Source organism: Equus asinus, chromosome 14 (assembly GCF_041296235.1).
Source record: "Equus asinus isolate D_3611 breed Donkey chromosome 14, EquAss-T2T_v2, whole genome shotgun sequence".
NCBI lineage: Eukaryota > Metazoa > Chordata > Mammalia > Perissodactyla > Equidae > Equus > Equus asinus.
This window is the reverse complement of record NC_091803.1, coordinates 14,814,472-14,951,557: the sequence shown is the minus strand read 5'-3', so window position 1 is coordinate 14,951,557 and position 137,086 is coordinate 14,814,472. Positions and strand designations below refer to the sequence as shown.

The 137,086-nt window shown below is 51.2% G+C and overlaps 5 protein-coding genes across 5 annotated transcripts; all 5 read right to left on the bottom strand.

Moving 5' to 3' along the window:
* Positions 1–17,467: 17,467 nt before the first annotated feature.
* MUC17 (mucin 17, cell surface associated) lies at positions 17,468–39,439 on the bottom strand. The gene is made up of 11 exons (XM_070484371.1): positions 32,444–39,439; positions 30,012–30,200; positions 29,380–29,510; positions 28,978–29,036; positions 25,746–25,897; positions 25,149–25,217; positions 24,895–25,060; positions 23,657–23,818; positions 23,373–23,470; positions 19,377–19,456; positions 17,468–18,076 (listed from the first exon to the last, which is right to left on the bottom strand). Exons 1-11 carry the CDS (start codon positions 39,273–39,275, stop codon positions 18,035–18,037), a joined length of 7,980 nt encoding a protein of 2,659 aa, XP_070340472.1. The 5' UTR covers positions 39,276–39,439; the 3' UTR covers positions 17,468–18,034.
* A 22,387-nt stretch (positions 39,440–61,826) lies between these two features.
* On the bottom strand, positions 61,827–85,688 carry LOC106839302 (mucin-12-like). Its single transcript, XM_070484375.1, has 8 exons — positions 85,536–85,688; positions 66,533–66,684; positions 66,081–66,155; positions 65,825–65,987; positions 65,086–65,247; positions 64,376–64,452; positions 62,318–62,403; positions 61,827–62,140 (listed from the first exon to the last, which is right to left on the bottom strand). Exons 1-8 carry the CDS (start codon positions 85,646–85,648, stop codon positions 62,099–62,101), a joined length of 870 nt encoding a protein of 289 aa, XP_070340476.1. The 5' UTR covers positions 85,649–85,688; the 3' UTR covers positions 61,827–62,098.
* LOC139040241 (arginine-glutamic acid dipeptide repeats protein-like) lies at positions 70,201–79,818 on the bottom strand. Its single transcript, XM_070485373.1, has 3 exons — positions 79,753–79,818; positions 70,712–73,855; positions 70,201–70,305 (listed from the first exon to the last, which is right to left on the bottom strand). Exons 1-2 carry the CDS (start codon positions 79,816–79,818, stop codon positions 72,875–72,877), a joined length of 1,047 nt encoding a protein of 348 aa, XP_070341474.1. The 3' UTR covers positions 70,201–70,305; positions 70,712–72,874.
* A 1,136-nt stretch (positions 85,689–86,824) lies between the features above and the next one.
* On the bottom strand, positions 86,825–93,351 carry LOC106839348 (mucin-3A-like; the record flags this gene model as incomplete). The annotated part of the gene is made up of 11 exons (XM_044747292.2): positions 86,825–87,998; positions 88,163–88,215; positions 88,493–88,584; positions 88,670–88,840; positions 88,985–89,147; positions 89,474–89,539; positions 89,808–89,956; positions 90,552–90,610; positions 90,703–90,818; positions 91,771–91,959; positions 92,058–93,351. Coding segments are annotated over 11 exons (2,394 nt in total), but the record flags the coding sequence as incomplete, so codon positions are not given.
* A 23,476-nt stretch (positions 93,352–116,827) lies between these two features.
* LOC139040248 (mucin-3A-like) lies at positions 116,828–125,080 on the bottom strand. Its single transcript, XM_070485391.1, has 4 exons — positions 124,910–125,080; positions 117,452–123,068; positions 117,093–117,362; positions 116,828–117,041 (listed from the first exon to the last, which is right to left on the bottom strand). The coding sequence occupies exons 1-4, from the start codon at positions 125,076–125,078 to the stop codon at positions 116,828–116,830; spliced, it is 6,270 nt and encodes a 2,089-aa protein (XP_070341492.1). The 5' UTR covers positions 125,079–125,080.
* Between the last annotated feature and the right edge of the window lie 12,006 nt (positions 125,081–137,086).

Genomic DNA, 137,086 nt, shown 5'->3' with positions numbered 1-137,086 from the left:
TTTAGAAGTGCATTGTTTAACTTCCAAATATTTGTGGATTTCCCAAATTTCTCTTGTTTGTACATTGCCAATTTAACTCTGTTGTCATTGGAGAAAATACTTTGTATGACTTCAATCCTTTTAAATTTATCCAGACTTGTTTTATGGCCTAGCATATAGTCTATCCTGGACAATGTTTTGCGTGTGCTTAAAAAGAACGGCTACGGGGCTGGCCCCGTGGCCGAGTGGTTAAGTTCGCGTGCTCCGCTGCAGGTGGCCCAGTGTTTCGTTGGTTCGAATCCTGGGCGCGGACATGGCACTGCTCATGAGACCACGCCGAGGCAGTGTCCCACATGCCACAACTAGAAGGACCCACAACAAAGAATATATAACTATGTACCAGGGGGCTTTGGGGAGAAAAAGGAAAAAGATAAAAAACCTTAAAAAAAAAAAAAAAAAGAACGGCTACGCTGTTGTTGTTGGGTGGAGTGTGGTATATACGTCTGTTGGCTCAAGTTAGGTGACAGTGTTGTTCAAGTCTTCTGTATTCTTATTGATTTTCTGCCTAGTTGTTCTATTAATTACTGACAGAGTATTGAAATCTCCAACTATAATGACTGAATCGTCTATTTCTTCATTTAGTTCTGTCAGTTTTCCTTATGAATTTTGAGGCCCTGTTGTTAGATGCCTATACATTTGTAGTTTTTATATCTTCCTTTTATCATTAGGAAATGTTCTTCTTTGTCTCTAAGTATATTTATTTTCTTGAATATTAGTATATATAAACATATTAATGTAGCCACTCCAGTTCTCTTATGGTTACTGTTTGAATGGTGTGTATTTTTTCATCCTTTCACTGTCAACCTATTTGTGTCTTTCAATCTAAAGTATGTCTCTCATAGGCAACATATAGTTGGATCTTATTTTTTATCCAGTCTGACAATTTCCGCCTTTGATTGGAGTGTTTAATCTATTCAGGTTTTAATGTAACTGTTGACATGATTGGATTTATGTCTGTCATTTGCTATTTGTTTTCTATTGATTTTATATAATTCTGTTACTCTATTCCTTCATTATTGCCTTATTTTATGTTAAAAATATTTTTAGTGTATTATTTTAATTCCACTATTGCTATGTGTTTGAACTTTTTTCTCAGTGATGGCTCTAGGGATTATAATATGTATCTTTAATTTATGAGAACCTGTTTCAGGTTAATGTCGACTTAAATCAACCATCAGATACAGCAACATAGCTCTATTTCTTCCCTTTCCTTTTGCTATTTTGTCAAGTATATTGCATCTATATATGTCAAAAACCCAACAATACAGCCTTATAATAATGATTGAAACAATTTCATTTTTTCACTGAGGTAACATTGGTTTAACACTTTTGTTTTTTAAAGACATTAAAGGAAAGAAAGATATAGATCAGTCTTTTGTGTTTACCCACATGGTTAGCATTTCTGGATTCTTCATTCCTTCCTGTGACTTGGAGCTACCATCTAGTGTCCTTCCTTTTCAACCTGAAGGACTTCCTTCCATGGAATAAGTTGGCTAGCAACAAATTCCCCATTTGTATTTATCTTGGAATGTCTTGATTTTTGCTTGAATTTTTAAAACATTATAAATAAGAAATTTATTTAAACAACAGTATGCTTGACTTGAAGAGAAAACTATCTAGGATCCTTTCGTTAAAAGTAAATTATCACTACTTAAAGACATACGGTTGTACGTGTAACAGCGACATACCAAAAAAGTTATAAAATTGTCCTTGATTTTATAATGAAAAATGAAAACATTGAAATTCTCCACACAAGATATGCAAGGATGTTTTTTGTTATTGCTTCTTGTTAAAGAGCAAGAGCTAATAACTTATTGGAATAGAAAGATGGGAGTCAGATGAGCATGTTCCTAATGGAGAAAGGGAGTATTTTCACAGAAACAGTCTTTTTCCCTACTTCATCTCCATTTGATGTGGATGAAAACATATAATTGACCATTTAGTTAAAAAAAAACATCAGGATGCTTGTGCGCATACCCCAGTCACCTCATGTACAATAAAGGGATGGGGAGGGGAAAACACAAGAATAGAGAGAACTATTCAGGATGTGGAGCCAAATTGCAATTTCCTAATTTGAGGATGTGATCTTGGTCTGCAGAAACAGAATTCTGGACTAAAGTACAGATTCTGTTCTTTGTTGACGCTTCCTGTCTGCTCTAGGAATGCACCGATTGTATCTTCGCCTCCTGTTTCCAACTATGCCCGTGTGTCTGGTCATCGATCGGGTGCCCATCAGATCAGACTCTGATCTGCCTCATTGACAAACCTTGTCATTCACAACAGGCTTTCATTAGTTTACTAAATGGTATATGTCTCTTAATCTTAAACTGCACCACAGAACCATGCTGCCCACCGCCTTCACGTTAGCATCACCATTGTTCTTGGCGGGATTCCTCTCTTGGGTCTCTCATCATAGCGAGTGCTGGAGCTGCCTCAGCTTCACAAAGGAGGTCCCAGCTCCCCGCCAGATGAGCACACAACCAGTGCCGTGAGTGGCAGAACAAGTCCCTTTCATTTCTGAAGGATGCCTTCTTCTGTCTCTTTCCCTCTTCTCCTTCTGAGTTCTGCGTTATACGTATGTTGCTATGCTTGACGCTGTCCCACAGTCTCTGTTCATTTTTCCTCACGTTTTTTTTCTCTCTGTTCTTTGTACTGGATAATTTTTATTAACCCAATAATTGTTGTTAATTGATCTTTGAGTTCATCAGTTCTCCCTTCTGCCATCTCAAATTTGCTGTGGAACCCTTCTTTTTTTTGTGTGTGTGTGTGTGTGTTTGGAACCCTTCTAATGAATTTTTCATTCCAGTTATTTTACTTTTCAACCACCAAAGTTCCTTCTGGTTCTTTTAAAAAACAGTTTCTGTTCCTCTATTGACATTTTCTATCCTTTTGAGTTAGTGTCCTCATATTTCCCTTAAATTCTTTGGAAATGTACATAATGCAACGTCTGGGCCCACTCAGCATCAGTTTCTGTTGACCCCTCTTTTCCCCCAAGTGTGGGTCACGCTTTCCCGTTTCTCTGCCTGTCTTGGAGTATTTGGTGCTGAGGGTTGTTGCTGCTGCTGCTGCTGCTCAGCAACTTGGCAAGACTCAACTGTGGGTTTAATTTCTCCAGTGGTGTGTAGTCACTGATATCTCTATTTGGTTTTTCTGTTCTGATTTTTTTTAGTCTGACTTTGGGATCTCCCCTGTGCCTGCATAGCTTAGTCATCTGTCGGTCAAAGATTTGGGCAGAAGTGGTGCTCGAATCCCTGGAGCCCCTCTGGCAAGTGACCTGTGTGTAGGCTGGGAGCACACTTAGCGTTCAGCTATACTCAAGGCTCCCTCAGCTTTTACTTTCTGCTAGGGTCCCTCGGGTTTCCCCAAGGAAACTGATGTGCAGGTCTAACAGAATGCCAGCAATATTTACATCCCAGAGAAGTGTCGTTAAAAAGAACCATTAAATTCTGAAGGCAGCTATGCTGTGAAACAGTTTAAAATGCAATTATTGTTTAATATTCACTTAAAAGTAAAATTATAATGCTAGGGGTCAGCCTGGTGGCTGGTTAAGTTCACATGCTCTGCTTCAGCAACCTGGGGTTTGTGGGTTTGGGTCCTGGGCACGGACCTACACATTGCTCATCAAGCCATGCTGTGGTGGTGTCCCACATAGAAAATAGAGGAAGAGTGACACATATGTTAGCACAGGAAAAATCTTTCTCAAGCAAAAAGAGGAAGATTGGCAACAGATGTTAGCTCAGGGCCAATCTTCCTCACCAAAAAAAAAAAAAAAGAAAAGAAAAAAGTAAAATTAGAGTGCTAGACCCAGCCTGTGGCCCCGGCATTGGTGCCTCTGCCATCCAACAGAGCCGACAACGTGGATGTGATGTCTGCTTTAGGTCTGTGTGTATCCTAAACCCATCAGGCTGGAGGTGTTCACTCTCGCTGAGAAGCATGACTGATCTTTATCTACTGCTGCAAAGAAATCGTCCCCACGTCCAGCTGTCCAGGCGACACTGGTGGCAGTGTTCCACTTCCTGCTCACCTTCTGGAAACAGAGCCACTCAACTTGGTCCCCATACTCTTCTTGATGCGAAGCTGGAATTCCATTGTCTTGTAGCAACCAAAGTTGCTCTGAGTCACTCAAATGCCCTCTGGTCCCTGGCTAGCTAGCCCTTGTAGCCCAGTGCCAAGGGCCCGGGATCGGATGCCCAGTGACAGTCAAATCTGCATGGCAGCCCAGGGTGACAGTTGCTCCTTTTTACCTTTTATCTTCCTCGACCTCTCTGACATTTTGCATGTTTATTTTTCTAAGGTCCCAGCTCACAGTAGTAAGGAAGGTCACATCTTGGTAGTTAGAACCTTATAACTTCTCCATGGAAATTTGCTGAAGGAATCCGCCCTTGGACTTTTAAAAGCCTCCATTATTTGCTCTCCTATCCTCAGTCTAGGACCAAAGCCAAGAAACTCCTTTCACGAAATTTCACCTGCAGTGCCCATCAGTTGGGGGGAAATCCTATCTTATAGATATTCCCATTTTATAAGGTTTCAAAATTCTGTATGCTTCAAGAGGCTTACATGGTGACGAACACCTCTTGTGCCACCTGTGTAAATAATCAGGCCGAAATTAAATGAAGCCTTTTGGACGTTTGAAACTGTTGATCACTCCCTTCTCAAAACTCACCCTTCTCCTGGCCTACAGTACCCCTCTTCCTCTGGCCCTGACCCCTCCCCTCTGCTCTGCAGGCCTCTCTTCCTCCGCCTGCTCCCTGGTGGCTGGGGCTCCTGCACGCCCCAAACCCGCCGGCACCATCCGCTCTGAGCCGTCCTTGCCACCCGGGGCCACCAGAGGGAGCTCTGTCCCCACAGAAGCTCACTCTCCTCCAGGACATGGACAACCACAAAGCCATTCGGCTGGAATAAACCACCTAACCTTGTTTCTGGGCTTTGAGGGGGTGCCTGTCAGCCTGTGTGCTGCTCTTGCCAATCATCAGAGGCCCTGTGCCCCCCTATTCTTATACACTCTGCTCCTGCTCCGCCTCCCTCTTACACTAGAAATTCTGATTCCCCTCTGCAAGACCTCAGGTGCAAAATCTACAGGAGCACCCAAAAGCCTCATTTATCAACATAAATAATATTTTAAATGCTATATTTTTTGAAAAGTAAAAATTAATGCAAAAACTCCACAATGAACAAAATATTGAAATTTTAAGCACAGATAGACTCAGTATGACTGATTTTTCCTTTCGCCTCAAGCCTCAACACGGCTCTGCGGGCACTGCTGGGTTTCACCCCCCACCACTAACTCAAGGACTTTGCTTCCGTATTTGCCTCGCTCCTGCGGTATCACTTTTTCTCTCTCCCCTGGATCCTTCTTTAGCATATTTTCCATCTTAAAAGAAAACCAGTCCCCGGCTTGACCTCGCATGCCCTACTGTCCTTCTCCGTGTTGTTGTTCTCCGTTTTCTCTGGAACCGGCTACAATTAGGCTTTGTTTTCAACACTCGCCGGAAGCTGCTCTGGCCAGCGGCACCAATGACCTCCACCTTGCCTACGTTCCTCTTACTTGGCTGTGGCAGCTGGCGGAGGAGAGCACCTCCTCCTTGAGACGCTTTCCTCTTGGTGTCCTGGCCTCCCAGCTGCCTGCTTCCTTCCTACAACCCTGCCCACGTCTTCCCTGGGTTTTCCTGTCTTCCTGACCCCGAACGTCAGAATATTTCTCTGTCCACGCTCCCTCTCAGGGCAAACTCATCTAGTCCCATAGCTCTAAATGATGTTATATCCTTGATAGGATGGCAATTCCCAAACCTTCATCTCCAGGCCAGACCTTTCCCCTGACTTCCAGACTCGTACCCACTGACCTACTGGACATTTCCACTTGTAAGTGGAACAGGCATCCCGTTCTCAAAATGCTCCCGAACCCTAGCCCCCCAACACAGGCATCACCATCTCTGCAATGCAGCACCATCTTCTAGTTGCTGAGGCCAAGCATCTTGCAATCATCCTTAATTCCTCTTTTTCTTTTCTTTATTGAGATATAATTGACATACAACATTGTGTTAGTTTGAGATGTACAACATAATGGTTTGATATATGTATATATTGAGAAATGATCACCACAATAAGATTAGTTAACATCCATCAACATACGTAGTTACAAATTTTTTTCTTGTGATGAGTACTGTTAAGATCTACTCTCTCAGCAACTTTCACCTAAAGTCACCGTCTTGATTCCTCTTTTTCTGTTGCATTGCGTATATGGTTCATTAGTAAACTTGTCGGCTCTACCTTCAAAATGTATCCAGCATCTGACCCGGTCTCCCTGCCTCTTGCCTGAACCACCGTGTTACCGCACAAAGGGCACCACCTGCTCCCCTTGAGACAAAAGCCACCCGTCAAGAGGCAGGATGGTGGCAGAGAAAGGGCATTTTATCACAACTTACTAGCAAGGGGGAAGATGGCCGACTAATGTCCAAAAGAACCATTTTGGCAGGGGCACTGAATCTTGAAGCAGTTATATGGGCCAGTGGGTTACAGGGGAGGGGGTTAGGAATGTTGACAGACTGGGAGTGGCCACACCAGGTAGGCTCCCTGTCCAGGGGTCATCACCTTCCTAAGGAACTCAAAAGAACAAAGTTATCATCCTATCGCAGCTGGGAGGAACCTGCGTCAGCAGGGGTCATAAAAGCTGCAGAGCAGTCAGATCTCCTGGAGGGTGCTTATCCAGCTGGGTTAGTCAGTGGTCATTCAAAGTTATAATATGGTTTCTCTTACAATATGGCTTCCCTTAGGTCAACCTTGTGTTGAGCTGGTATCAACTACAATAACCTCTTCACTGGCTCCCTGTTTTCATCCTTGCCTCCCTTTGATATTCACAGAGAAGTGTTTTATGGGCCAGTATGTCATAGGTTTTTATAATTGCCTCATGTGTGTTTGAGAAAAATGTATGTTCTTTACATTTCTGGGACGAGAATTTTATATCGATCCATTGTATCGAGCTTATAACTGTCTTGTTCAAGTCCTCTGTATTCCTAACGTAATGTTTTTCATCTGCCTGAGATATGAGTCACCAACGCACGCTTTTGTTCATATCTCACAAAGGCTACGAATTTGTCTATTTCTTTTTGTAATTCGACCAGTTGGTGATTTATATATTTTAAGCTATATTAAATCTATACACATTTAGAATTGTTATATTTTCCCAGTAAATTGAACATTTTTACCATTATGCTGACAAATAGAAATGGCAAGCAATAGGATATATTAGAGTATGTGAAGAAGCCATTCCGTGTAAACCTAATGTGGCCTGACTTTGTTTTTTCCAAAAGGGCCTGACTGTGGCCATTGAGCTCGCATTGCATATCTGCTTTAAACATTTCCTATGGTAAGAACAAATGGCCTTAAGATAAAGGTGCAACTTCCCCCTACATTGGCATTTCCTTAGGGATAAGCATCTTTCCTTAGGCTAGGAACTGATTGCTGCACTCATATTTGACCACCCAGCTCACCTGTGACCACCCAGCTCAAGAAGACAGACCTGCCACCCTGCTGTGTTCACCAAGACAGCAGACCTATCGGCTGTTTCCATCAATCGCTGTGCCGACAGAGCAGTCTCGCGACTATTGTAAAAGTGACATTTCAATCCTATGTGAAACATCCTGTTTGGGGGTATATAACCACCCTGTGCACCCCACTTCTTCGGTGCCCTTTCTTCCTTTGGGAAGAAAGGCTCCTGGCCATGGTCCTCACATTTTAGCTCAGAGTAAACTCTCCCAGATTTTCATTTATAGATTGGTTATGGATTATTTTCGTTGACAATGCTAGTATCATTTGTTAACATCGGTCAAGTCTTTATATTATTATAATGCTTTTTGCCTTAAAGTCTTTTTGGCCTTCAAAACCTCAATTCTCTTCCAGATTTTTCTCCTAAGGAAATATCTTTCTTCACCTAATCAAAATGGAATATTTGAATAAGCTGTTGATAAACATGAACTAATGACAATTAGTTGTACATATTTTTTTACTCGAGAGTATTTTTATGCCCAAGACACAGAGACTCCCCATACTTTGAGAGCACACATGGGCCGTTCACAGACACTGACCACGTATGAGGTTATGAAGGAACTGTAGCAAACTCCAAAGGTCATGTCTGATAGAGACTGTGATCTCTGACTGTAGGGAATAACACTGAAAATCAATAGCAAAAGGCTAACAAACACATCTTGATTGTCTGGGATTTAGTTTAAAAACTACTCCATAATTTTTGAATCATAGGTTGGAATCATGAGGGTGATTCTCTTTCCCTTGTCTGTCTGTCCACCTGGCATCCTAGGTCCCCTTTCCTTTTCTTGAACTTTCTCCCGAGGAAGCTCTCTCCTCGGCACCTTGGCCTGACATCCTCCATTTTGCTTCAATTCTCCCGCTACTCCAATTCTGAGAGTGACCCGCTTAACTTTCCTTCTTATGGTAGATGGACTTATGTAAATACATACGTTTAATTGTTTATTCATGTATTTTGGTTTTTACATTTAGCTCTTTTAACTGAAGAAGAAGTAAGGAATCAGTGAGGTAACAACATCTTCAACCAGAACAGAGGAGCCTGCCATGAAATGTCAGTTCCCCTCTCTGGGTCCCCAGCTCACGACAACCCCTATGGAGTGGTTGTTTGTTCCTTTGTTTTTGCTCGCTTTAGTCGATGCAGTGTAACATGGAAAGTGAGTAGAGTGTGCCAATATTAAGTGCTGTTATGGCTGAATTATGTCCTCCCTAAATTCGTATGTCGAAACCCTAACTCCCAGGACGTCAGCGTGAGACTGTATTTGGAGATAAAACCTTTAAATAGATGGCTACGTTACAATGGGGTCATTAGGGTGAGCTCTAACTCAGTCCGACTAGTGTCCTTATAAAAAAAGGAAATTTGGACCCAGAGCTATGCAAAGGGAAAACGATGTAAAGACACAGGAAGAAGGCACTCGTCTGCAAGCCAAGGAGAGAGGCCTCAGGAGAAACCACGCCTGCTGACACCTTGATCTCAGACTTCCAGCCTCCAGAACTGTGAGAAAGTAAATTTCTGTTGTTTTAGCCCCCCACCCTGTGGCATTTTGTTAGAGGAGATGGAGCAGACTAATGCAAGTGCACAGCTGGAGGAACGTTCACATGTGTTCACACCCGCGTAAGTATCACTCAGGTCAAGACACAGACCGTTTCCATCACCCCAGCCCTCTCCCCGCCCATCCTCACACCTCAAAGGTTGCTACTATTTTGAGTTCTATTGTTATAATTTATTTTTGCCTGGTTTTGAAACTCACATAAGTGGAAAAGACACATGCGCAAAAATGGTCATAGCAGCTTGATTCATAATAGCCAAACACTGGACACAATTCAGTTGTACATTGAGGTGAGTGAATACACAAATGGTGGTATTCTATATCATGGAACACAACATAACAATACCTGAAACAACACCGATACCTAAAACACTGTGGAAGAATCTCAGAAACATTCTGTTGCATGAAAGAAGCCAGACACAAAAGAATATACGTTCTATGATTCCATTCATATGAATTTCTGGAACAGACAAACTAATCTATAGTGACAGAAAGCAGATCCTTGGTTGCGTAGGGCTTGAATGGGGTGGAATTTGACTGCAACGGGGCATAAGGGAACTCTTTGGGGTGATTCACAACTTCCTTGTGGTGGCGATTATACAAATATACACATTTATCAAAGCTTATTGAGCTATGCACTTACAATGAGTGTGTTAAAGTGTATATGTAAATTATACCTCCATAAAGTTTATTTAAAAAGAAAAAACAAAAGCCAGCTTTGCAACTTGAAAACATCAGCAGCTTTCCACCAAGATAAAAACCTACATGATCCGCACTTGCTTAAGCATAAGACTCAAAGATACTCAAAAGCCAGTCCTGGTTTATTTGGGCCAAATTCAGAATTAATTGAGAGAATGCAGGACCCCAGTGAATGGAGACAAGAGATATCCACTTGATTTCTGATAAAGGCCAGCTTGAGGGATGTGGCTAAGATTTGTGACAAAGTGGATTTGTTAACGTTCTCTGTGCCCTTCCCTAGACCTGGCCTTGGGACAGCCCATCTGTGAGAGGGTCAGGAGAACAGAGGCACTTGCTCACGACTGTTGCTTCACACTGCCTGGGGGGGGGGGGGCGTGGGAGGGGGTTGGGGAGTTGGGGAGAGACGTGAATCCCAGTGTTTAAAGCCTCTTGATATGTGGCACAACCATGCAAGAGATTTAGACGAATGGCTGTCACTTACCACTGCAAGTGTGGGAAAGAGGCAAGGTCCACGAGTTAATACCTAGCAGAGATCTCACCACAGGGGAACGTGATCATCGGGGAATGAGTGTTCCCATCAACGGGATCTATGTGACTCCCTGTGTTATTGTGATCTATAATAAGAAGTATATATTTGCTCCCCATTTCTGGCACAGAGGTCCTAAAACCCTTGGAATTTCCCAAGTGATGAGTCATAAAGGTGTCTTTTGTTAGGTTAATGAGGTGGCTTTTCAAAAGCACCTAAGATTTGGAGTGGTTGCCTAGAGAATCAACCAGAAGATGAGATGGTTGGAACTTTCAACTCCATCCCCCTGACCTCTGGGGAGGGCAGAGGGGTTGGGGGTTGAGTCAATCACCAAAGGCCAATGATTTAATCAATTATGACTATGTTTTGAAGTTTCCATAAAAACCCAAAAGGACAGGGTTTGGAGAGCTTCCAAGTTGGTGAACCAGGACACTTCCATGTGCCACTGTGCCAGGCCCAAACTCCACAGGGATAGAAGCTCTTTCGTTTGGGAGTTTGCCCTGTGTATCTCTTTATTTGGCTGTTGATTAGTCTCCTTTAATATCCTTTGTCATAAACCTGTAATCTAGTGAGTAAATGAGTTTCCTGAGTTCTGTCAGCTGCTCCAGCAAATTAATTGAACGTAAGGACGGGGTCATGGGAACCTCAGATTCAGAGCCAGTTGGTCAGAAGTACAGCTAACAACCTGGACTTGCAATTGGCATCGGAAGTGGAGGGAGTCTTGTGGGACTGAACCCTTATCCTGTGGAATCTGATGCTATCGCCTATCTCTGGGGAGTGTCAGGATTGAGTTGACTTGTAGGAGACTCAGCTGGTGTTATAGAATTGCTTGTTGGTGTGGGGAAATCTCCCCGACACACGCACACATTGGAGATTGGTGATCAGAACCCTTACCCCCTTATAGAGAAAATGTTTAAACTCCCATAAAAAAGCTTTAAAGAGGACCTGAATAAAAGGAGAAATGTACCATCTTCATGGATAGGATGACTTAGACCTGCAAAGGTGACAGTTCTCCCCAAGTCGATCTATTAAACTGAATCCTATATTTATATGGCAGAATAAAAGTCCTTACGTAGCTAAGAAAATGTTGAAAAGGAAGAGTGAAGGAAGACTCACTCAATCAGTTTAAAAAATATTTTATAAAGCCGTGGTAAAAACAAAAAACACCAAAACCATGCTGATACTTGTGCTAGGACAAATAAGTAAGGCAATGGAACAGAAGTGACAGCTCAGAATCAGATCTGCGTGAACGTGGCAATTTGGAGTAGGGAGGAGGTGACACAACAAATCAGTGGGAGAAAATAACCTGTTGGTTGATGCTGTTGGGAAAACTGTCTCACCATTTGGAGTAAATATTGAGCTAGATCCTGGGGTAGGCTGAGTAATGATTCTCCAAAGATGTCCATGTCCTAATCCCCAGACCCGATGAATATGTTACCTTACATGACAGATGGGATTTTGTAGGTGTGATTAAATCAGGGACGTGAGGTGGGGAGATTATCCTGGATTATCCAGGCAGACCCAATCTAATCACAGGAATCCTTCAAAGTGAAGAACCTCACCTGTGGTGGGAGGGAGAGAAGGTGATGTGATGAGGGAAGCAGAGGTTGGAGCTGTGTACTTTAAAGATGGAGGAAGGAGCCACAAGCCAAGGAATGCGGGTGACCTCTAGAAGCTGGAAAATGCAAGAAAACATTCTCCCTAGCACCTCCAGAAGAGAAAAGCCCTACTGACACCTTGATTTTGGCCCCATAAGACTCATTTTGGACTTCTGACCTCCAGAAGTGTAAAATAATAAATTTGTGGGGTTTTGAGTCACTAAGTTTGTGGTAATTTGTTACAGCAGCAATGGAAAACTAATACAGATCCCTAACTCACTGTATACAGAGGTGAACTCCCCAGAGGTTCAGACCTAAATGTGAAAAATAAAACTACAAAACTAACAGAAGACAATGTAGAGAGTAGCTTTGAGACTTTCGTCTAGGGAAGGACTTTTTGAACCAGAAACCATAGATGGGGAAAATTTTCTTTTGTTCAACAAAGCACTGCGGAGACAATTAAGATATGGAGGTCCAGCTGGAAAAAGACACTTACAATGTCTGAAATTGACAGGGGATTAATATCCAATAAACTCCTGTAAATCAATTTCAAAAAGACAAGTAGCCCAAAGAAAAATAGGCAAAGACCATGAAAGCTAAATGGCTAACAAGCATTTTGGAAGATGCTCACTGGTAACTGGTAATTTTGCACCCACCCAGGGGCAAGACGAGAGAGACAGGAGAAGTAGGGGGTGCAGAGATGGGTACAGACATTCTGGAGAGCCATCCAGCGAAGCAGTGAAACTGAATTATGTGTAAACCTGACCACCCAGCAATGCACCTCCCAGAGAAACTCTCACGTGGATAAGTCTTCAAAACCAAAACAATAGGAACAGAAAAAGATGAGATCCACAGAACGCATCCATGTACATAATTTTAAAACACTTGCATAGATGAAACTACAATATAACTTTCAAGGCAACGTTAATATATTAATGTATAATTAACATATATTTAGAACTTTGCAGTGGGCACTGATGGAAGAGGGGAAAGATCGGCTCAGAGGGACAAACCTGATGAGAGACGAGCCTTGTCTGGGCTTTTGACTGTAGGGTGATCTGAGATGTGTGACCAACTCAGCCCTCTGCACTTGAGGTCCAAGCAGTTCTCACACCTTAGTGATACCTGAGTCTCCATACCCTATCTTGTGTCGACACACTCGAGCCTCTGGGTTCTTCGATGGTGATTCTGATCCTCACACACATGTGAGAGCCACTGTTCTAGGAGAAGAGTGGTTGAATTGTGTCCCCCGCATCCCCCACCCTTCCATTTATATTTTGAAGTCCTAGTGTGTAACCTTATTTGGAAATAGGGTTGTTGCAAATATAATTTGTTAAGTTTAGATGAGGTCATACAGTGGGCCTCAATCCAGTATGACTGATGTCCTTATACGAAGGGGAAGTTTGGACGCAGAGACACACACACAAGGAGAATGTCATCTGAAGATGAAGTCAGAAACAGGAGTGATGCATCCACAAGCCAAGGAACACCAAGGATTGCCAGCAAACCACCAGAGGCCAGAGGAGAGGCATGGATCACTCTTCCTCATGGCGCCCAGAAGGAACCAATGCTGCCAACATCTTGATCTTGAACTTCTAGCCTCCAGAACTGCTAGAGAATAAGTTTCTGTTGTGTAAGCCACTCAGTGTGTGGTACTTCGTTATAGCAGTCCTAGGAAACTAATATGGGGGTGGGCCCCTCCTTGGGGTGTGTAGGAGTTCTTGATCTGGTGCCTGGTGAGTGAGTCTTGAGGGGTCGGCTAGACCTGGGGGGCTGTTCCCGAGAAGAGCTCACCAAAAGGGTTCCCAGACCCAGCCTGCCCTCCAGGTTTAAGAGTGAAGCCACAGCAAACCCTTGGCTGCTGTAGCATCAAATCAGGCATCTCCGACATGTTAGACCAAGTCCCAGATCTGGATATTCTCAACACGGGCTCTGCAGTGCAGACAGCACCATTCCGGGAAGACAGGAAGATGATGAAGAAACAGCTGAGAGCTTGAGCCCTCCCAGGAAGGTTTTTAAGCTCAACTTTGGGCATGAGCATGCCAGGAGTGTCTTCCCTTTTGTTTCCATCTGGTCTACCCTGTGGCAGAGAAAAGGACACCTCCAATGCTGTTGAAAGAGGCCCCCGTCCTACTCAGGCGGACAACATTCAACCTCGTGGAGGTGTTGAGGGAGAGCTCGTTCTGCTAGCAATTAGCACCTGGTGTTACAGAGGGAGCAGTCTGCTTTCCCAAAGCCTTGTTCACACAGTCGGCTTTCAAGCTAAGCTCGCCCGGTGCAAACTTACCTCTTCCTAGGTGGGTGACCACAGGCGAGCCACTTAATCCTTCAATTCCTCACTTTCTTCATCTGTAAAAAGGAGAAAAATGTTCTGGCCTCATAGGGTTGTTGTGAGGATCAAATGAAATAATGATGTGCTTTCAAACCTCTTTCGTGACGGCATGTATGAAAAATGATTGCATTGATAAGACTGGAGGCCAGAAGTTACCTGAGGGTGGGGCACCAGCCTCTGGCAAGCCCTGCCCAGTGTGGTCCGAGGGCCAGGGGCTCCCTCTCCATGCACACCTGTAACCCTTTCAGGGCATGCTGAGTTGAGGTGCCCAGGTTGGGAAGCCATGAAGTAATGCATGTGCACGTTTGGCTTCAGGCCTGGCGTATACCTAAGGGCTCACAGATGGTTGGGCTGTAATTGGGATCAGGGCAATTTTGGAAGTCTGGCAGGGGCCCATCAATGGCCAGTAAGGGTCATGGAGAACAAAGTCACTCAGTCTTCACCAGACATTATAGGTCCTCTTTTCCTGTGGGTTCAAATTTTATGTCCTATAGAAATGAGGGATGGAGGGCAGAACCAGCAGGCTGTAGTTTTATCTCACAAGCCAGAACTCCAGGGGTCCCTGCAACCTCCCTCTGGGAACCTTGTGGTCTGTCACCAAGATCAACGCTGGTGAGCTCTGCTTATGACTGACACCTCCAGCAGAGGCCAAGTTTCCGAGAGTCGGGCCTGAGAGGGGGTTGCTGATGGTGGATCTTGAGCCTCTCACCTGGCCAGCGCCCGCCCTTTGGCCAGCACCCAGGGAGGAGGTGCTATGGGCTCCCCGGCTCTGCCCACTGTCCTTCCCCTCGCTCCTGGTTTGCCTACCACCGCCCATGCCTGCGTTTCCCACTACCAGCCTTTAGCTTGGTCGCTGCTTCTGACCCACCCTCACTCTGGGCGTTGAACTTGTTTTCTCTGGGTTTGCTGCCCCATATACTTCTCTGGGCCCCGGGCGTTCTTGGCCTTACCAAACCTCAGCTGCTGGGGCTCCACCCTGATCCTAGCTAACCTGCCCTCCACCCCTACCCCTCAGTGTCTCCTCGCCCTCTGCTCTCTCCAGGAGGCACTGAGCTAATCAGGCTGATTATCGCTCAGGTCCAATTCCACTTTCCCTGGTTGCAACACGCAGTAAATTTCCTTAGCCGCCTGGCTCCCCTGTGAGCCCTGCCTCTTGTCACGCAGCCCGACTTAAGAAGCCGCCAGCTCCCCCGCCTGCTGTATCATCGTAGATGAATCAGGCCTGCCCGACCTGGGGGTGTAATCTAAACGCCATCTATGGGGTCATGTTTCCCTCAGCAGCAAAACACAGTTGTCACATCTTTCCAGGTCTGGTAAAACCTCTGGCGTTCTAAATGCTGAGGCCCTTACAGTTTTCAAAAAGACCACGCTCTAATCTGCCTGCGAGAGAGGTGAATTTTAGAGGATGCTTTGGAAAATTATTTCTCTTGTCCTACACGTTTTGAGGGTGGGCTAGTGGCCTGAGGCTTAGTTTCTCATCAGGGAACAGTCTTTGAACTTCCAGCCTCATTTCATACTTGCCCCATCCCCAGGATCTCTGAGTGGCTGAAAGTGATGAGAAAAGACATAGAGAGGGAGATCAGGATGCTGTGTTTATTCCCAAACCGAGGGCCCCCCGGGATGGAGAAAGAAACTCTGCTGACTACTCCTTCTGTCTCGATCCCTTCCAGAAAGGGTGAGGCTTGGCTGTGGGAGGAAAGAAGAGAAGAGAAGAGGAAACCAGAATATTCGTATGAGTGCCCACAGTGTGCACAGCCCGGGCTAGATTCTATGACCCCAGAACATGGGGCTTTCCATAGGATGGGAGATAAGCAGGTATGAAACCATTAGAAATCAAGTAAGAATTCGATTATGTCTTGTTGACACAAGCCCAAAGGGAGACCAGAGAAGGATGGAATGAATGTGACAGGAGATATCTTTAAAGACCTTGTGGAGATGAGTGTTGATTCAATTAAATGTAAGAAATTTTAATAGCATCTTCTACACACAAAGCACTGTGTTAGGCTCTGTGGGGGTCTGAGGGGAACAAAGCCCCATCCTCGACCTGATGGGACAGATTGTAGGGAAAATTATGAATGTGATGTACGAAGTATACATAACAGTGTCAGGGACAGCTATGGACTGAATGTTTGCGCCCCCGTCAAATTCCTATGTTGACATCCTAACCCCCAAGGTGATGGTAATAGGTGGGGCTTTGGGGAGGTGGTCAGGTCATGAGGGCGAAGCTCTCCTGAATGGGATTAGTGCTTTTATAAAAGAGGTCAAAGAGAGCTCCCTCACCCCTTCCATCATGCGAGATTACAGTGAGAAGACAGCCACCTATGAACCAGGAAGTGGGCTCTCCCCAGACACCAAATCTGTCAGCACCTTGATCTTGGACTTCCAGCCTCCAGAACTGTGAGAAACAAATGTCTGTTGTTTATAAGCCCCCTCCCCGAGTCTATGGAATTATGTTACATCAGCCCGAATGCACTAAGACAGTGAGTTTTAGAAGCTGAGGATTTAGATGTTAAATATGAGAATGAACCCAGTGAAAGGGGGAGGCCAGGAGAGAATGGCTTTGAGAAGCTGAACGGCGCCTGCAGATGCTCTAAGTGTCCATGAGGGGGCAGCAGAGCCTCGGCTCTTTCTTAGGTTTTAAGTTTAAGTAGGGTGGCCTTCCACAAAATGAATCCTGAGCTGCATGGCAGGAATCATAAAACATCCTAAAAACGTTAAAAATGACGGTGATGAGGGGGACTTCGGGAAAAACCTATTCCTTATTCAGTAGAAGGCAGGACTGAATCCAAATGGTCAAATAGGATTTTTTCCAAATTTAACCCAGGGAGCTGATGAAAAAGCTGGAAATAGAACTCAGGACTCCATCTCTTCAGATCTGAAGAGAGAAACATGAGCCCATTTCCAGAAAGAGAACTTGGTTCTCTCCCAGTAGAAAGTGAGTCCCTGTATCACGTGAGTGAGTGAGTGAGTGAGTGTGGGTCCTGCCTCATGGCATCCTTAGTGACCAGCAAGTGATGCTGGAGAAGGTCAGGGATGGCACTCTTCCTGGCTGCAGATTTACTTGGCACCTTGAGACCAAACTCATCAGACCCTACATCCTGGAGGAGACGAGGAGAGAGGGCCTGGCAAGTGAGAAACAGGAGATTGTATAGGGCATCGACAGAGAAAGGTCTGGGAACCATGAAAATTTAGTTAAATTGCCTTTGCTGTTTTTAGTTATTAGATACATATATATTAGTTTCTTATTTATATACATTAGAAATATATACGATTATATTCACTAACAAAAAATCAGAACCTGTAGATAAAAAACAGTTAACAATATACAATCCTGTATACTCAAAGAAAAATGCCGTATACTTAAAAACTCATGTTTGTTATGAAGATGAGATGCAATAAATCTTGCAAAAGCATTTTGTATCAAGTTCAGTCCAGTGTAAGCAATCTCTCCGGGTAAACGAGTTGATTCGGGCGCTGTCCTTGGTGCTGAAGCAGGGCCGTCGGGAGGAAGAATCTCCCTGGAATGAGCGGGAGGACCTCGCCTGAGATCATGACAAGCCCACAGGAGCTTCCACGGTGCTTTTATTTGAGCGTTCCCCAGCACTGTGGTCTCTCTCCTTTTCCTCCTAGGTAAGTGCTGGTAGGTGTTGTTTCTCATCAGTTCCCGTGGAATGCTCGTGATGGGGAAATGCTCCACCAAGCTTAGTCGAACTCACTTCCAGACCCCAGAGTTCCGTGCGAAACTGTCTTTGCCTTAAATCGATGTCATGATCACCTGAGGCCTCTTAATTCTGATCTGGAGAGAGAGAGAGAACCAGGTGAGGGCTGGGCCCACGAGGAAGCTGGGATTTGGAAGCATAAGAGTCGTGGGCCTGGGGAAGTGCTCAGTTTAGAACTTATCCTATCACCTGGAGTCGAGCACAAACCAGCTGTGTCTCCCCTTCCCCTGCCCTCCGAGTTAGGTAGGCTTAAAGGTATCCTGGCTAGGGAAGAGTTCATCTTTGCCCCAAGGCTCTCTCGAGGGAGTATAGTGCCTGAAGCCAATTACACTTCTTCTGAGGTGTGAATGCTTTGAGAGTATTTCTTCTGCCCTCAAGTATCCATCCAGTTGAAATAAAATTAAAGTGGTAATCAAGGAGTGATCACCCCTTGCCAAGTGACCAATTTTGGCTTCAATCATAGCGGGACAACCTGACATTACATACTTCTTGAGGTATGCAATAGTGTTATTGATGACATATGCTTAACAAAAATGTTTAAGCTGAGTCTAATCAAGCCTCTAGACCTAACTGCCAGTTTGTAGGAAACACAGAGGATTGAAGGAAAAGTTAAACGACACCCTGAGGAAATAATTAGACAAATCCAGAATGTGGGACATTCCTTGAGACAACCATCCTAGACTGTTTTAAAAATCAACATATTAAAAAGGTAGGAATTGGTTCTAGACTGAAAGAACAAAGAGACACAACAAAAGTCAGTGAGTGAAATTTGTGGTATTCATATTTGAAAAAACCAGTAATAAGATGTTCTTCGGTTAATTGGGAAAATGGATATTGGATGGTATTGTGGAATTATTATCCATTCATTTGGCATGATAGTGGTATCTGGGGGAGTGTGCTGAAGTGTTTAGGGACCAAGTGTCATAATGTTTGCAACCGACTTCCATGGCTCAGCAAAACTTGGGAGTATATCCTATATATATATATATATAATGAAAATACGGCAATGTGTTAAACATTGCTGCTCTAGGTAGGGTATATAAGTATTTACTGCACTATTCTTTTGATTTTTACATGACCTTGAAATTAAAATGGCTAAATAAATTGGCCATCAAGGACATATTTAAAGTGGAGACGGAAACCTCTGAGCCTGGAGCCTCAGGGGTCTAGGGATGGTAGATCCCACCTGGCTGCTTAGCTCTCCCTCCCCTCCGCCTGCTGCTACCCTGAGTCATGTCCATTTCCCAGGCCTGGATGATCACCTGGACCAACAAACTGTAAACATAACTTTGCTCTTCTGAAGATCCTCCCATGGTGGGAGGGGAGACAGGGTCTCATGGTGAAGGGAGACGAGCACCTCATTCACACCCTTCTTACCTTTGTTTCAGAGTCTATGTGGCCCAGGGCGGGCTGGAAGTTACTATAGATGGAGTCAAGGCGGATATAGTTCTCTTGTTCTAGATGGAGAGAAAATCCCACAGAAGCAGATGGTTAGGAAGACATGTTCTTTTCTCTCCCTCTAATCCTACCCACCACAGGGTGAGGGGTGCATCCTCCCTTCCCAGGAAACTGAAAATGACTGCAGACATGACAGGCTATTTCAGCAATGATTTCATTGCTTCTCAGAAGATGTGAAGAATTGCATTTAAAAATTCAACAAAGAAAAACCACAAGTGCTTTGCAAGCAGCTTCCCAGTTCCTGGAAAGTCCATTAAGATTTGGCCTGGATTGAGGGTGCCATGTGACGGCTTCGGGATACTGAGTGCCCCAATTTATGGAATATGGCTTTTCATTCCTTTAGGGTTTCTACAATGTTTTAAAATAAAGTTTTCTCATTTTCCACTGAAAAGTCTTAAACGTATTTTGTTGAATAGATTCCTAAGTACTGTATATATTTGTTGCTGTATAAGGGGTATTTTAAATTAAAGGATCTGTTTGTTGCTGATGCACAGAAATGCAATTGATCTTGTAAGAACTGACCTTATATCTGGCAACTTTGATAAATTCTATTACTGCGAGTGATTAACATTCTTTTGGGTTTTCTATGTAAGACAATCATATCATCAGCAATGACAGATTTATATTTTTCTTTTCAACCTTTAACCTCTTTACTTCTTTTTCTTTTTTATTATACTGATTAGGATACCCGGGACAATGATTAATAGAATTAGAGAGAGAGGGCATCTGTGACCTGCGCCTGGTTCAAGGCAGGGGTTGGCAAACTATGGCCTGTGAGCCAAACCCAGCCTGACATCTATTTTCACATGGCCCACAAACTAAGAATTTTTTTCCACATTTTTCAGTGGTTGAAAACGTTTCAGTGAACACAATCACACTCATTCCTTCATTTATGTATTATCCATGGCTGCTTTCGCCAGCAGAGTTGAGTAGCTGTGACAGAAGTCACACTGCCCACAAAGCCCAAAAAACGCTAGCTGGCTTTTTGTAGAAAATGTTTACCAACCCCTGGTTAAATGGAATGACTTGTAATGTTTTATCACTGAGAATGATTTTTGGGGTCGGCCTGGTGGCCCAGCGGTTAAGTTTGCACGTTCCGCTTCGGCAGCCCGGGGTTTGCTGATTCGGATCCCGAGTGTAGACGTGGCACCGCTTGGCAAGCCATGCTGTGGTAGGCATCCCACGTATAAAGTAGAGGAAGATGGGCACAGATGTGAGCTCAGGGCCAGTCTTCCTCAGCAAAAAGAGGAGGATTGGCAGCAGATGTTAGCTCAGGGCTAATCTTTCTCAAAAAAAAACAGAGAATGATTTTTGCGTGTTTGTGTGGAGACCTTTACCGGGAAATGGAAGTTCTCTTCCCTTCCTAATTGGCTGAGTTTTTATAATGAGCAGATATGGATTTTTTATTAAATGTCTTTTTTCACATCCACTGAAATGATCCTATTTTTCTTCTAATTCTGGTAACGTGGTGAATTTATAAATAGATTTCTAATCTTGAGCTAGCCTGGTTTTCTAGAATAAACCCAACTAGTCAAACCTGCTGGGTTTGGTGTGTTAATTTTTGTTTAGATCTCTGTATCTATGTGTGCAAGCGGATTTTGTCTTTAAATTTACTTTCTTGTACTGTCTTTGTCTGGCTTTGCTATAAACGTTTACAGTAGGCTCATAATGTGAATGGGAGAGAATTCCCTCTTTTTCCAGTCCGTGAATGAGTTTGTAGAAGATGATCAATCAGAATATTTGGTAGAACTCGTAAAACCATCTGAGCCTGATTCATTTTGAAAAGCAGTTTTAACTGCCATTCTGGCTTTCAGAATTTTGCCTAAGTTTATGGATTTATTGGTTGGAAGATGTTCATAATAGTCTCTCTCTTTTTTCTTTTTTTTGAGGAAGATCAGCCCCTGAGCTAACATCTGCAGCCAATCCTCCTCCTTTTGCTGAGGAAGACTGGCCTCGAGCTAACATCCGTGCTCATCTTCCTCTACTTTATACGTGGGACGTCTACCACAGCATGGCTTGCCAAGCGGTGCCATGTCTGCACCCGGGATCCAAACTGGTGAACCCTGGGCTGCTGAAGCGGAACGTGGGAACTTAACCGCTGCGCCACCGGGCCGGCCCCTCTTCTTGTCTTTTAAATAACTGCTACAATCACCGTGATGTTCCCTTACTCGCTCCTGACACTATTTGTACCTTCACCCTTTACTCTTCAATAATCTTAAGCAGAAATTAGTCAATTCATTAATCTTTTCAAATAACCAACTTTTGATTTGTTGACCCTTTCTATTGTAATTCTGCTTTCTAGTTTGTTGATTTCTGCTCTTATCTTTATTTTTGCATCTCCATTCTTTGCAATTACTTTGCTATTCTTTTCCTAACTTTTAGAGTTGAAAAATTAGCCAAATAAGTTCCAATCTTTCTTTTCCTTCCTTGATAAAAGCATTTTAAGGCTATAAGTTTTCTTCTGAGTACAGCTGTAGCTGCATCCCATAAGTTTTGAAACCAAGTATTTTCATTATCATTCAGATCTGAGTATTTTCCAACTTTCATTATGATTTCTTATTTGGTCCATGAGTTATTTAGAAACTTTTTAAAAAATTTCCAAAGATACAGGACTTTTGTTTTCTTTGTCCAGAAATGTTTTTGTTATGAATTTCTAATTCACTTGCACTGTGGTCAGATAATATAATCTGATTTAAATAAATTTTTTGAAATTTGTTGAGACTATCTATGGCTTTGTGTGTGGTGATTCTGACAAGTTTTCTGTAAGCTCTTGTAACGAATGTGCACTCTCCAGTTGTCCAATACAGTCTGTCCATAACAATTATATGAAGGTTGTTAATTATTTTGTATGAAAGTCCTATAGCCTGATGACTTTTTGTCTGCTTGATCAATCAACTATTAACAGAGATATTTTAAAAATCTCCCACGATGTTGGTGGATTGATCAACTTTTCCTTGTAATTTTGTCAATGTTTGCTTTGTATATTTTGAAGCTGTATTTATACGATACACATGTTGGACTTGTTATATCCTCTTAACAAAGTAAACCATTTTGTCCCAGTAGATAGTTATCATTTTTATCTGACATTGATCATTTTTAGGAATTCTTTTTGCCTTAAAGTTTATTTGCCTGCAATGAATACAGCTATAGATAGAACACAGCTGTTCGGGTTAGTATTAGTTTTGTCTTTTTTCATACCCTTGCTTTCATCCTTTCTCTGTGCTTCTATTTTACGTATGCCTTTCATCCACAGTGAATAGCTAGATTTTTAAAAACTCCATTCTTTTAGCTAGAACGTTTAACCCACTTATATTTATTGTAGTTGTTGATACGGTGGATTATTTGCCATCATCTTACTTGTGCTTTCTATTTGTCATCCCCTTTTGTTTTCATTTGTTCCCCTTTCTTGCCTTCTTGTGGATTGACTAAAATGTTTTCCTAATTCCAATTTCCCCCTTCTTTATAATTTAAATACTATTTCTAGAAAAAGTGTCATCCCATCTTTTCCTTCTTTAGAATTTAAAGTCTCGATTTCTAGACATTTTAACTTGTACATTTAACCTAACAAAATCTACACTTAATCACTTTACTGAGCTATAACTCACTGCTAACGAGCTCACCCACTCCTAGGCGCTTATCTGTGTCCACATAGGCACAGTCTTGTGTTCTGGAGATATCTACCAGCATCAAGTCAGCTGTGCCTCCCCAGTGGTCTAGTTAGGCTGTGCCCATGCTTATGCCCCATCTAGGGCCTTTCAGGAGCCAGTGGTGGAAATACGGTTGCAGATGTGGAACCCAAAATTTTGAGATTGAAATGCTTGTCCCTTTCGCTCCTTCATGCCAGGATTATCCATGCGCCTCCCAGGCATCTCTCCTCACTTGGAGACACTCTGAGTCCACTGGGATTTCCAATACCTTCACAGATGTCAAAGCCAATGTTCTGGAAGGTCCCAGGGGCTGGCCCACCATCCTCTTCATGCCACTTGTACAACTGAGCCACTTTGGACTTTTGCCTGTTGGTAGAAACACCAGAAAGACCCTGTTATGAGCAGGGAACAGGGACAAGGACTCAGGGGCTGGCTATGTCCTTGCTTTCAGCTCCCCCACTGTCCACTCCGAGGATGGAATGATTGAAGACAGAGGGATCAGAAAAGGAAGAGGAGGTGGCGGCAAACGGAAGAGGGGTGGCAGTGGCTCACCTTTCCACCTGCCTTCTGGAGCGGAAGATGAACATCAGGAGGATGGCGAGGATGATCAGCACCACTGCGCCTGCCGCCCCGAGGAGCCCGTACACCAGGCTCTTCTTGGTGCTGAATTCACACGTCTCCCCGCTGTACCATTCAGTGTCTGTGATCAGGCAGCTGAGACAGAGAGAAGGTGCAGGTGGGGAGAGGGAGCCACCCAGAGTCAGGGCCAGCCAGTGCCCGCAGCCTCCCAGTCTCAGAACCGGCCCTGACCCCATGGGTGCTTAATGAGGAGAAGGTAAGACGAGTTCACTAGGGTGCAGAGCAAGGAGCCCCAAGGGGATGAACAGAGACGAAGTCGTTTCCACCGGATGGGCCTTAAATAGGCCCAATACCCAGCACTAGGCTTTAGGTTTTGCAGCCCAAGACCTAGAAGAGTTGGCCCAACACTGGGGCTTCCCTGGGCTGCACCCAGGACCTTGAGACCCAACTGTGACTCTTTTGCACACACATTAATCATCCTCCCTTTCAGCCTCCCTCTCTATCCAGAGAAACACTCCGCCATGCCGGGACCAGGGAGCGCACTCCACCTCTGAAGCTCCTCCTCCTCCCTGGAGATGCCTTCTCTAAGCCCGGCTCTTTTCCCGCCCGCGGCGGGCGCCAGCTTGCGAACTCCTCTTCCAGGAAGCCATACCGGAATAACTACTCCGGCCTTTGCGTATGTGTGACTGCTTCCCCCACACCTGGTGCTCCAGCTGGTCTCTCTTAGGTTTAGTTTCAGAGGGCAATGCCTTCCTTTGCTTTCCTACTCCTGTGACTCCACCTTTACACGATCTCCTCCCACCCCTGCCTCACCCCCCCACCCCCACCCCCACCCCCACCCCCACCCCAACCCCATGCAGGTGTGTGCTCTTTCCACATTCCCCCAGCAGGGGGCGCTGATCTCTCCTGGGAGCAAGGCTCTGTCCTCGCCATCTGACCAGGAGCTTCCCGAGGCTGGGGCCTTCCTTCTGCTTCCTCAGAGCTGGGCATACTCCTCAGCCTCTCTCGGCACAAATGCCGGGGAGGGGAGGGCAGTTACTGAGCCACCTCGGCCCGTTCTGGACCTGGCCTTGGGGCTCTGGCCACGCGCGTCCTTTGTGGCTAGCTGCATTCCAGAAGGGCGAGGACCCACGCCAGGACCTCGGCCTCCAGGCAGTCTTGAGGGGCGGGGAGGAGGACATCTGGGCTTGGATGGGACTTGCGACACTCACTAGCACCGAGGGCCGCTGCGGTCCAGCTGGCACGTCCCATGGTTGCAGTTGAGGGACCTGTTGAAGTTCGGCTCGCAACGGCTGATGCAGTTTGGTTTCCCGTTGTCGTCGTACTCCACAAAGAAGTACTCAGCGAAGTCTTGCCCGGCCTTCTCCCGGCACTCCTCTGAGGGGCGTGGAAGAGGGGCCGCGATCAGGAGGCTGGGAGCCCGCCTGCCTCCCGCGCCCTCCCCGAAGCCCCTCACGTCACCTACCTTCAGGGTCGTACTGGGTAACTGAAATGTTTTGCACCCTGGTGGCAGTCTCGTTGAAACACAGTAAGGCTGTGAAGGAGACACGTGAAGCCTATAAAAAGCTTGTTTTGCCGGGGGCTCAGGTGTATGTGAGGGGGGGGGCGGTGAGGGGCTGTGGTGGGGGGAGCTGGGAAGCCCATCCTCGCAGAGGAGGAATGCGAGCCACACATCTAGCTCTCCAGAACGATGATCCTGCAAGTGTCCTCTGCCCCCCCCCCGACCCCTCGCCGTGTCCTTCTCCTATAGCCACCTCTGCCAAGTTCCTCACACCCCTCACTCCGTTGAGCAGCGTCTACTTTGCATAGTAAGCCACGCTGTGCTTCATTTTCCTGCAGACTCTGGCAACCACAGGATTTAGCCTGCGTATACACTGGCTCTGCACTCTCCTTTCAGAGCGTCTCTGGGAATATGCTAGTCTGAGTGACAAGCTTGGGGACGGAGTCCTGGGCTCTCAGTGCTCTGTTGCTGCCCCCAGCGGCTTTTCTCACCTCCCCCACCCCAGGGATGGCAACGCTTGAAGACCCCCTCATGGCCCTCCCCAGAAGCCTAGGAATTTACTTTCGCAGGTATTATTTGTGCTTATTTGTTCTTGAGTTGTAGTCTTGATTTTTGACTCCACGTCCTGGATGGCCTTATCCAAAACGTCCTTGTAATCTGGGGTGAAGTTGGCCTTCAGGATGACATCATGCTCCACCTTCACACTGCCAGGACTGAGGAGAAAGAGGAAGATGCCCTCAGGGTCATAATGGGTACCCGCCTCTCCTACCCTTTCCCCAGGTAGGCTGTGCCCTCCTGCTCCCATAGGAAGGCAGATCTGGGGCAGGACCATTGAAAATGATGACCCAGTGTTTACTGGGTAAAGGCTCGTTCCAGGTGCCTTGCTAGGCGCTTCACCATAGGACTTCTATCATGACCTGAGCCTAAGAGAATCATCTACAAAGGGAAGGCTCTGGGCCGCCCTGCGTGAAAGTCTTAGGGAGGAAGATGGACAGAGGGATGGGACCGTGGAAGAGGTCATCCTTAAGGTACTATGAGATGTGTTCAAGTGGGAGACTGGGCAGCTGCTGGCAAGGTGTCCTTGAGGGGTTGGAGGTCACACCAGGGACTCATGGGATTCATGAATTGCTAGGTGGCTCAGGCTGCAGGAGGTCTGCGGGCCTGCTAAGATTGTATGCAAAAATTTGAAGGTGCATATGTACCTATTTTCTACTCACACACATTTTGGTCAATTCTAGAAGGAGTCTCTGACATCTAAAAGGTAAAATTTCAGGCGAAAGTCTTTCCCTACTCTCTGTGTAGGAGGTCGGAGAAGTCTGGGGCCGGGCTCCGAAGTGAGAGCGGCCTCGGACAAGCTCACAGCAGCTCTTTGCTTTCTCTCTTCTCCCTAACTCCCCATCTCCAGTCAGAGCAGTCACCAAAAAAGAACCAGAAATGCCTTTAAATCAACACACTGTTATTCCGGAAGGCAAATTACTTCTCTCAAGTGAGTGTAGGAATTATTTGCACCCCAGGAAAGAGTCCTTTCTGGGTTAAAAATACAGCAACAAGTCTTACATTCTCATGCTCACAATCCAAGATTCCTAAGTACTGGAAGTCAACAGTAGTCTCTTCCCCTTGCATTCTCCTTAATGCTTATATTCAGAGGCCTAAATATAATAGCAGGTCTGGACGGATGCTCATAGGATAATGTTAGAATTAGAAATAACATATAGAATAGTAGAGTTCTTAATATTATTATTCACATTATTACTAATATAATAATTATTATAATAATATTTGGTATAACATATAGAATACTAGAATTAGAATAACTCAGAATAGCACTACAGTCAGAAGGGACCAGGAGATCTAGTTCGAGGCTGCCTTTCACAATGAGGATGCAGCCATTCCCACGAAGCCCGCTTGGTCGTGGCCTCAAGCATCTCCCAGTCTCCATCACTGTCCTCAGCTCCCTTTTTGAGAGCTCCCATGGAGAACTGGGGCTTGATCGAGGTTGTGCGGGTGTAGTGGGAGTTAGGAGGTGCGGGATGAGACCCTGACACTGGCCCTAAGTAACAGTGTGACCTTGGACCAGCCACCTGGCCTCATGGGGCCTCAGTTCCCTTGTCTGTAAAATGATGGGCTGGCGTGGACAGATGGTTCCCAGGACTGTTCCTTCCATGCTTTCAAAGTGAGTGATTCTCACTTCTTATCTGCCCTCTCCCAGACCTCTCTGGAGCCACTCTCTGAGCAAGACGCCCTTTCCTGCTGTGTGTTTTCCCGGAGCCCTCAGAGCCCGGCTCTCTCCTCCTCTCCGCATGAGGAGGAAGATACCTAGAAACGCCTTCAGGTGACTGCCGTGACCAGGAATGGAAAGGTGCTGGCTCTGTGCCTGGTCCACAGAGCCCGTCCTCTCTCTTTCACCTGAGAGATAGAGAGGAACAGGTAGGGAAGAAGGATAAGGACTGGCCTTAAAGACCCCCCACAGGGCAAAAGAGAACCCTGCAAGGTCAGCACATGCCAGTCCCAGAAAGGAGTTTTAGGGCCAGAAAGAAAAATGCTTTTCTCTTGCAGGGAAGCTGAGCTGCTCAAGAGCAGCAAGCAGCTCCCTGCCCGGAGCCTGGCTGACCCAGGCACCTGCCATGAACACAGACTGGGAGGGGCCTGGGAATCCCACCCAGTCCTACCTTACATTAGACAGAAGAACTTTCCTGTTAGAATTAAGGGAGAAAGAAAAACAGAGGCTAGTAGACACTTTTGTCTTCTGTGCTTTTTGTGCATTTTTTCCCCCTATTGGTTGTAAGTTCCTCTTGGAGACTCTGTAAACCATGAGAAAAGATGTCTTCTTCATGATCCAGAGGAAGCTGGGGGACCCATGTAAGCCCAGTTGGCCAGCACCATTCAAAGGATTTCATAAAGTTGGGGGTCAATAACAGGGCAAAGATTCGGGGCGGGGGGGCAGAATCCTATCGTAGGTGAGTAAAAGTAAACACAAAATAACTGTGGGTTTGGGTGCTTTTTTCCCTGGGGGGCTTCCCTTCGCAGGTTATTTGGCTTCGTCTCTGAAGACCAATGGAATGTCCATCACACAAGGGTAGCCTCCAGGGGTTCTGGTGTGGGTGTTGCCAGCGCAAGAGGACTTCTCTTTGTCTTGGCTCTACCACTCTATAAATGATCCCTTGGGCAACTCACTGTGCTCTCTAAGCCTCAGTTTCTTCATCTGTGTGATGGGAACAGTCCTACTGGCCTCACCCACAGGGTAGTTACAAGCTTTCATTTGGAAAATGTATGTGAAACTGTAATTGTTGGACGGTTGTTGTGGGTTGAATTGTGTTCCCCCCAAATTCCTGTGTTGAAGTCCAAGCCCCAGTACCTCAGAATGTAACTGTATTTGGAGATAGTGCCTTTATGGAGGTGATTAGGTAAAAATGAGGCCAATAGGGTGGGCTCTGATCCAATCTGACCAGTGTCCTTATAAGAAGAGGAAATTTGTTCACACAAAGACACACCAGGGATGCACCTGAACAGAGGAAAGACCGTGTGAGGACACGGCAAGAAGGCGGCCATCTGCAAGCCAAGGAGAGAGGCCTCAGAAGAAACCTGATTTTACCCTGCTGACACCTTGATCTTGGACTTCCAGCCTCCAGAACCATGAGAAATAAATTTCTGTTGTGTAAGCCGCCCACTCTGTGGTCTTTTGTTATGGTGGCCTGAGCAGACTAATACAGGGGACATAGTTACAATTGTCTTTATAGTTATGACTACTGCTTCCCCTCCAAAAGCCTGCTTCCAAGAAGCCCCAGACACTCACCTCAGCTTTGTGATGTTGACCCCTTCATATTCAGGGATTCCGGAATAAACAATTTCCATCTGAAAGGCAAGGGGCCATTGTGTCACTCCAGAGTCCCCACCTCGGTGCCACCGGGCCTTTCCTTACTCAGAATCTCAGGAGGGTGGAGGATGGACCGGCGGTGTCTGCCGGGCCGTGTCCCACCTGGCAGCGGCATACCCTCCAGATGGAGTAGTCCCTTCACAGAGACCTGCCCTGCCTCTGGGACCCCCGGCACCCCCCAGAGGGAGCCTTGCTTTGTTTTTCCCTCCCTCCCTCCCTCCCTGGCAAGCCCTGAGGAAATGGGTGACTTCTTTCTTAGCCCTTAGAGACTCCTCCCGGGGAGAAACGAGTGGCCACGGGGACTTGCTCTCCTAGGCTCACCTGTTTTGTGAATGTATCGTTGAAATCCTGGAATTCCTGAGAAGACCAGTCTTTTAGCTCTTCAGAGAACCCTATATTGGTCACTGTCACGGTCAGTTCCACCTGGGCAGAGACGGTCTCTGGCGGAGAATCTGAGGGGGCCAGACACCGCACCGCTTACTGAGGTAACACCCCCCAAATTCCCTACCAAGGAGACCCACATCTCCAGCAATTCTGCCCTGGGAAGAGGCGTGGTCCAGGTCCCCCACCCCTGACCTCCAGTCAGGTCTCACCGGAGTGCCCCTTGGGGGACAGGTCTACTGTACTCCTCATGGCTTTGAATGCAGCCCAGAGGACCATGGGTCTTATATTCTCTTAGAGAATTCCACCACACATTTTGTATTCCGCTCCATTATATACTCATTTAAGTGTGTTTTATGGTAAAATTTTGTTCCAAATTTGTATTTCGTTCCAAACTATACTTCCTTGCTTTATTCATTTTTTTAATGCTTTACCTTTCTTACCACCAGGTCAAATGGTTGCCCCGGAAGAGGCCATATTCCTGGCCACACGCTGAGGAGGGGCAGGAACGGGTGCTGAGCATGGAGACTGGGCCCAGGATTGGGGAGGGGAGGAGGACCCTGCAGTCTTACCTATGTCAAGGCTTGAGACCACCTCCTCACAACTCGTCCCATAGTAGGGGCTGGTGCACACACACTTGAGCCCATCCCAGGTGCCGTTGTTCCAGCAGATCGGAACCCTGTTCTGGCACTGATGTCCTCCGAAGCCAGGGGGGCATTTACAGCCCTCTTCACTCAGTGTCCCTCCATTCAAGCAGGTCTCTGAAAGGGAAAAGGCCCCACTCAGCCACACGTATTTGCACAGCACTTTACGGCTTGCAACATATTTTTGCAGACTCTGTTGAATTTGATACTCTCATGAGGCCCTGGGGCAGGCAGGACAGTTAGTGTCATCCCCACTTTACGGATGGGAGAAATGAGGTGGAGAGAGGCTACGAGACCCACCCAAGGTTCCACGTGGAGGCCAGACTTGACCTGGTCTTGGAGTCCTATGCCAGCATACCTTCCTTCAGGCTCCAAAATGAGGAAAGAGAACCCTGGTGTCTTGAGAGGTTGGGGACAATGCAGTCAGGGCAGAGGAAGAGAAAAAGGGAAACAGAGACTGTGAGAACTCAGGGGGACTTGGCCAATCTCAAGTCCACCAAGCTGGGAATGAGCACGTCATTGTCCCTCCACGCCTACTTCAGAAGAACCTGTACCGCACATCATTGCCATCGTGACTGTTCATGATTCCGTTTTTATTTGCTGGGACATGGAGTTTGAGGGAGGTGTATAGACTTAGTGTAAATAGATAGGAAGTAGTTCGAGACAACTCTTGAATGTCTTTGCCAACTAGTCTGGAAAATATAAAGCTCTGTTCTCTTTGGCTTTTCTTGCAAAGAGCTGTGCCTGTGCACATCAGTCTTCCAGGCATAGTTTCTCTGGGGAGGTGCATGAAGTATGCATATACTCTATGAAGACCTGCCCCACCTCTGCCTTCTGGTCTACCCCCATCAGACTCAGGGAGCAGGGGCCACAGCCATGACAGTCACATCACACAGCCTCTGTTTACAGGCCTTTGGTTCAAGACATTCAGGAAGAATGGAAGAGATGAGTTAAGAGTAGAGTCCTGTGCACACTGGAGACCCATAAATCCCAAACCAGCCTCTCTCTCTTTCTCTCTGTTGTGTATTACTGAAGATGTTCAGACCTGACGTAAGAGCCCAAGCACAGGCTTATGAGTAGCAGCAAAAGCAGCTGCTGGGGTTCGTTCACCTGTTGCCCAACAGTCTACAGGGAAGGCCAACATCCAGGGGACAGGAGAAAGACAGAGGGCAACCATCTTCCTTCAGAAGGGTGAGCAGCTGCTGCGGGCCCGGTGGTCATGCGGCCACCTGGCATTCACTGAGAGACACCTGTAGGGCTTCTTGGGAACACAAGGTCCAGACTTCCCCTCTGAAGATGTTCAGCCCCCTATCTGAGAACCAGAGAGCTTAAAAAGACAAAGATACATTGGAGAGAAACCAGAGAATGAAGCCACATAATACAAGGCCAGGCAAAGCAGAGCTCAACAGAGGAAGCAATCACAAAGCCCTGAGAAAACGCATCAGCCAAAAGCTGGAGAACCGCCCTTCTCCTTCATCAGTTCAAGAGGGGACTGGTCAGTGCCCTGGCAGACACAGATCATGTATCTGTGAGCGTATCTATAGTTGACCTCAATTAATGCATGTTGTCAAGTATTTTACCTAGTATACTTTATCCTCTCAATCTGAGAATAATACTCACAGCTATCATGGTATATCATGTAATATATACCGCATATTGCATGTAATATATCAGTATATTATAACAGTAGGTGTGGAGTGGGGCAGGTCTCATCCTAACCAGAGTGAAGGGAGCTGAAAGCTCTACAGTCAGAGAGAAGAGAGGGTGGCACAAAGATAGAAACACTCAAGAGCATGGAGGTTGAGTTCAGAGCCGATAGAAGTGCACCTTCTTTTGCTGCTGTGGTGGATGCTCAGAGGATAAGAAAAAAGAAAATGAAAGTGAATGGTGGTAGAGAGAGTTGCCAAATGTACCTGTGAATACTATTGGCAACATCCTCCTCTCCTCCAAGATAATAATCTTTACATGAGGAAAATCAGTGAGAAAGACCATCAAAAAGATGTGAAAATGCAAATAAAAAATACAAAGGTAGTGAAATTATGGTATAAAAATGCAGTGGGACAAAGACTGCAGAGTACAAAGGGAGGGAATGGGATGTGTGGACACTTTACCAGGGGTTGAAGGTACCCAGGCAAAAAGAGGTAAAAGGCAGTGTACAAATGATTGGAACTAGTACAAGAAACAGCAAGATGGGGCAGAGAAGTAAGTGCTAGGATGATAGGAATGCAGAGGTTTTATCGAATTGAAAACAAGAAAGACCAAAAGAAGTCTATGATGAGTAAAGCTTTAAAAAGAAAACCATAAAGAGGAAATTGAAAAGAAATGTAAGTTTCAAAAAGGAGAAATCAAGAATTGCTTACGTGGTGTGGTTGTTGGAGAACTAGAAGTTGTGGTGGGGGTGCTTCCCATTGTAACAGCAGAGGAGCTAGTGGAGAGAATGGTGACTGTGGTGGAGGGAGTGCTCAGCGTGGTAGGTTCCCCCCTGGCAGTTGAAGTGGTGAGAGTTGTGGTGGTGGCAACATCAGGGGTCACAGAGGTGGATGAGGCAGAAGTTGTTGAAGGGCTAGAAGGACTAAGAGTAGACACAGGGGAGGTGATGTGAGAAGTAGTCACTGAAAATGGGGTGACTTCAGATGTACGAGCTGCTGTAGAGGTTGTCACAAGGGTGTGAGTGCCATGAGGAGTTGTTGAAGACAAAGTAGGTCCCGTAGAAGTTGTCAGAGTAGTGGTGATGTCACTAGAAGTTGTTGAAGATGCACTGCTCTCAGTTTCAGTCGTCATAGGGGTGGCACTGTTGGTAAGAGTGGTTGAAGATGCACTGGTCTCTGTTTGAGCTGTCACAGGGGTAGTGATGTCACTAGCAGTTGTTGAAGACGTACTGGCATCAGCTTGAGTTGTCACAGAGGTGGTGATGTCATTAGGACTTGTTGAAGACGTACTGCTCACAGTTTGAGTTGTCACAGAGGTGGTGCTGTCACTAGGAGTTGTTGATGATCCAGCAGTCCAAGTGTGAGTTGTCACAGGGGTGGTGCTGTCACTAGCAGTTGTTGAAGATGCACTGGGCTTAGTAGGTGTTGTCTCAGGGGTGGAGCTTCCAACAGGAGTTGTTGAGGGTGCACTGGTGTCTGTTTGAGCTGTCACAGAGGTGGTGCTGTCACTAGCAGTTGTTGAAGATCGACTGGTCTCAGTAGGTGTTGTCTCAGGGGAAGTGCTGCCACGAGGAGTTGTTGAAGGTGCACTAGTCTCTGTTTGAGGTATCACAGAGGTGGTGCTGTCAGTAGCACTTGTTGAAGATGCCCTGGTCTCAGTATGTGTTGTCTCAGGGGTAGTGCTGCCACTAGGAGTTGTTGAAGATGCAGTGGTCTCGGCAGGTGTTGTGACAGGGGTGGTTCTGTCAGTAGTGGTTGTTGGAGATGCAGTGGTCACAGAAGGTGTCGTCATAGTTGTGGAGCTGTCACTAGTAGTCCTCGCAGATGCACTGGTATCCGTTTCAGTAGTCAAAGGTGTGGTACTGTCACTAGCAGTTGTTGAAGATGCAGAGGTGTCAATAGTGGTTTTCTCAGGTGTAGTGCTGCCACTAGTAGCTGTTGAAAAAGCACTGGTCTCAGTGTGTGTTGTCACAGGGGTTTTGCTGTCACTAGTTGTTGAAGATGCAGTGGTCTCTGTAGGGGTTTTCTCAGGTGTAGTGCTCCCAGTAGCAGTTGTTGAAAAAGCACTGGTGTCGGTAGATGTTGTCACAGGGGTGGTACTGTCAGTAGGAGTTGTTGACGATGTGCTGGACTCAGCAGGTGTTGCCATAGTTGTGGTGCTGTCACTAGTAGCTGTTGGAGATGCACTGGTCTCCATTTGAGCTGGCACAGTGGTTGTGCTGACACTAGCAGTTGATGAAGGTGCACTGGTCTCCGTAGGTGTTGTCTCAGGGGTCGTGCTGCCACTAGGAGTTGTTGAAGATGCACTGGTGTCCGTTTGAGCTGTGACAGAGGTGGTGCTGTCACTAGCAGTTGTTGGAGATACACTGGTCTCACTAGGTGTTGTCTCAGGGGTAGTGCTGCCACTAGGAGTTGTTGAAGATGCACTGGTGTCAGCTGGTGTTGTGTCAGGGGGAGTGCTGTCACTAGAAGTTGTTGGCGATGCACTGGTCTCAGTAGATGTTGTCCCAGGGGTAGTGCTGCCACGAGGAGCTGTTGAAGATGCACTGGTGTCCATTTGAGCTGTGACAGAGGTGGTTCTGTCACTAGCAGTTGTTGGAGATGCACTGGTCTCAGTAGGTGTTGTCTCAGGGGTAGTGCTGCCACTAGGAGTTGTTGAAGATGCACTGGTGTCAGCAGGTGTTGTGTCAGGGGTGGTGCTGTCACTAGCAGTTGTTGGAGATGCACTGGTCCCAGTAGATTGTGTCTCAGTGTTCGTGCTGCCACTAGGTGTTGTTGAAGATGCACTGGTGTCCATTTGAGCTGTCACAGAGGTGGTGCCGCCTGTAGCAGTTGTTGAAGATGCACTGGTCTCAGTAGGTGTTGTCTCAGCTGAAGTGCTGCCACTAGGAGTTGTTGAAGATACAGTGGCCTCGGCAGGTGGTGTGTCAGGGGTTGTGCTGTCAGTAGTAGTTGTTGGAGATGCACTGGTCTCAGTAGGTGTCGTCATAGTTGGAGTGCTGTCACTAGTACTTATTGGAGATGCACTGGTCTCAGTAGGTGTTGTCTGAGGGTTAGTGCTGCCACTAGGAGTTCTGGAAGATGCACTGGTGTCCGTTTGAGCTGTGACAGAGGTGGTGCTGTCACTAGCAGTTGTTGAAGATGCAGTGGTCTCAGTAGGGGTTTTCTCAGGTGTAGTGCTGCCAGTAGCAGTTGTTGAAAAAGCACTGGTGTCGGTAGATGTTGTCACAGGGGTGGTACTGTCAGTAGGAGTTGTTGACGATGTGCTGGACTCAGCAGGTGTTGTCATAGTTGTGGTGCTGTCACTAGTAGTTGTTGGAGATGCACTGGTCTTCATTTGAGCTGGCACAGTGGTGGTGCTGCCACTAGCAGTTGATGAAGGTGCACTGGTCTCCGTAGGTGTTGTCTCAGGGGTCGTGCTGCCACTAGGAGTTGTTGAAGATGCATTGGTGTCCGTTTGAGCTGTGACAGAGGTGGTGCTGTCACTAGCAGTTGTTGGAGATGCACTGATCTCAGTAGGTGTTGTTGGAGGGCTAGTGCTGCCACTAGGAGTTGGTGAAGATGCACTGGTGTCAGCTGGTGTTGTGTCAGGGGTGGTGCTGTCACTAGCAATTGTTGGAGATGCGCTGGTCTCAGAAGGTGTTGTCCTAGTTGTGGAGCTGTCACTACTCGTTATCGGAGATGCAGTGGTCTCTGTTTCAGTTGTCACAGGCGTGGTACTGTCAGTAGGACTGGTTGAATATGCACTGGTCTCCGTTTGAGCTGCCACAGTGGTGGTGCTGGCACTAGCAGTTGTTGAAGATGCAGTGGTCTCAGTAGGGGTTTTCTCTGGTGTAGTGCTGCCAGCAGCAGTTGTTGAAAAAGCACTGGTGTCAGTAGATGTTGTCACAGGGGTGGTACTGTCAGTAGGAGTTGCTGAAGATGTGCTGGACTCAGCCGGTGTTGTCATAGTTGTGCTGTCACTGGTAGTTGTTGGAGATGCACTGGTCTCCATTTGAGCTGGCACAGTGGTGGTGCTGACACTAGCAGTTGATGAAGGTGCACTGGTCTCCGTAGGTGTTGTCTCAGGGGTCGAGCTGCCACTAGGAGTTGTTGAAGATGCACTGGTGTCCGTTTGAGCTGTGACAGAGGTGGTGCTGTCACTAGCAGTTGTTGGAGATGCACTGGTCTCAGTAGGTGTCGTCATAGTTGGAGTGCTGTCACTAGTACTTATTGGAGATGCGCTTGTCTCAGTAGGTGTTGTCTGAGGGGTAGTGCTTCCACTAGGAGTTCTGGAAGATGCACTGGTGTCCGTTTGAGCTGTGACCAAGGTGGTGCTGTCACTAGCAGTTATTAGAGATGCACTGGTCTCAGTAGGTGTTGTCTCAGGGGTAGTGCGGCCACTAGGAGTTGTTGAAGATTCACTGGCGTCAGCAGGTGTTGTGTCAGGGGTGGTGCTGTCACTAGCAGTTGTTGGAGATGCACTGGTCCCAGTAGGTTGTGTCTCAGTGTTCGTGCTGCCACTAGGTGTTGTTGAAGATGCACTGGTGTCCATTTGAGCTGTCACAGAGGTGGTGCTGCCTGTAGCAGTTGTTGAAGATGCACTGGTCTCAGTAGCTGTTGTCTCAGCTGAAGTACTGCCACTAGGAGTTGTTGAAGATGCAGTGGTCTCGGCAGGTGTTGTGTCAGGGGTGGTGCTGTCAGTAGTAGTTGTTGGAGATGCACTGGTCTCAGTAGGTGTCGTCATAGTTGGAGTGCTGTCACTAGTACTTATTGGAGATGCACTGGTCTCAGTAGGTGTTGTCTGAGGGGTAGTGCTGCCACTAGGAGTTCTGGAAGATGCACTGGTGTCCGTTTGAGCTGTGACCAAGGTGGTGCTGGCACTAGCAGTTGTTGAAGATGCAGTGGTCTCAGTAGGGGTTTTCTCAGGTGTAGTGCTGCCAGTAGCAGTTGTTGAAAAAGCACTGGTGTCGGTAGATGTTGTCACAGGGGTGGTACTGTCAGTAGGAGTTGTTGACGATGTGCTGGACTCAACAGGTGTTGTCATAGTTGTGATGCTGTCACTAGTAGTTGTTGAAAAAGCACTGGTCTCAGTGTGTGTTGTCACAGGGGTCGTGCTGTCACTAGTAGCTGTTGAAGATGCAGTGGTCTCTGTAGGGGTTTTCTCAGGTGTAGTGCTGCCAGTAATAGTTGTTGAAAAAGCACTGGTTTTGGTAGATGTTGTCACAGGAGTGGTACTGTCAGTAGGAGTTGTTGACGATGTGCTGGACTCAGCCGGTGTTGTCATAGTTGTGGTGCTGTCACTAGTAGTTGTTGGAGATGCACTGGTCTCCATTTGAGCTGACACAGTGGTGGTGCTGTCACTAGCAGTTGTTGAAGGTGCACTGGTCTCCGTAGTTGTTGTCAGAAGGCTAGTGCTGCCACTAGGAGTTGTTGAAGATGCACTGGTGTCAGCTGGTGTTGTGTCAGGGGGAGTGCTGTCACTAGAAGTTGTTGGCGATGCACTGGTCTCAATAGATGTTGTCCCAGGAGTAGTGCTGCCACGAGGAGTTGTTGAAGATGCACTGGTGTCCGTTTGAGCTGTGACTGAGGTGGTTCTGTCACTAGCAGTTGTTGGAGATGCACTGGTCTCAGTAGGTGTTGTCTCAGGGGTAGTGCTGCCACTAGGAGTTGTTGAAGATGCACTGGTGTCCATTTGAGCTGTCACAGAGGTGGTGCCGCCTGTAGCAGTTGTTGAAGATGCAGTGGTCTCAGTAGGGGTTTTCTCAGGTGTAGTGCTGCCAGCAGCAGTTGTTGAAAAAGCACTGGTGTCGGTAGATGTTGTCACAGGGGTGGTACTGTCAGTAGGAGTTGTTGATGATGTGCTGGACTCAGCTGGTGTTGTCATAGTTGTGGTGCTGTCACTAGTAGTTGTTGAAAAAGCACTGGTCTCAGTGTGTGTTGTCACAGGGGTTGTGCTGTCACTAGTAGCTGTTGAAGATGCAGTGGTCTCAGTAGGGGTTTTCTCAGGTGTAGTGCTGCCAGTAGCGGTTGTTGAAAAAGCACTGGTGTCGGTAGATGTTGTCACAGGAGTGGTACTGTCAGTAGGAGTTGTTGAAGATGTGCTGGACTCAGCTGGTGTTGTCATAGTTTTGGTGCTGTCACTAGTAGCTGTTGGAGATGCACTGGTCTCCATTTGAGCTGGCACAGTGGTGGTGCTGCCACTAGCAGTTGATGAAGGTGCACTGGTCTCCATAGTTGTTGTCTCAGGGGTCGTGCTGCCACTAGGAGTTGTTGAAGATGCATTGGTGTCCGTTTGAGCTGTGACAGAGGTGGTGCTGTCACTAGCAGTTGTTGCAGATGCACTGATCTCAGTAGGTGTTGTCGGAGGGCTAGTGCTGCCACTAGGAGTTGGTGAAGATGCACTGGTGTCAGCTGGTGTTGTGTCAGGGGTGGTGCTGTCACTAGCAATTGTTGGAGATGCGCTGGTCTCAGAAGGTGTTGTCCTAGTTGTGGAGCTGTCACTACTCGTTATCGGAGATGCAGTGGTCTCTGTTTCAGTTGTCACAGGCGTGGTACTGTCAGTAGGACTGGTTGAATATGCACTGGTCTCCGTTTGAGCTGCCACAGTGGTGGTGCTGGCACTAGCAGTTGTTGAAGATGCAGTGGTCTCAGTAGGGGTTTTCTCTGGTGTAGTGCTGCCAGCAGCAGTTGTTGAAAAAGCACTGGTGTCAGTAGATGTTGTCACAGGGGTGGTACTGTCAGTAGGAGTTGCTGAAGATGTGCTGGACTCAGCCGGTGTTGTCATAGTTGTGCTGTCACTGGTAGTTGTTGGAGATGCACTGGTCTCCATTTGAGCTGGCACAGTGGTGGTGCTGACACTAGCAGTTGATGAAGGTGCACTGGTCTCCGTAGGTGTTGTCTCAGGGGTCGAGCTGCCACTAGGAGTTGTTGAAGATGCACTGGTGTCCGTTTGAGCTGTGACAGAGGTGGTGCTGTCACTAGCAGTTGTTGGAGATGCACTGGTCTCAGTAGGTGTCGTCATAGTTGGAGTGCTGTCACTAGTACTTATTGGAGATGCGCTTGTCTCAGTAGGTGTTGTCTGAGGGGTAGTGCTTCCACTAGGAGTTCTGGAAGATGCACTGGTGTCCGTTTGAGCTGTGACCAAGGTGGTGCTGTCAATAGCAGTTATTAGAGATGCACTGGTCTCAGTAGGTGTTGTCTCAGGGGTAGTGCGGCCACTAGGAGTTGTTGAAGATTCACTGGCGTCAGCAGGTGTTGTGTCAGGGGTGGTGCTGTCACTAGCAGTTGTTGGAGATGCACTGGTCCCAGTAGGTTGTGTCTCAGTGTTCGTGCTGCCACTAGGTGTTGTTGAAGATGCACTGGTGTCCATTTGAGCTGTCACAGAGGTGGTGCTGCCTGTAGCAGTTGTTGAAGATGCACTGGTCTCAGTAGCTGTTGTCTCAGCTGAAGTACTGCCACTAGGAGTTGTTGAAGATGCAGTGGTCTCGGCAGGTGTTGTGTCAGGGGTGGTGCTGTCAGTAGTAGTTGTTGGAGATGCACTGGTCTCAGTAGGTGTCGTCATAGTTGGAGTGCTGTCACTAGTACTTATTGGAGATGCACTGGTCTCAGTAGGTGTTGTCTGAGGGGTAGTGCTGCCACTAGGAGTTCTGGAAGATGCACTGGTGTCCGTTTGAGCTGTGACCAAGGTGGTGCTGGCACTAGCAGTTGTTGAAGATGCAGTGGTGTCCGTTTGAGCTGTGACAGACGTGGTTCTGTCACTAGCAGTTGTTGGAGATGCACTGGTCTCAGTAGGTGTTGTCTCAGGGGTAGTGCTGCCACTAGGTGTTGTTGAAGATGCACTGGTGTCCATTTGAGCTGTCACAGAGGTGGTGCCGCCTGTAGCAGTTGTTGAAGATGCAGTGGTCTCAGTAGGGGTTTTCTCAGGTGTAGTGCTGCCAGCAGCAGTTGTTGAAAAAGCACTGGTGTCGGTAGATGTTGTCACAGGGGTGGTACTGTCAGTAGGAGTTGTTGATGATGTGCTGGACTCAGCTGGTGTTGTCATAGTTGTGGTGCTGTCACTAGTAGTTGTTGAAAAAGCACTGGTCTCAGTGTGTGTTGTCACAGGGGTTGTGCTGTCACTAGTAGCTGTTGAAGATGCAGTGGTCTCAGTAGGGGTTTTCTCAGGTGTAGTGCTGCCAGTAGCGGTTGTTGAAAAAGCACTGGTGTCGGTAGATGTTGTCACAGGAGTGGTACTGTCAGTAGGAGTTGTTGAAGATGTGCTGGACTCAGCTGGTGTTGTCATAGTTTTGGTGCTGTCACTAGTAGCTGTTGGAGATGCACTGGTCTCCATTTGAGCTGGCACAGTGGTGGTGCTGCCACTAGCAGTTGATGAAGGTGCACTGGTCTCCATAGTTGTTGTCTCAGGGGTCGTGCTGCCACTAGGAGTTGTTGAAGATGCATTGGTGTCCGTTTGAGCTGTGACAGAGGTGGTGCTGTCACTAGCAGTTGTTGCAGATGCACTGATCTCAGTAGGTGTTGTCGGAGGGCTAGTGCTGCCACTAGGAGTTGGTGAAGATGCACTGGTGTCAGCTGGTGTTGTGTCAGGGGTGGTGCTGTCACTAGCAATTGTTGGAGATGCGCTGGTCTCAGAAGGTGTTGTCCTAGTTGTGGAGCTGTCACTACTCGTTATCGGAGATGCAGTGGTCTCTGTTTCAGTTGTCACAGGCGTGGTACTGTCAGTAGGACTGGTTGAATATGCACTGGTCTCCGTTTGAGCTGCCACAGTGGTGGTGCTGGCACTAGCAGTTGTTGAAGATGCAGTGGTCTCAGTAGGGGTTTTCTCTGGTGTAGTGCTGCCAGCAGCAGTTGTTGAAAAAGCACTGGTGTCAATAGATGTTGTCACAGGGGTGGTACTGTCAGTAGGAGTTGCTGAAGATGTGCTGGACTCAGCCGGTGTTGTCATAGTTGTGCTGTCACTAGTAGTTGTTGGAGATGCACTGGTCTCCATTTGAGCTGGCACAGTGGTGGTGCTGTCACTAGCAGTTGATGAAGGTGCACTGGTCTCCGTAGGTGTTGTCTCAGGGGTTGAGCTGCCACTAGGAGTTGTTGAAGATGCACTGGTGTCCGTTTGAGCTGTGACAGAGGTGGTGCTGTCACTAGCAGTTGTTGGAGATGCACTGGTCTCAGTAGGTGTCGTCATAGTTGGAGTGCTGTCACTAGTACTTATTGGAGATGCACTGGTCTCAGTAGGTGTTGTCTGAGGGGTAGTGCTGCCACTAGGAGTTCTGGAAGATGCACTGGTGTCCGTTTGAGCTGTGAGCAAGGTGGTGCTGTCACTAGCAGTTATTGGAGATGCACTGGTCTCAGTAGGTGTTGTCTGAGGGGTAGTGCTGCCACTAGGAGTTCTGGAAGATGCACTGGTGTCCGTTTGAGCTGTGACCAAGGTGGTGCTGTCACTAGCAGTTGTTGAAGATGCAGTGGTCTCAGTAGGGGTTTTCTCAGGTGTAGTGCTGCCAGTAGCAGTTGTTGAAAAAGCACTGGTGTCGGTAGATGTTGTCACAGGGGTTGTACTGTCAGTAGGAGTTGTTGACGATGTGCTGGACTCAACAGGTGTTGTCATAGTTGTGGTGCTGTCACTAGTAGTTGTTAGAGATGCACTGGTCTCCATTTGAGCTGGCACAGTGGTGGTGCTGCCACTAGCAGTTGATGAAGGTGCACTGGTCTCCATAGGTGTTGTCTCAGGGGTCGTGCTGCGACTAGGAGTTGTTGAAGATGAACTGGTGTCCGTTTGAGCTGTGACAGAGGTGGTGCTGTCACTGGCAGTTGTTGGAGATGCACTGATCTCAGTAGGTGTTGTCGGAGGGCAAGTGCTGCCACTAGGAGTTGGTGAAGATGCACCGGTGTCAGCTGGTGTTGTGTCACGGGTGGTGCTGTCACTAGTAATTGTTGGAGATGCACCTGTCTCAGAAGGTGTTGTCCTAGTTGTGGAGCTGTCACTACTCGTTATCGGAGATTCAGTGGTCTCTGTTTCAGTTGTCACAGGCGTGGTACTGTCAGTAGGACTGGTTGAATATGCACTGGTCTCCGTTTGAGCTGCCACAGTGGTGGTGCTGGCACTAGCAGTTGTTGAAGATGCAGTGGTCTCAGTAGGGGTTTTCTCAGGTGTAGTGCTGCCAGCAGCAGTTGTTGAAAAAGCACTGGTGACAGTAGATGTTGTCACAGGGGTGGTACTGTCAGTAGGAGTTGTTGACGATGTGCTGGACTCAGCAGGTGTTGTCATAGTTGTGGTGCTGTCACTAGTAGTTGTTGAAAACGCACTGCTCTCAGTGTGTGTTGTCACAGGGGTTGTGCTGTCACTAGTAGCTGTTGAAGATGCAGTGGTCTCAGTAGGAGTTTTCTCATATGTAGTGCTGCCAGTAGCAGTTGTTGAAAAAGCACTGGTGTCGGTAGATGTTGTCACAGGGGTGGTACTGTCAGTAGGAGTTGTTGAAGATGTGCTGGACTCAGCCGGTGTTGTCATAGTTGTGGTGCTGTCACTAGTAGTTGTTGGAGATGCACTGGTCTCCATTTGAGCTGGCACAGTGGTGGTGCTGTCACTAGCAGTTGATGATGGTGCACTGGTCTCCGTAGGTGTTGTCTCAGGGGTCGTGCTGCCACTAGGAGTTGTTGAATATGCACTGGTGTCCGTTTGAGCTGTGACAGAGGTGGTGCTATCACTAGCAGTTGTTGGAGATGCACTGGTCTCAGTAGGTGTCGTCATAGTTGGAGTGCTGTCACTAGTACCTATTGGAGATGCACTGGTCTCAGTAGGTGTTGTTTCAGGGGTAGTGCGGCCACTAGGAGTTGTTGAAGATGCACTGGTGTCAGCAGGTGTTGTGTCAGGGGTGGTGCTGTCACTAGCAGTTGTTGGAGATGCACTGGTTCCAGTAGGTTGTGTTTCAGTGTTCGTGCTGCCACTAGGTGTTGTTGAAGATGCACTGGTGTCCATTTGAGCTGTCACAGAGGTGGTGCCGCCTGTAGCAGTTGTTGAAGATGCACTGGTCTCAGTAGGTGTTGTCTCAGCTGAAGTGCTGCCACTAGGAGTTGTTGAAGATACAGTGGTCTCGGCAGGTGTTGTGTCAGGGGTGGTGCTGTCAGTAGTAGTTGTTGGAGATGCACTGGTCTCAGTAGGTGTCGTCATAGTTGGAGTGCTGTCACTAGTACTTATTGGAGATGCACTGGTCTCAGTAGGTGTTGTCTGAGGGGTAGTGCTGTCACTAGGAGTTCTGGAAGATGCACTGGTGTCCGTTTGAGCTGGGACAGAGGTGGTGCTGTCACTAGCAGTTGTTGAAGATGCAGTGGTCTCAGTAGGGGTTTTCTCAGGTGTAGTGCTGCCAGTAGCAGTTGTTGAAAAAGCACTGGTTTTGGTAGATGTTGTCACAGGAGTGGTACTGTCAGTAGGAGTTGTTGACGATGTGCTGGACTCAACAGGTGTTGTCATAGTTGTGGTGCTGTCACTAGTAGTTGTTGAAGATACAGTGGTCTCAGTAGGGGTTTTCTCAGGTGTAGTGCTGCCAGCAGCAGTTGTTGAAAAAGCACTGGTTTTGGTAGATGTTGTCACAGGAGTGGTACTGTCAGTAGGAGTTGTTGACGATGTGCTGGACTCAGCCGGTGTTGTCATAGTTGTGGTGCTGTCACTAGTAGTTGTTGGAGATGCACTGGTCTCCATTTGAGCTGACACAGTGGTGGTGCTGTCACTAGCAGTTGTTGAAGGTGCACTGGTCTCAGTAGTTGTTGTCTCAGGGTTCGTGCTGCCACTAGGAGTTGTTGAAGATGCACTGGTGTCCATTTGAGCTGTCACCGAGGTGGTGCTGTCACTAGCAGTTGTTGGAGATGCACTGGTCTCAATAGATGTTGTCTCAGGGGTAGTGCTGCCAGTAGGAGTTGTTGAAGATGCACTGGTGTCCGTTTGAGCTGTGACAGAGGTGGTGCTGTCCGTAGCAGTTGTTGGAGATGCACTGGTCTCCGTAGGTGTTGTCTCAGTGGTAGTGCTGCCACTAGGAGTTGTTGAAGATGGAGTGGTCTCGGCCGGTGTTTTGACAGGGGTGGTGCTGTCAGTAGCAGTTGTTGGAGATGCACTGCTCTCAGAAGGTGTTGTCCTAGTTGTGGAGCTGTCACTACTAGTTATCGGAGATGCAGTGGTCTCTGTTTCAGTTGTCACAGGCGTGGTACTGTCAGTAGGACTGGTTGAATATGCACTGGTCTCCGTTTGAGCTGCCACAGTGGTGGTGCTGTCACTAGCAGTTGTTGGAGATGCAGTGGTCTCAGTAGGTGTTGTGCCTGGGGTAGTTCTGCCACTAGGAGTTATTGAAGATGCACTGGTGTCCGTTTGAGCTGTCACAGTGGTGGTGCTTTCACTTACAGTTGTTGGAGATGCACTGTCCACCATAGTTGTTGTCGGTGGGGTAGTGCTGCCGCTAGCAGTTGTTGAAGATGCACTGGTGTCCGTATGAGCTGTCACAGAGGTGGTGCTGTCACTAGCAGTTGTTGGAGATGCACTGGTCTCAGTAGGTGTTGTCGGAGGGATAGCGCTGCCACTGGGAATTGTTGACGATGGAGTGGTCTCGACCGGTCTTGTGACAGGGGTGGTGCTGTCAGTATAAGTTGTTGGAGACGCACTGGTCTCAGTAGGTGTCATCATAGTTGTAGTGCTGTCACTAGTACTTATTGGAGATGCACTGGTCTCAGTAGGTGTTGTCTGAGGGGTAGTGCTGCCACTAGGAGTTCTGGAAGATGCACTGGTGTCCGTTTGAGCTGTGACAGAGGTGGTGCTGTCACTAGCAGTTGTTGAAGATGCAGTGGTCTCAGTAGGTGTTGTGCCTGGGGTAGTGCTGCCACTAGGAGTTGTTGAAGATGCCCTGGTCTCTGTTTGAACTGTCACAGAGGTGGTGCTGTCCGTAGCAGTTATTGGAGATGCACTGGTCTCCGTAGGTGTTGTCTCAGTGGTAGTGCTGCCACTAGGAGTTGTTGAAGATGGAGTGGTCTCGGCCGGTGTTGTGACAGGGGTGGTGCTGTCAGTAGTAGTTGTTGGAGATGCACTGCTCTCAGAAGGTGTTGTCCTAGTTGTGGAGCTGTCACTACTCGTTATCGGAGATGCAGTGGTCTCTGTTTCAGTTGTCACAGGCGTGGTACTGTCAGTAGGACTGGTTGAATATGCACCGGTCTCCGTTTGAGCTGTCATAGTGGTGATGCTGGCACTAGCAGTTGTTGAAGATGCAGTGGTCTCAGTAGAGGTTTTCTTAGGTGTAGTGCTGCCAGTAGCAGTTGTTGAAAAAGCACTGGTGTCGGTAGATGTTGTCACAGGGGTGGTACTGTCAGTAGGAGTTGTTGAAGATGTGCTGGACTCAGCAGGTGTTGTCATAGTTGTGGTGCTGTCACTAGTAGCTGTTGGAGATGCACTGGTCTCAGTACATGTTGTGCCTGGGGTAGTGCTGCCACTAGGAGTTGTTGAAGATGCAGTGTTCTCCGTTTGAGCTGTCACAGATGTGGTGATCTCACTCGCAGTTGTTGGAGACGCACTGGTCACAGTAGGTGTTGTCGCAGGGGTGGTAGTGTCTTTGGGAGTTGTTGAAGTTGCAGTGCTCTGATGAGGTGTTGTCTTATTGTCGTTCCTGTCAGTATCATTTCTTAAGTTTGCACCAGTGTTTGTAGGATTATTTTCTGTGTTGTTAGTTTTCACCTGAAATGTTGCACATGTAACTTCCATACCATCTGTATTCCTCTCTGATAGCCATTGGCACTGGGAGTCCTGGAGATTTTTCTCAGATATCTCCCCTCCTCCATCCCAAACAACACTGGTCTCACTGAGGTCTGAAAGAGAGAAATGGAAGTTTGTCTCGACCACCTTCTTTTTTCACAGTCTAGACATCAGGCATCATGACTCACTTCACATAGAGGTGAAGCAAGAAGTTGGGGGTTAAGGGATGAGGTCTGAAGGTCTTCGGGGACGTCAGGGTATGTCAAATTGTGCAGGTGAAGGAAGTTCATGGCCAATTCAGGGGTCAGATTTCTGGGAAGTAACTATTTCCATGTGACTAAGTCCTCTCCACTGGAATGTGAGCACTATTGACTGATGCCACTTCCAGCCTGACCCAAACAACTTCCCTCATGTTCCTGATTGCTCTGCCAGTTGGAGGCAGATGGTGAGGAGGCCAAGGAGAATAGTGAAGCCTTAGGAAGAAGGATCCTAGGTCCCTGAATCACCACGTGAAGGAAATCTCCCTGCCAACCAGGACCATTTGCCTTGTATTGTTACAGGAGCATCTGCCTTGTATTGTTACAGGAGCAAGAAAAACACCTACTGTGGTTCAGCCATTATACATTTGGGGCGTATTTGTTATAGCAAATACAAAAATATCTTAACGAATATAGTGAAGAGCTTTGTTTAACCATAGGAACAGGTACAGTTACTTTGGTCATTCTAAAAAAATTCAAACCCATAGTATTAATATTTTATGTTAAAGAATCTCTTCACATTTGCAATTCAATATATTTGTTATGGTCAAGAGAATTTGGCCTATTGGAATAACGTGCCAACCTTGCAGTTTCAATTTAAAATATGTAATCGAGGAGATCTTGTCAAGATGGTGGCGTAAGCAGACTCTGAACTCATCTCCTCCCACAAACACAATCAGGGTACAACTATTTTTGGATAAATTACCCTGGAGAGAAAACCGAAAACTGGATAAAAAGAAACTTCACAACAAGGGACAGTCCTGACTAAGGCAGAAGAGGCAGAAATTCCTGCTGGAGAAGAAAAAGCCACCTTTGGGAGCAGCGGAACTTCTCAGCTGGCCAGGCAGGAGCCACCCTAAGGTATGCAGCCCTCCCTGGAGGACTGAGGTCCCGAGCAGGGCCGCTACTGTGATAAGCATCCTTCAGACTCAGACCAACTGAGATGGCAGTCTTACTAGCTGGCTTTGCTGGTTATTAGCTGCAGTGAGGATACACCCAGAAAAGCTATTGGCAAAAGCCACAATGTCCCGGGTCTTGAAGGGCCCATGCACAGACTCACTCATTGTAGCAACCTAAAATCACCAGAGAGGTTGACAGTCCTTTGGTGAAACGAGACTCACCTGGTGGGTTTTGGGAGCATTTTGATGAGAGGAGGGACCTCTCAGGAGACTGAGACATTGGTGGGGCCCATTGTTCTGAACGGGTCCAGGTGTGCTGACCCGGACCTCAGTGGGCCCCATTGAGTTCATCCCTTGGCCCTTTAGCCCAGGGGTCTGCATGCCCACTGGAGTGCAGATTTGATCCAGTTCAGCCAGGGCAGGCAGACCACCCTAGGGACTGGCCCCGCCTGAGAGCAAGCCCTCAGGCTACTTTTCAGCCTGCATTGACTGGGTGCCTTGATCCTCTACAGGCAGGCAAGGGTGTCTGCCTCTGTGGGGCGGGGCCTGTGTGAAGATCAGGTGAACTGTGGGGGGCATTGGTGGAGGGGTGGGGGCCTCTGCAGTGTGGCATCAGGGTGCGCTCCAGGGGGTTGAGAAGCGTGCTCAATGAGGTCTGTGTTGACAGTGTGTGTGGTCCTGTGGGGGGTGAGGCTTACCAGTGGCAGTAGACCTGTGCTTCACAAATAGCCATGAAAAGGATCAGCCGCACCTTCCAAAGCCTGAAATAATTGAGTGCTCCCTGCCTAGGGCCAGCCCCACTCAGCAGCACTCCTAAGAGAAGTGACAACAGCCTTGTAGGCCTGAGGCCTATCACAACTGTACGCCCCTGAGCCTAGCAACCAGCTACAATGGCTACCAACCCAATTAAGAGGAAAACTGCAATAGGAGTGTGCTGATAGACTTTGTAGCCAGCGGTGCTGAGGCTTCCCAAACCAGATTTACAAACAGCTGGCCAGGGAAGGAAAGACTAGACTCCCTGTGTACCTGCAGTGGGAGCAACCCTGACACAGCAGAAGGACACAAGTAGCCCACAAAGGGGTCACTCTTGGATCTTCTGGGACTGGTGATGAGAGGGAAGCACACTGCTGGGCCTCATAAGGCATATCATACATAAGGCCACTTCTCCAAGATCAGGAGACATAGCTAACTTACCTAATACATAGAAATAAGCATAGAGAAAGAAGCATAATGAGGAGACAAAGGAATACTTTCCAAGCAGGGGAACAGGACAAAATCCGAGAAAAAGGACTAAATGAAACAGAAACAAGCAACCTACTCGACAAAGAGTTCAAATAAAATATCATGAGGAAGCTCACAGATATTGGGAGAAGACTGGATGAACACAGTGAGCACAACAGGAAAGAACTGGAAGATATATATATAAAAAAAACCAATCAGAAATGAAGAATACAATACTGGAAATGAGAAATTCACTAGAGGGACTCAATAGCAGAGTAGAGGATGCAGAAGAATCGATCAGCGAGCTAGATGAAAAACTAGAGGAAGTCACCCAGGCAGAACAGAAAAAAGAAAAAAGAATTAGACAGAATGAGAACAGTCTAAGGGAACTCTGGGACAATGTCAAGCATGCTAACATTCGGATTATAGGTGTCCCAGAAGGAGAAGAGAGAGACAAAGGGGCAGAAAATTTATTTGAAGAAATAATAGATGAAAATTTTCCTAATCTGAGGAAGGAAACAGACATCCAAGTTCAGGAAACAGAGAGCTCCAAACAAGGTAAGCCCAAAGAGGCCCACACCAAGACATATCATAATTAAAATGTCGAAAATTAAGGATAAAGAGAGAATCCTAAAAGCAGCAAGAGAAAGGCCACAAGTGACATATAAAGGGAAGCCCATCAGGCTATCAGCGGACTTCTCAGCCGAGACCCTACAGGCGAGAAGAGAATGGCACGACATATTTAAAGTGCTAAAAGGAAAAAACCTGCAGCCAAGAATACTCTATCCATCAAGGCTGTCATTCAGAATGGAAGGAGAGATAAAGAGCTTCCCAGACAAGCAAAAATTAAAGCAGTTTATCACCAAGAAACGAGTCCTACAACAAATGCTAAAGGGACTTATTTAAGTGGGAAAGCAATGACTACAAACAGAGATAAAAAAAAATTATCAAAAAAAACAAAACAACAACAACAACAAAACCACTTGTAACAGCAACAATAAAATCACTTGTAAAGGTAAAAATATAACTACCTGTGAAGATGATATCAAGGTCAAAAGACAAATGTACTAAAATCACCTATTTCAATGATAAGAGGGTAATGGATAGACGCACACTAAGCAAGAGACTATATATGACTTGAAAAACATAAAACATGGGAGGAAGGGAGTGAAAAAGTAGAGCTGTTAGAAAGAGGTCAAGCTAAAGAGTCTGTCAACTCAATATAGACTGTTATATATGTAGAATATTAAATAGGATCCTCATGGTAATCACAAGTCAGAAACATATAATAGGCAAGAAAAAAAGTAAGACAAAAGAATTCAAAGGTATTACTAAAGACAGCCATCAAACCACAAGGGAAGAGAGCAAGAGAAAAAGACAGGAACAGAGAAGAACTACTAAAACACCCAGAAAAAAAAGTAACAAAATGGCAATAAATACATATTTATCAATAGCTACTTTAAATGTCAATGGACTAAACGCTCCAATGAAATGCCATAGGGTGGCCAATTGGATAAAAAGACAAGACCCATGTATATGCTGCATACAAGAGACACACTTCAGACCTAAAGACACTCACAAACTGAAAGTGAAAGGATGGAAAAAGATAATCCATGAAAATGGCAAAGAAAAGAAAGCGGGGGTAGCAATACTTATATCAGACAAAATAGACTTAAAAAAAAAACTGTAACAAGAGACAAAGACGGGCACTACGTAATGATAAAGGGAACAATCCAACAAGAAAATATAACACTTGTAAATATCTATGCACCCAACATAGGAACACCTAAATATATAAAGCAATTATTAACAGACATAAAAGGAGAAATAGACAGTAACACAATAATAGTAGGGGACTTTAACACTCCACTTACACCAATGGATAGATCATCCAAACAGAAGATCAATAAGGAAACAGTGGCCTTAAAGGACATGTTAGACCAGATGGACTTAGTAGATATATAGAGAACATTCCATCCAAAAACCACAGAATACACATTCTTTTCAAATGCTCATGGAACATTCTCCAGGTTTGATCACATGTTAGGACACAAAACAAGTCTCAATAAATTTAAGAAGATCGGAATAATACCATGCATCTTTTCTGACCACAAAGGTATGAAACTAGAAATCAACTACAGGAAGAAAACAAGAAAAGCCACAAAAATGTGGAGATTAAACAAAATGATATGGAACAACGATTTGGTCAATGAAGAAATCAAAGGAGAAAGCAAAAAATTCCTGGAGACAAATGAAAATGAGACTACAACATGCCAAAATCTGTGGGATACAGCAAGAGCAGTTGTAAGAGGGAAGTTTATAGCAATTCAGGCCTACCTCAACAAAGTAGAAAAATCCCAAATAGACAATCTAAAAGTGCATCTAAAGGTACTGGAAAAAGAACAACAAACAAAGCCCAAAATCAGCAGAAGGAAGGAAATAAAAATCAGAGCAGAAATAAATGAAACAGAGACTAAAAAACAATAGAAAAAATTAATGAAACCAAGAGCTGGTTCTTTGAAAAGATAAACAAGATTGACAAACCCTTAGCTAGACTCACCAAGAAAAAAAGAGAGAAGGCTCAAATAAATAAAATCAGAAATGAAAGAGGAGAGATTACAACAGAAACCTCAGAAATACAAAAGATAATAAGAGAATACTGTGAAAAGCTATACGCCAACAAATTGGATAATCTAGAAGAAATGGATGAATTCTTAGAAACATACAACGTTCCAAAACTGGGCCAAGAAGAAGCAGAAAATTTGAATAGACCAATCACCAATAAGGAGATTGAAACAGCAATAAAAAACCTCCCCAAAAATAAAAGTCCAGGACCAGATGGCTTCCCTGGTGAATTCTACCAAACATTCAAAGAAGACTTAACACCTATCCTTCTCAAACTCTTCCAAAAAATTGAAGTGGAGGGGAGGCTTCCTAACTCATTCTATGAAGCCAACATTATCCTGATACTAAAACCAGACAAGGACAACACAAAAAAAGAAAATTACAGGCCAATATCACTGATGAACATCGATGCAAAAATCCTCAACAAAATACTAGCAAATCGAATACAACAATACACAAAAAACATCATACATCATGATCAAGAGGGTTTCATTCCAGGGATGCAGGGATGGTTCAACATCCGTAAATCTATCAACTTGATACACCACATTAACAAAATGAAGAATAAAAATCACATGATCATCTCACTAGATGCAGAGAAAGCATTTGACAAGATACAGCATCCATTTATGATAAAAACTCTAAATAAAATGGGTATAGAAGGAAAATACCTCAACATAATAAAGGCCATATATGACAAACCCACAGCAAATATCATTCTTAATGGAGAAAAACTGAAAGCTATCCTTTTAAAAACAGGAACCAGACAAGGATGCCCACTGTCACCACTCTTATTTAACATAGTATTGGAAGTCCTAGCCAGAGCAATCAGGCAAGAAAAAGAAATGAAAGGGATCCACATTGGAAAAGAATAAGTGAAACTGTCACTCTTTGCAGACGACATGATTTTATATCTAGAAAACCCTAAAGAATTCACTAAAAAGCTTTTAGAAATAATAAAGGAAAACAGTCAAGTCGCGGGATACAAAATCAACGTACAAAAATAGGTTGCGTTTCTATACACTAACAATGAAGTAGCAGAAAGAGAAAGTAAGAATACAATCCCATTTACAATTGCAACAAAAAGAATAAAATATCTAAGAATAAACTTAACCAAAGAGGTGAAAGATCTGTATACTGAAAACTATAAAACATTGTTGAAAGAAATCGAAGAAGACACAAAGAAATGGAAAGATATTCCGTGCTCTTGGATTGGAAGAATTAACATCGTCAAAATGTCCATACTTCCTAAAGCAATCTACAGATTCAATGCAATCCCTATCAAAGTTCCAACAGCATTTTTCACAGAAACAGAACAAAGAATCCTAAAATTATAAGGAACAACAAAAGACCCCAAATAGCCAAAAGATTCCTGAGAAAAAAGAACAAAGCTGGAGGTGTCACACTCCCTGACTTCAAAATATACCACAAAGCCATAGTAACCAAAACAGCATGGTACTGGCACAAAAACAGACACACAGATCAATGGAACAGAATTGAGAGCCCAGAAATAAACCCACACATTTATGGACAGCTAATATTTGACAAGGGAGCCAAGAGCATACGATAGAGAAAGGAGAGTCTCTTCAATAAATGGTGTTGGGAAAACTGGACAGCCACATGCAAAAGAATGAAAGTAGACCATTCCCTTACACCATGCACAAAAATCAACTCAAAATGGATTAGAGACTTGGATGTAAGACACAAAACCGTGAAACTTCTAGAAGAAAACATATGCAGTACGCTCTTTGACATCGGTCTTAGCAGCATATTTTCAAGTACCATGTCTGACCGGGCAAGGGAAACAAAAGGAAAAATGAACAAATGGGACTACATCAAACTAAAAAGCTTCTGCACAGCCAAGGAAACCATCAACAAAACAAAAAGACAACCTAACAATTGGGAGAAGATATTTGTAAACCATAAAGCAGATAAGGGGCTATATGCAAAATATACAAAGAACTCATACAGCTCAACAACAAAAAAACTAACAACCCAATTAAAAAATGGGCAAAAGATCTGAACAGAGATTTCTCCAGTGAAGATATATGGATGGCCAACAGGCACATGAAAAGATGCTCAACATCATTAACTATCAGGGAAATACAAATCAAAACTACAATGAGGTATCACCCCACTCCGGTCAGAATGGCTATAATTAACAAAACAGGAAACAACAAATGTTGGAGAGGATGTGGAGAGAAGGGGACCCTTGTACACTACTGGTGGGAGTGCAAACTGGTGCAGCCACTATGGAAAGCAGTATGGAGTAGCCTCAGAAAATTAAGAATAGATCTACATATGATCCAGCTATTCCACTGCTGGGTATTTATCCACAGAACTTGAAAACACAAATGCATAAAGATACTTGCACCCCTATGTTCATTGCAGCATTATACACAATAGCCAAGACTTGGAAGCAACCTAGGTGCCCATCAAGGCACGAATGGATAAAGAAGATGTGGTATTTATACACTATGGAATACTACTCAGCCATAAGAAATGATGAAATCCGGCCATTTGTGACAATGTGGATGGACCCTGAGGGTATTACGCTGAGTGAAATAAATCAGAGGGAGAAAGTAAAATACTGTATGATCTCACTCATAAGTAGAAGAAAAAAATAACAACAATCAAACACATAGCAATGGAGAATGGATTGGTGGTTACCATGGGGGGGAAGGCAAAAGGGGTGATTAGGCTCACATGTGAGGGGATGCACTATAATTAGTTTTTGGGTGGTGAACGTGATGTAATCTACACAGAATTCGTAATATATTATGATGCGCATCCGAAAGCTATATAATGTTATAATCCAATGTTACTGCAATTAAAAATAAATAAAATTTTTAAAAAGATGGAACATTCTATCTTAACTTCAAATGTTAAGCCTGCTAGTTATTCAGGATTACATCAACCCTGAAAATAAAATAAAATAAAATAAAATAAAATAAATATATAATTGAGTGATTGATTTAGACATATGATTTTACATTAAAATCTTGCTAAGGCTGTAAACAGAATTAGAACATTTAAGAGAACTTTAGATTTGCCACACATATACATTTAATTTATTAGGTTTGTAAAATTACTTAAGCTTGGGGAAGTTTTAAAAAATACGCATTTAATGTATTAGATTTATGGAGTTTCTTGAGTACTTGGAAAGATTTTATTTATTAATCCAACAATTGAAGTCTTTCAATAGGAAATGTAATGTCTTAATTTTATAAATGCAACTTTAAATGTTTAAAGGAATTTAATTAGCCAAGTATGTAAAATAGATTAAATGCTAATCGAAGGCTCTCATCAAAGCAATCGTACTTCTGCTTCTGGCCAAAATAGAGTAACGGGGGTCAGATTTACCCTCCTGCCTGAAACAACACTCAACCCCCAAATAACCTCATAACCATACAATAGATATGAAACGATGACTTTCAGCACCCTGGATAGCAGGCAACAAAGAAGAGTGATTCCTGAGAGATGGAAAACAACTGAGGGAGCCCTACAATCACCCTTAGCTTACTGACTTGAGAGAGTTTCCAGGCAGGAGTGCAAAGAAGCTGACCCAGATGGAGCCCAGCAGACCTCTGGAGTTGAGGAGATGCAAGCGAGACTCTTGGGAGACGAAGACAGCCAGTGTTCTAGGACAGAGCTCCTGGAGAGGAGAGAGCTGCACACAGAGGTCCCTGGAGATTCCCAAAGGGTGCTCCTTGAGTATTAAGCACTGCACTGATCAGAACATACTTAAGAAGAAGCTACCCCCAAAAGGGGGGGAGACCATTGCAAAAGATGAGAAGGAACAGGACTTGGATCTCACGTAGGGGTGGGAACAGTGCTGTTCCCACTAGCCGAACTGGAACAACGCATGAGTCACAGGGCGCTTGTTAAAGTACTCAGGAAGATCTTGCTTCAGGAATGGGAAAAACAGCCCTACACTGAGATTTCTCAGGACTTGCCCAAGAAATTCTAAAAAACAAGAGAAGAAAGAGGAGGAGGAGAAGAAAAAGAAGGAAGAGGAGGAGAAGAAGAAGAAAAAGAAAAAGAAAAAGGTTTGATTTTGGAATAATTAATGCTCACACATGGTACAAACAAAACTTGAGTTTTGTACCATGTGTGAAAAGGCATACTCTGAAAATAAGCCTTTCTCCCATCTTTTCTCCTAACTCTCTTTGTCAAAATCTACTATTACTGGTTTCTTGTGAAGCCTTTTGTGGATGTTATATACGTCTATAAGCACTTAAGAAAATATGGAAGCAACCCAAGTGCCCATCAATAGATGAAGGGATAAAGAAGATGTGGTGTGTATATATATATATATATATATATATATATATATATATATGTATAATGGAATACTACTCAGCCATAAAAAAGACAAAATCTTGCCATTTGCAACAACATGGATGGAAATTGAGGGTGTTATGCTAAGCAAGATAAGCCAGACAGAGAAAGACAAATACCATAGGATTTCACTCATATGTGGAAGATAAACATATAGATAAGGAAAACAGATTAGTGCTTACTAGAGGGGAAGGGGATGGGGAGGAGGCAAAAAGGGGTAAGGGGGCACATATGTATGATGACAGATAAAAACCACACTATTGGTGGTGAACACAAGGCAGTCTACACAGAAACTGATATTTAATAATGTACACCTGAAATTACACAATGTTATAAGCCAATATGACCTCAATAAAATTTTTTTTTTAAAGTATGGTTGCATACTATACATACGGTTAAGCGTCTAGATTTTTTCACTGACTATCTTGGACATCCATAGCAGCACAAATTAAGCTGCCACCTTCTTTTTAATGACTGTTCCATGGTATAAGTGTACTATAATTTATTTAATCCATCTCCTAGAGATGGACATTAGGCTGTGTGGCAGGCAGAACTTTGGCCCCCATGACCTCTGCCCCATGGTGTTACTTCTGAGAATATGTTACGTCACATGGTGGAAGGGTCTTTGTATGTATAACTATAGGTACTAACCAGTTGACTAATTAGTTAAAACAGGGAGATTATGCTGGATTATCAGGGCAGGTCCAATGTTATCACATGAGCCCTTAAGAGCAGAGGGCGGGAGGGGCCGGCCCAGTGGTATAGTGGTAAAGTTCATGTGCTCAGCTTTGGCAGCCCAGGGTTTGCAGGTTCTGATCCCAGGCATGGACCTAGGCAAGAGCTTGTCAAGCCATGATGTGGCAGGCGTCCCACATATAAAGTAGAGGAAGATGGGCATAGATAGTAGCTCAGGGCCAGTCTTCCTCAGCAAAAAGAGGATTGGCGGCAGATGTCAGCTCATGGCTAATCGTCCTCAAAAAAAAACAACAGAGCTAACATCTGTTGCCAATCTTCCTCAAAAAAAAAAAAAAAAGCAGAGGGCAGGAGCAGAAGAGAAATCAGAGAAATTCAAAGCATGAGGACAAGCCATTGCTGGCTTTGCAGATGGAGGGTGATGAGGATTTTAGGCTGGTTACTTTGAAAACTGCACATGAGAAGCAGGCTCCGAGGACTGGAATTTTGCTTGTCCTTTTGAGAGACATTGCATTTGTGAAGGAAGGGGGATGACCTTGTAGGGACCTGAAATTGGCCACCCCAAGATATGTCTCTTTGGCATCAGGATTGTTTTGGGGCTGATTGCTTTTGATAAACTGGGACAGGGAAGGAGGCTCTGAGGAATGGAACTTGCCCTTGTTGGGACACATTTACATTTCTAAGGTAAATCTCTGTCTGTAAAGGTGTCTCCCTCTCTGTACCAGGAAAAAGAAGAGAGATGACCTTATCCCTAGAAACTCTTAATGGGGAAGGCAAGAAGTTGGTTGCTGTCTGGCAATCTCATGTAACTGATTTAGGGTGGTGGCTTCTGACCTTTACTTAATCCGATTTGATTCTTGTCTAAAAGTCTTGGGATCACCCAACGACCAGACCCTACCTGCACTGATACCATTTTAACTTTCTTTTTTTCATGTTCTTTCCTTTGTCTTGTAAAGAAATGACCCATATACCCATGCCTTATAAAATTAGCCCTAATCCTCAACTCGGGGCAGCCGCAGGAGCTCTGACTGCCCGTGGGTCCTGTCCCCACACACCAGCTCTGCCTGCCCATGGGTCCTGTCCCCATGCCAGCGGGGGCAGCAGCAGCTGCTCTGCCTGCCCGTGGGTCCTGTCCCCATGCCAGTGGGGGCAGCAGAAGCAGTGGCAGCAGAAGCTCTGACTGCCCATGGGCCCTGTCCCCATGTTATTCCGTACTATTCTCCAAATAAAAGAGCACTACTGCCAGATCTTGAGAGTCCAAGAAATCTTTCTTTCGACGACTCGGCTCACCGACCCCGCATCAGAGGGGGCCTCATGGCGAGCTCAATTCTGCCAACAGCTTGAATGAGTTTGGAAGTGGACTCCTCCACAGAGAACCCAGCAAGGAACACAATTCTGCTGACACCTTGGTTTCAGCCTGGCAAGCACCTAGCTGAACCACACCTGTACCTAGACTTCTGACTCATCAAACTATGAGATAAGAAAAGGCTGTTGTTTTAAGTGACTAACTGTGTGATACTTTGTCATGGCAGCAATAAAAAAGCGATGTAGCCAGGTCCTATCTTTTACTGGAGTGAATATGGCTACCCTTGCACACACGACTTTGTACGGGTATGTGAGTGCATAGCTAGGGTAAATTCCTTAACATAGAAGATGTAGGTGAAAGAGCAGAAGCTCTGAATGTTGTGTTACTTCTTTCCCAGGCCTTCTATAGAATTGTACCAATTGCATTCTCTCCACCTTTCTGTGTCAATTCTGTGTCAATGTCGGGGAAACCACTCCCCGATGGCCCATATGCTGTCTAGCTTTTTGATTCTTGGTGACTGTCATGGGTTGAGTTGTGTCCCCTCAAAAGATAATTGAAATCTTAGCCCCTAGTACCTTGGAATGTGACCTTTTTTGGAGACAGTTCACTACAGAGGTAATCAAGTTAAAATGAGGTCATTAAGGTGGGCTCTAATCCAATATGGCTGTGTCCTCATAAAAAAGGGAAATTTGGGCAGAGACAGACAGACACACAGAGAGGGAAGACGATGTGAAGACACAGGGAGAGGAGATGGCCAGGTGACTAGAGGATGCATCTACAAGCCACTGACCCCAAGGATGGCTGGTAAAGGCCAGAAGGCAGAAGAGGCAAGGAAGGATGCTCCTTTGGAGCTACCAGACAGAGCATGGCCCGTTAGCACCTGGGTTCCAGTCTCTAGAACTTGGAGACAATGAGTTTGTGTTGTTTTAAGCCGCCCTGTTTGTGGGGCTTACACCAGACACAATGGATTAGGGCCATGCAATGGGTTAAAGATAGTAACTCTTTGTAGTTTTAAGTTTTACCACCTCTTGCTCACACCCTCTCCTTCTTGAAGGATTATATTCCATGGCTTCTGGGTTACTGCACTGTTTTCCTCCCTCCCGTCGGGCCATTCCTTCTAGGCATCCTTTGTGGGATCTGACATGCCCTGGGGCTCCACCCTGAGCTCTCCTTGCTTCATTATCCAGGGTAAGCTCATGGCTTTACACATCACCTGCAGTCTGATGACTCCCATGTGTGTCTCTTGCTCTGGCCTCCCCTCTCAATGGCAGACTGATTCCTATTTTCGTCTTGACATCTCCAGGTGATGTTAATTAGGCATCCCAGACTTGTCCAAAACAGAACCCCTAATTTCTCTGCTAGATCCCTCTCAGAAAATACCCTTCTATTAGTTGCTGAAGGCCAGCACCTCAGAAAGCGTTCTAATTCTCTTCCCCCCTCACGTCCCACATCTACTCCATGAACCAGACCTACTGGAGCATATCTTGAACGTGTCCACTTCTTTCCATTTCTCTTGTAACCACCAGGTCGGCACTGATGTTATTCTCACCCCAATTACTACGGCCTCCTGCCCCATCTCCTTGCTTCTTGTCAGTACAAGAGATTTTCACATATTGAGGGATATAGGGTAACTATTCAGGTTCAAGACTGATTTGACTTGAACTAAAAAGCCTGACTTACGGCCTATCAAACATACGTTGTACATCTGCTTAACCATTAAAGTCAAGAATGCACTCTTTCCCTCTACACCCTATTGGTAATGCCTGGGTTAGTCCCTTTTCCTGACATCGGTGTCATGTTGACCTCCTAATTTGCAAGTGAATAACTCTTTGAAACTCTGATGAAAATGTACCATGGGTGTGTTTAATGTATGTTCTTTGTTCTAAAAAGATAGAAGACTGTAGTGAAACCCATGCTTCTCTGAAACACCTTCTAAGGCCTTCCTGGGTTAGAATCCTCACTCTGGCTCATAATAAACTCACCCTAATTTTGATTTACAGGCTGATTATGGATTATTTTTGTCAACACAGGGATGAGTGAAAGGGCCCAGGGTGGGTGTGGGCTGCAGGGTGGGCAGGGTGGAAGGGTCAGAAGGGCACATTCTAGACAGATGACTGAGCACCCAGGCCTTGGTCCCATTCGTACTGGGTGTGGGAGGTGAGACAGCACTTGCTGAGGCTGGATAGTGCTGAGCAGGGCAGAGGACATTGTGTTGAGATGCAGTATAACCAGGGTGTGCTGGAAGGAGGTGGCCTGGTGGTTGCAAGAGGTTGTGTCTGTCAGGAAGAGTGAGATGCAGGCTGCTAGGCACCTCCTCCAGGCCCACACCCATCCGGGCATCCCCAGCCCAGGAGCCTGAGGAAGGATGAGGCTCTGGGTCCCCAGAGAGGAGACATGGGACAGTCAAATGTCACTCAAAGCTGGCCAGGTCTCTATAGACCAGCTGATGCCAGGCCCAGACAGGGGACCACAGAATTTTGGAGAGCAGGAGCAGAGTCCAAAAGGCCCCATTTCACAGAGAGGGAGACTGAGGCTAGAGATGCAGTGAGCCACAGCATGCAGAATGTGGGAAGAGGCCAAGGGTGGGGGGTGGAGAGAAGAAGAAAGGGAAGAGAGAGGGAAGGGGAGGGAGGGACCAGAAAGAGGGAAGAGAGAAGCAGGAAGAAAGAAAGGAGGGAGCAGGGGGTGGAGGGATGACAGGGAGCTGGAAAGATCCCTAGCTAAGGCCCATCACGGAACCAGGAAGAAGGTGTCATTCTTACCAGTAACAAGATGGCAGCTCGGGGTGACATCACATTGGGAGTCTGTGCTAAGTGACAGCGTTCAGGTCTGTGAATCAGTCCTTTTGAGCAAGCTAAGTCACTGCTGCACTCTGCCCAGCCTCCCTGCCCCTATTTCTGCCCCCATTCTCTTCATTAGCCTGGGCAGCCCCAGGCAGGCCCCCAGAGAAGGCCCTGCCTACTGTAGATGGGTTTGGGCCAAGGAGGCTCCAGGCCTAGGGACAGGCTCAGGTGTACTTTCTCCCCCTCCCCCATCCCGTTTCCTCCCTGGAGAAGAGCTAGCCAGCGGCTGGGCCAGGGGGACCGGGAGCCCCCACTGCTCCTGACGTGAGCTCAGGGCAGGACAAAGTCCAGGACATGGAGGTTTGAATGACATCTACAGGGCCCAGAGTGCACCCTGCTTCTGCCTGCAAGCTCCCTTCTCTCCCAGGATGACCAACCTTTGGTTTCTGCCTTGGTTCCCCTCCCTTTTTCTCTGGGGGCAGGTGAGGGGCAGAGGGAGCTCTGGGAGGGTCCCACCAGGACCACTGTCATCCTCTGCTGACCTGAGCCCTGTCCCCACAGCCACAGAGCCTAGAGCAGCTGAGTTGGAAGGAAACTTAAAGGTTCCAACCCTTGTCCTTTATGGGGAGAAACTGAGGCCAGAGAAGACCTGGGTTGCCCCACGGCTGTTTCATGGCAGGATTAGAATCTGGGCCTCCTGAAACCCCATCTTGTGCCCATTTAGCTACAGCAGTGGCCTCTCTCCTGGTTCTGGGACACCTGACAGCCCCCTGACATCCTAGGGGCACAAGGCAGGGGTGGGGTGATGCCAACAGAGGCAGGATAGAGTTAGAGAGCGCGAAGATTCAAGGCATTTGTCTCGTGTTATGTGAGGAAGACCCGGGGCATTTGGTGCAGGGGTGAAGGGGCAGAGGGGATTGGAAGGACACATTTGAGGAGTAAGGACAGGCCCCAACATTGGCTGAGCGTCTGCCACATGCCAGAGATGATGCCCTGCTGATTCCGTCTAATCCTCCAGCCCTGGCGAGCAGGCCTTATTCCCACTTCCTGGAGATGAAACTGAGGCTCACAGAAGCTCCCTTGGAGGAGCTCCAAAGCCCAGCTCTTCTCCCAAATCTCGTGGGGAGGGGAAAGAAGAAGGCGAGGGGCGTGTGGTGAGCTCCAGGCGGAGGGCACCCTGACCTGGGCCCCAGAAGGCAGCCCACCCTCGGGCAGATCCAGGAGAGAGCTGGCAGGGCTGGGGCTGGGAGGGCAGCGAGGCCGGGGGTCACTCACCATGCTCAGCAGCAGCATAGGGGGACAGGAGCTGGAGGACAAGGGCTGCTAGGCAGAACGTCATTGTCGCTAGTCTCGACATTGGACCTCGGAGGGCTGTGCGTCTGCTCTTTGCTCTGGCAGAAACTGTCCAAATAAACGTCAGCCGAGGAACCCCAGAAATAAATAGGCCCCAGAGCCCTTTGATCCTTGAGACACTGGGGACCTGGGGGCTGGCCGAATCTGAGTCAGTCTGGGAGCTTCACTCACGACTGGGGGTGCGGGGCCTGTTCCAGGCCAAAGGGCAGAGGGAGGGGGAGCCCTGCCTGGCCAGGCACAAAGCACGCAGGCCATCAGACTTGTTGTCCCAATGAAGGGGCAGGTGCAGGAACCTGAAGTGCTGGGAGAACCGAGAAGACCCCTGGAGTGGGTAGGAAGTGGCAGGGAAGGACTGGGCCTGGGCCCGATAGGAGAAGGATGCCCGGTATCTGACTCCATTCCCCTGCAAGGAGACCCCCGTCCCCTCTTCTCAAGCCCCCTTTACTGCCCCTATGGGTACCTCACCAAGACATGGGGTGCAGGTCATGGCTGCCCCTGGGCCAGTGCCCAGCCCCTGATGGCTGACTGTACTTGGGTCTGCGGGTTCTCAGGTGAGCGTGGGTCCCTGTGGCCATCTGGAGTGACCTCGGTCCCCAGCAAGGTCAGCAGAGCTTAGTGCTCACTCCTTTGCCCCCACCCCTGACACCCTGGGTCCACTCCCCTCCCCAGGACCTGACCCTAGGCTCGTCCATCACAGAGACCTCAGGCAGAGGCGGCCTGGCCCTGACCTGGCCCGGAGCCGGTGAGGGGCTGGTACTCCATGTGTGGGCACAGGAAGGTGCCCGAGAGCATCCCCGGGTCCAGATTCAGCACTCAGGCCTGAGAGGAACGCTCTCCGGCGAAGGACCTTCCTGGAGACCCAGGCCCCAGCCGGGCCCTGCAGGAGAAGGAAGAGAACCACACACACCACACTCTGCACTTTGAAATTTGCTCTTTTATTGGTAGGAAAATTCCAGAGAGGGGAGTCACTGTGGAGCAAACAAGGATGCAAGGTGTCTGGGCAGCCTTGGGCCTCTTGGGTCGGGGGCAAGAGCGGCTCGCAGCAGGGGACGGAGCCAAGCCCGCCAGCTCTGAGCAGGACATGCCTCAGGCCCTCACATGTTTCCTCTTGACCCACACTGGGCCTGCAGTGGGCTCTCCACTAAAGTCTTGTCGTCTGGAACTGGGGGATGAGTGGAAGCATCTGTCCTGGTCAAGGAGCAGGTGTCACCACCTGGGGCCTCTCAATGCGGAACTGGGGGTGAGAGAGAGGAGGTGAGGCCAAGGGAGGCTGTGCGATGGCCATGACCACAGGGAGTGACCTGCATCTGGGCCGAGTGTGCCCCACTCTCCCCAGGCAGCCCCAGAGTGGTAGGGGGCAGGGGTGACAGGAAGGGAGCAGCTCCTGGCTGGGGGTGGGCCCCTGAGTCACCTCTGTGTTGGAGTCAATGTTCCCCAGAGAGGGCCGGAAGTGGTTGTAGGCGTTTGCAAGGCCGAATCTGTCCCTCAGATTCTGATCTGTGGGGAGAGGAACTGGGTGAGAGCGAGCCTGGGGGAGCCTGGAGAGATACGGAGCGGGGATTTTTTCCAGTGAAAGGAGCAGGTTTGAAGAGTCAGTCCCATATCTGCCCTAAACTATCTTCCCACTGCCCGCCCATCCTTCCACCATGGCAGCTTATCTCCAAGGTGGGTCTTGATGACTCTGGAGCGTGTCTGGGGAGCTGGCCCGGTGTGACGCAGGCACAGGTGGGAACCAGAGCAGCAGCCCTCTGACGAGCCTTGGAGTCAAAAGTCATGGCCGTGGTGAGCATGGGCCATGGGCAGGCACAGGGATGACAGGGTGGAGCAGGAGGAAGGTTTGGCTTGGGGTTGCCACGGACACTCAGTCTTAGCAACGGTAACCACAGCAGGCTGCAAACAGCTGTGTCTGGAATCTTCTCCTTTGTGTTAGAGTTGGCGAGTTGGTGTATGCTCAGCCCCCACTTCCCCGGTCCTGCAGCTCACTCTGTCCTTTGGTCTCCTGGCACCTCCCAGACCATTCCTTCTCTGCCTGCTTCCAGGTCCTCCCCGGGGCCCTGCCTTCCACCCTCCTCACCTGCCTTCTCCCCATGGTGGGCCAAACTGAGCTGAGGACGCCCAGCACTGTCTGCAGGCCACTCCCCAGGCTTCAGACAGGCCAGAGCCTGTGGTGCCACCCCCTCTGCACCCCACCAGCCCCCAACGCAGCATGCCCCACCTGCTGCCTCTCCCCTCTGCGCCCCGGCCCAGGTAGTGACCCTCTCCACCAAGCCTGCAAGCAACAAGTCCTACCCGGCTCACTGACATCTAAACTGCTCCATCCGTCCACTCCTCCCATCCCCACTGCCCCCACTCAGCCTCAGCGAACCCCATCCGTTAGACTGTGGAACACCTCCCTGGTCTCCCTACTTTAGTGCCATCCCCCTCAAATCCACATGAATGAGCTACTCACAATGCATGTCGGCCGCCTTCCCTTAAAGCCCCTCCAGTGGGTCCCCCAATCATGGCCCACAAAGCCCTCCATGACCTGGCTCTGCCAACCTCACATCCTGCTGGCCTGCCTTGGGTTCCCCCACGGCCCACACTTGTTCCCACCCACGCCCTTTCCGAAGCAATGCCCTCTGCTGAACTGCCCTTTCCCCCTCCTGGCTCCTCACTGGGCTCTATGTTCCTGGAAGCAGGACGCATGCGGCTTACTCACCGGTTCTGAGCGCTGACCCTTACCCACAGTGTGTGAATCAGGCGCCGTCACCTCTGCAGCCTTCTCTGAGCCCGCCCCACTCCGGGCTGGGTCAGGCGTCCCTCTGTGCCCTGTGGAGCCCTGGGCACGGCCCTATCTATCATCCCATAAACTGTGTGTGCGTCTGATGCCCTCCAGGGGCAGGATCCTTTCAGTCATCCCTGTAGCCCCTCCGTGGTGTTTGTCAGGAAGAACTGGGAAGGCAGGATTTGCTCAGGGGCAAGGATAGAGGTGGACAGAGATGCTCAGGGCCAAGGGTTCATGTAGTGAGAGAGCAGAGCGGACGTGACGGTTTTCCATGGCAGCTGGGTGCGGTGCCATCAGGGGCTCTGGGAGCCAGAGGAGGCTGAACACACATGGAGGAGCAACGTTTGAACCTGATCTTGGAAATAGAGTGGGAGTGGGGTGTGCTGAGACTCGGATGAGGGGAACCTTCCAGACAGTGGCGCGGTCCATGCAAAGGCATGGAGGAGGGAAAACAGTGGGCATTGGTGGGCCACACACAGACTGGAGGAGCCAAGGAAAGACTGCAGGGGCAGCGGGGGGTGGCCCATGGGAGCTCTGGGTCAGGAGGCTGCAGAGGAGCTGGCCCAGCCTGGCTGTGGCGGCAGATGTGGGTGGGCTGACAGGAAGTGTGAGTCACCCACAGCCACAATGAGTCCGACCGCAGTGCCTTCTCAGCCTTGCTCCACCCTCAGCTCTGGCCCGACTCCTGCCCTTGATGAGAGGTACCTTCCCAGACGTGTGCATTCTGGAAACTGCCGAGGATGCCTTCTTTTTGCCACTCTCGAAACAGATTGTGTTCTTGCCTGCCAAGAGAAATGCCATGAGCAGCTGGTGGCAGGGGGCGGACGAGGGGGCTCAGAGGCCCCGACCCTCAACTTCTGGAAGGAGCTTTCATGGCCAAGCCCTGAGTCATGGAGGGGCCTGCCCCCAGTGGCAGACACAGAAAACAAGGAGTGTGCCTGGGAACATCACCATCGCCTGCCCCCCTTCATCCCTCAGCAGGCCTCAGTTTTCCTATCTGTGAGGTGGGGGCGTCGGACTAGAGTCAGGGCAGCTCCCTTGAACTGCCACCTGCCAGCCAGGTGCTGTACCGGGCATTTCATGGCAACCTTCTCAGGTGGATCTTATCTGTTTTACAGCTGGGGAAAGCGACACCAGATGTGCCCTGGCGTCCCATTGTGACAGTTGCTCCGTGGCAGCCAAGGTGAAAATAAACACCAGGTAATTTCGGTACACAAGTTTTTGTTTCCATTTCTCTGCCAAACGGATATATACTTTCCCATCAGCAGGCTGCCCTTTGCTGCACCCAGAGCTGGGAGGGGCCGGTCAAGGTTCCCCTCAGGCCTTGGCTGACCTCCAGCTGCTGAGCCAGAAGGAGCAGAGCCTTGGGATATTCCAATGGTGGTCCCCTCTCTCTGGGTCTGGCCCCAGCTTACTGGTGCAGTTTTCTCTGGGATCGGCTGAGGAAGATGGACAGGGCAACCACCAGGATCAGCAGCAGCACCACCACAGCCCCCACAATCCAGTACACCATGCTCTTGCTGATGATGACCCCACAGGTCTCTCCCAGGTGCCAGTGCGTGTCCGAGCTTGGGCATCTAGGGACATATGCAAGCTCAGGGCAGCCTGAGCTCAGGGATGCTCAGGCAGCATCTCTCACACTCAGTCTCCCAAAAGAAAAAGTCAGGGTCACAGCTCAGGAAACAGGCTCTCCCTCCAAGGACAGGGGCTGGGCACCCTCCCTGACTCCCCAAGACTAAGGGATAGTGGGGGGTGAGGGGACCCCGGGACTGCAGAGCAGGAATTCAGAATCTGAGAATGTCGGGTGCCTCATCCCACACACACGACGTTGCCCCATCTAATCTCTAAGCCGTAGCTAGAGGTGATAGTGGCACCATGGCTGGGATGATGGATGAGAGAGATGTGTAGATAAAGATTAACTGGAAATTACTCAGGAAGGGGCTTGCTCAGTCCCAGGATGTGCATGTCTGCAATCTATACATCCTCCTCACTCTGAGGAACCCGGGTAGAGGAAAGAGGGACATAGAGGAGGGGCGAGAAGGCGCCATTCGAGCTCTGCTCACCCCAACCCTGCCCCCTCAGTGACTGTGAGGGAGGGCGCGGCCCTACCACCAGAGGAGGTGGGCCCTGGGCTTAGAGGGGCTGGGCACTTACAGGCAGCGGGGACCACTTTGCTCCAGCTGGCACTTGCCCTGGTGACAATTCAGTTGTGACTTTGTCCCCGAGGTGCACTTGGTCACACAGGTTGGGTTCCCGTTTAGCTCCTCCACATAGTAGAATGCGGCAAAGTCCTTCGCAGCCTTCTGGCTGCATTGCTCTGGTGAGGAGTGGGCAGTAAGCATCAGCCTGGGTGAAGTGCCTCCTAGCCCCTATGTTTACTGCCCACACACTGTCCCCTGCCCCTGCTTACCCTTCAAGTCAAAACCCAGCTTCACGGTCTTGCTCACAGTGGTGGCCTCCTCGTTGAAACACAGAGTTGAGAAGCCTGATAAAGGTGGTGGAAAAGAACAGAACAGAATTGCTGGGGGTAGCCAGCCTCCCTTTCTTCTATACCACATCCTCTATGCTGGGCCTACATGACTAGGGTCTTGGCCTATCCCTAGCTGCATCTAGGCCTGTGAGCAGGCTCAGATGGGGGCATCAGGGCTGGTGACAACCTCAGTGCTGGACTGGGCGGGGCTGCTGGGAGTACTGCAGAGTCTGAGGAAGGCCCCCAAGCCTGGCTTTTGGGTTCCTATAGCAAGGTCTCTGGAGTTCCAGAAGAGAGGAGAGATGAATGGTGGGGTGGGGAGGCTGAGTCCTCCTGAAGGGACGCCTCTCATCCTTTCCTCACCAACATCAAAGGGTTTTAGGTAGACCTACCTTTGCATTCCTTAGATTCTGGGTGTAGCCTTTTGGTCTCATTCATAGTCTTGGTCTTTACGATCTCAATGAGGTTTACAAACAGTCCCTCAAATGCTGAAGTGTAGTTTGCCTCCAGGATGACGTCAAATTCCACCACAACGCTGCCATTGCTGGAACCAGAAGTCAGTGGTTAATCGGTCACCTGAGTCACCCACCCTCCCAGCAAGTGGAACCAAGAAGCAAGGGGGTGATGAGAGACAATTAGCCATAAAACCCAGAGGCAGGATGGAACTAGAGATCATCCCTAGCAGTTAACAACCAAGAGGGAAGCCACAGACTGAAACGACCTAAGATCCCCGAATATCAGTGATCACAATAAACACCAATGGGCAAAATTCATTCCCCAAATTGGAGGCTCTTGGGCAAAGTGTGAGAAATTGAACACTTGAGCACTGTTGATGGGAATGTAAAATGGGGCAGCGCTGTGGAAAACAGTAGGGCAGCTTCTCAAAATTTAAAAATAGAATTACCATAAGACCCAGCAGTTCCACTCCTGGGTATATACCCAAAAGAATTGAAAGCAGGGATTCAAAGACATATTTTTACACTCACGTTCACAACAGCATTATTTGCGATAGCTCAAACATGGAAGCTGCCCAAGTGTCCATCGATGGATGAATGGACAAACAAAATTTGGTATACATGCACAATGGGATATTATTCAGCCTTAAAAAGGAAGAAAATTCTGACACCTGCCACAACATGGATGAATCTCCAGGACATTATGAAACAATAATAAGTGAAATAAGCCAGTCACAAAAGGACAAATACTGCATGATTTCACTTATGTGAGGTACCTGGAGTAGGCGAATTCATAGAGACAGAAGTAGAATGGTGGGTGCCAGAGGTGGGATGAGGGGGAATTGGGAGTTATTGTTTAATGGGTATAGAGTTTCAGTTTGGGAAGATGAAAAATTCTGGAGGTGGACGGTGGTGGTGGTTGCACAACAATGTGAATGCCACTGAACCTCACAATTAAAATTGTTAATGACAAATTTTATGTTAGGGATATTTTACCATAATAAAAAAATTTAAATAAGGAAATTAAAAATAGAAGCTCTTGGATTATATTCTGAAAACCAAATAAGCAAGCTTACAGAAATGAAGAAACATGAGCTCACTTTAGAAACATAGAATTCCAACCCAGAAGCTCCTTGTTAGATGGCAAGCAACGCTGCTGAATGGGGAGATCTTGGGACAAGGCTAGTCACTGCTCACAGCCATTGTGACAGAGAAGTCAGGGAGCAGGACCCAGGAGCACTTGAACCAACAAAATCCTGAGCCAAAATGGAGACGGAGATGATGGTGCTGATGTTGGGTGAAGGGTGAGGGTCGGGGTGGAGGATGCTGAGCTATGTAACCCTGTGGGCCCTTGACAGTGTGGATTTCCATCCTTCCTGAGACCCTTTCTTCCCCAAGCTGCTGGGACATGATGCCCTCTAGGCTCCCTTCCCAACCCTGTCTGCTTCTTTCCACTCTCCTTTGGGGGCTGTGCTTTTCCTGCCTATCTCTTAGATAATGGTGTTTCCCATGCTTTTTTCCTGGGACATCTTCACTCCTGTGCTGTGACCACTCCCTGGGTTCCAGCAACATCCATCCAGGGATGCCAACACCTGTGTCCACTGCAGACCCTTCCTATCACATCTTCGACCAGTGGCTGCTCCATAACTCAATCACTCTACATGGCTGGGCCTCAGGCACTTGAGACTTGACAAGGCTCACACCGAATTCATCATCTTCTTCCCCCATCCTACTCCTTCTTAGGTTCCTCATCGCAGCAAAGGGCACCCTGCACTCCCAGCAGCCCAGAAATCTGATGTCATTCCTCCCTCTCTCCTCCCACCCATCAAATCTTCATGATCTGCTGGTCGTGCCGGCTAAAGGCCTTTCACACTGGACTACTTTTCTTCTGCACTGTCACCTCTCTGGTCCAGGCCACCATCATTTCATCCCTTGCCCACCCCTTCTCAGCCCAGCAGCCAGACTGAACTGTCTGCAGTGCAAATTAGATACTATCCCACATGAGCTGAAACTGCCTATGCTTAAAGTCTAAATAACCAGGGTCATCTTTCCAACCTCCTCTCCTACCACGACCCCTTTGCTTCCAAGCAGCCAACTATTCTTTACATTCCTGGAACCTGCCCTCCTCTCCCTCACCTCCAGGCTCCTCATCATCAATTCCCTCTACTGTAACACTCTGCCCGTCCCTTCCTTCTACCTATTTCATTCCTCTTCATCCTTCAAGCCTCAGCGTAGTTGTCACTTCTTCCAGGAAGGTTCCCCTCCACCTCACCTAGCTTGCTTTCAGGGCCACTCCCATTGCACCCTGCGTGTCCCTTACCATAACACTAACCAGACTGCACAGCTGTTGTGCCACCTGTGTTCCGCCAATCTGAGCTCCATGAAGACTGGGACCATTGCGTTCCCAACACCTAGCACAGGGTAGGCTTTCAGTACAAGTTTTTTGAATGAATGAATGAATGAATGGTCTCAGAGCCCTCAGGTGTTGCCTCCAGGCTGGGAGCCCCTCTGGTACTCTAACCATTCGTGACAGGAGGTGGAAGGAGAGAAGGGAAAAGAGAGAGGGCTTCCTACAGCCCCTCAATCTGCCCACCCCCGCAACATACTCACAGCAGTCTCCTAATGATCAAGCCTCCATAGTGGGGAAAGTCCTTGCCTTTGTAAGCTTCATCCATCTGAAAGAAATGTGGCAGCTGACTCATATAGGCCTAGAGGGTGCAGCAGCCCCAATTTCCTGTCTCAGAGGGCAGCCCCAAGGCCCCCTTCCAGAGGGATCCCATGTATTAGCCCATAGGAAAGAAGGAAGGGAAGGCGTAGGGACACTCCTTCCACCAGGATGTGGATGGGGTAGGGATCAAGAAAGGAGGCTCTCAGAAGACCCTCTCTTAGGACTTGGGAAGACTGAAGAGACCCATGAGCTGAGAAACCCTAAACAGGAAGTCAGACTGAGCCTCTGCCCACTTCTCACATCAAACATCCACAGTAGAGAATCTTAGCTTCCCCTGTTCTTACCTGTTTCTTGAATTGTTCAGAGAAATTCAAGTAAGCCTGTGAGGATACGTTGTTCAGGTCTGTTGTGAAATTACAGTTTGTCACTTTCACTTTCACACCTACAGTGGCATTGATTTTTTCCGGGATTTCTGTGGGAACAGGCCACATTACACGTAAGACAGCAACCTCTCAGTGATGTTTTCCGGGATTGGTTAATTCTCCCCTATTGGTCTCAGGGAGGCAGAGAAAGCAGGTAGGAGGAAGGATGAAAATTCAAGAGGCAGGTAAGAGTTGCTGAAACCTCTGCCCCTTGTTTCTGAACATCGTGAGGAGCTGGCGGCCAGGATCACCACCCAGAGAGAGCTAAGAGGAGGTCTCCAGAAAGGGTTGGGAGAGAAACTACCTGAGGAGAGGGGCAGGTGAGCTAGTAAAAAGGGCCCTGAAGGGGGAGGCAGAAGATCCACGTTCTACCTGTGTTTTGGCCTGGGTGAAAGTCACATTGTCTCCTCCACCTGCACAAGGAGGCAGTGGTAGCGATGACCCTTCCAGTGCTGTGCTCCTATTTTAAGTGGTTCAGGCACGTGGGGATGATGGACAGGTCTTAGAAAAGTCATTACCTAGACTGAAGGAGTCCACAGGAGACTGATACAGATAACAAATGAAGCCTGGGGCACAAAAACACTCTTCTCCATTCCAGATGGTCCCATTCTGACACTGCTCTGTGGAGGGGGAGAATTGACAGCAGTCACCATGGAAGCCCAAGGGACAAAAACCCTGGCTCCCATTCTGGGTCCCATCATTCAGGCATTGCACTGAAAGAGGGGGATGGGAACAGATGATCATGCAGCAACTGAGACACCTTTGCCACCACCTTAATCCCCAGGAGACAGTGGGGAAAGGAAGAAAGACAATGGGGAGGAAGGAAGCAAGAGATAAAAGAGGATGAGCAAACATAACAAGAGTCCTACAAATAAAAAGAGAACAGCATCCATCTGCATGGATGATGTACATAGCAACAAGAAAGTACTGGAAGGCTGGAACAAAACCACAAGATGTAAAAGCTGATTAGCTGGTGAGGGAAGGTGGACAGGAGAGGCCCACAGAGAGACATAGAAAGGGACTTACTTGGTTTTGTAGCTGGAGAGTGACTTGTCATAACAGTTGTGTGGGTGCTAGTGAATGAGGGATAGAGGGTTGAAATGGTATTGAACTCAGGGACTGGAGAATGAGTAGACCCAGGTGCAGTGGAGGAGAGAGGAAGGGAAACACCAGAAGAAGGTGCAATGGCTGAAGGAAAGTCAGAGACTGGTGTGGAGGAGAAAACAGGGATAGGTGAGGCGGAAGAAGAAGCACGAGGGTATTCAGTTGGGGAGCTGTCAGATGAAACTGTTGTGTTTCGTGAATCTGGGCTGCTTTTGGAGACTGTAGATCCTCCATTGAGGGTGGTGGATGCTGGTCCAAAGATGGCTCTAGTTGTAGAAGATGGAGTGACACCAGAAGAGGTGGCAGGACTAGGTCTTTTGGTGGTAGAAGGGATGGAAGTAGAAATGGTGAGACTTCCATCGGTCACGTCAGAGATCACAGTGGGGATAGACACCACACGGGAGCTTGATGGGGCTGTTGAAGTATCAGTTTCTAGGGTCTGCGAGCTGGGGGAGTTAGGAAATGTTGATTCAGATGCAGCAGAAACGGTGGAGTAGATGGTGGACTTCTCTGACAGAGTTGTGGTGCTTTGCTCAGAGAGCACAGAAGATGTAGACAGTGCACTGGGGCTTGATGGGGTGACAGAAGTACCAGTTTCTGGGGTCTGTGAGCCAGGGGAGGTAGAAACTGTTGATTCAGATGGAGCCAAAACAGTAGAGTAGCTGGTTGACTCCTCTGCGAGAGTTGGGGTGCTTTGCTCAGAGAGCACGGTGGGTGTAGACATCGCACTGGGGCTGGACGGGGCTGCAGAAGTACCAGTTTCAGGGGTCTGTGAGCTGGGGAAGGTAGAAACAGTTGATTCAGATGGAGCCGAAATGGTGGAGTAGATGGTTGTCTCCCCTGCGAGAGTTGGGGTGCTTTGCTCAGAGAGCACGGTGGGCGTGGACAGTGCACTGGCAGTTGATCGCGCTGCAGAGGTGCCAGTTTCCGGGGTCAGCGAGCTGGGGAATGTAGAAAGTGTTGATTCAGATGGAGCAGAAACAGTAGAGTAGCTGGTTGACTCTGCAAGAGTTGAGGTGCTTTGCTCGAAGAGCACAGTGGGCGTAGACACTGCACTGGGGCTTGTCGTGGCTGCAGAAGCACCAGTTTCTGGGGTCTGCGACCTGGGGGACATAGAAACTGTTGATTCAGATGGGGTTGAAATGGTGGAGTAGCTGGTTGACTCCTCTGCAAGAGTTGGGGTGCTGTGCTCGAAGAGCACAGTGGGCGTAGACAGTGTACTGTGGCTTGACAGGGCTGAAGAAGTACCAGTTTCTGGGGTCTGAGAGCTGGGGGAGGTAGAAACTGTTGATTCAGGTGGAGTTGAAATGGTGGAGTAGATGGTTGACTCCCCTGCGAGAGTTGGGGTGCTTTGCTCAGAGAGCACGGTGGGTGTGGACAGCGCAGTGGGGCTAGACAGGGCTGCAGAAGTGCCAGTTTCTGGGGTCTGCGAGCTGGGAGAGGTAGAAACTGTTGATTCGGATGGAGCCGAAGTGGTAGAGCAGCGGGTTGGCTCGTCGGCGAGAGTTGGGGTGCTTTGCTCAGAGAGCACGGTGGGTGTAGACAGTGCACTGGAGCTTGACGGGGCTGCAGAAGTACGGGATTCTGGGGTCTGCGAGCTGGCAGAGGTAGAAACTGCTGATTCAGATGGAGCCGAAACAGTAGAGTAGCTGGTTGACTCCTCTGCAAGAGTTGGGGTGCTTTGCTCAGAGAGCACAGTGGGCGTGGACAACACACTGGGGCTTGACGGGGCTGCAGAAGTACCAGTTTCTGGGGTCTGAGAGCTGGCAGAGGTAGAAACTGTTGATTCAGGTGGAATTGAAATGGTGGAGTAGATGGTTGATTCCCCTGCGAGAGTTGGGGTGCTTTGCTCAGAGAGCACAGTGGGTGTAGACATCACATTGGGGCTGGACGGGGCTGCAGAAGTACCAGTTTCAGGGGTCTGTGAGCTGGGGAAGGTAGAAACAGTTGATTCAGATGGAGCCGAAATGGTGGAGTAGATGGTTGTCTCCCCTGCGAGAGTTGGGGTGCTTTGCTCAGAGAGCACGGTGGGCGTGGACAGTGCACTGGCAGTTGATCGCGCTGCAGAGGTGCCAGTTTCCGGGGTCAGCGAGCTGGGGAATGTAGAAAGTGTTGATTCAGATGGAGCAGAAACAGTAGAGTAGCTGGTTGACTCTGCAAGAGTTGAGGTGCTTTGCTCGAAGAGCACAGTGGGCGTAGACACTGCACTGGGGCTTGTCGTGGCTGCAGAAGCACCAGTTTCTGGGGTCTGCGACCTGGGGGACATAGAAACTGTTGATTCAGATGGGGTTGAAATGGTGGAGTAGCTGGTTGACTCCTCTGCAAGAGTTGGGGTGCTGTGCTCGAAGAGCACAGTGGGCGTAGACACTGCACTGGGGCTTGTCGTGGCTGCAGAAGCACCAGTTTCTGGGGTCTGAGAGCTGGGGGAGGTAGAAACTGTTGATTCAGGTGGAGTTGAAATGGTGGAGTAGATGGTTGACTCCCCTGCGAGAGTTGGGGTGCTTTGCTCAGAGAGCACGGTGGGTGTGGACAGCGCAGTAGGGCTAGACAGGGCTGCAGAAGTGCCAGTTTCTGGGGTCTGCGAGCTGGGAGAGGTGGAAACTGTTGATTCGGATGGAGCCGAAGTGGTAGAGTAGCGGGTTGGCTCGTCGGCGAGAGTTGGGGTGCTTTGCTCAGAGAGCACGGTGGGTGTAGACAGTGCACTGGAGCTTGACGGGGCTGCAGAAGTATGGGATTCTGGGGTCTGCGAGCTGGCAGAGGTAGAAACTGCTGATTCAGATGGAGCCGAAACAGTAGAGTAGCTGGTTGACTCCTCTGCAAGAGTTGGGGTGCTTTGCTCAGAGAGCACAGCGGGCATGGACAACACACTGGGGCTTGACGGGGCTGCAGAAGTACCAGTTTCTGGGGTCTGAGAGCTGGGGGATGTAGAAACAGTTGATTCAGATGGAGCCAAAATGGTGGAGTATATGGTTGACTCCTCTGGGACAGTTGGGGTGCTTTGCTCGGAGAGCGCAGTGGGTGTAGACAGCGCCCTGGGGCTTGATGGGGCTGGAGAAGTACCCGTTTCTGGGGTCTTCAAGCTGGAGCGGGTAGTAACTGTTGATTCAGATGGAGCTGAAGTGGTGGAGTAGATGGTTGACTCCCCTGTGAGAGTTGGGGTGCTTTGCTCAAAGAGCACGGTGGTGGTGGACAGTGTACTGGGGCTTGACGGGGCTGCAGAAGTACTGGATTTTGTGGTCTGCGAGCTGGGGGAGGTAGTAACTGTTGATTCAGATGGAGCCGAAACGGTGGAATAGATGGTTGACCCCCCTGCAAGAGTTGGGGTGCTTTGCTCAGAGAGCATGGTGGGCGTGGACAGTGCAGTGGCGGTTGATCGGGCTGCAGAGGTACCAATTTCTGGGGTCAGCGAGCTGGGGAATGTAGAAAGTGTTGATTCAGATGGAGCAGAAACAGTAGAGTAGCTGGTTGTCTCATCAGCGAGAGTTGGGGTGCTTTGCTCAGAGAGCACAGTGGGCGTGGACAGCACACTGACGGTTGATCGGGCTGCAGAGGTACCAGTTCCGGGTGTCTGTGAGCTGGGGAATGTAGAAACTGTTGGTTCAGATGGAGCAGAAACAGTAGAGTAGCTGGTTGACTCCTCTGAGAGAGTTGAGGTGCTTTGCTCGGACAGCACAGTGGGCGAAGACACGGCACTGGGGCTTGTCATGGCTGGAGAAGTACCAGTTTTTGGGGTCTGTGAGCCAGGGGAGGTAGAAACTGTTGATTCACTTGGAGCTGAAGTGGTGGAGTAGATGGTTGACTCCTCCAGGACAATTGAGGTGCTTTGCTCGGAGAGCGCAGTGGGTGTAGACAGCGCCCTGGGGCTCGATGGGGCTGGAGAAGTACCCGTTTCTGGGGTCTTCAAGCTGGTGGAGGTAGTAACTGTTGATTCAGATGGAGCTGAAGTGGTGGAGTAGATGGTTGACTCCCCTGTGAGAGTTGGGGTGCTTTGCTCAGAGAGCACAGTGGTGGTGGACAGTGTACTGGGGCTTGACGGGGCTGCAGAGGTACTGGATTTTGTGGTCTGCGAGCTGGGGGAGGTAGTAACTGTTGATTCAGATGGAGCCGAAACGGTGGAGTAGATGGTTGACCCCCCTGCAAGAGTTGGGGTGCTTTGCTCAGAGAGCATGGTGGGCGTGGACAGCGCAGTGGCGGTTGATCGGGCTGCAGAGGTACCAGTTTCTGGGGTCAGCGAGCTGGGGAATGTAGAAAGTGTTGATTCAGATGGAGCAGAAACAGTAGAGTAGCTGGTTGTCTCATCAGCGAGAGTTGGGGTGCTTTGCTCAGAGAGCACATTGGGTGTAGACAGTGCACTGGAGCTTGACGGGGCTGCAGAAGTACGGGATTCTGGGGTCTGCGAGCTGGCAGAGGTAGAAACTGCTGATTCAGATGGAGCCGAAACAGTAGAGTATCTGGTTGACTCCTCTGCAAGAGTTGGGGTGCTTTGCTCAGAGAGCACAGTGGGCGTGGACAACACACTGGGGCTTGTCATGGCTGGAGAAGTACCAGTTTCTGGGGTCTGCGAGCCAGGGGAGGTAGAAACTGTTGATTCAGGTGGAGTTGAAATGGTGGAGTAGATGGTTGACTCCCCTGCGAGAGTTGGGGTGCTTTGCTCAGAGAGCACGGTGGGTGTGGACAGCGCAGTGGGGCTAGACAGGGCTGCAGAAGTGCCAGTTTCTGGGGTCTGCGAGCTGGGAGAGGTGGAAACTGTTGATTCGGATGGAGCCGAAGTGGTAGAGTAGCGGGTTGGCTCATCGGCGAGAGTTGGGGTGCTTTGCTCAGAGAGCACGGTGGGTGTAGACAGTGCACTGGAGCTTGACGGGGCTGCAGAAGTACGGGATTCTGGGGTCTGCGAGCTGGCAGAGGTAGAAACTGCTGATTCAGATGGAGCCGAAACAGTAGAGTAGCTGGTTGACTCCTCTGCAAGAGTTGGGGTGCTTTGCTCAGAGAGCACAGTGGGCGTGGACAACACACTGGGGCTTGACGGGGCTGCAGAAGTACCAGTTTCTGGGGTCTGAGAGCTGGGGGATGTAGGAACAGTTGATTCAGATGGAGCCAAAATGGTGGAGTATATGGTTGACTCCTCTGGGACAGTTGGGGTGCTTTGCTCGGAGAGCGCAGTGGGTGTAGACAGCGCACTGGGGCTTGATGGGGCTGGAGAAGTACCCGTTTCTGGGGTCTTCAAGCTGGTGGAGGTAGTAACTGTTGATTCAGATGGAGCTGAAGTGGTGGAGTAGATGGTTGACTCCCCTGTGAGAGTTGGGGTGCTTTGCTCAAAGAGCACGGTGGTGGTGGACAGTGTACTGGGGCTTGACGGGGCTGCAGAAGTACTGGATTTTGTGGTCTGCGAGCTGGGGGAGGTAGTAACTGTTGATTCAGATGGAGCCGAAACGGTGGAATAGATGGTTGACCCCCCTGCAAGAGTTGGGGTGCTTTGCTCAGAGAGCATGGTGGGCGTGGACAGTGCAGTGGCGGTTGATCGGGCTGCAGAGGTACCAATTTCTGGGGTCAGCGAGCTGGGGAATGTAGAAAGTGTTGATTCAGATGGAGCAGAAACAGTAGAGTAGCTGGTTGTCTCATCAGCGAGAGTTGGGGTGCTTTGCTCAGAGAGCACAGTGGGCGTGGACAGCACACTGACGGTTGATCGGGCTGCAGAGGTACCAGTTCCGGGTGTCTGTGAGCTGGGGAATGTAGAAACTGTTGGTTCAGATGGAGCAGAAACAGTAGAGTAGCTGGTTGACTCCTCTGAGAGAGTTGAGGTGCTTTGCTCGGACAGCACAGTGGGCGAAGACACGGCACTGGGGCTTGTCATGGCTGGAGAAGTACCAGTTTCTGGGGTCTGCGAGCCAGGGGAGGTAGAAACTGTTGATTCACTTGGAGCTGAAGTGGTGGAGTAGATGGTTGACTCCCCTGTGAGAGTTGGGGTGCTTTGCTCAGAGAGCACGGTGGGCGTGGACAGCGCACTGTGGCTTGATGAGGAGGCAGTACGTGCCTTCTCTGTACTGGTGGAAGGGAGAGTAGGAGGTGTGGCTGTGGATGCCTCTGTGGTGGCTGTGTAGAAGGTCGATCCTGGAGGAGGAGGTGTGGTGGTGTGTCCCTGGTCACCTCCAGTGGGAGAGGATTCACTCAGCCTGCCTGTGGAAGTGGAAAAGCTGTTGCTCTTGGTAGACACACTGTCCGAAGTAAGTGTAGGATTCCCAGAAGCAGAAGTGTCTGCAGACCCAGTGGATCCCTCCAGGGGGTACGTGGTCGTCTGTGGTGAGACACGGGGAGTGGTAGACAGCTGGCCAGGACTTGAAGAGGACGTGCTACTTCCACCATTCCCGGAAGGAGATGATGCAGGGGAAACAGACGGTGTGGACAAACCAGAAATGTCTGTGTTGACAGCCGTCTCTTCTGTGGAGAATGTGTGTGTCTGTCCAGTTTCCTGATTGGTCGTTGATGTCTCAGGACCAGAAGGCGATGAAGGACTTGTATTCTCAGTTGTATAGACGGTGGCAGAGGAAACGGTTGAACTGAAAACTACCGTGGGTGTTGTGGAGATAAAAGATCGCACAGGTGTGGATGTCGCCAAAGTTGAAAAGGATTCTGTGGAAATTGATGTGGACTCATTCTTTGTCGGTGATTCTGTTGGTTAGAAGAATCAGAGATGATGCTACGGCCTGTTAATTTTTCATCGAACTTAGTGGCAATCCACGCCAGTAGCTTGGCTGGTGGTACTGGTCAATGCCCGGTACTTAGGCCCTGCTTTCCTTTCAGGAGTATGGGAAGTGCCATGGACACCTCTAGATTTGGACCTTTTACCAATGGTAATCTAGACCTTTGTGTCTTCTGTGGAGTAGCGTAGTTTTTCTAGAGAGCAAGGTGTTACTAATTAACGGTCTGGGACTTGTTTGTGATCACCTTCTTGTATTGTTATTTGTGTGCTGGTGGATTTTGACAAACCTATATGATGTTTAGAAATATATCTCACCTGGAGATCACCACATTCCTCAGGCTCCCTGCCTTCGTGTGCCCACCAGAAAACCACTTCTCAGTTCTGCAGCCCACTTATCCCAGCTTTCATTCAACAATAACTTGCTTGTGATCTCTGGGACCAGAGGCCCTGAGTTTGAAGACAAATGAGCCCCCACCCCTCACTAGTGCTCCTGGGCCCCCAGTGCAATGCAAGGGTAGTTGAGGTCCATTTGAAGGGAGAGTAGGAATCAACACAGCATGGGGAGGGAGGGAACTGCTTCTCTGCCTTTCTTGGAAGGCTTCAAAAAAAAAGCAAGGTCTAGGGCCAGCCCCAGTGGCCTGGTGGTTAAGTTTGGCATACTCTGCTTCGGTGCCTTGGGTCCCGCTCCAGGACGCAGACATATACCGCTCGTCTGTCAGTGGCCATGCTGTGGTGGCGGCCCACATACAAAAAGAGGAAAATTGGCTGTGGATGTTAGCTCAGGGCAAATCTTCCTCAGCAAAAAAAAAAAAAAAAAAAAAAGAAAGAAAGAAAGAAAAAAAGTAACGTCTGAACTCTTTCTTCTCTTCTTTAAAAAGGAGTTTTGTGGATTTGGGCATTATAAATTCTACTAGACTTTTTTCTTTTAAAAAAAGATTCGCACCTGAGCTAACATCTGTCACCAATCTTCTTCATTTTTTTATTTCTTCTTCTTCTCCCCAAAGCTCCCCAGTACATAGCTGTATATTCTAGTTGTGAGTGCTTCTGGTTGTGCTATGTGGGACGCCGCCTCAGCATGGCCTGATGAGCGGTGCCATGTCTGCGCCCAGGATCCAAACCAGTGAAACCCTGGGCTGCTGAAGTGGAGCGTGCAAACTTGACCACTCGGCCACGGGGCCAGCCCCAGGACTTTTTTAAGTTACAGAAAAAGACTGTGTTTGTTCCATCATTGAAAAGCATATAAAAGCAGTTTATGACCATGTCCCTGACTGAATCACAGGAATGAATGGGGCGGGGAGAGGTGGCATTTACTGACTGTCTCTCAGATTCCTGCCCTCGCCCTATGACAGTTATAACTCAATGATGCTGTAAGTAATCACCTGTGGACTGTCTGCTCCTCTCTGAGTCTCCATTGGCGTAGAGAACATTTCTTCCCCGTTCAGCCGGACCTGGAGCAGGTGCTCAATGAGCACTTCTGAAGGAAATGAGTGAGCGAATACTGGAAAGTCTACCAGACACGTTCTCTTAGCTATTTAAGGTAACCCTGTGAGATAGCCGTTAGTATTTCTGTTTTACACACGAACTGAGGTCCTGCAGGTTAAGTGCCTTCCCAGTTCACCCAGCTGGTAAGATAGAACTCAAGCACAGCCTGCGAGTGGCTTTTACTTTTAGCACAAGGGAAGGGTTTGGAGAGTAAAGAGGAAGGAGAAGTTTTCAAGCCGAGGGAACAGCATGTGTAGAAGGCCAGGAGTGTGTGTTTGGGGTGGAGCTGGACAGTGAGAGATGACTTTGGGCAGAGAGAAGGCTGGCAATGTGGGTGTGAAGCCAGCTCTGGACTTGACTGAGCAGCAGTGAAGAGTGTCCAGCAAAAGGCCATGGTCCCAACTGTGCCTTAGAAGCAGAGCCCTGGAGTGAAGGGGCAGGGGGGGCAGATCCAGGGAGATTGATGAGGCCACAGCAGAGATATGGTGGGCCACCAGGGGCCCCAACGAAGGCTGGGACACTCGTTGGAACGGACTGTAGACATCCTGCTCTCTTTTGTCTTTATTCCTGAATTCATACCATTTACCCTATTTATCCTTAAACATCCACATCTGTAGTCCCGTTGCCTCTCAGGGCATACAAACGAGCTCAGAGCGCCCGAATCCTTGTCTATGCCACCAGGCCGCCCTTCTTCCTTCTGGGATCTCTCTCCTCCTTCCGGCCTCAAGACACCACTGCCTCCTAATTAGCCTTCTCCTTGCTCCTGCTCTTCTTCCCTGCTCACCGAGGGGAAGCCCCAAGCTAAAGGTGCTGCCACACCCACATCCTCCTGGCAGGCAGCCCCCTCCATGCCCGAGGCTTTCACTCATTCCTGGGAGGGACAAGGAAACAGTGCCCTGGTTGAAGAGCTTTAGACCCCTCCTGGCCAAGGATTCTCGTGGCAAAGGCCTCCTGAAGGGTGTGGCAGAGCAGGTGAGGCTGTCCTTCCTAGAATCAACCTCCTGGGTCAAGGATGCTCCACCAGGAAGCTGAGCTAAGGGAAAAACACAGCTCTTCTCCAGGGAAAGAAACTCAAATGTCAATAAGCCTGTGAGAAGAAAAAAGCAAACTTCACTGCTAAGCAAAGAATTTTAAAACAAAGCATGATACCACTTATTGTTACCTATCAAATTGTACCCCCTCCGTGACGTTAGGTGATAATAACAGCTGGTGTTGGCTAGGGTGTTCTCATAGGATGCCCATGGACATAAACTTGGTATCTTATTTCTAAAGGCTAATTTGAAAATATGCATCAGGGACCATAGGCAGAGTCAAACCATTTTAGTGATCTCATTTCTAGTAACTTATCTGAAAATAATCTGATGCAGATTTTAAAATTTTTATACAAGAATGTTCATTACATCAATATTTATTATAACGAAAAATTGGGGTAAACATGTCCAAGGCTAGAAGCACGGGAGACAGCTCAGATGTCTACAGTATCCCATGGGATGGAGTATTGATCAGCTGTTAAAATATAAACTGCCCACAGAATAAATCTAAATACATATTCAGAAATAGACCAAAATGTTAACATTTATCTGAGCGCTAAGGTTAACTGAGATTTTTTTCCTTTTCTTTGTCTATATTTTCTAAATGTTCTATAACAAATACGCACTCATGTTATAATGCTTAAAATACAATAAATGTGAGGCAAGGCCAGTGGCGTGGTGGTTAAGTTGGCACAGTCCATGTCGGTGGCCTGGGGTTCGTAGGTTCAGATCCTGACACAGACCTAGCACTGCTCTCAAGCCATGCTGTGGCAGTGTCCCACGTAAAATAGGGGAAGATGGGCGCAGATGGTGGTTCAGTGACAATCTTCCTCACAAATAAATAAATACCAAAAAATGTGAACACTATAAAAATAAAAAGTTATGTGTGTCCAATACCTTGGAGAACCAGAGGAAATTACCCACTGGTAATGATGCCCACACTCTAGTGGTCAAAACGCTTCACAAAAATGATATATTTGTTTGTGTTGCAGCCACACTGGCCATCAAAGACACCAGCTCTCCTAACAAAGAAGTAGAATTTGGTACTTGCTTGCCCTACTATAGTTTTTATTGCTTCTTCACAATATGCGTATTTAGATCTTTCTTAGAAAGATAATCACTTGAGTAAGGCAGCTGGTTTGCCAGCAAGTCTTTCACTTGGTGGCCTTCTTGGAGAAAAGCCCTAGAAAGCACCTCAGACAAATCTGAACACCGCCACTGCAATATGAGACTGTCCCCTCCTGTCACGTCCACGACACATGTCTGCTTGTGGTGAACTCAGTCAGATGTGTCTGCAGGAGCAGCCCCTGGAGGGTGGAGGGGGGCCCAGCTGTGCCTCCATGATCAGCTGTGGGGTCTTGAGCAGTTAACCTCTCTGAGCCTCTGTTTCCCCCTAGAAAATGGGATGAAGGTTGCCTACTGTGACCACCCTGCTCACTCTAGAATATTTTACAAGAAAAGCAGTGTGGGGACCACTGGGGTGGACTTTGGTCAACCAGTCCTAGGTGCACTTTCAGCTCTGCCACACGCAAGCTCAGTGGCTTGGGTCTGTCCCGTTTTCCATAAGGTCTTTCCCACCTGACAGAGTTGTGGTAGGAGCGAGTCCGGCCAGGGCCACCATGGCTCTTTCCCCTCCCCACTGCCCACACCTGTGGTGAGTGGATGGGCTTTCTGGCTTTCACTCCACCTTTCCCACTGCCTCCCTGAAGAGAGAGCCACTGGTTGCTACCAAAGCAAAGGACATGTCGAACTCCTAACCCCAGTACCTGTGAATGCGACCTTATTTGGAAACAGGGTCTTTGTACATGTAACTAAGTTAAGGATCTCAAGCTCAGACCATCCTGGATTTAGGCTGGGCCCCAAATCTAAATACTGGGGTCCTTATAAGAGAAAGGAGAGGGAGATCTGACACACGCAGGGAAGATGGCCATGTGAAGACAGAGACAGAGATTGGGGTGATGCCACCAGAGCCAAGGCTCGCCAGGAGCGACCAGAGGTTGGAAGAAACAAGGAAGGATCCTCTCCTGGAGCCTTTGGAGGAACTGGGCTCTGATACCTCACTTCAGACTTCCAGCCTCCATTACTATGAGAGAATGAATTTCTGTTGTTTGAAGTCACCAAGTTGGTGGTCATCCACAGGAAACGAACATACGTGGGCAACCCCAGTCAGAGCAAGTGGTAAAGAATGTGAGCTCTGGAGTCAGACAGCTTGGGTTCAAACCCTGGCTCCTCCACTTGATGGATGGGAAAGCTTGAACAAGCTATTCAACATCTCCATGCCTCAGTTTCCCCATGTATAAAACAGAAATCAGTAACAGCACTTCCTCTTAGGGTTGTTGGGAAAGTTAAATGAGATGATGATATCATTTCAAACAGCGTCTAGCAGATAGCAGACCCTCCATGGTCATGAGCAATTTTGATTATTAATATAACACCCAGATGACAGGGTCAGTGTGGTTTCCCAATTTGCTGTACCCAGGGAAGCTTTTTATCAATATTCCAATTCTCTCTATAGTTACACGTGGCTTTGTCAGTTCTGAATTTGCCTAAGGCCCTTGGGTGTCTATTAATACTTTTCCGTACTACTCCTCAATAGCCACCAAAATCTAGTGCCACCTCCCCCTGCAGCCTCCCCGATCAGCCCTGACAGAAGCAGCGTCTGAGGCCCCCTCCACACCCCTCCACCCTCTTGGGCCCCTCTCAGAGCCTCAGCACCGGGCTTGGGCTGTGGTTCTTTCTGCACCTTTCCCATGTCCCATCTAATAAACTCAACTCTAAATGGGCTTATTCATCCAGCTTCGTGCAGAGCCCCAGCACCTGCCCAGGCAGAGCCAGGCCTCCTGTGTTTGCTAAATGAGTAAGTTTATTGCTTTCCACATAAAGCAGCACTTCTTTCTAATTACTCTAAATTTACGTCACACAAGTGTCAAAGGTTGCCCCTTTGTGTATTGTGAGCAAATCTTCACCACACTCTTCCCGATTTTATACGTGTTGGACATCTCCACTCTCAGTTCACCTTTCTAGGCTACAGAGCTCTGACCCCTTCAGGCTCTGCACCAGCCCTCCAGGACACACTTCATCCCTGACCCCCTGCATCCCAAGGAGCTCCCCTCCCCCGCCATTACTATGAGCACTTTGGAACCTCATGTTAACAAAACGGGATGCTGGCTCCAATCCTCACGTTGATCCCTAGCATTGTCTGGTCTTTGTGGTCCCTGCACCCCATGGAGAATACAGAATTCTAGATTGTGTCTCTATTTCCGTCCTCCTCCTTGAGCCCCAGGCCTCCTGGACAGCTCTGCCCAGAAGCTCCATGGTCACCCCAAACTCACAAGGCACACCTAAAGGCCATTGTCAACCACCAAAAAGAGGTTCTTGCCCTCCTAGTCATGCCGGCTCTAGGAATGCTTATCTCACTGCCCCCACAGGCCATCACCAAGTGGAAACTTCCTCTCTGTTTCCAGGGTTCCCAGCTACATCATCATGGCCTCATGCCAGGTTGGCTTTCATTGCCTCTCTTGGGATCTGCCCTGGCGGGGGAGACACACCTCTGAGCAGCCCACAGAGGTCCTCTTATGCCTAAAAGCCTGCACTTAGCTTTTATGCTCTTGTTGCCCAAAGATGCTCCCTCGCCGCCACACTTTCCCCAGCAAACCTCACACCCACCAGGCATCCACCCCATCGCCTTCAGGGCATTTCTCCTCCTCCAGTCCCCTGCACGGCCCTGTGCATGTTTGTGTACCTTCCCAGGCTGGTATTCCTTCTCCCTATGGATGTTGTCCAAAGCCCCATCAGTCCTCCCAGTGAACTGGAATACCCACCCAGAGGAGGCTGCAGATTCGCAACAAGGAAAACCACAGATGCCCTGGTGGTCTCTGACCCCACATCTGAACCCCTCCCTGGGGACCCAGAAGAGCCACATGGGGTAGTGGTGTCACAGAGGGCTGAGGTCCTCCTGTGCGGGGACAGAGCAGTACAAACCCAGTGCCAAATGGGTGAGGTCACGCTACTTGCTTGCTGTGTGGCCCCAGTAGGTCACTCACCCTCTTGAGCTTCAATTTCCTGTCCACTTTCACTTCCTTACACAATCTTCCTTGGGAGGGTCCTATGGGCTTCCTGCTGTGAAATGCCTTTGTACATAGCAGAGACCTCTGCAAGTGGGGCCAGGGGCCTCTGGATGTCATGAGACCTTCTGGAGTCCCCTGGAAGGGCCCTGGCCTCGCCACCTCCTGACAGCTCTCTGCACTTATCATAGAGTTGCTTTTGGACTCCTGCAGGCTAATGGGTTCACCTGTGTCAACATGATCTTTTCTAGGCAATTATAAGTGCTTTAGGAAAAGGGGTCTTTGCTCATGTGGGTAGCTGCCAATAACGGGTGGAGGGCACACAGAGTCTTGCTGACTGTTGGGTCCTTCACCATCATCATGACCACCACCAACCCTCTCCTCAGATAACCTGGCCAGAGAGAGGCCAGGAGTCTGCCTGGGACCAGGGACAGGGAAAACCCTTCGAAAGGTTGACCCTTGCCCATAGCTTCCTAGTCTGTATATCACCCTAACGGTAATATATCTGTAATTAATGTACTTTCATAATGTCCCTAAAGCCACACACATCACACCCCCGGCCCTGATCTTCTTCCTTCAGTGACTCCAGCCTGCGCTGCTGCACCCCCAAAATGCCTAGGATGGGGGAAAAGAGGCATGACGGGGCATGGCAGGCTGAGGGGGTTACCTCATGGTCCGCCCTGCAGAGCGACAGAGACCCCTGCCTCCCACCCCTCCTACCCACTTACCACTCCTCCTCACACAGCTGCAGGCCCTTCCACCGAGCTCCCTCTTCACCTGGGGCCTGGGGCTCGCGGCCCCACCCCCCTCGCGCACCCCCCCCCCCCCCCCCCGGCCACCCTGCCCTCAGAATCCCTGGGCTCTTCCCTGTCCTTGGGGAGAGGACCCGAAAGTCTGTTCTGCACTGTAACCAGTCCCTTCCCATAGAAACGACCGTGGCAAGGTTCCAGAAGGACCCCCGAGCCTGTGTCTCCCCCTCAGTCCTCAGCCATTTCTAACTAGGGAGGCTCTCCCCCAAGAAGTGGGGAAGCTACCTGATGGCCCGGACTCCTTCCCTCCCCAGTCAGGGCTGCAGCCTGGACATGACCTCTGTGAGGTGTGGACAGCCCCAGCCCTATAGAAAGAGGCAGCCTGCAGGATGAGGGCAGCCAGAGCGCACCATCTAGTTGAAGAAAAAGCCCTCCTTCCCCTGGAGAGCAGGGGGGTAAATTCCAATCCCACTCGGCCCTCGGCCAGAGGCTTGGTATAGGCCACCAATTGCACAACCACAAGCCATGCCCCTTCCTCTGCACCTGCAGGTCCAGAGTGACCACTTTAGCACCCCAAAAGCAGGAGGGGGTCACGGCCTGGGTGTCCAGCCCTTTGGAAGCCCTGTTCTCTGCAAAGGGAGGGAGACAAGGACAGGGGCCAGGCACCTGAAGCCCTGCCTGAGGCCAGCACACACAGGGACGGCAGGGCCAGGTCTCACTCACCAGTCATCGGCGTTGTCACTGTAGCAGTCACCCCGAGCCAGAGAGCCAGTGGCAGGATCTGGATCACCAGCATCTCCAGAGAGTGCAGGCCTGGCTGCAGGGTCTTTCCTCATCAGGAGGGACCAAGAAATGAGCACCTCCCAGGGAGGGATCAGCTATAAAAAGGACCCTGGAGACCTTTGCCTTGGGAAGGACAGCGCCTGGCCCAGGGTGGGGGTACAGCAATGGGGCTTGGTGGGTGGCGCATGATGACCAACGGGAATTGGTCAAAGGGCAGCCTGTCAAAACTCCTTCCCTCTAACTCCAGGAGAGCTGACCGCCCTTCAGCCAGGGTCTCTCCAGCAGAAGCCTGAGCCATGGGTGGGGCAGGGCAAGAGGGAGGGACAGGCGGCTGGAGTTGTAAGTGTGTGACGGCTGGCTTCCAAGAAGCCATGGCCAAGAAGTACCAGGGAGACGGTGTCGATGGAGGGAGGGGCGAAAGAGCCCTGGAAGGAGCAGTCACCGACAGGCCAGGCTGAGGGAAGGACACTCCGCCCCACCCAGCCCCCCGGAGGCCCCTCTTTCTTCCAGACTTCCTTTCCCATCATCCGTCTCAACCTGCCCCATGCCAAATTTCCAGTGCCTTGCCCTGGGCCTCGGACCACCAGCTCTTCTCCTGGGTAGGGCCCACACCTGAGGCTTTATGATCCTGGTCTCCTCCCTGGCCACTGCCAGTTCCTTTCCTGTCCTAGGCAAAGCTCCCAGGGGCCTTTCCCAAACTCCCACCCAAAGAATCTCACTCCATCGGCCCCAACCTCCTTCAGCTCGAGCCCAGCAGCCCCGGCTGCCCACAACAGCAGGACCAGGAGAGCCCAAAGCCTGGGCATGCAGGCCCTGCTGCAAGTGTGTGTCTGACCCCAGGGCCTGGGGAGGTCAAGGCCTTTGTGGAGACCCAGCTTACCCATCAGCGACAATGGCAGCTGACCCAACCTGGGCCACCCACCTCCCTGACCCAACCCTGAGCTCCTGACATCAAGGGGGAAGGGCAAGGATGACAAACTCAAGAGAGCTCTGCCTTCTGCCAATCAAGAGGCTCTCCTGCCCCCACCCACTCCCTAAGAATCTGGGCCCCCCAATCTCTATGTTCCTTATGAAGACAGCAATGGTCCCTGAGAGCTGCCCACAGACCCCTCCCTTCCTCGCTGCGAGAAACTGGGGCTCCCGGGCCCCCCACAACAGCTCCTCTGGATGTCCCTGTTCTCAACCAAGCGGAGACACCAGCAAGTGAGACAGAGAAAGACACAGAGCAGCATTGTTTACAATAAATGCTATATTGTGTTCACATGGGAGAATTGGAGGATTGCAGAATTCCTGTCCCCAAATGAGACCTTCCTGCGAAGGAGGCTGTGGGCTTCTGGGCTGAGAGGCTACTGCAGGGATGGGGTGAGACCCAGGAGAGGAAGGGAGAGGAGGAGCTGGCAAGGGGGTGGGAAAGAGAGGTGAGGCAGTAAGGGAGGGGATGGAGTTAGGAAAGGAGAAGGGGGCTGAGGGAGCTTCCTCACCTCAGGGTCCCACTTCCCCTCATCCTGGAGGACCTGGAAACCCACACCCCACATCCCACCCCCACCCACGGGCATCCAGGGCCCTTGTGGGAGAGGAAGGGATGGAGCCTCAGAAGGGGGAACTAGGGCCTGGGGAGTACCAGCTAGGGGTCCTAAGTGGCAGCGCGCACAGGGACAGGGGTGGGGCAGGGAAGGACTTAGGACTGGGACGCTGGGATGGGGGTTAAGGATTTAGGGTGGAAGGAACAAGGATGGGTAAGGGCAGAAAACATAAATGGGGAGAGATGTAGGGCTGGGAGCTGGATAGGGGAGGGGCGTGATTAAGAAGTGGGTTTAGAGGGGGAGAAGATATAAGGAATGGGGGAAGGGGCGCCGTAGAGAGTCACTTTAGCAGAGGGTAGGAGGCAGGGATGGGTTGAAGGCTGGTGACAGGTGTTGGGGGGCAGGTGGTAGGGATGCGCACAGGGAACTAGAGACTGAGGCCTGAGATGGGCAAAGGATGTGGGGACTGGGGATCTGAGAGAGGCCACATAAGATGAGGGCTGACACAGGAAGGTGCATTGGGATAGAGGTCTGAGCGACCACATCTGGTTTGCACAATGACTGTTCAAGGTATCAGGACAAGTATGCTATAGGCATTTCACAAGTTCAGAGAAGCTACTGAGCTGCCCAAGGTCCCACAGTGGAAGATCCTGGATTTGACCTGGGTTTGCAGGTGGGTTTCATCCAAGTTGAGAGGGTGCCGGTCTGGGGACAGTCTGATTTTGCCCAGGATTCCAGGAGGCTGAGCTGCACGAGTCCTTGGCCATCTCTTGAAATGGATGCAGAGCAGATGCTTCCTTCCCGCTGTCCAGGGCAGGTGGACAGGGTAGGGCAGGGCTCACATCGAGGACAAGTCCACCTCAGGTCTCTGGGTGTGCACCTGCCACAGAGCACATGAGAGGGAGTCAGAACAGAGCCACCTCGCTCAGGCTGGCTGGGAGTTCACTGCCTCCTGGTCCCAGCCCAGCCGCCTGCCCTGGTGGGTGGGTGGGGCAACTGGAGCTGGACCTGGGAGAACTTACCATCCCCCCTTTGCCCTCTCACCCTCACATTGGTGTCCACCATCTCCAAGGCCACCTGGAAATTTTCATCCTTGACTAGAGAGAGAGAAAAGAGGAGGGGAGAGTAGAAGAGGGAGAGGGAAGAAACGTGATGGAGTCAGGGCTTCAGGGGGCTTCTGTGTCCCCACGTGCCCTACAGGGACAGCCTGTGCAGGACCTGGCCTTCCCCAGGAGGGCTCAGGGAAGAGGAGATGCCAGCGCCCTGGCAGGAGCTATGTGTCTTTCTTGGCCAGGGAAGGTCACCTGGTACTGCCCAGGCTGGGGTGATGCCCAGGGAAACCCCTGCCACTCTTGCCCAGGAGGCAGGACTCACAAGGTTGGTCATCCTGGAAGCCCGAGTTGGAAAAAGTCCCTGCGGTGTCCTCATCCCAAATCTCAAACCATTTCTTGTCGTAGTCCCAGGACCTGAGTCAGGGCACAGTGTCGTCAGGACAGGGCCTCCGGGTCTGAGGCCCCTTGCCGCCCTCACCCCAACCCCCAGGGTGCTCACCGGGCTCCGCCTCGGCCGCTCCTCCTCCAGCGCCTGACGAAGAATGTCAGCGCCAGGAGCAGCAGCAGCAGCAGCGCCCCGGCCCCGGCCAGGCCCCCGACCAGCGCCCTCCACTGGACGGCCACCTCGCAGCGTGGGCCCAAGAACCAGAGCGTGTCCGTGGAGAAGCAGCTGGAGAGGGGGTCACAGGTCACAGACCCCGCCACCTCCCAAGCCCGGTTAACTCGCGCAACTGGACCCAGCCAGGGCTGGCAGGTGGGCGGGGCTCCCGACAGGGGGAGTGGGCGGGGCGCGCACGTGTGGGCGGGGCCTCACCGGCACTCAGGACCAGTCTTCTGCACAAAGCACTGGCCCTGGTTACAGTTGATGGCGCCTTCCACGTCTGACGTGCAGTTGGTGACACAGCGGAGCCGGTTCTCCTCCTCCAAGGGGAAGTAGTAATCCTCATAGCCCTCGGGAGCGACCCGACGGCAGATGGCTGTGGGGAGCAGAAGAGGCTGCAGAGAGACTACTCAGGAGCCTGGTTATAGGACTCTGAAAATGGATGGGGAGGACTCCATTTCCGAGGGTGGGGTGTCGTGGGGTAGACCGTGGGATCCGAAGTCGGCAAGGCAGGCCCCCCAGACTCTCACCGACTCCTCACCCTGCCTGCCAGTCCTCAGGAGGAAGCTGTTAATAAGGGTCAGGAAGTCATCACTTGCCTCCCCAAAAGGTCTCCCATTCTCCCCAGAGAATTTCAGCGGGCAGATGTCGCTGAGGGGTCATGGCCTCCTGTGGCCACTCAGTCCTTTGTCCCACACTCACCTTGTGGGGTCATCTCCGTCCTGGTGTCGTTTCTCACAGTGATGGAGTCAGGCTTAAAACACAAGGCTGAGGGGACAGAGACACAGGTGGAATTGGGATGAGTCAAGGGGTCTGGGCCAGGGAAGCAGGGCAGGCGTGGGGAGGGGCAGACAGGGCTCATCTTCCCCAAATAATCAGGGGTCCTCAGCCATCCTGGAGACCTTGAGCAGAACTGTCAGGCGGGCTCTTCCCCAGCACCCAGGTTCTGGCAAACCCCTCCTTAGCCCCATCCTTGACCCACTTGGCTGTGGATCACACCCCTCCCTCCAGCCCAAGGCGCCCAGCCTCGGCTCACTCTGGTTATTCTGGCAGCTGTCCATGTCCTGGCTGACATTCTGAAGCTCGTCTTTCAGGGCTGCCTTCACCATCTCATAGTTTGTCTCCAACTGGGAGCTGAAGGGCAACTCCAGCAGGACCACATAGTCCACCACGATGCTGCCATTCCTGAAATGGTCAAGGGGTTAGGCACCTTACAGGCCTCCCAGGCCTGGGGCACAGAGGTTCTAGAAGGGCACCTCCAAGGCCAACCATAGGTGGTCATGTGTAGAAGGGAAGGGGGCAAAGGCAACGAGTTGGGATGCCAGGCACATTATTTTCAGAAGGGGCTGCCAGCATCCCTGATGTTGTCAGCCTGGGAAGGCATGACAAGGAATGATTGGCATTCCTTTGCATTGCCTCAAGCCATTACCAAACCAGGGCCTCCTGGGCTCTCTGCCAGGCTCATGCTGACCCACTCAGCAGACCAGGTGCCAGCCAGAATGAGACCAGCTACAGTCCAGACACCAGACTTCCCTCCAGCCCTCAGGTACCACTTCCCTGCATGCAATCTCTCTCCTTCTGACGTGCTTAGAGAGGAGGGGTGGTGCCCTCCTTCAGAGAAATGGCTCCAGAAAATGATCGCTAAAGTCCCCACACTGCCTCCACCCCTCCCTTTATGAAGTCTGATGATTCCAAAAGCAAGAGATGGCTTCTCCAGCCTTTCTTTACGCCCCCTTCCCCCACCTCACTCTGCCTCCACAGCCTCAGAAGGGTCTCCTACCTCAGAGACAGGATCTCCACATCCTTGAACCCCTGCACATTTTGGTAAATCTTCTGCATCTGAAATGTGAAAAATTGCTGGCTCACGTCTGAACCTCCAGAGCTGAGGGCAACCAGGGGAGGACCTTTGAGTCCCTCAGCTCCACCCTCACCTGACTGCGGAAGTTGTCGCTGAAATCCTTGTAGGCCTTGGAAGTGTTGTCATGGAGATCCGGGAAGAACTCCTGGTCGACAGCCACCTCCATGCCCACTTCAGCGTCCACAGTTTCTGCACACAGCATGCCCTGCTCTGGTCACTTCACCATCTTTCCTGTCTGACATCACCCCCAGCACCCTGATCTGGAGGCTACTCCCATGAGCCCTCTCCATGTTCCCGAGGACTGATTGAAGAGCAGGAGGGAGAAGGTAGGAATTCTGGGATGACTTGTCCCGAGAAGAGGGAAAGAATGGAAGTCAGGGTGCTCTCGTCGTCTGCCGCAGTGGGAGACGAATAATGGCCCCCACCGATACCTAGGTCTCACTCCCCAGAACCTGTGACTATGTTCTGCTAGATGCAGGAGGAATCAAGGCTCAGGTGGAATGATGATTGCTGATCAGCTGATGTTAATGTGGGAAAATTAATGTGAAATATGGGAAAATGAATGGACCCAATGTAATCATGAGGGTCCTTAACAGTGGAAGACAGAGGCAAAAGAGTCAGAATGACTCAGGTGAAGACATGACTAGAAGACAAAGGCACAGAGATGCAATGCTCCTGGTGTTGAAGATGGAGAGAGGGAAGCTTGAGACAAGGAAGGTGGGAGGCACCAGAGTCTGGAAAGGGCAAAGAAATGGATTCTTCCCCGGAGCCTTCAGAAAGGAGCACAGCGCTGCTGAAACCTTGATTTAGCCCAGCAAGACCATGTCAGACTTCTAATCTGGAGAACTGTAAGATGAGACATTTGTGTTGTTACAGTTGTGAAGTTTGTGGTAATTCGTGACAGCAGCAATTAAAAACAATTACAGCTCCAAGCAACCCCAACCAGGAGTGTGGTCCTAGCCATGTGTGAAGGTGAGGGTGCACAGGAGGCATGGATTAGCAGTGGGCATGAGAGTGAAGGCAGGAATGGAGAACTTGAGCATTATGGCATGGGCACCTCCACATGGACCACAGGGCTGGGACCAGGGAGAGTCAGTGAAACCCAAGAGACAGTGCAGAGGGCAGGGCCCCAGCAACTCACCAAAATCCATCTGTTCTACTGCAAACTCACAGTGGGTGCCATAGAAGGTGCTGGGGCAAACACACTTGAGGCCATCCCATTGACCCTCATTCTCGCACACGCTGTCCTGTCGCTCACAGCGGTCCCCAGAGAACCCCGGGCGGCAGAGGCAGCGGTCCTGAATCCAGGTGCCATCATTCTCACAGGTTCCTGGGCAGCACGAGAAGAAAGGGAAGTTCACAATGGGGCCTGACATTGGTGACACAGGAATTTAGTAGGAGAAGGAACAGGGAGGTAGGAAGTCCAACCTGGGGTGGTGGTGGTCATCTGAGTAGTGGTTGAAGTTGTCATCTGAGTAGTGGAAGAAGTTGTCCCTGGTGACGTGACTGTGGTGGGAGTCTGAGGGGTGGTCGCCTGAGTAGTGGTCGAAGTAGTGGTTGTCTGAGTAGTGGTGGAAGTTGTCCTTGGTGACGTGAGGGTGGTAGGAGTCTGAGTTGTGGTCACCGGTGTTCTTGGAGTCTGGGTAGTGGGTGAGGTGGAGGCAGTCAAGTTGCTTGAAGTTGTCACGGCAGTTGGAACGCTGCTGCTTTGTTCGGTGGTCAGTGGGAGGCTAGTAAAGCCCGGCATATGCGGCATATTTACAGAGTTGGTGCTCATCCAAGTTCCACCGGGGGGTCTTTGTGTGCTTGTCAAAACTGTGCTGATGGGCACGGCCCCAGTGCTCATAGAACTAGGAGCATCACTAATGAGGTTGGTGGGACCAGTTTCGAGAACTGAAGTAGAAGTGTCCAGAGGTGTAGGAAAGACAGTAGTCATACTGGTGTATCCAGGAACTGTGACCTTCTCAGTGGTAGAGGGAATGACTGATAATGAGATGCTGGGTGTAAAGGTAACTTCATGAGTTGGATCCATTTCCACACATGGAGTAGTGGAAGAAGCAGGCACTATCGTAATTGATATAGTTTCTGGACATGGGGCGGTGAAAGAACTAAAGATAGTAGGAGTGATGGTTGTTTCGGTAAGAATAGGGATCACAGGAGACTGGGGTGTAGAAAAGCTTGTAGTAGCAGACAAAGAGGGAGTAGAAAAAGTGGTGACGGGAGAAGACTTTGTATTTTCTGTACTGGAGGTGGGCGGGGATGGAGGAAGAGAGCTAGTGGTGAACTCTGAACTTACTCTGCTGGAAGACAGAGTAGAGGATGTTTTCACTGTGGAGGCGGAAGAAAGGATGATGGTACTGAAAGGGGTAATTATGGCATTTGTACGGGTATTCAAAGTAGAGGAGGATGGTGTGGGAGAAACACTAGAAGGAATCTGTGGTGTTGTCGAGGATACTGTTGTGAGAATGGGGAGAGTAGTGGTACTGTCTACGTCTACAGTTAAGGCAGTCGCAGAAGTACCTGTGATCAAGGAGGCAGGGGTTGAAGTGTCAGTGGGAGCGGTGCTTTCACTTGTGGCCCGGGTGACAGTGGTAGTGGGAGATGCCGCGGTGGATGTGGCGCGGGGTGGAGGCGATGTGGTAACCAGGGTGGGTGGAGGGGTAGTGATGGTGGTGAAAGTGGGGGCAGGTTCTGTGGTGGAGGCAGGCGGAGACGACTGAAGCACACTCGTGGGTGACGTCTGGATGTTGGTGGTCGCTGGGGTAGAGGTGGTGGATGTTGGAGAAGACACGACACTCGTGGGTGTGATGGACGACGTGATAGGGGCAGGTGCAGTGGTGCCTGTGGTGGCAGTGTGTGTAGGAAGGTCACTGGTGGGCGTAAGGGTGATGTTCCCAGTGGTCGTGGCGTGAGCGGTTGCGTAGGTCGACGTGCCTGTGTGTGTGGTGGCTGCAGTGGAGGAGGGTGTTCCCGTGGTGGTCGAGGTCGTGAACGTGTGGGTGGTGGTGGGTGCCGGGGTGGTCCGCGCGCTTGTGCCCAGTGTACGTGTGCTGCTTGCAGATGAGGCGCCACCCTCAGTCTGCGTCGTCCCCGGACTGCTGGCAGACGTGGAAGGGGAGCCTGCAGATGTACCTGGAACACTGGTCGAGAGGGAGGGAGGTGGAGGGGTGTGCGTGGTCGTGAGCGTAGGCGACACGCTAGGCGTTGTGGCGGAGGTTGTGCTGGTTTCCGCGCTGTGGGAGGTGGGCGATGAAGAGGAGGTGAAGGTGGGGGAGGAGGGCGTGCTGGAGGCAGTCAATGTGGAGGTGAACTCGCTGGTGGTGGTCAAGGGGCCAGTGGTGCCCAGGGACGTGGGGGTGGTGGTTGTCAGTGTTGTGGTTGGGATACGTGTACTAATAGAAGACGGGGTTGCGACTGTGGATGTCAGTCTGGTACCAGAGGTAGGGTGCGAAGGTGTTGCTGCAGACGTGGTTGTGCTTCCCGTGGATCGGGTGTTTGAGGACGCGGTCTCTGAAGTGGTGTATGGTGTTGTGAGGGTGGGTGTCGTTACCGTGTCTGAGGTAGACGTCGCCGCCGTGTGAGGAGCTGAGGGAGTCGGGGAAGTGACTGTGATCGAGGTGGCAGGGGCTGAAGTGTCAGTGGGAGCGGTGCTTTCACTTGTGGCCCGGGTGACAGTGGTAGTGGGAGATGCCGCGGTGGATGTGGCGCGGGGTGGAGGCGATGTGGTAACCAGGGTGGGTGGAGGGGTAGTGATGGTGGTGAAAGTGGGGGCAGGTTCTGTGGTGGAGGCAGGCGGAGACGACTGAAGCACACTCGTGGGTGACGTCTGGATGTTGGTGGTCGCTGGGGTAGAGGTGGTGGATGTTGGAGAAGACACGACACTCGTGGGTGTGATGGACGACGTGATAGGGGCAGGTGCAGTGGTGCCTGTGGTGGCAGTGTGTGTAGGAAGGTCACTGGTGGGCGTAAGGGTGATGTTCCCAGTGGTCGTGGCGTGAGCGGTTGCGTAGGTCGACGTGCCTGTGTGTGTGGTGGCTGCAGTGGAGGAGGGTGTTCCCGTGGTGGTCGAGGTCGTGAACGTGTGGGTGGTGGTGGGTGCCGGGGTGGTCCGCGCGCTTGTGCCCAGTGTACGTGTGCTGCTTGCAGATGAGGCGCCACCCTCAGTCTGCGTCGTCCCCGGACTGCTGGCAGACGTGGAAGGGGAGCCTGCAGATGTACCTGGAACACTGGTCGAGAGGGAGGGAGGTGGAGGGGTGTGCGTGGTCGTGAGCGTAGGCGACACGCTAGGCGTTGTGGCGGAGGTTGTGCTGGTTTCCGCGCTGTGGGAGGTGGGCGATGAAGAGGAGGTGAAGGTGGGGGAGGAGGGCGTGCTGGAGGCAGTCAATGTGGAGGTGAACTCGCTGGTGGTGGTCAAGGGGCCAGTGGTGCCCAGGGACGTGGGGGTGGTGGTTGTCAGTGTTGTGGTTGGGATACGTGTACTAATAGAAGACGGGGTTGCGACTGTGGATGTCAGTCTGGTACCAGAGGTAGGGTGCGAAGGTGTTGCTGCAGACGTGGTTGTGCTTCCCGTGGATCGGGTGTTTGAGGACGCGGTCTCTGAAGTGGTGTATGGTGTTGTGAGGGTGGGTGTCGTTACCGTGTCTGAGGTAGACGTCGCCGCCGTGTGAGGAGCTGAGGGAGTCGGGGAAGTGACTGTGATCGAGGTGGCAGGGGCTGAAGTGTCAGTGGGAGCGGTGCTTTCACTTGTGGCCCGGGTGACAGTGGTAGTGGGAGATGCCGCGGTGGATGTGGCGCGGGGTGGAGGCGATGTGGTAACCAGGGTGGGTGGAGGGGTAGTGATGGTGGTGAAAGTGGGGGCAGGTTCTGTGGTGGAGGCAGGCGGAGACGACTGAAGCACACTCGTGGGTGACGTCTGGATGTTGGTGGTCGCTGGGGTAGAGGTGGTGGATGTTGGAGAAGACACGACACTCGTGGGTGTGATGGACGACGTGATAGGGGCAGGTGCAGTGGTGCCTGTGGTGGCAGTGTGTGTAGGAAGGTCACTGGTGGGCGTAAGGGTGATGTTCCCAGTGGTCGTGGCGTGAGCGGTTGCGTAGGTCGACGTGCCTGTGTGTGTGGTGGCTGCAGTGGAGGAGGGTGTTCCCGTGGTGGTCGAGGTCGTGAACGTGTGGGTGGTGGTGGGTGCCGGGGTGGTCCGCGCGCTTGTGCCCAGTGTACGTGTGCTGCTTGCAGATGAGGCGCCACCCTCAGTCTGCGTCGTCCCCGGACTGCTGGCAGACGTGGAAGGGGAGCCTGCAGATGTACCTGGAACACTGGTCGAGAGGGAGGGAGGTGGAGGGGTGTGCGTGGTCGTGAGCGTAGGCGACACGCTAGGCGTTGTGGCGGAGGTTGTGCTGGTTTCCGCGCTGTGGGAGGTGGGCGATGAAGAGGAGGTGAAGGTGGGGGAGGAGGGCGTGCTGGAGGCAGTCAATGTGGAGGTGAACTCGCTGGTGGTGGTCAAGGGGCCAGTGGTGCCCAGGGACGTGGGGGTGGTGGTTGTCAGTGTTGTGGTTGGGATACGTGTACTAATAGAAGACGGGGTTGCGACTGTGGATGTCAGTCTGGTACCAGAGGTAGGGTGCGAAGGTGTTGCTGCAGACGTGGTTGTGCTTCCCGTGGATCGGGTGTTTGAGGACGCGGTCTCTGAAGTGGTGTATGGTGTTGTGAGGGTGGGTGTCGTTACCGTGTCTGAGGTAGACGTCGCCGCCGTGTGAGGAGCTGAGGGAGTCGGGGAAGTGACTGTGATCGAGGTGGCAGGGGCTGAAGTGTCAGTGGGAGCGGTGCTTTCACTTGTGGCCCGGGTGACAGTGGTAGTGGGAGATGCCGCGGTGGATGTGGCGCGGGGTGGAGGCGATGTGGTAACCAGGGTGGGTGGAGGGGTAGTGATGGTGGTGAAAGTGGGGGCAGGTTCTGTGGTGGAGGCAGGCGGAGACGACTGAAGCACACTCGTGGGTGACGTCTGGATGTTGGTGGTCGCTGGGGTAGAGGTGGTGGATGTTGGAGAAGACACGACACTCGTGGGTGTGATGGACGACGTGATAGGGGCAGGTGCAGTGGTGCCTGTGGTGGCAGTGTGTGTAGGAAGGTCACTGGTGGGCGTAAGGGTGATGTTCCCAGTGGTCGTGGCGTGAGCGGTTGCGTAGGTCGACGTGCCTGTGTGTGTGGTGGCTGCAGTGGAGGAGGGTGTTCCCGTGGTGGTCGAGGTCGTGAACGTGTGGGTGGTGGTGGGTGCCGGGGTGGTCCGCGCGCTTGTGCCCAGTGTACGTGTGCTGCTTGCAGATGAGGCGCCACCCTCAGTCTGCGTCGTCCCCGGACTGCTGGCAGACGTGGAAGGGGAGCCTGCAGATGTACCTGGAACACTGGTCGAGAGGGAGGGAGGTGGAGGGGTGTGCGTGGTCGTGAGCGTAGGCGACACGCTAGGCGTTGTGGCGGAGGTTGTGCTGGTTTCCGCGCTGTGGGAGGTGGGCGATGAAGAGGAGGTGAAGGTGGGGGAGGAGGGCGTGCTGGAGGCAGTCAATGTGGAGGTGAACTCGCTGGTGGTGGTCAAGGGGCCAGTGGTGCCCAGGGACGTGGGGGTGGTGGTTGTCAGTGTTGTGGTTGGGATACGTGTACTAATAGAAGACGGGGTTGCGACTGTGGATGTCAGTCTGGTACCAGAGGTAGGGTGCGAAGGTGTTGCTGCAGACGTGGTTGTGCTTCCCGTGGATCGGGTGTTTGAGGACGCGGTCTCTGAAGTGGTGTATGGTGTTGTGAGGGTGGGTGTCGTTACCGTGTCTGAGGTAGACGTCGCCGCCGTGTGAGGAGCTGAGGGAGTCGGGGAAGTGACTGTGATCGAGGTGGCAGGGGCTGAAGTGTCAGTGGGAGCGGTGCTTTCACTTGTGGCCCGGGTGACAGTGGTAGTGGGAGATGCCGCGGTGGATGTGGCGCGGGGTGGAGGCGATGTGGTAACCAGGGTGGGTGGAGGGGTAGTGATGGTGGTGAAAGTGGGGGCAGGTTCTGTGGTGGAGGCAGGCGGAGACGACTGAAGCACACTCGTGGGTGACGTCTGGATGTTGGTGGTCGCTGGGGTAGAGGTGGTGGATGTTGGAGAAGACACGACACTCGTGGGTGTGATGGACGACGTGATAGGGGCAGGTGCAGTGGTGCCTGTGGTGGCAGTGTGTGTAGGAAGGTCACTGGTGGGCGTAAGGGTGATGTTCCCAGTGGTCGTGGCGTGAGCGGTTGCGTAGGTCGACGTGCCTGTGTGTGTGGTGGCTGCAGTGGAGGAGGGTGTTCCCGTGGTGGTCGAGGTCGTGAACGTGTGGGTGGTGGTGGGTGCCGGGGTGGTCCGCGCGCTTGTGCCCAGTGTACGTGTGCTGCTTGCAGATGAGGCGCCACCCTCAGTCTGCGTCGTCCCCGGACTGCTGGCAGACGTGGAAGGGGAGCCTGCAGATGTACCTGGAACACTGGTCGAGAGGGAGGGAGGTGGAGGGGTGTGCGTGGTCGTGAGCGTAGGCGACACGCTAGGCGTTGTGGCGGAGGTTGTGCTGGTTTCCGCGCTGTGGGAGGTGGGCGATGAAGAGGAGGTGAAGGTGGGGGAGGAGGGCGTGCTGGAGGCAGTCAATGTGGAGGTGAACTCGCTGGTGGTGGTCAAGGGGCCAGTGGTGCCCAGGGACGTGGGGGTGGTGGTTGTCAGTGTTGTGGTTGGGATACGTGTACTAATAGAAGACGGGGTTGCGACTGTGGATGTCAGTCTGGTACCAGAGGTAGGGTGCGAAGGTGTTGCTGCAGACGTGGTTGTGCTTCCCGTGGATCGGGTGTTTGAGGACGCGGTCTCTGAAGTGGTGTATGGTGTTGTGAGGGTGGGTGTCGTTACCGTGTCTGAGGTAGACGTCGCCGCCGTGTGAGGAGCTGAGGGAGTCGGGGAAGTGACTGTGATCGAGGTGGCAGGGGCTGAAGTGTCAGTGGGAGCGGTGCTTTCACTTGTGGCCCGGGTGACAGTGGTAGTGGGAGATGCCGCGGTGGATGTGGCGCGGGGTGGAGGCGATGTGGTAACCAGGGTGGGTGGAGGGGTAGTGATGGTGGTGAAAGTGGGGGCAGGTTCTGTGGTGGAGGCAGGCGGAGACGACTGAAGCACACTCGTGGGTGACGTCTGGATGTTGGTGGTCGCTGGGGTAGAGGTGGTGGATGTTGGAGAAGACACGACACTCGTGGGTGTGATGGACGACGTGATAGGGGCAGGTGCAGTGGTGCCTGTGGTGGCAGTGTGTGTAGGAAGGTCACTGGTGGGCGTAAGGGTGATGTTCCCAGTGGTCGTGGCGTGAGCGGTTGCGTAGGTCGACGTGCCTGTGTGTGTGGTGGCTGCAGTGGAGGAGGGTGTTCCCGTGGTGGTCGAGGTCGTGAACGTGTGGGTGGTGGTGGGTGCCGGGGTGGTCCGCGCGCTTGTGCCCAGTGTACGTGTGCTGCTTGCAGATGAGGCGCCACCCTCAGTCTGCGTCGTCCCCGGACTGCTGGCAGACGTGGAAGGGGAGCCTGCAGATGTACCTGGAACACTGGTCGAGAGGGAGGGAGGTGGAGGGGTGTGCGTGGTCGTGAGCGTAGGCGACACGCTAGGCGTTGTGGCGGAGGTTGTGCTGGTTTCCGCGCTGTGGGAGGTGGGCGATGAAGAGGAGGTGAAGGTGGGGGAGGAGGGCGTGCTGGAGGCAGTCAATGTGGAGGTGAACTCGCTGGTGGTGGTCAAGGGGCCAGTGGTGCCCAGGGACGTGGGGGTGGTGGTTGTCAGTGTTGTGGTTGGGATACGTGTACTAATAGAAGACGGGGTTGCGACTGTGGATGTCAGTCTGGTACCAGAGGTAGGGTGCGAAGGTGTTGCTGCAGACGTGGTTGTGCTTCCCGTGGATCGGGTGTTTGAGGACGCGGTCTCTGAAGTGGTGTATGGTGTTGTGAGGGTGGGTGTCGTTACCGTGTCTGAGGTAGACGTCGCCGCCGTGTGAGGAGCTGAGGGAGTCGGGGAAGTGACTGTGATCGAGGTGGCAGGGGCTGAAGTGTCAGTGGGAGCGGTGCTTTCACTTGTGGCCCGGGTGACAGTGGTAGTGGGAGATGCCGCGGTGGATGTGGCGCGGGGTGGAGGCGATGTGGTAACCAGGGTGGGTGGAGGGGTAGTGATGGTGGTGAAAGTGGGGGCAGGTTCTGTGGTGGAGGCAGGCGGAGACGACTGAAGCACACTCGTGGGTGACGTCTGGATGTTGGTGGTCGCTGGGGTAGAGGTGGTGGATGTTGGAGAAGACACGACACTCGTGGGTGTGATGGACGACGTGATAGGGGCAGGTGCAGTGGTGCCTGTGGTGGCAGTGTGTGTAGGAAGGTCACTGGTGGGCGTAAGGGTGATGTTCCCAGTGGTCGTGGCGTGAGCGGTTGCGTAGGTCGACGTGCCTGTGTGTGTGGTGGCTGCAGTGGAGGAGGGTGTTCCCGTGGTGGTCGAGGTCGTGAACGTGTGGGTGGTGGTGGGTGCCGGGGTGGTCCGCGCGCTTGTGCCCAGTGTACGTGTGCTGCTTGCAGATGAGGCGCCACCCTCAGTCTGCGTCGTCCCCGGACTGCTGGCAGACGTGGAAGGGGAGCCTGCAGATGTACCTGGAACACTGGTCGAGAGGGAGGGAGGTGGAGGGGTGTGCGTGGTCGTGAGCGTAGGCGACACGCTAGGCGTTGTGGCGGAGGTTGTGCTGGTTTCCGCGCTGTGGGAGGTGGGCGATGAAGAGGAGGTGAAGGTGGGGGAGGAGGGCGTGCTGGAGGCAGTCAATGTGGAGGTGAACTCGCTGGTGGTGGTCAAGGGGCCAGTGGTGCCCAGGGACGTGGGGGTGGTGGTTGTCAGTGTTGTGGTTGGGATACGTGTACTAATAGAAGACGGGGTTGCGACTGTGGATGTCAGTCTGGTACCAGAGGTAGGGTGCGAAGGTGTTGCTGCAGACGTGGTTGTGCTTCCCGTGGATCGGGTGTTTGAGGACGCGGTCTCTGAAGTGGTGTATGGTGTTGTGAGGGTGGGTGTCGTTACCGTGTCTGAGGTAGACGTCGCCGCCGTGTGAGGAGCTGAGGGAGTCGGGGAAGTGACTGTGATCGAGGTGGCAGGGGCTGAAGTGTCAGTGGGAGCGGTGCTTTCACTTGTGGCCCGGGTGACAGTGGTAGTGGGAGATGCCGCGGTGGATGTGGCGCGGGGTGGAGGCGATGTGGTAACCAGGGTGGGTGGAGGGGTAGTGATGGTGGTGAAAGTGGGGGCAGGTTCTGTGGTGGAGGCAGGCGGAGACGACTGAAGCACACTCGTGGGTGACGTCTGGATGTTGGTGGTCGCTGGGGTAGAGGTGGTGGATGTTGGAGAAGACACGACACTCGTGGGTGTGATGGACGACGTGATAGGGGCAGGTGCAGTGGTGCCTGTGGTGGCAGTGTGTGTAGGAAGGTCACTGGTGGGCGTAAGGGTGATGTTCCCAGTGGTCGTGGCGTGAGCGGTTGCGTAGGTCGACGTGCCTGTGTGTGTGGTGGCTGCAGTGGAGGAGGGTGTTCCCGTGGTGGTCGAGGTCGTGAACGTGTGGGTGGTGGTGGGTGCCGGGGTGGTCCGCGCGCTTGTGCCCAGTGTACGTGTGCTGCTTGCAGATGAGGCGCCACCCTCAGTCTGCGTCGTCCCCGGACTGCTGGCAGACGTGGAAGGGGAGCCTGCAGATGTACCTGGAACACTGGTCGAGAGGGAGGGAGGTGGAGGGGTGTGCGTGGTCGTGAGCGTAGGCGACACGCTAGGCGTTGTGGCGGAGGTTGTGCTGGTTTCCGCGCTGTGGGAGGTGGGCGATGAAGAGGAGGTGAAGGTGGGGGAGGAGGGCGTGCTGGAGGCAGTCAATGTGGAGGTGAACTCGCTGGTGGTGGTCAAGGGGCCAGTGGTGCCCAGGGACGTGGGGGTGGTGGTTGTCAGTGTTGTGGTTGGGATACGTGTACTAATAGAAGACGGGGTTGCGACTGTGGATGTCAGTCTGGTACCAGAGGTAGGGTGCGAAGGTGTTGCTGCAGACGTGGTTGTGCTTCCCGTGGATCGGGTGTTTGAGGACGCGGTCTCTGAAGTGGTGTATGGTGTTGTGAGGGTGGGTGTCGTTACCGTGTCTGAGGTAGACGTCGCCGCCGTGTGAGGAGCTGAGGGAGTCGGGGAAGTGACTGTGATCGAGGTGGCAGGGGCTGAAGTGTCAGTGGGAGCGGTGCTTTCACTTGTGGCCCGGGTGACAGTGGTAGTGGGAGATGCCGCGGTGGATGTGGCGCGGGGTGGAGGCGATGTGGTAACCAGGGTGGGTGGAGGGGTAGTGATGGTGGTGAAAGTGGGGGCAGGTTCTGTGGTGGAGGCAGGCGGAGACGACTGAAGCACACTCGTGGGTGACGTCTGGATGTTGGTGGTCGCTGGGGTAGAGGTGGTGGATGTTGGAGAAGACACGACACTCGTGGGTGTGATGGACGACGTGATAGGGGCAGGTGCAGTGGTGCCTGTGGTGGCAGTGTGTGTAGGAAGGTCACTGGTGGGCGTAAGGGTGATGTTCCCAGTGGTCGTGGCGTGAGCGGTTGCGTAGGTCGACGTGCCTGTGTGTGTGGTGGCTGCAGTGGAGGAGGGTGTTCCCGTGGTGGTCGAGGTCGTGAACGTGTGGGTGGTGGTGGGTGCCGGGGTGGTCCGCGCGCTTGTGCCCAGTGTACGTGTGCTGCTTGCAGATGAGGCGCCACCCTCAGTCTGCGTCGTCCCCGGACTGCTGGCAGACGTGGAAGGGGAGCCTGCAGATGTACCTGGAACACTGGTCGAGAGGGAGGGAGGTGGAGGGGTGTGCGTGGTCGTGAGCGTAGGCGACACGCTAGGCGTTGTGGCGGAGGTTGTGCTGGTTTCCGCGCTGTGGGAGGTGGGCGATGAAGAGGAGGTGAAGGTGGGGGAGGAGGGCGTGCTGGAGGCAGTCAATGTGGAGGTGAACTCGCTGGTGGTGGTCAAGGGGCCAGTGGTGCCCAGGGACGTGGGGGTGGTGGTTGTCAGTGTTGTGGTTGGGATACGTGTACTAATAGAAGACGGGGTTGCGACTGTGGATGTCAGTCTGGTACCAGAGGTAGGGTGCGAAGGTGTTGCTGCAGACGTGGTTGTGCTTCCCGTGGATCGGGTGTTTGAGGACGCGGTCTCTGAAGTGGTGTATGGTGTTGTGAGGGTGGGTGTCGTTACCGTGTCTGAGGTAGACGTCGCCGCCGTGTGAGGAGCTGAGGGAGTCGGGGAAGTGACTGTGATCGAGGTGGCAGGGGCTGAAGTGTCAGTGGGAGCGGTGCTTTCACTTGTGGCCCGGGTGACAGTGGTAGTGGGAGATGCCGCGGTGGATGTGGCGCGGGGTGGAGGCGATGTGGTAACCAGGGTGGGTGGAGGGGTAGTGATGGTGGTGAAAGTGGGGGCAGGTTCTGTGGTGGAGGCAGGCGGAGACGACTGAAGCACACTCGTGGGTGACGTCTGGATGTTGGTGGTCGCTGGGGTAGAGGTGGTGGATGTTGGAGAAGACACGACACTCGTGGGTGTGATGGACGACGTGATAGGGGCAGGTGCAGTGGTGCCTGTGGTGGCAGTGTGTGTAGGAAGGTCACTGGTGGGCGTAAGGGTGATGTTCCCAGTGGTCGTGGCGTGAGCGGTTGCGTAGGTCGACGTGCCTGTGTGTGTGGTGGCTGCAGTGGAGGAGGGTGTTCCCGTGGTGGTCGAGGTCGTGAACGTGTGGGTGGTGGTGGGTGCCGGGGTGGTCCGCGCGCTTGTGCCCAGTGTACGTGTGCTGCTTGCAGATGAGGCGCCACCCTCAGTCTGCGTCGTCCCCGGACTGCTGGCAGACGTGGAAGGGGAGCCTGCAGATGTACCTGGAACACTGGTCGAGAGGGAGGGAGGTGGAGGGGTGTGCGTGGTCGTGAGCGTAGGCGACACGCTAGGCGTTGTGGCGGAGGTTGTGCTGGTTTCCGCGCTGTGGGAGGTGGGCGATGAAGAGGAGGTGAAGGTGGGGGAGGAGGGCGTGCTGGAGGCAGTCAATGTGGAGGTGAACTCGCTGGTGGTGGTCAAGGGGCCAGTGGTGCCCAGGGACGTGGGGGTGGTGGTTGTCAGTGTTGTGGTTGGGATACGTGTACTAATAGAAGACGGGGTTGCGACTGTGGATGTCAGTCTGGTACCAGAGGTAGGGTGCGAAGGTGTTGCTGCAGACGTGGTTGTGCTTCCCGTGGATCGGGTGTTTGAGGACGCGGTCTCTGAAGTGGTGTATGGTGTTGTGAGGGTGGGTGTCGTTACCGTGTCTGAGGTAGACGTCGCCGCCGTGTGAGGAGCTGAGGGAGTCGGGGAAGTGACTGTGATCGAGGTGGCAGGGGCTGAAGTGTCAGTGGGAGCGGTGCTTTCACTTGTGGCCCGGGTGACAGTGGTAGTGGGAGATGCCGCGGTGGATGTGGCGCGGGGTGGAGGCGATGTGGTAACCAGGGTGGGTGGAGGGGTAGTGATGGTGGTGAAAGTGGGGGCAGGTTCTGTGGTGGAGGCAGGCGGAGACGACTGAAGCACACTCGTGGGTGACGTCTGGATGTTGGTGGTCGCTGGGGTAGAGGTGGTGGATGTTGGAGAAGACACGACACTCGTGGGTGTGATGGACGACGTGATAGGGGCAGGTACAGTGGTGCCTGTGGTGGCAGTGTGTGTAGGAAGGTCACTGGTGGGCGTAAGGGTGATGTTCCCAGTGGTCGTGGCGTGAGCGGTTGCGTAGGTCGACGTGCCTGTGTGTGTGGTGGCTGCAGTGGAGGAGGGTGTTCCCGTGGTGGTCGAGGTCGTGAACGTGTGGGTGGTGGTGGGTGCCGGGGTGGTCCGCGCGCTTGTGCCCAGTGTACGTGTGCTGCTTGCAGATGAGGCGCCACCCTCAGTCTGCGTCGTCCCCGGACTGCTGGCAGACGTGGAAGGGGAGCCTGCAGATGTACCTGGAACACTGGTCGAGAGGGAGGGAGGTGGAGGGGTGTGCGTGGTCGTGAGCGTAGGCGACACGCTAGGCGTTGTGGCGGAGGTTGTGCTGGTTTCCGCGCTGTGGGAGGTGGGCGATGAAGAGGAGGTGAAGGTGGGGGAGGAGGGCGTGCTGGAGGCAGTCAATGTGGAGGTGAACTCGCTGGTGGTGGTCAAGGGGCCAGTGGTGCCCAGGGACGTGGGGGTGGTGGTTGTCAGTGTTGTGGTTGGGATACGTGTACTAATAGAAGACGGGGTTGCGACTGTGGATGTCAGTCTGGTACCAGAGGTAGGGTGCGAAGGTGTTGCTGCAGACGTGGTTGTGCTTCCCGTGGATCGGGTGTTTGAGGACGCGGTCTCTGAAGTGGTGTATGGTGTTGTGAGGGTGGGTGTCGTTACCGTGTCTGAGGTAGACGTCGCCGCCGTGTGAGGAGCTGAGGGAGTCGGGGAAGTGACTGTGATCGAGGTGGCAGGGGCTGAAGTGTCAGTGGGAGCGGTGCTTTCACTTGTGGCCCGGGTGACAGTGGTAGTGGGAGATGCCGCGGTGGATGTGGCGCGGGGTGGAGGCGATGTGGTAACCAGGGTGGGTGGAGGGGTAGTGATGGTGGTGAAAGTGGGGGCAGGTTCTGTGGTGGAGGCAGGCGGAGACGACTGAAGCACACTCGTGGGTGACGTCTGGATGTTGGTGGTCGCTGGGGTAGAGGTGGTGGATGTTGGAGAAGACACGACACTCGTGGGTGTGATGGACGACGTGATAGGGGCAGGTGCAGTGGTGCCTGTGGTGGCAGTGTGTGTAGGAAGGTCACTGGTGGGCGTAAGGGTGATGTTCCCAGTGGTCGTGGCGTGAGCGGTTGCGTAGGTCGACGTGCCTGTGTGTGTGGTGGCTGCAGTGGAGGAGGGTGTTCCCGTGGTGGTCGAGGTCGTGAACGTGTGGGTGGTGGTGGGTGCCGGGGTGGTCCGCGCGCTTGTGCCCAGTGTACGTGTGCTGCTTGCAGATGAGGCGCCACCCTCAGTCTGCGTCGTCCCCGGACTGCTGGCAGACGTGGAAGGGGAGCCTGCAGATGTACCTGGAACACTGGTCGAGAGGGAGGGAGGTGGAGGGGTGTGCGTGGTCGTGAGCGTAGGCGACACGCTAGGCGTTGTGGCGGAGGTTGTGCTGGTTTCCGCGCTGTGGGAGGTGGGCGATGAAGAGGAGGTGAAGGTGGGGGAGGAGGGCGTGCTGGAGGCAGTCAATGTGGAGGTGAACTCGCTGGTGGTGGTCAAGGGGCCAGTGGTGCCCAGGGACGTGGGGGTGGTGGTTGTCAGTGTTGTGGTTGGGATACGTGTACTAATAGAAGACGGGGTTGCGACTGTGGATGTCAGTCTGGTACCAGAGGTAGGGTGCGAAGGTGTTGCTGCAGACGTGGTTGTGCTTCCCGTGGATCGGGTGTTTGAGGACGCGGTCTCTGAAGTGGTGTATGGTGTTGTGAGGGTGGGTGTCGTTACCGTGTCTGAGGTAGACGTCGCCGCCGTGTGAGGAGCTGAGGGAGTCGGGGAAGTGACTGTGATCGAGGTGGCAGGGGCTGAAGTGTCAGTGGGAGCGGTGCTTTCACTTGTGGCCCGGGTGACAGTGGTAGTGGGAGATGCCGCGGTGGATGTGGCGCGGGGTGGAGGCGATGTGGTAACCAGGGTGGGTGGAGGGGTAGTGATGGTGGTGAAAGTGGGGGCAGGTTCTGTGGTGGAGGCAGGCGGAGACGACTGAAGCACACTCGTGGGTGACGTCTGGATGTTGGTGGTCGCTGGGGTAGAGGTGGTGGATGTTGGAGAAGACACGACACTCGTGGGTGTGATGGACGACGTGATAGGGGCAGGTGCAGTGGTGCCTGTGGTGGCAGTGTGTGTAGGAAGGTCACTGGTGGGCGTAAGGGTGATGTTCCCAGTGGTCGTGGCGTGAGCGGTTGCGTAGGTCGACGTGCCTGTGTGTGTGGTGGCTGCAGTGGAGGAGGGTGTTCCCGTGGTGGTCGAGGTCGTGAACGTGTGGGTGGTGGTGGGTGCCGGGGTGGTCCGCGCGCTTGTGCCCAGTGTACGTGTGCTGCTTGCAGATGAGGCGCCACCCTCAGTCTGCGTCGTCCCCGGACTGCTGGCAGACGTGGAAGGGGAGCCTGCAGATGTACCTGGAACACTGGTCGAGAGGGAGGGAGGTGGAGGGGTGTGCGTGGTCGTGAGCGTAGGCGACACGCTAGGCGTTGTGGCGGAGGTTGTGCTGGTTTCCGCGCTGTGGGAGGTGGGCGATGAAGAGGAGGTGAAGGTGGGGGAGGAGGGCGTGCTGGAGGCAGTCAATGTGGAGGTGAACTCGCTGGTGGTGGTCAAGGGGCCAGTGGTGCCCAGGGACGTGGGGGTGGTGGTTGTCAGTGTTGTGGTTGGGATACGTGTACTAATAGAAGACGGGGTTGCGACTGTGGATGTCAGTCTGGTACCAGAGGTAGGGTGCGAAGGTGTTGCTGCAGACGTGGTTGTGCTTCCCGTGGATCGGGTGTTTGAGGACGCGGTCTCTGAAGTGGTGTATGGTGTTGTGAGGGTGGGTGTCGTTACCGTGTCTGAGGTAGACGTCGCCGCCGTGTGAGGAGCTGAGGGAGTCGGGGAAGTGACTGTGATCGAGGTGGCAGGGGCTGAAGTGTCAGTGGGAGCGGTGCTTTCACTTGTGGCCCGGGTGACAGTGGTAGTGGGAGATGCCGCGGTGGATGTGGCGCGGGGTGGAGGCGATGTGGTAACCAGGGTGGGTGGAGGGGTAGTGATGGTGGTGAAAGTGGGGGCAGGTTCTGTGGTGGAGGCAGGCGGAGACGACTGAAGCACACTCGTGGGTGACGTCTGGATGTTGGTGGTCGCTGGGGTAGAGGTGGTGGATGTTGGAGAAGACACGACACTCGTGGGTGTGATGGACGACGTGATAGGGGCAGGTGCAGTGGTGCCTGTGGTGGCAGTGTGTGTAGGAAGGTCACTGGTGGGCGTAAGGGTGATGTTCCCAGTGGTCGTGGCGTGAGCGGTTGCGTAGGTCGACGTGCCTGTGTGTGTGGTGGCTGCAGTGGAGGAGGGTGTTCCCGTGGTGGTCGAGGTCGTGAACGTGTGGGTGGTGGTGGGTGCCGGGGTGGTCCGCGCGCTTGTGCCCAGTGTACGTGTGCTGCTTGCAGATGAGGCGCCACCCTCAGTCTGCGTCGTCCCCGGACTGCTGGCAGACGTGGAAGGGGAGCCTGCAGATGTACCTGGAACACTGGTCGAGAGGGAGGGAGGTGGAGGGGTGTGCGTGGTCGTGAGCGTAGGCGACACGCTAGGCGTTGTGGCGGAGGTTGTGCTGGTTTCCGCGCTGTGGGAGGTGGGCGATGAAGAGGAGGTGAAGGTGGGGGAGGAGGGCGTGCTGGAGGCAGTCAATGTGGAGGTGAACTCGCTGGTGGTGGTCAAGGGGCCAGTGGTGCCCAGGGACGTGGGGGTGGTGGTTGTCAGTGTTGTGGTTGGGATACGTGTACTAATAGAAGACGGGGTTGCGACTGTGGATGTCAGTCTGGTACCAGAGGTAGGGTGCGAAGGTGTTGCTGCAGACGTGGTTGTGCTTCCCGTGGATCGGGTGTTTGAGGACGCGGTCTCTGAAGTGGTGTATGGTGTTGTGAGGGTGGGTGTCGTTACCGTGTCTGAGGTAGACGTCGCCGCCGTGTGAGGAGCTGAGGGAGTCGGGGAAGTGACTGTGATCGAGGTGGCAGGGGCTGAAGTGTCAGTGGGAGCGGTGCTTTCACTTGTGGCCCGGGTGACAGTGGTAGTGGGAGATGCCGCGGTGGATGTGGCGCGGGGTGGAGGCGATGTGGTAACCAGGGTGGGTGGAGGGGTAGTGATGGTGGTGAAAGTGGGGGCAGGTTCTGTGGTGGAGGCAGGCGGAGACGACTGAAGCACACTCGTGGGTGACGTCTGGATGTTGGTGGTCGCTGGGGTAGAGGTGGTGGATGTTGGAGAAGACACGACACTCGTGGGTGTGATGGACGACGTGATAGGGGCAGGTGCAGTGGTGCCTGTGGTGGCAGTGTGTGTAGGAAGGTCACTGGTGGGCGTAAGGGTGATGTTCCCAGTGGTCGTGGCGTGAGCGGTTGCGTAGGTCGACGTGCCTGTGTGTGTGGTGGCTGCAGTGGAGGAGGGTGTTCCCGTGGTGGTCGAGGTCGTGAACGTGTGGGTGGTGGTGGGTGCCGGGGTGGTCCGCGCGCTTGTGCCCAGTGTACGTGTGCTGCTTGCAGATGAGGCGCCACCCTCAGTCTGCGTCGTCCCCGGACTGCTGGCAGACGTGGAAGGGGAGCCTGCAGATGTACCTGGAACACTGGTCGAGAGGGAGGGAGGTGGAGGGGTGTGCGTGGTCGTGAGCGTAGGCGACACGCTAGGCGTTGTGGCGGAGGTTGTGCTGGTTTCCGCGCTGTGGGAGGTGGGCGATGAAGAGGAGGTGAAGGTGGGGGAGGAGGGCGTGCTGGAGGCAGTCAATGTGGAGGTGAACTCGCTGGTGGTGGTCAAGGGGCCAGTGGTGCCCAGGGACGTGGGGGTGGTGGTTGTCAGTGTTGTGGTTGGGATACGTGTACTAATAGAAGACGGGGTTGCGACTGTGGATGTCAGTCTGGTACCAGAGGTAGGGTGCGAAGGTGTTGCTGCAGACGTGGTTGTGCTTCCCGTGGATCGGGTGTTTGAGGACGCGGTCTCTGAAGTGGTGTATGGTGTTGTGAGGGTGGGTGTCGTTACCGTGTCTGAGGTAGACGTCGCCGCCGTGTGAGGAGCTGAGGGAGTCGGGGAAGTGACTGTGATCGAGGTGGCAGGGGCTGAAGTGTCAGTGGGAGCGGTGCTTTCACTTGTGGCCCGGGTGACAGTGGTAGTGGGAGATGCCGCGGTGGATGTGGCGCGGGGTGGAGGCGATGTGGTAACCAGGGTGGGTGGAGGGGTAGTGATGGTGGTGAAAGTGGGGGCAGGTTCTGTGGTGGAGGCAGGCGGAGACGACTGAAGCACACTCGTGGGTGACGTCTGGATGTTGGTGGTCGCTGGGGTAGAGGTGGTGGATGTTGGAGAAGACACGACACTCGTGGGTGTGATGGACGACGTGATAGGGGCAGGTGCAGTGGTGCCTGTGGTGGCAGTGTGTGTAGGAAGGTCACTGGTGGGCGTAAGGGTGATGTTCCCAGTGGTCGTGGCGTGAGCGGTTGCGTAGGTCGACGTGCCTGTGTGTGTGGTGGCTGCAGTGGAGGAGGGTGTTCCCGTGGTGGTCGAGGTCGTGAACGTGTGGGTGGTGGTGGGTGCCGGGGTGGTCCGCGCGCTTGTGCCCAGTGTACGTGTGCTGCTTGCAGATGAGGCGCCACCCTCAGTCTGCGTCGTCCCCGGACTGCTGGCAGACGTGGAAGGGGAGCCTGCAGATGTACCTGGAACACTGGTCGAGAGGGAGGGAGGTGGAGGGGTGTGCGTGGTCGTGAGCGTAGGCGACACGCTAGGCGTTGTGGCGGAGGTTGTGCTGGTTTCCGCGCTGTGGGAGGTGGGCGATGAAGAGGAGGTGAAGGTGGGGGAGGAGGGCGTGCTGGAGGCAGTCAATGTGGAGGTGAACTCGCTGGTGGTGGTCAAGGGGCCAGTGGTGCCCAGGGACGTGGGGGTGGTGGTTGTCAGTGTTGTGGTTGGGATACGTGTACTAATAGAAGACGGGGTTGCGACTGTGGATGTCAGTCTGGTACCAGAGGTAGGGTGCGAAGGTGTTGCTGCAGACGTGGTTGTGCTTCCCGTGGATCGGGTGTTTGAGGACGCGGTCTCTGAAGTGGTGTATGGTGTTGTGAGGGTGGGTGTCGTTACCGTGTCTGAGGTAGACGTCGCCGCCGTGTGAGGAGCTGAGGGAGTCGGGGAAGTGACTGTGATCGAGGTGGCAGGGGCTGAAGTGTCAGTGGGAGCGGTGCTTTCACTTGTGGCCCGGGTGACAGTGGTAGTGGGAGATGCCGCGGTGGATGTGGCGCGGGGTGGAGGCGATGTGGTAACCAGGGTGGGTGGAGGGGTAGTGATGGTGGTGAAAGTGGGGGCAGGTTCTGTGGTGGAGGCAGGCGGAGACGACTGAAGCACACTCGTGGGTGACGTCTGGATGTTGGTGGTCGCTGGGGTAGAGGTGGTGGATGTTGGAGAAGACACGACACTCGTGGGTGTGATGGACGACGTGATAGGGGCAGGTGCAGTGGTGCCTGTGGTGGCAGTGTGTGTAGGAAGGTCACTGGTGGGCGTAAGGGTGATGTTCCCAGTGGTCGTGGCGTGAGCGGTTGCGTAGGTCGACGTGCCTGTGTGTGTGGTGGCTGCAGTGGAGGAGGGTGTTCCCGTGGTGGTCGAGGTCGTGAACGTGTGGGTGGTGGTGGGTGCCGGGGTGGTCCGCGCGCTTGTGCCCAGTGTACGTGTGCTGCTTGCAGATGAGGCGCCACCCTCAGTCTGCGTCGTCCCCGGACTGCTGGCAGACGTGGAAGGGGAGCCTGCAGATGTACCTGGAACACTGGTCGAGAGGGAGGGAGGTGGAGGGGTGTGCGTGGTCGTGAGCGTAGGCGACACGCTAGGCGTTGTGGCGGAGGTTGTGCTGGTTTCCGCGCTGTGGGAGGTGGGCGATGAAGAGGAGGTGAAGGTGGGGGAGGAGGGCGTGCTGGAGGCAGTCAATGTGGAGGTGAACTCGCTGGTGGTGGTCAAGGGGCCAGTGGTGCCCAGGGACGTGGGGGTGGTGGTTGTCAGTGTTGTGGTTGGGATACGTGTACTAATAGAAGACGGGGTTGCGACTGTGGATGTCAGTCTGGTACCAGAGGTAGGGTGCGAAGGTGTTGCTGCAGACGTGGTTGTGCTTCCCGTGGATCGGGTGTTTGAGGACGCGGTCTCTGAAGTGGTGTATGGTGTTGTGAGGGTGGGTGTCGTTACCGTGTCTGAGGTAGACGTCGCCGCCGTGTGAGGAGCTGAGGGAGTCGGGGAAGTGACTGTGATCGAGGTGGCAGGGGCTGAAGTGTCAGTGGGAGCGGTGCTTTCACTTGTGGCCCGGGTGACAGTGGTAGTGGGAGATGCCGCGGTGGATGTGGCGCGGGGTGGAGGCGATGTGGTAACCAGGGTGGGTGGAGGGGTAGTGATGGTGGTGAAAGTGGGGGCAGGTTCTGTGGTGGAGGCAGGCGGAGACGACTGAAGCACACTCGTGGGTGACGTCTGGATGTTGGTGGTCGCTGGGGTAGAGGTGGTGGATGTTGGAGAAGACACGACACTCGTGGGTGTGATGGACGACGTGATAGGGGCAGGTGCAGTGGTGCCTGTGGTGGCAGTGTGTGTAGGAAGGTCACTGGTGGGCGTAAGGGTGATGTTCCCAGTGGTCGTGGCGTGAGCGGTTGCGTAGGTCGACGTGCCTGTGTGTGTGGTGGCTGCAGTGGAGGAGGGTGTTCCCGTGGTGGTCGAGGTCGTGAACGTGTGGGTGGTGGTGGGTGCCGGGGTGGTCCGCGCGCTTGTGCCCAGTGTACGTGTGCTGCTTGCAGATGAGGCGCCACCCTCAGTCTGCGTCGTCCCCGGACTGCTGGCAGACGTGGAAGGGGAGCCTGCAGATGTACCTGGAACACTGGTCGAGAGGGAGGGAGGTGGAGGGGTGTGCGTGGTCGTGAGCGTAGGCGACACGCTAGGCGTTGTGGCGGAGGTTGTGCTGGTTTCCGCGCTGTGGGAGGTGGGCGATGAAGAGGAGGTGAAGGTGGGGGAGGAGGGCGTGCTGGAGGCAGTCAATGTGGAGGTGAACTCGCTGGTGGTGGTCAAGGGGCCAGTGGTGCCCAGGGACGTGGGGGTGGTGGTTGTCAGTGTTGTGGTTGGGATACGTGTACTAATAGAAGACGGGGTTGCGACTGTGGATGTCAGTCTGGTACCAGAGGTAGGGTGCGAAGGTGTTGCTGCAGACGTGGTTGTGCTTCCCGTGGATCGGGTGTTTGAGGACGCGGTCTCTGAAGTGGTGTATGGTGTTGTGAGGGTGGGTGTCGTTACCGTGTCTGAGGTAGACGTCGCCGCCGTGTGAGGAGCTGAGGGAGTCGGGGAAGTGACTGTGATCGAGGTGGCAGGGGCTGAAGTGTCAGTGGGAGCGGTGCTTTCACTTGTGGCCCGGGTGACAGTGGTAGTGGGAGATGCCGCGGTGGATGTGGCGCGGGGTGGAGGCGATGTGGTAACCAGGGTGGGTGGAGGGGTAGTGATGGTGGTGAAAGTGGGGGCAGGTTCTGTGGTGGAGGCAGGCGGAGACGACTGAAGCACACTCGTGGGTGACGTCTGGATGTTGGTGGTCGCTGGGGTAGAGGTGGTGGATGTTGGAGAAGACACGACACTCGTGGGTGTGATGGACGACGTGATAGGGGCAGGTGCAGTGGTGCCTGTGGTGGCAGTGTGTGTAGGAAGGTCACTGGTGGGCGTAAGGGTGATGTTCCCAGTGGTCGTGGCGTGAGCGGTTGCGTAGGTCGACGTGCCTGTGTGTGTGGTGGCTGCAGTGGAGGAGGGTGTTCCCGTGGTGGTCGAGGTCGTGAACGTGTGGGTGGTGGTGGGTGCCGGGGTGGTCCGCGCGCTTGTGCCCAGTGTACGTGTGCTGCTTGCAGATGAGGCGCCACCCTCAGTCTGCGTCGTCCCCGGACTGCTGGCAGACGTGGAAGGGGAGCCTGCAGATGTACCTGGAACACTGGTCGAGAGGGAGGGAGGTGGAGGGGTGTGCGTGGTCGTGAGCGTAGGCGACACGCTAGGCGTTGTGGCGGAGGTTGTGCTGGTTTCCGCGCTGTGGGAGGTGGGCGATGAAGAGGAGGTGAAGGTGGGGGAGGAGGGCGTGCTGGAGGCAGTCAATGTGGAGGTGAACTCGCTGGTGGTGGTCAAGGGGCCAGTGGTGCCCAGGGACGTGGGGGTGGTGGTTGTCAGTGTTGTGGTTGGGATACGTGTACTAATAGAAGACGGGGTTGCGACTGTGGATGTCAGTCTGGTACCAGAGGTAGGGTGCGAAGGTGTTGCTGCAGACGTGGTTGTGCTTCCCGTGGATCGGGTGTTTGAGGACGCGGTCTCTGAAGTGGTGTATGGTGTTGTGAGGGTGGGTGTCGTTACCGTGTCTGAGGTAGACGTCGCCGCCGTGTGAGGAGCTGAGGGAGTCGGGGAAGTGACTGTGATCGAGGTGGCAGGGGCTGAAGTGTCAGTGGGAGCGGTGCTTTCACTTGTGGCCCGGGTGACAGTGGTAGTGGGAGATGCCGCGGTGGATGTGGCGCGGGGTGGAGGCGATGTGGTAACCAGGGTGGGTGGAGGGGTAGTGATGGTGGTGAAAGTGGGGGCAGGTTCTGTGGTGGAGGCAGGCGGAGACGACTGAAGCACACTCGTGGGTGACGTCTGGATGTTGGTGGTCGCTGGGGTAGAGGTGGTGGATGTTGGAGAAGACACGACACTCGTGGGTGTGATGGACGACGTGATAGGGGCAGGTGCAGTGGTGCCTGTGGTGGCAGTGTGTGTAGGAAGGTCACTGGTGGGCGTAAGGGTGATGTTCCCAGTGGTCGTGGCGTGAGCGGTTGCGTAGGTCGACGTGCCTGTGTGTGTGGTGGCTGCAGTGGAGGAGGGTGTTCCCGTGGTGGTCGAGGTCGTGAACGTGTGGGTGGTGGTGGGTGCCGGGGTGGTCCGCGCGCTTGTGCCCAGTGTACGTGTGCTGCTTGCAGATGAGGCGCCACCCTCAGTCTGCGTCGTCCCCGGACTGCTGGCAGACGTGGAAGGGGAGCCTGCAGATGTACCTGGAACACTGGTCGAGAGGGAGGGAGGTGGAGGGGTGTGCGTGGTCGTGAGCGTAGGCGACACGCTAGGCGTTGTGGCGGAGGTTGTGCTGGTTTCCGCGCTGTGGGAGGTGGGCGATGAAGAGGAGGTGAAGGTGGGGGAGGAGGGCGTGCTGGAGGCAGTCAATGTGGAGGTGAACTCGCTGGTGGTGGTCAAGGGGCCAGTGGTGCCCAGGGACGTGGGGGTGGTGGTTGTCAGTGTTGTGGTTGGGATACGTGTACTAATAGAAGACGGGGTTGCGACTGTGGATGTCAGTCTGGTACCAGAGGTAGGGTGCGAAGGTGTTGCTGCAGACGTGGTTGTGCTTCCCGTGGATCGGGTGTTTGAGGACGCGGTCTCTGAAGTGGTGTATGGTGTTGTGAGGGTGGGTGTCGTTACCGTGTCTGAGGTAGACGTCGCCGCCGTGTGAGGAGCTGAGGGAGTCGGGGAAGTGACTGTGATCGAGGTGGCAGGGGCTGAAGTGTCAGTGGGAGCGGTGCTTTCACTTGTGGCCCGGGTGACAGTGGTAGTGGGAGATGCCGCGGTGGATGTGGCGCGGGGTGGAGGCGATGTGGTAACCAGGGTGGGTGGAGGGGTAGTGATGGTGGTGAAAGTGGGGGCAGGTTCTGTGGTGGAGGCAGGCGGAGACGACTGAAGCACACTCGTGGGTGACGTCTGGATGTTGGTGGTCGCTGGGGTAGAGGTGGTGGATGTTGGAGAAGACACGACACTCGTGGGTGTGATGGACGACGTGATAGGGGCAGGTGCAGTGGTGCCTGTGGTGGCAGTGTGTGTAGGAAGGTCACTGGTGGGCGTAAGGGTGATGTTCCCAGTGGTCGTGGCGTGAGCGGTTGCGTAGGTCGACGTGCCTGTGTGTGTGGTGGCTGCAGTGGAGGAGGGTGTTCCCGTGGTGGTCGAGGTCGTGAACGTGTGGGTGGTGGTGGGTGCCGGGGTGGTCCGCGCGCTTGTGCCCAGTGTACGTGTGCTGCTTGCAGATGAGGCGCCACCCTCAGTCTGCGTCGTCCCCGGACTGCTGGCAGACGTGGAAGGGGAGCCTGCAGATGTACCTGGAACACTGGTCGAGAGGGAGGGAGGTGGAGGGGTGTGCGTGGTCGTGAGCGTAGGCGACACGCTAGGCGTTGTGGCGGAGGTTGTGCTGGTTTCCGCGCTGTGGGAGGTGGGCGATGAAGAGGAGGTGAAGGTGGGGGAGGAGGGCGTGCTGGAGGCAGTCAATGTGGAGGTGAACTCGCTGGTGGTGGTCAAGGGGCCAGTGGTGCCCAGGGACGTGGGGGTGGTGGTTGTCAGTGTTGTGGTTGGGATACGTGTACTAATAGAAGACGGGGTTGCGACTGTGGATGTCAGTCTGGTACCAGAGGTAGGGTGCGAAGGTGTTGCTGCAGACGTGGTTGTGCTTCCCGTGGATCGGGTGTTTGAGGACGCGGTCTCTGAAGTGGTGTATGGTGTTGTGAGGGTGGGTGTCGTTACCGTGTCTGAGGTAGACGTCGCCGCCGTGTGAGGAGCTGAGGGAGTCGGGGAAGTGACTGTGATCGAGGTGGCAGGGGCTGAAGTGTCAGTGGGAGCGGTGCTTTCACTTGTGGCCCGGGTGACAGTGGTAGTGGGAGATGCCGCGGTGGATGTGGCGCGGGGTGGAGGCGATGTGGTAACCAGGGTGGGTGGAGGGGTAGTGATGGTGGTGAAAGTGGGGGCAGGTTCTGTGGTGGAGGCAGGCGGAGACGACTGAAGCACACTCGTGGGTGACGTCTGGATGTTGGTGGTCGCTGGGGTAGAGGTGGTGGATGTTGGAGAAGACACGACACTCGTGGGTGTGATGGACGACGTGATAGGGGCAGGTGCAGTGGTGCCTGTGGTGGCAGTGTGTGTAGGAAGGTCACTGGTGGGCGTAAGGGTGATGTTCCCAGTGGTCGTGGCGTGAGCGGTTGCGTAGGTCGACGTGCCTGTGTGTGTGGTGGCTGCAGTGGAGGAGGGTGTTCCCGTGGTGGTCGAGGTCGTGAACGTGTGGGTGGTGGTGGGTGCCGGGGTGGTCCGCGCGCTTGTGCCCAGTGTACGTGTGCTGCTTGCAGATGAGGCGCCACCCTCAGTCTGCGTCGTCCCCGGACTGCTGGCAGACGTGGAAGGGGAGCCTGCAGATGTACCTGGAACACTGGTCGAGAGGGAGGGAGGTGGAGGGGTGTGCGTGGTCGTGAGCGTAGGCGACACGCTAGGCGTTGTGGCGGAGGTTGTGCTGGTTTCCGCGCTGTGGGAGGTGGGCGATGAAGAGGAGGTGAAGGTGGGGGAGGAGGGCGTGCTGGAGGCAGTCAATGTGGAGGTGAACTCGCTGGTGGTGGTCAAGGGGCCAGTGGTGCCCAGGGACGTGGGGGTGGTGGTTGTCAGTGTTGTGGTTGGGATACGTGTACTAATAGAAGACGGGGTTGCGACTGTGGATGTCAGTCTGGTACCAGAGGTAGGGTGCGAAGGTGTTGCTGCAGACGTGGTTGTGCTTCCCGTGGATCGGGTGTTTGAGGACGCGGTCTCTGAAGTGGTGTATGGTGTTGTGAGGGTGGGTGTCGTTACCGTGTCTGAGGTAGACGTCGCCGCCGTGTGAGGAGCTGAGGGAGTCGGGGAAGTGACTGTGATCGAGGTGGCAGGGGCTGAAGTGTCAGTGGGAGCGGTGCTTTCACTTGTGGCCCGGGTGACAGTGGTAGTGGGAGATGCCGCGGTGGATGTGGCGCGGGGTGGAGGCGATGTGGTAACCAGGGTGGGTGGAGGGGTAGTGATGGTGGTGAAAGTGGGGGCAGGTTCTGTGGTGGAGGCAGGCGGAGACGACTGAAGCACACTCGTGGGTGACGTCTGGATGTTGGTGGTCGCTGGGGTAGAGGTGGTGGATGTTGGAGAAGACACGACACTCGTGGGTGTGATGGACGACGTGATAGGGGCAGGTGCAGTGGTGCCTGTGGTGGCAGTGTGTGTAGGAAGGTCACTGGTGGGCGTAAGGGTGATGTTCCCAGTGGTCGTGGCGTGAGCGGTTGCGTAGGTCGACGTGCCTGTGTGTGTGGTGGCTGCAGTGGAGGAGGGTGTTCCCGTGGTGGTCGAGGTCGTGAACGTGTGGGTGGTGGTGGGTGCCGGGGTGGTCCGCGCGCTTGTGCCCAGTGTACGTGTGCTGCTTGCAGATGAGGCGCCACCCTCAGTCTGCGTCGTCCCCGGACTGCTGGCAGACGTGGAAGGGGAGCCTGCAGATGTACCTGGAACACTGGTCGAGAGGGAGGGAGGTGGAGGGGTGTGCGTGGTCGTGAGCGTAGGCGACACGCTAGGCGTTGTGGCGGAGGTTGTGCTGGTTTCCGCGCTGTGGGAGGTGGGCGATGAAGAGGAGGTGAAGGTGGGGGAGGAGGGCGTGCTGGAGGCAGTCAATGTGGAGGTGAACTCGCTGGTGGTGGTCAAGGGGCCAGTGGTGCCCAGGGACGTGGGGGTGGTGGTTGTCAGTGTTGTGGTTGGGATACGTGTACTAATAGAAGACGGGGTTGCGACTGTGGATGTCAGTCTGGTACCAGAGGTAGGGTGCGAAGGTGTTGCTGCAGACGTGGTTGTGCTTCCCGTGGATCGGGTGTTTGAGGACGCGGTCTCTGAAGTGGTGTATGGTGTTGTGAGGGTGGGTGTCGTTACCGTGTCTGAGGTAGACGTCGCCGCCGTGTGAGGAGCTGAGGGAGTCGGGGAAGTGACTGTGATCGAGGTGGCAGGGGCTGAAGTGTCAGTGGGAGCGGTGCTTTCACTTGTGGCCCGGGTGACAGTGGTAGTGGGAGATGCCGCGGTGGATGTGGCGCGGGGTGGAGGCGATGTGGTAACCAGGGTGGGTGGAGGGGTAGTGATGGTGGTGAAAGTGGGGGCAGGTTCTGTGGTGGAGGCAGGCGGAGACGACTGAAGCACACTCGTGGGTGACGTCTGGATGTTGGTGGTCGCTGGGGTAGAGGTGGTGGATGTTGGAGAAGACACGACACTCGTGGGTGTGATGGACGACGTGATAGGGGCAGGTGCAGTGGTGCCTGTGGTGGCAGTGTGTGTAGGAAGGTCACTGGTGGGCGTAAGGGTGATGTTCCCAGTGGTCGTGGCGTGAGCGGTTGCGTAGGTCGACGTGCCTGTGTGTGTGGTGGCTGCAGTGGAGGAGGGTGTTCCCGTGGTGGTCGAGGTCGTGAACGTGTGGGTGGTGGTGGGTGCCGGGGTGGTCCGCGCGCTTGTGCCCAGTGTACGTGTGCTGCTTGCAGATGAGGCGCCACCCTCAGTCTGCGTCGTCCCCGGACTGCTGGCAGACGTGGAAGGGGAGCCTGCAGATGTACCTGGAACACTGGTCGAGAGGGAGGGAGGTGGAGGGGTGTGCGTGGTCGTGAGCGTAGGCGACACGCTAGGCGTTGTGGCGGAGGTTGTGCTGGTTTCCGCGCTGTGGGAGGTGGGCGATGAAGAGGAGGTGAAGGTGGGGGAGGAGGGCGTGCTGGAGGCAGTCAATGTGGAGGTGAACTCGCTGGTGGTGGTCAAGGGGCCAGTGGTGCCCAGGGACGTGGGGGTGGTGGTTGTCAGTGTTGTGGTTGGGATACGTGTACTAATAGAAGACGGGGTTGCGACTGTGGATGTCAGTCTGGTACCAGAGGTAGGGTGCGAAGGTGTTGCTGCAGACGTGGTTGTGCTTCCCGTGGATCGGGTGTTTGAGGACGCGGTCTCTGAAGTGGTGTATGGTGTTGTGAGGGTGGGTGTCGTTACCGTGTCTGAGGTAGACGTCGCCGCCGTGTGAGGAGCTGAGGGAGTCGGGGAAGTGACTGTGATCGAGGTGGCAGGGGCTGAAGTGTCAGTGGGAGCGGTGCTTTCACTTGTGGCCCGGGTGACAGTGGTAGTGGGAGATGCCGCGGTGGATGTGGCGCGGGGTGGAGGCGATGTGGTAACCAGGGTGGGTGGAGGGGTAGTGATGGTGGTGAAAGTGGGGGCAGGTTCTGTGGTGGAGGCAGGCGGAGACGACTGAAGCACACTCGTGGGTGACGTCTGGATGTTGGTGGTCGCTGGGGTAGAGGTGGTGGATGTTGGAGAAGACACGACACTCGTGGGTGTGATGGACGACGTGATAGGGGCAGGTGCAGTGGTGCCTGTGGTGGCAGTGTGTGTAGGAAGGTCACTGGTGGGCGTAAGGGTGATGTTCCCAGTGGTCGTGGCGTGAGCGGTTGCGTAGGTCGACGTGCCTGTGTGTGTGGTGGCTGCAGTGGAGGAGGGTGTTCCCGTGGTGGTCGAGGTCGTGAACGTGTGGGTGGTGGTGGGTGCCGGGGTGGTCCGCGCGCTTGTGCCCAGTGTACGTGTGCTGCTTGCAGATGAGGCGCCACCCTCAGTCTGCGTCGTCCCCGGACTGCTGGCAGACGTGGAAGGGGAGCCTGCAGATGTACCTGGAACACTGGTCGAGAGGGAGGGAGGTGGAGGGGTGTGCGTGGTCGTGAGCGTAGGCGACACGCTAGGCGTTGTGGCGGAGGTTGTGCTGGTTTCCGCGCTGTGGGAGGTGGGCGATGAAGAGGAGGTGAAGGTGGGGGAGGAGGGCGTGCTGGAGGCAGTCAATGTGGAGGTGAACTCGCTGGTGGTGGTCAAGGGGCCAGTGGTGCCCAGGGACGTGGGGGTGGTGGTTGTCAGTGTTGTGGTTGGGATACGTGTACTAATAGAAGACGGGGTTGCGACTGTGGATGTCAGTCTGGTACCAGAGGTAGGGTGCGAAGGTGTTGCTGCAGACGTGGTTGTGCTTCCCGTGGATCGGGTGTTTGAGGACGCGGTCTCTGAAGTGGTGTATGGTGTTGTGAGGGTGGGTGTCGTTACCGTGTCTGAGGTAGACGTCGCCGCCGTGTGAGGAGCTGAGGGAGTCGGGGAAGTGACTGTGATCGAGGTGGCAGGGGCTGAAGTGTCAGTGGGAGCGGTGCTTTCACTTGTGGCCCGGGTGACAGTGGTAGTGGGAGATGCCGCGGTGGATGTGGCGCGGGGTGGAGGCGATGTGGTAACCAGGGTGGGTGGAGGGGTAGTGATGGTGGTGAAAGTGGGGGCAGGTTCTGTGGTGGAGGCAGGCGGAGACGACTGAAGCACACTCGTGGGTGACGTCTGGATGTTGGTGGTCGCTGGGGTAGAGGTGGTGGATGTTGGAGAAGACACGACACTCGTGGGTGTGATGGACGACGTGATAGGGGCAGGTGCAGTGGTGCCTGTGGTGGCAGTGTGTGTAGGAAGGTCACTGGTGGGCGTAAGGGTGATGTTCCCAGTGGTCGTGGCGTGAGCGGTTGCGTAGGTCGACGTGCCTGTGTGTGTGGTGGCTGCAGTGGAGGAGGGTGTTCCCGTGGTGGTCGAGGTCGTGAACGTGTGGGTGGTGGTGGGTGCCGGGGTGGTCCGCGCGCTTGTGCCCAGTGTACGTGTGCTGCTTGCAGATGAGGCGCCACCCTCAGTCTGCGTCGTCCCCGGACTGCTGGCAGACGTGGAAGGGGAGCCTGCAGATGTACCTGGAACACTGGTCGAGAGGGAGGGAGGTGGAGGGGTGTGCGTGGTCGTGAGCGTAGGCGACACGCTAGGCGTTGTGGCGGAGGTTGTGCTGGTTTCCGCGCTGTGGGAGGTGGGCGATGAAGAGGAGGTGAAGGTGGGGGAGGAGGGCGTGCTGGAGGCAGTCAATGTGGAGGTGAACTCGCTGGTGGTGGTCAAGGGGCCAGTGGTGCCCAGGGACGTGGGGGTGGTGGTTGTCAGTGTTGTGGTTGGGATACGTGTACTAATAGAAGACGGGGTTGCGACTGTGGATGTCAGTCTGGTACCAGAGGTAGGGTGCGAAGGTGTTGCTGCAGACGTGGTTGTGCTTCCCGTGGATCGGGTGTTTGAGGACGCGGTCTCTGAAGTGGTGTATGGTGTTGTGAGGGTGGGTGTCGTTACCGTGTCTGAGGTAGACGTCGCCGCCGTGTGAGGAGCTGAGGGAGTCGGGGAAGTGACTGTGATCGAGGTGGCAGGGGCTGAAGTGTCAGTGGGAGCGGTGCTTTCACTTGTGGCCCGGGTGACAGTGGTAGTGGGAGATGCCGCGGTGGATGTGGCGCGGGGTGGAGGCGATGTGGTAACCAGGGTGGGTGGAGGGGTAGTGATGGTGGTGAAAGTGGGGGCAGGTTCTGTGGTGGAGGCAGGCGGAGACGACTGAAGCACACTCGTGGGTGACGTCTGGATGTTGGTGGTCGCTGGGGTAGAGGTGGTGGATGTTGGAGAAGACACGACACTCGTGGGTGTGATGGACGACGTGATAGGGGCAGGTGCAGTGGTGCCTGTGGTGGCAGTGTGTGTAGGAAGGTCACTGGTGGGCGTAAGGGTGATGTTCCCAGTGGTCGTGGCGTGAGCGGTTGCGTAGGTCGACGTGCCTGTGTGTGTGGTGGCTGCAGTGGAGGAGGGTGTTCCCGTGGTGGTCGAGGTCGTGAACGTGTGGGTGGTGGTGGGTGCCGGGGTGGTCCGCGCGCTTGTGCCCAGTGTACGTGTGCTGCTTGCAGATGAGGCGCCACCCTCAGTCTGCGTCGTCCCCGGACTGCTGGCAGACGTGGAAGGGGAGCCTGCAGATGTACCTGGAACACTGGTCGAGAGGGAGGGAGGTGGAGGGGTGTGCGTGGTCGTGAGCGTAGGCGACACGCTAGGCGTTGTGGCGGAGGTTGTGCTGGTTTCCGCGCTGTGGGAGGTGGGCGATGAAGAGGAGGTGAAGGTGGGGGAGGAGGGCGTGCTGGAGGCAGTCAATGTGGAGGTGAACTCGCTGGTGGTGGTCAAGGGGCCAGTGGTGCCCAGGGACGTGGGGGTGGTGGTTGTCAGTGTTGTGGTTGGGATACGTGTACTAATAGAAGACGGGGTTGCGACTGTGGATGTCAGTCTGGTACCAGAGGTAGGGTGCGAAGGTGTTGCTGCAGACGTGGTTGTGCTTCCCGTGGATCGGGTGTTTGAGGACGCGGTCTCTGAAGTGGTGTATGGTGTTGTGAGGGTGGGTGTCGTTACCGTGTCTGAGGTAGACGTCGCCGCCGTGTGAGGAGCTGAGGCAGTGGGGGAGCTGATTATGCACGAGCTTTCAGGGATCATGGTGACAGTGGGAGTGGTGTTTTCAGTTGTGCCTGGGGTGACCGTGCGTGTGAGAGATGTGGTCGTGAGAGAAGAGGTCATGACTGAGGTGTCTCTCTCGTTCGTAATGGGATCACTAGTGGTGGTGGTTACTCCTGACTTCTCTGTCCCAGGAATGTTGGTGTAAGAGTTGGTTAAGGACACTTGGGTCATTGTCACACAAGTGGTCATGGGATAAGTGGTGGTGATTATAAGATTCGTTGGATTGATGCACTCTGTGGTGCTCATATGGACAAGGACGGTAGGTGGAGTCGTTTCAACCTTGATGACAAACTTGGTTGTTGGGATTGTTGAGGTGCTGGAACTGACTGGAGATTGCAGCAATGTTTCCGAAAAGGGTTTAAGGTACGGGGAGGTGGTGAGAGTCATAAATGTGTTTTCCCTCCTGCTGGGAGCCAGTGAAGTGGTTTTTGGGGTGCTGAGTGGCCACCCTGCTGTGCCTTTCAAGTGTGGGCCGCTGCTGAGGGTAGTGTGGGGTGCCTCTGCCCAGGAGAAAAGCTCAGTAGAGGTGGCTGTGGCCATGGGTAAAGTGCCTGTATTGGTGGTAGGAGAGAGGAATTCGTTTCTGGTCATGTTGTCACCATAACACCACAAAGGTTATTCCCACGCCATTTTCAAGATACGTATCACAAAAGGTAGGAATTTCCATCACTTATTTTCCATCACAGGCAGTTTGGGTTTGGGGCCTTTCAGGTTCTGAAGGCCAACATCTGTCTACTCCTTGAGGCAGTCTCTCCAAGGGGAGTGGGGTTGCCTCCGTCCCTTGCGCACCTTGTCTGAGTGACTGACCTTTCACCCCCAGGATGGCCTCTGCTGAGCATGTGGGCTCAGCTGAGGCTCTTGCCTCCTCCGCTCGCCACCCCATCCCTTGCTCCTGGCACACGTGCTCTTCTCTTCCCCTGCTCCCTGCCCTCTCCTCCACCAGCTGCCCAAAGTCCTCACTCTGCTGGCTCTCTGCCCAAACCCTTTGGCCCACCTCTTCCTCCCTTCCTCTGACCCTTGCTGTCTGGGCGGACGCTCCTCATCGACGAGAGAACCCAGCTAAGGCTGGGCTGGGGTCGGGACACATCATGGACCCCGGGAGACAAGGGGTCAGACTGGGGAAGCTGGCATAGAGCACAGCAAAGTGGAAAACAGAGATTGAAGCCCAGACTCTACTGAGACTGGGAACAAGGAGAGAGAACCACAGTGACAGGCTGAGGGACAGGACAGACAAGGAAACTTCCAGAAAGAGATACCTCGGCACGCAACCATGAATCCCATAAGGTTTAGAAATATTAATAATAAAAATAGACCTATTTTCTATTACCTACTCTGTTTCATCCACGAGGTTATTAGTTTACAGATAGGCATCTGTTGCTCTGTAGACATATTATAGGCAGTAAGAGTGAGGGTCAGAGATCTCAGAATGTGGGGAGGGAGTGGCAGGGATGACTCGGGAGCCACAGCGGTTGTAAGCAGGGAGCCCCGACACCTCTTGCCCACTCAGTGTCAGCTTCCTCTTCACCTGGACCCAGCACCTCTTCCCTCTGAGAGCTGGAGTTTCATTTCTCAGCCAGGGTGGGGGTGTTAGAGATGTGGAGGGGCGGAGATTATGAAGATGCCTGGACAGGAGCCTTTGGAGCCAGGAGGTGGCCCTGGAGCCAAGTGAGAGGGTGTGGACCCTGGGCCTCTGGGTTTGGAAGGTCTAGGATTGGGGGTCAGGAGCAGACATGTATAGGCAGAGGGAAGGCGAGTGAAGAGGAATTGCAGGGTTTCCAAGGGGCAGGAGAGAGAAGGCCTGGGAACCCACACCCACTGGGTGGTCTCAGATCCACCCTTTCGGAGTAATCCGGATCTCCCCACCTTGGCCCTGCCAATGACAGCTGTACCCAGAATCATGGCCGGCTGGAGGCTGGCAGACAGGGCAGAGCTGGAGGAGGGGGCACCAGGACCAAAGGCGAAGAGGCCCCAGGGAGAAGAGGTCGCCCCAGAGGCAGAGGCTGGGACTCTCAGGAGGGCAGCACTGGTGGAAATAAAGGGAGAAATAGAATCCAGGGTGGAGCGAGCACCAAGGCTGGTGGAAGTGGGACAGCAGAAGAGGAGGGAGGCTCAGAAAACTGAACCAAAGTGGGAAGAGCACTCTTCCAGAAAGAGGTTTCGCCCACCATCCTGATGCGAGAGAGCCGACCCCTGCAACCTGCTGGGTGCTGGGCGGAGAGCGGCACCAGCTGGACCCAGCTCCCCTCGGCTCCCATGCGTCAGTTCTCTGTGCACACAGAGGTCTGAGAGACCCCTCCTCAGTCTCCCCTTAGGCCTTGGAGCCACCCCCGACACTCCTGCCCTGGAACATCAGGAGGGTCTCTCCAGCTCTCCGTGTACCTCACCCCCTCACCTCTGGTCCCCGGAGAGGCTGTGAGCATCCAGAGGAGGCCGAGGAGCCCGAGCAGCTGCATGGGCCTGGTGCAGTGGTGGCTGGAGGCAGAGCAGATGCAAGCACGGGGACAGCAGCAGGGAGACAGCCACAGTGTGCGCAGCAGCACCCAGCTCAAACTGAAAGTCATGGTTATCTACCCTGCTGGGTGTGTGGTTGAGCATAGCTTGACCTTTGCACCGCCCCACCGCACCCCTCTTCCCCCCTTCTCCCCGTGTCTGACTTCAGTGGTGTGGGAAGGGAAGATGCAGAGAAGGTAGGACAAGCCCAGGAGGTGTCAGATGGGGAGAGCCGCTGGCGGCCCAACCCCCAGCCTGCCTGGCCCACTTGGAGCAGTTCCCAGGACACTGCCCTTCCCCTCCTCTGCCCCCAACCAAGAAATAGCAGATCTGGATGGAGGATACACTTGGCCAAGACCTTGGACTCTGGAGTCTGGGGCCACCTCTCACAGCCTCTCCTTCATTTCAATCCCAGCTGCAGGGGAGGGAGGTGGAACCTTGCTCTACTTCACTCCCTCTGCCCTTTGCTCTTCCCTCTTTCCATCCTGCCCTTAGCACAGCTCTGGAGCTGTGACCCCATATCAATGCCGAGGGAGCAATGCTTCATGGGAGAATTCAATCAGAAGTCATTTTAATATCTGAGGGTTTGGGCCAGGTCCCAGAAAAGAAAAATACAGATGGTCAATGGAAACCATCAACTGAATGACTAGTTTTCACTCAGAAGATTAAGAACTATCAGGACATTTGATTCCAACTAGTGTTGGGGAATGTGTGAAGAATAAACACTCCTTATCCAGCTGGTGGGAGTGTAAGTGGTTTGGGCTTTAAAATGGCAATTGGGTGGCATCTATTAAAATTTTTAATTTACACTCAAGGACCAGTAATTCCACTGTTCCCTCTCTGTGTTCAAGAAGCACTTCAAGGAGGCATTCATGAGGATGTTAATTGCCACCCAGTCTGTTGCAATCACAATACGGATTGGAAACAACCCAAATAACCCTTAATCGGAAACTAGAATGTCTATGGAAAATTCACATTGTGGACTACCATGCTTGAATCAAAAAGAATTGTACCAGCATGGAAAGACTTTCAGAATGTCTTATTGAAGGAAACCAGTAGACACAGCTTTGTTAAAGCCCACGACATATACATTTCCTGTGAATGACACACACAAACACAGACACACACACACATATAAGTGCATTCAAAATTTGGAAAGATGCTCACCTACCCCAACAACAGGGGTGAGGATAGCTCAGAGACGCACGGGAATGATGGTCAGGGAACTTGAGCTCTATCTGTAGTTTTTACTTTTTACTTTGACGAAGATTCTGTCCTTGACCAAACTCTAGCCAGGCTCCTCTGAGCCCTCTTCTCAAACACGCCTCAACCTTGGTCTATAAAGACTTGAACAAACACTAACAAGGTTTCTAACAGCTCAAAAATGTACCTCGAGGATGACCACAGCCCCCTTAAAGTGCCTGCGTGAGAAAACTCAAGGCTGCCAAGAGAACTCACTGTCTGGTCCAGCAACACCTGAAGATGGGGCCCATCTCCTAGCCTCTCTGGAGGGATGGGAACCTAATTTTGATAAGTGCCACTTAGCAAGCCCAGATGGGTTTCACACCAAAACCCCTCCTGTTTTTGTAATTTTTCACCTCCCTGACTCTACTGACCCCCTGCTCTCCCCCCTCCCTCCTCCCTCACTCTCCCTTTAAAATGCCCAGTCACCTCTCTGCAAATCAAAGTGGCCTTCAGTTCACACTGGACTCTTTTCCCTACTGTAATAGTATCTTACTGATTAAAATCTGTTGTTACCACATTAACGAGTGTCTTTCTTGGTTTTCTTTGATAACTTGGAGAATATATTATGCATTATAAGGTAATTAAAAAATAACTCAGAGGAGGATTCTGGGAATCTGGCACAGTAGGACACACCAGGAGTCCATCCTCCCACCCAGACAACAATTGCACTGGCGGAATCTGTCTACTGTAACAGTTTCAGGTTCTAAGAGTCTGTTGAAGGCTTGCAACTTCCAGTGGAAGACCTGGATGGTAAACTGCAATTAATTTTGGTCATCTTCGGCTTGTAGCACAGTAGCAGCTACCCGTCCCACACCCACAGCCACATGGCCGGAAGCATTGTGTGTGTTCCTGGAGCAGCTTGCACACTGCTTGTAGGAGCTAGGCTAGGCACTATGGACCATGTGCTCAAATATCAGGAATCTGTGCTCCCATCAGTGAGTGCCGCTTCTGCTCAGGAAGGTGCAGGAGAAGAGGCACAGAGCCATTGTTATTGCAGCTCTCCCACATTCTTTCAAGACTCTCCCCCTGAAATTACTTCCCCAGCATTTAAAGGACCAGTGACCTTCCCCCCTTTCATTTTTTTCTTTTTCACCCTTTTGGGAGTAAGACATTCAAGACTAGGAGATTCAAAACAACCACATATATAGGGAAAATTAGAAGTGACTGTGCATGCCCAGGGAGAGGATTAGAAAAGACCTGAGAAGACCTTCGTTTACACATCATGCTTCTCTTTGGCACACAGACAGGCTACAATAGTGAAATACAAAAATAAACAAAAGCAATAACAGGAAACAGCAAATGCTGGGGAAGGACGAGAATCTGATTTCTAGAATTACCACACTATTAGATTCAAAGGTTCAGTGTTCAACAAAAAATCACAAAGCATGCAAAGAAACAGAAAAGTACTGTTCATTCAAGGAAAAAACATAAATCAACAGAAACTGTCCTGGAAGAAAACCCAATGGTAGATATACTAGACAAAGACATTAGAACAACTGACTTAAAGATGCTCAAAGAACTACAGGAAGAAGTGAGGAGAGTCCAGAAAATGGTGTGTGAACAAAATGGAAATATCAATAAAGAAACAGAAAACCTAAAGAGAAACCAAGAAGAAATTCTGGAGCTGAACAGTCCAATAACTGAAATAAAAAATTCACTAGAGGGATTCAAAGGCAGATTGCAGCAGGCAGAAGAAAGGATCTTCAAACTTGAAGATAGGACAATGGGAATTACTGAGTCTGAGAAAAAGGAAGAAAACAACATTGAAGAAAAGTGAGTAGAGCCTAAGGGACCTGTGGGACACCATCAAGCAGACCAGCATACATATTGTGGAAGTCCCAGAAGAGGAAAGAGAGAATGGGCAGCGAGAATATTTGAAAAGGTACTGGTGAAAACTTCCCAAATTTGATGAAAGACAGGAATATAAACATCCAAGAAGCTCAACAAACTCCAAACATGATAAACTCAGAGACCCACACTGAGATACATCATAATCAAAATTTCAACAGCCAAATCCAAAGAGAGTGTCTTGAAAGTAGCGAGAGAGAAGCCAGTTGTCACACATAAGATGTCCTCCATAAGATCATCAGCAGATTTCTCATCAGAAACATTGGTGGCTAGAAGACAGTGGGCTAATAGAGTCAAAGTGCTAAAAGGAAAAAACTGTCAACCAAGATTCCTACATCTAGCAAAACTGTTCTTTGAATGTAAGGGAGAAACTAAGACATTCCCAGATAAACAAAAGCTGAGAAAGTTAGTGACCACTAGACCTGTCCTGCAGGAAATGCTCAAAGGATTCCTGCAAGGTGAAGTGAAAGGACAATAGAGGGTAACTCGAAGCCATATGGAATATTAAAGATCTCAGTAAATGTGAATACATGGGCAATTATAAAAGCTAGCATTATTGTAACAATGGTTTGTAACTACTTTTTGGTTTCTACATGATTTGAGACACTGATACACTCGTAATTGGGGTTTTTCTTTATGGTAAAAACTAGTATTACTGTAACTTTGCTTTGAAACTCCAAATCTTTTCTACATAATTTAAGAGACATGCATTTAAAAGAAATTTTAGTTTATGTTTTGGGGCACACAGTGTATAAAGATGTAATTTTGTGATATCAACAATGGAAAAGAGGTGGGGAGGGACCTGTAAAAGAGCAGTGTTTTTGAATGTGATCGAAGTTAGGCTGGTATAAATTCAAATGAGAGTGTTATCACTTTAGGATGTTAAATGTAATCCCCATGGTAAATAAATAGAAAAAAAATAACTGTAAAATATACATGAAAGGAAATTAAGAAGGAATTTAAACATTTTGCTGCAAAAGATCTTTTTTCACTCCAATCATTGGTGTTTAAGTTTCATTACACCACATTCTCACAACTCCTAGGTGGTCTGGGAAGGTCATATTACCACACTGAGCAGATGAGGAATAAAGAAATATGCCAACTAAACACAAAAAAAGTCAGTAATGCAGGAAATGAGGGTCAAGTAAGCTATACAGCACACAGAACACAAAAAGCACAGTGACAGGAGAAAATCATTCCTTATCATTAAGGACTTTAAGTGTTAATTGATAAAACTCTCTAAGCAAGAGACAGAGATTAGCAGAATGCATAAAACACATGATCCAGGTATATACCGTCTACAGGAGACTCACTTGAGATTCAAATACACAAACAGGTTGAAATCGAAAGGATGGAAAAAGATTCCATGCAAATAGTAACCAAAAGAAAGCAGGAGTGTCTATACTGATACTAGACAAAATAGAATTTAAATAAAAAAATGATTACAAGAGACAAAGAAGGACGTTATATAGTAATAAAGTATCAACAGAAATTGAAACATAAGGATGTACACCTGAAATTTATGTAATATCATAAACCAATGTTACCTCAATAAAAAATAAAAGGTTCAATACAGCAAGGAGATATAGCAATTATTAACATTTATGCACCTAATGACAGGCCAGAAAACTAAAGGAAGCAAAAACTGACAGAATTGAAGAGATAAATACACAGTTCTACAGCAATAGTTGGAGACTTCAATACCCTACTCACGATAATGGATAGAACTAGACAGAAGATAAATAAGGAAACGGAAGACTTCAACAACACAGTACACTGACTAGACCTGATACATGTGTCCAGAACACTCTCCCCAACAACAGCACACACGTTCTCCTCAAGTGCACAGGGGACATTTCCAGGATAGGCCATTTCTTAGGCCACAAATTAAGTCTCAGTAAAATTTAAAAGACAGATATCATACAGAGTATCTTCTCTAACCATGACAGGATGGAGTTACAAATTAATGACAGAAGGAAAACCAGGAAAATTCAAAAAATTGTGGAAATTAAGCAATACACTTTTAAGCAACCAATGCATCAAAGAAGAAATCACCAGTGAAATCAGAAAATACTGAGAGACAAATGAAAACAAAAACACAACATACCAAAACTTATGGAATGCATCAAATGTGGTGCTAAAGAACAAATTCATAGCTATGAACTCATTGAAAATAAGAAATATCTTAAATCAACAACCTAGCTTTACGACTTAAGGAACTAGGAAAAAAAAAAAAAGAACAAGCTAAATCCAAAGCTAGCCGAAGGAAGGAAATAATAAAGATTAGAGCAGAGTAAATGAAATAGAAAATAGAAAAACAATACAGAAAATCAACAAAACCAATAATTGATTCTTTGGAAAGACCAACAAAATTGACAAGCCTTTAGCTAAATGGACTGAAAACAAATGGAGAGAATGGGCAGCTCCAGTGGCCTGGTGGTTATGTTTGGTGCACTCCACTTCAGCAGCCCAGGTTCACTTCCCAGGTGCGACCCCACACCACTGGTATGTCACTGGCCATGCTGTGGCAGCAGCTCACAGACAAAAAGAGGAAGATTGGTAATAGATGCTAACTCAGGGCAAATCTTCCTCAGAAAAAAAAGACAGAGAAGACTCAAGTTACTAAAATCAGAAAGTGGGAACAAGAGTACTGATTTTACAGAAATAAAAAGGATTTATGAGAATACTATGAATAAATGTATATCAGCTAATTGGATAACCTAGATGAAATGGACAAATCTTTAGATACTTAGAATCTACCCAGGTAAAATCGTGAATACAAAGTCTGAATAGACCTATAACTAGTAAAGAGATTGCATAAGTAATAAAAAATCTCCCAACAAAGAAAACTCTTACACCTGATGCTTTCACAAATAAACACTAATATCAATCCTTCTTAAACTCTTCCAAAAAAATTGAATAGGAGAGAACACTTACTAACTCATTCTGTGAGGCCAGTATTACCCTGATACCAAAGACAATACAAGAGAAGAAAACTACAGACTAATATCCCTCATGAACATTGATGCAAAAATCCTCAAAAACTACTTGCAAACAGAATTCAGCAGCGTATTAAAAGGAAAATACACCATGGCCAAGTGGGATTTATCCCTGGAATGCAGGAACGGTTCAACATACGAAAATTGACCAATGTAATACACCATAGCAACAGAATGAAGGGGAAAAAAATACCTGATCATCTCAACTGATGAAATCGAGAAAAAGCACTGGACAAAATTCAACACCCTTCCAGGATAAAAACAATCAACAAGTAGGAATGGAAGGAAAATACCCCAACATAATAAAAACCGTATAGAAAAACCACAGCAAACATCATACTCAGTGGTGAAAGACTTAAAGTGTTTCCTCTAAGATCAGGAACAAGACAAGGATGCCTTTCACCACTTCTAGTCAACAGAGTACTGGAAGTTCTAGCCAGAGAAATTAGGCAAGATAAAGAAATCAAAGACATCCAAATTGGAAAGAAAGAAGTAAAATTATCTCTGTTTGTAGTAATAGATAATATAGCATAATTAATATATATTATATATTATACATATTATATATGATGTTACATGTAGAAAACTCTAAAGAATCCACAAAAAGCTGTTAAAAGTACTATATGAATTCAGCAAAGTAGCAGGATACAAATTCAACACAAAAAATATCAGTTGCATTTCTATACGCTAATAATGAACCAACTGAAAAGGAAATTATAAAAATAATTTCATTGACAATAGCATTGAAAAGAATAAAATATTTAGGAATTGGATTAACCAAAGAGGTGAAAGACTTGTACAAGAAGAACTACAAAACACTACTGAAAGAAATTTTAAAACACATAATAAATGGAAACATATCCCATGTTCAGAGATTGGAAGACCTAATATTGTTGAAATGTCAATACTACCCAAGGCGATCTACACATTCACTGCAGTCCCCATCAAAATGCAATGACATTTTTTGCAGAAATAGAAAAACCCATGTTAAAATTCATATGGAATGTGAAGAGATTCTGAATAGCCAAATGAATCCTGAAAAACAAGATCAAAACTGGAGGACTCACACTCCCTCATTTCAAAACTTACTACAAAGCCACAGTCATCAAAACAGTGTGGTCCTGGCAGAAACAGATACATAGAGTGATGGAACAGAGAGCCCAGAAATAAACCCTCATATATATGGTCGAACGATTTTTGACAAGACTGGCAAGATCATTCACTGGGGAAAGAATAGTCTTTTCAACAAGTAGTACTGAGAAAACTGGATATCTACATGCAAAGAATGAAGTTGAACCCTTACCTAACACCATATACAAAAATTAACTCAAACTGGATCAAGGTCCTCAAACAAGAAAACTCTTATAGAAAACATGGGGCAAAAGCTTCATGACATTGGATTTGGCAATAATTTCTTGGATATGACATCAAAGACATAGGTAACAAAAGAAAAACTAAAGAAACGGGACTTCATGAGAATTTTTTAAATTTGTGTATCAGAAGACACTAGCAGCAGAGTAAAAAGGCAACCCAGACAATGGGAGAAAATATTTGCAAAGCACGTATCTGAAAAGGGATGAATGTCCCAAACATATAGAGAACTCCTAAACCTCAACAACAACAAAATAGACAACCCAGTTCAAAAATGGACAGAGGACTTGAATAGACATTTCCCCAAAGAAAATGTAGGAAATGCCAAGAACCAGATGAAAAGATGCTCAGCCATCTGGGGGATACATCGTACTGCCCTGGCCTCAGAGGGTTTGTGGTCAAGCTGGGGAAGTGGACAAAGGAATCAAAAGATAAAGTGTCCAGAGGAGGTGGAGCCCAGAGCCAGAAAGCGACACAGCAGGTTTGGCTCAAGAGGGAGCCAACAGAGGGCCGGGCCGTCCTTGGGGTCCTCCACTTTGATTTCTTAACACGTTGGACCAGTTGGCACAGCATTAAAGTATTTGCTTTCAAAGAGCTTTGCTGCTACTTTTCAGAGGAGTCTCTGTGGGACTGTGGCTATGTGGTCAAGCACCAGGACTGACCATATGCTGGCAACAAAGCACGAAATGCCAGTCACAGTGCTGGGGACACAGATGTGAAAGGACTCCTGTGGTAATGGACACCTGGCTCCTGGGAAGATGGATCCCAATGCAACTTCAGATCCTTGATTCTTCTCCATCTGTTTTTTCAATGTCATCTCCCTCTACTGCCCAAACTTCCTCCTGCTCCTGCCAACAGGTCTCCTTGCCTCAGGCTTTCCTACGTTGGGGCCTTTGCCTGAGCTGTTTGCTGCACCAGGAAGGCCCTCTGCATCTCCCTTTCTCTTTCTCTCAGCCTGTGAAAATCCTACCCATCCTTTACTGCTTTGCTCCTTTCTCTCCCCACCAAGAAGCCCTGTGTGATCAAGAAATGACCTCTCCCACATCTGAAATTCAATAGCACTTAATACCAATACCTCTCCCATGGCACTTATTTGTGATTTACCAGCAGGTGTTACAGTCATTTCGATGCCTGCCCAGAACGGGGAGGGGAAGGTAATACCTTTGCACTCTGAACTAGGGCTGTGGCCTCTTTGCCTCTAGAGCCAGGGGAGGCCTCACCCTGCTCAGGGAGGAGATGGTCAAGCTAAGATTGCTGGAGTCCTCTTGCTGCTGTCCAAGTATGCCCCACCCCCATGTTGGGGTCCACCTTCGTGGGGAAGCTGGATGGGATGGAAGGAGATAGCAGCAAGCACCTCAGCTGCTTACCCCACTGTGCTACATTGGGGCTGGGAAGCACTGCTGGAAGTGTCAGATACAGTCTTTCTGCAAGCTATCCACAGACAGCTGAGACCAAGAGGTGGCTCCAGAAATGAATGTGGTCCCAGCTCAAGTTTGAGATGGGTAAGAGGGCTGCTAGGGGGAAGAAAGGGGCAGAGGTGGTAGGACTCGGGCCTGAGGATGGAGAGGTTGGCCCAATGATCAGTGACACCCACCACTCGCCCCTTCTCAACACCTCACTCCACAGGCCAGGTGACATTAAAGTGGGCTTCATGGGAGGAATGTGAAGAGCACTGCCTTTTCTCCAAGGTCCCACCATTGTCACAGGTACCTGTGGGAAGATGTGAATCCAGGAAAGCACAGTCTGGGACCATCCCCCAAAGGTCAAGGATTAATGACAACGTGTTGAAGACAAGGCCAGGGAATAGGAATGAGTCAGGGGAGGCTGAGAACATTAGGCCAGTGTGCTCGTCATCCTCTCCGCTGTATCATGATCTGAACTGTGGTTCAGTGGTCACTGATGGCGTCAGGTGGTGAGAGTAGAGGTGCTGGCTAGAGCTGTTTCTGACGTCATGGTGAGGGGGGTAGGGGACAACAATGTGCATGATGGCAGACAAAAAGCTGATATTTGGCTTTGGGACAGGTGGAAGTCAACGACATTCAGTATGTCAGTCAGGAGATGTCAGATTATGCTGAGGTAACAAACAATCCTAAAGGCTCAGTAGCTTTCCACAGTAGAGGTTTATTTCTCATTCATCCCAGTTACCCATCTCAGCGTCCATGCTCTCCTCTATGTCATCTTCACTGGGTGACCCAGGCTGATGAAGCACCTCCTATCTGGGACATTGCCAGTCTCATGGCAGTCAGAAATGACAGATGGCAAAACCATGAACTGGCTCTTAATGCTTCTTTCCTGAGATGGCATGTGTCTCTTCCAACCACCTGTTGTTGGCCAAAGCAAGTTACATGGTTGACCTTGAGCTGGACAAGACAGGGATGTAAAATTCTTCATCAAGGAAGGCACCACACATCTGACACCAAGCTGGATATCAGTGGGGTGGGGACGTATAATTTGCTGCAGGGAGCGAAAGCAAACATGTATGTTTAGTAATAACACAACCTACCACAGCTGGGATCCCAGTAGTCGTTATGAGTTATGTTTGTCAAGATCCCATCAGTGACAGTGGCAGACAGGATGGAGCACCTGTCAGGTCTTTGTGTGCTTGTCAGAGCTGTGCTAGTGGGAAGGATCCCTGTGATGGTGGCATTAGGAGGATCAGTTGGGGTGTTGACGGGCTCAACCCCAGTAGTCAAGGATGCTGGAGAACTACCCATTGTTGGAGGGGAAACTCCTATGCTGGAGACACTAGACACTGCAGTTACATTAGAAAAGGGAGGAGAGGTCCCCCAGAACTGAGATTTGGCAACATACTCATGGAGGTATTGGCAGTGATCACTATCAATGGGAAGGACGTGCCTTCAACACTGCATCCTGTGTCAGTAGGTGGAGTGGTGTGAGAAGCTGGGATGGTAACAACTGGGCTCATTTATGGACACTTTGTGGAAGAGATAAGACAGTAATGGAAGGGATTTTGGTACTGGTGCAAGATGGTAGAACATGATCTTTCACATCTTAAAATCAGGAAATAGGGTAATATGGAGGATAAGAAGCAATTCACAGAGAAATACATACAGCACTTCTCCATTTATATGAATTTTGAAAGGCTAAACAATATTTTGGTTCAGATTCCATATATGTATCATAACACCATAAAGAAAATCAAGGTACTTATTGATATAAAATTCAGGATAGCAGTTATGAAAGAAAGCAGTGTGCACAATTGGTGAGGGGCATCTAGGCATTTCTAAAGTACGTGACGTTCAATTTCCTAAGCTGGGTAGTGGGTACATGGATATTCTTTTATTGTTATCCTTTAATTGTGTATGTGTTTTTCCCTCACTTTTGTATGCATAATATGTTTCTCAAAAAATAATAATGTAAGAGAATAGGCTGTAACATAACACATTCTAAACAATCAAATACTCAAGCTATTTTTATGGAAATCAGAAACAAGACAGAGATGCTCACTATTGCCATTATTATTTTAACATTGTTTTGGGAGTTAGCTAGTGTAACAAGGCAAAAAATAAAAAGAAATTCTTGGCATAAACAATAGAAAAAGTTTGATGTCCCAATTTTTGCCAGTGAAATTGTTGTATAATTAGAAAATTCAAAGATGCTGGTAGGGAAAAGAAAACTACTATATTAATGAGAGGCCTTTATCAAGGCAGGATGGATCTAATATAAAACAAATAATTATCTCCATTCTAGAAATAACCAGCTAGAAAAAGAAGTTGGAAGAAGTGTTCCATTCACAACAGAAACTCAAGTGGAAAAATATCAATCTGTAAGGCCAAGATCATTCATAGGTTTTTGAGGACAGTTCTTTGTTACATCAGGAATAACACTTGTTACAGGATTTCTCACAAACTTCTATTGTCCATTAAACCATACTGTGTATGTTTGCAACCAGCATTGTGATATATTCTGTACATATATTGCTAAAAATTAAGTACTGATTAATAAATATATTGTTCCTGCACTCACAGTGGAGGGAAGAGAGGAAAGAAAAAGGAGACCCAGTAGGAAAATGGGCAGAGGGTATGAATAAGTAATTTACAGAAGGAACTCGAGTAGTCAATAAACACATGCGAGTGACTCAGCTTCCTAGAGGCAGAGAAATGCCAATTAAAATAATGTAAAAAAAATCACTTTATACCAACAGCCTGGCAAAGTGCTAAAGAGCATAACAACTCCTATTGGTGAGAATTTGCAGGAAAAGTTACTGTCATATATTGCTGGCAGAGAAATACGAATTTTTCAGCTTCTGCTGAAATACATCTGGCAATTAGAATAAAAATAAAATAAAACAAAAATCACCCATACCCTTCACCACTCCTGTCTCACCTCTGGGACTCTATTTTGTAGAAATAAAAGCAACAATGTACTTCTGTAAAAAAAAAGGAACTTCTGTACAAACCTGTTTATTACATCTTTCTTTGTAGTAATTAAAGAATCAAAAAATGAAGCCACATCAAAAAGAAAATGGTTGAATAAATCGTGGAAGGATCACACAATAAAATATTATGCAGCTACTGAGAAGAATGTGTCAGGGGCCAGCTCTGTGCCCTAGTGGTTAAGTTCATCATGCTCTGCTTTGGTGGCCCAGGTTCAGT

Excerpts from the sequence above, each read along its gene's own strand:
- LOC139040241 (XM_070485373.1), bottom strand. The coding sequence starts at position 79,818 with ATGGAGGGGGCTGCCTGCCAGGAGGATGTGGGTGTGGCAGCACCTTTA. Across the intron at positions 73,856-79,752 it reads TAGCTTGGGGCTTCCCCTCG|AAACGGGTACTTCTCCAGCC; the intron begins GTGAGCAGGGAA and ends TGAAGACCCCAG.
- MUC17 (XM_070484371.1), bottom strand. The coding sequence starts at position 39,275 with ATGACGACACCTACTGAGACCAGTGCATCTCCAACAACTACTACTGAC. Across the intron at positions 23,819-24,894 it reads CGCAGCGGCCCTCGGTGCTA|CTGCCTGATCACAGACACTG; the intron begins GTGAGTGTCGCA and ends TCTCTGTCTCAG. Across the intron at positions 23,471-23,656 it reads TCCAGAAGGCAGGTGGAAAG|GCAAAAGTCCAAAGTGGCTC; the intron begins GTGAGCCACTGC and ends TTCTACCAACAG.
- LOC106839302 (XM_070484375.1), bottom strand. The coding sequence starts at position 85,648 with ATGAGGAAAGACCCTGCAGCCAGGCCTGCACTCTCTGGAGATGCTGGT. Across the intron at positions 64,453-65,085 it reads TCCCAGAGAAAACTGCACCA|GCAAGAACACAATCTGTTTC; the intron begins GTAAGCTGGGGC and ends TTCTCTTGGCAG. Across the intron at positions 62,404-64,375 it reads GAATGCACACGTCTGGGAAG|ATCAGAATCTGAGGGACAGA; the intron begins GTACCTCTCATC and ends CTCTCCCCACAG.
- LOC139040248 (XM_070485391.1), bottom strand. The coding sequence starts at position 125,078 with ATGACTTTCAGTTTGAGCTGGGTGCTGCTGCGCACACTGTGGCTGTCT. Across the intron at positions 117,363-117,451 it reads GCCACCACACACACAGGCAC|GCACCACTGCACCTGCCCCT; the intron begins GTCGACCTACGC and ends CTGCCACCACAG. Across the intron at positions 117,042-117,092 it reads CACTGTCACCCGGGCCACAA|TCACTTCCCCGACTCCCTCA; the intron begins GTGAAAGCACCG and ends CCTCGATCACAG.